Genomic DNA, 129,819 nt, shown 5'->3' with positions numbered 1-129,819 from the left:
GCAGCTGCGTTTCAGGTCTGCCCGTTGTAGAGATAAGGAGTTTGGACACAGACCCAAATTTTTGCCTGTGAACTCATGGCTCCAAGCCCACCAGGGGGTTAATTCTGGATCAAAACTCCTAGGCTTATACCTTTCTGGAGCATGTATAATTTCACTTATTAGATAGAGGAGTAACAAATGGTTTGAGCAGAGATTTCACAATGAATATGTGATGATTAACTACAGGATCACAGAGATTAAAGGTGGGAAAGAGCTATTAGATCATTGTAGCCCTATGGCAGTTGCAGGATTGTTCCCTGTAGTGCATCTCTCCCAGGGCCATGTTCAGGCTAGTTTCAAATGGCTCAAGCGAAGGCTTTCCCAGTTTCTTTCCGGAGGCTGTTCCACACTCTAGCAGATCTTGCTGATATTTGGTTGATATTCAGTTTTACCTTGCTCTGTTCTATAGCCAAGAGCCATCTTAAATAGACCTTTTTCCTACTGGAGTCTCCATGTTGCTGTTTTCTGCTGTTTTGCCACTTGTGAATTCACATTTCTCTGTTCACTGTTATATCCTGTGATCAAGATCAACAGGGACCGAAAAGCATACTTCCCATGTATGCTATACCTGCTCCAATTTCCATTAAACCAACCTTTTTCTCCGGACATACCACATTGAATTTCTGTAGTCTGACTCACCATGTCATTTCCTGCTCCTGATTTTGACGCTGCAGGTGTTGCCAGAGTAACAGACATGAGGACCCACCAATTAATGCGATGCAAGGATATGAGAAAGGCTTCCTTCAGATAACTGTTTTTGACACTTCAATAGATACAGACTCAGCTCAAAGGCCCCTGAACTGCATCAGGTCCAGCTCCTGCTCCAACGTGGACAAAGGTCCACGTTGGCCTTTTATTCTCTCCAACGCTGCATTGTGGGTTTGGGGTGAAAAGTGCTGCAACCAGTGCTGGTGAAAGGAAATTTGGCTCAGTTGTGTTGTACAAAGTGGTACTTTCTAAGCAACTTCACAGACTGAGGCAGGGAAAAATAAGTTCCTCTCTTCAAGTCACGTTAACGGAATATTTTATGCTGGATCAGGATCAGATGCTGCAAGGTAGACATTGTCTAATACTGAGAAGGATGTGGGATGAATAAATGCCAGAGTGAGCGGCACTAATGACCCTTGCTGTAAAGAGCCCGGAAGCAAGACAGAACAGGACCTGGACACCGGGAAGCAGCAAAGCGTATGTGTGCACACGTGTCCTCCGACAAGCCACCTCCAGCCTCCTCCGTCACGCCGAGGAGAGCCTACTACCGCCTGCAGGCAGCCCGCTTGGAGAGGTTTCAGGTTCCTGCTCATAAAAAAGCAACAGCATAGCAGCTAAACGCACAATTTTAACTCGGAGAGCTATGACAAATGTGAGTGCTTAGTGTTGATCTCAACACTTCCTAAATTTTCTGAATTCCCTGCTTACTGAAGAGTGAAATTAGACTAATGCTCACAACTTCCAGCTTACGGAGAGCAGCTCAGAACAGGTAGCGCAGGCTATGCTGCACACCGGATAAAAAAAGATTATTGTGTGTGCAGACAAATATATTCCAGCAACACAGACTTTGTTTTATCAAGGTTCAGACTGAGCATTTGCATAAGAATATCCATATGGATATTCTTTATTAAGGTACTCATATTAACAACCTGATTTTCTGTCTTAAGAGATTAGGGAGAGGTAAATGAGGTCTGTCAAAGCAGGAGCAGCTCTAAGCGATTTCCCAACGCAGGCTGGGGACACACACCGTGGCAAACTCCTCCACCGTCTGGCACTGGCCAGGGATGTCATGGAGGTTTCTCCTCTGCTTCAAAGCAGAGGGTCTGGCAACATTTCTCATCCAAAGATGTAGTGCTTGAAACACACGAGTCAAAGCAGGGTTGATGCAAAGAAACAGGAGTTGAGGCTGTAGCTCAGACCCCACCAACTTGCCATCAATTTCCCATGTCGGAAGCACAGGCAGCCGGGTGGACGTATCCCTCCTGTGACCCCCCCGAGTGCCTGGGAGTGTTTGGGAGCAGCAGAGCTGGGATGCCAGGACTGACCCAGGGCAGGGAGGTGCTTCATACAGCGAACACCGATGCATCCTCCTGCTACGCCTCAGCAAGCAGCTGGGGAGGAGGAAGCTCGCACAGCTTTCAGGCAGGACCTCTTCTTGGGGGAGAGCCATAAATCTGCTGTTTCTTCCCGTTAAGCCTCACAAGAGATGCCAGGGTTAGAGTAGAACATGCCCATCCGAGGTAGGGCAGGACCCAGGACAAGCACAAGGACAGATGGCCGAACGGAGAAGCCAGTTTAGCCACCGGCAAGGTGGCGCCTCCAGAGGCACAGAGACCCTTGGCGCTGCGCAGAGCCGCTGCCGCCAAACCTTTCCACATAGTCACTGTTCCTCGCTGACCTCCAAAACCATGTACAGGCGTATGTGAGGATGTGCACACGCAGAGCATACAGCTCTCTAATCTTTCTCCCGTTTCGCTGGGGCGGTTTAGGTCCTACAGATTCCTGCGGTATATGTCTGGCCTGAAGGAAACACAGCGGATCGGGCAGTGTCAAGGGTTGAAGACCCTCCAGCTAGCTACTCTTGCAGACATTGGAAACTTTTCAATCCTGCTTGATTTATTCACATCGACTCTGGGAGGAGAGGGAAATAATAAATAACTCCATGGGTGTCCGGCTAAGGGAAGATGGCCCAGCAGACATCCTCTCACAAGCTGTGCCCCAGGGCTCTGCTCCTTGCCAGGCCACTAACCTCGCCAGAGGTGCACCAGAATGGAGTATGTGTCCATCCTCAGCTAAATCCGGTGGCTTTTGCTTAAACCGACCATACTTCTTATGAAAGAGTGAAATTAGGAGGATACGTGTAGCAGAGTTAGAGCCTCCTTGTCTGTGTAAGTAGGGTGATTTGTAGAAAACAGATACTGGCAAGGAGTATGGTTGATAATGTTAAATGGTAATAGAGAGGAACAACATGTTTTCTGAAGTCACGGTAGAAACAGGCTCCAAGAGATCAGACCTGATGGTGCCTCCACCAGACCAGAATATGCTCTTCTGCAGAGCCTAGGAAAGAGATTGAGCACCTATGGTGCGAACCTTACTTGCTGTGGACAGGAAAGACTGTCTGGTGGTCGCTAGTTGTTTGCTGCTGGGACAGGATCAAAGCTGACATGGGCCAGCTCATCTCACTACCCCGCACTCTTTAGGGAGCTTACCCAAGCTCCTTGGCTTTTCAGTTCTTGCTTTTTAAAATTTCCTCAGTGCTCTTGTGCAGCATTTTATGCTCTTGGGCTGCAAGGAAAGAAATTGCATTCTTATTATTATATATTTTTTTAACAAAACGAATGTAAAGCATCACCCAGTGACACTCCCTACTGCCGAATCCATCGACACGCTTTGTGTTTTCACGGTCACATTTTCCTTCTAAAAAACTGGTTCTGTCTTCTCTGCTGCTATGTGAAAGGCTCAAACAAATATCAGGAGAGTGACTGACAGGCTGCACAGGCGAAGCCGGGAACCTGCCTGTGTTCGGGGGCTGTCAAGTGCACAAAGTAAACAAAAGGATAGATCTATGTAATTTCTTCCTTGCAGATCTCTTTTCAACTGCAACACTTATTTTAGATGGTACTGGTAAAGGAAAGCGTAACGCAGTGTCGGTGCATTTTAAATTTTAAAAAGTCCCCTTAATTTTGACAAATATGTTTGTCTGATAAATTTTTATTATAACTATCAGGGGTATAAAGCCTAAACGCCACTGTGCTTTTAGCACCCGTTTGAAAGTTACCATTTAAGGACCCTAACCCGCTGTCACAGCGCCCTGGTTTGTCCTTCCTCACAGCCTACCACCAGCTTTATTTCTCCTCAGCTGCATCGCCCACACTCTTTGCTCCCGCTGCGGCTCCTGGGCTGCGCCAGTGAGCAGCAGCTGAGCGAGGCGCACCGGGGTTTTGCAGAGGTGAGCACCACGGCGGATGCCAGCACTGATACCGCTCCTGCCGCGGCGGCACCCGCAGGCCTCGGCCCCAGGATTTGCTCTCCTGCCCTGCCGGGGACTCTCGGAGCGAGGGGTGAGGAGCCGCGTACCAGGGCTGGGTTTTAAATCCCCCTTTCTGACGGTGCAATGCATCCATGTGCTGCAAGCGCCTCTGACAGGCGTCGGGCCCAGGGGAGGAGCAGCTTTGAAAAACCTTCCCCAGAGTATTTTTGCTCCTCTTACTTCATTACCTGCATTTTTTTCTCATTTGTGTTGTGATTTTCCTCACCCAAAAACTTGACAAATGGGGTAAAAAAGAAAAAAGGCAGGGGGAAGGTATGTTTCTGCAAGTGGGCAGCCGAGCATGGGTGGACGCAGAGCACACTAGAGGCGCGAGGCAGCTCATTTCCACCAGCTGGGGACGAGACCCCATCGCCATCCCCGGAGCAGCCCCGTCAGCACAGCAGCCCCGGGCAGACCGCGCTCCCTCACCGCACGCACCAGGCAGTGTGCCGGTGCCAGCCCTGCCTGGATGTGCTTTCAGCGTGGTCACATTGAAAACACTGAGGATTTTTTTATATTTGCAATTAGACTGTTCTTCAAATTGTTTTCAGTCTAAAAGGTGTGGGGTTTGGGTTTGGAGTTTTTTTTTTTTTTTTTTTTTTGCATTTGCCTGGTTTTACCTGGAATTCAGATTTATGTAACATGTAACTGAACGCGTGATGGTATCTGGAGGCTCCAAGCGCGCAGTGCGATGCCGATGCTGTGATACAGCCCTTTGTTATGCCAATGCCTCCTTCCCAGCTGCTCCTGCCCAGCGCCCAGCGAGCGGGAGCAGAGCCGGGCGGCAGCGCGGTGCCACCAGCTGCCTCACCTCCACCGGCAGCGGCTGCGCCGAGGCTCGCTGGGCACCTGCCAACAAAGCGGAGCGCGAAAGCTAAACAATTTAATATTGCAGCTCCGCTGCCGCAGGGAGCGGCGAACCAGGAATTAAAAAGCGGTACCCTCTCGACAGTGAGGGTGCCATAATTGACATTTTCTCCGCGTTTCCCTCCCCCTCCATGTGCATCCTGGCAGCGCCTCGGAGCGAGGGGGGACGAGGCAGTGCGGGAAACCACCCCGGCAAGCCTCAGGGATGCGATCCAAGTCCTTATTTTGGCACCAGCCAGGGTAGCACTATGCGATCAGGAAGGGTTTTTAGCGTGCAGGTGTCATCTTCACAACAGCCTGAAAATGCTGTGGTTGCATTATTCAAAGTAAAATTAAGCCCTCCCACCCCCAGAAAAAGTTTCCTATGTAGAAAGTTATCAGTCTGGTTGCCTCTCTATTGTTTGTGCTGCTGTGCAGTTAAAGAAAGTTCATCCTGCCCCTGCTTCTAGGGCCTATGAAGATATTTTACTGATAGCACATGAAAACATACAAAGGGGAAAAGGAGCTTTGGCAGCTGCAGAGGGACAACTGGGGGCTACCGGCAGCTCAGACGCCTCGAAGACCACTGGGAATGCGGAGTAAGCTCCCAGCCAAACGTCTTATTTATAATGGTCACTGGTGAAATACCTAGAAAGCCAACATTAACACCATCATCCTTCAGCCTCAGAGTTAACCAACAGGCACTTTCAAGGAGTAGATAAATTCCACACCTTGAAATGGGAGCATGTGATAAAAATGGGCAGATGTGATTAAAATCCTCATCTTAGGCTGTGTGTAAAATAAAGTGATCTGATAGTAGCTTATGCCCTATTCATATTTTAAGATTTTCTTCATCACTATGATGCCTACACAGGTTGTTTTAAAGTTCCAGTATTGGAGCAGTTCTACATTTAGGATGTATGTCTTGACTGCATGACCACTACATATCTTACTTTGCATTGAAAACACAAAATGAAACTTGCCACACTTACACTAGTTGGTTCACTGGTAAACCAGAATCACATCAGTCAAGCAGAGGAAAGGGTCAAAGGGAACAATACGTATTCGGTCTCCTGAAGAAAAATGTTTGTTGTTCAAGATTCAAGAGTTGTTCAACCTATATTTCAGGAAAATATAAAAATAATAGAAATTGAAAAATGGAGCTGGTCACACTTGTTGAAACTTGCTGAAGAAAAATCAGGGAAGACATAGTATTTAGAGAACATCACATTTACAGGGTAGCAGCACTTACTGTATGTGCGCTGCCTGATGATTTGTGATATGAAGGGCAATTGTATTTTGAGCCAAAGCCACACTACTTTATTCACAGCAAGAAATGGCCCGATGGCAGCTGTATAGCTAAGAGGACGTGGTGGAAGGTGGGGCCTAATCACATAAATAAGTGGAGGGGAATTTGCCCTATGGATTTCTGCAGTAGATGCATGCAAAAAAATTTACAAGGATTTTTAGGGCTGATGAAGGAATTGAGCGCAGATTGTACACAGATATTGAGAGAAAGATGTGATTTTGGTGTTGGGGAATAAAACTGCTTTCAAAAATACTCGTCCCTGATTTGCAGGAGCAGGGGCTTTCCGTAACTACAGGGAAGGTGAGTGGCCAGTGGAAGAGGTGATCGCAGCAGAGGCCTTTCCACACTCGACCCGCTCACGGTCGCAGCGCGGCTCAGCGGCGTTGGCCACCGGCCAATTTCTCATGAAGGAGGCAGGGCCACCGAGCGCTGCGACTGGCACCCTGTCACCTTCCCACAAAGCTGCCAAAGCCTTTAATTGCTTCAGCAGGCGGCTAGACCGTGTTGTGGAAAGCTGAGCCCGGTGGGCTGTTCCAGGGGGAGAGCGCTGCTGTAAGAGGTAGAATTAAGTGAGCTGACCTTGAGCAGACAGGCCATTTATCTTGTTTCTGCAGTCGCGGTATGACAGATTAGATGTTCTCTGCAGTAAATTGGACAATGATGCTGTACTAATTGAGAGGAATTACTAGCCTTGGAAGAGAAGGTATTTTTCAAATCCACTATCTCACTATTAGGATTTTTTGTTTTGTGGGTTTTTTGCCAAGCATGCATGCTTCTGAGTGCACACAGACCACACATCTGTGACTCCTCCTTGGGCTCCCTGACTGCCCCCAAGGGGAACCTGAATGTAGAGATTAAAAGAAGGTAATGTGCGTGCCTACCTGGCGCCTCAGCTGAATTTGGCCAGAGCCTTGCAGCCTGCACCACTTCTGCAAAGCTGGGAAGCTGCAACGCCACCTTGCTCAGGGTTCCCTTTGCCCCCTTCCTACCTCTTAAACACTTGGGAAAGCAACACCAGGCCAACAGCAGCCCCAAATGCAGCTGTTTCTGCGTGCTTACTCCCCAGCCCTGGCCACGGGCTCTCTGACAGGGAAAGCCGCCGACCCCGGTGGGAACGGCAGGCTGGTCTTGCAGCCCCAGCTGCTTTGCAGCGCACTTTCGGGGCAGAGCCAGAAGAGGAGTGAAGGGCTCATCCCAACACCCCTCAGCTCCAAGGTTGATCTGTGGTCAGTTTAGCTGTCCAAGCGCAGCCGTCAGCGTGCATCTCAGGACCAGCCTGAAGCCGAGCAGGACGAACTGCTGCAAAGGCCCTAGGCAGCGTGCCGTGGCTGTGTTTACGCTAGGGAAAACGGACCTCACAGAGACAGTTTGCAAACACCACAAGACGAACTTTTGTAAACTCCCTCGCTTTAGTCATCTTTCCCCAGCTGTCAGAGAAGTTAAAGTGAGATTGAAAAAACACAGGAAACGGCTGTGCATCCCCAGCGGCTGCGGCTGAGCGCCTCGGCTGCGCTGGGGCTGCCCGGCGGAGGAGGCGCATCTCCCGGTGCCTCGCGCCAGCCCCTTCGCAGAGCTTCCCCAGCCGCGCTCTCCTCGCAGGCCGCCCACAAACGAGCCCCGGAGCTTCCGTGCAGCTGCGGAAACGTTCGCATCCATACCGAGGACCCCAAAATGTTTCCCTCATGAAGCGAGGGCGGCCCCCCTCTTAGGGAGCGCAGAGCAGCGGGGAGGCAACGGCGAAGGTGAGGTGTCTCCGGGACACCTCCGCGCGAGAGGCACGCTCGCTGACCAAACGCCAAAAGAAACCCTTTACCACGCTGCCGTATAAATCTGCCACTGACGTGACTGACTTGCTCTTTTTTGATAAAAGTTAGGAAACATCTTTCAACAGCGTTCACGACATCAGAAAGCAGCAATTGCGTTTTGTTGCGTCTCCGGCTATAACCTCTACGTCAGGGACCGCTGGCTGGGCACGGCCCTCGCTGAGGCTCGCGCAAGGACAGCCGGTGGGAAGACAGAGTGTGGCACCGGGAGGTGAGATGTGAAAACCACCACTGCGCCACGGCTTTGCTTTGGAGGGGAACCCCGCCAGGACGAAAAGCAGTGCCCCGTTTTGCAGCTCCGGCAGCGGCTGTTCTCGCCGCAGAGCCAGCGGCGCTGGCAGAGGCTACCTGAGCACTGCCGGTGCTCAAGTAAGCATCTTAAACCATTTAAACAGTTTAGCTGGTCGACTAAAAGTAGCAGGATTTTAGCAAGGGTGTTAAGTATAAATGAAGCACAATAATATTACTCGCTGTGTTTTGAAAAAAAAGCCATGTTTTTTCTTTTTTTTTTCCAACTCAAATGAGCTATACATTTCCATGGGAAATGTGTTATCTGGTAGAAAGTGATCCTGAAGATAAAACAACTCTTTTATTCTCAGTGACAGTAAAATAGACCTGACAATAGAAACATCATTTTCTGCTTCTGTTTTTTCCATGTATTGTAGGAGAACCGTTATAAGCCCAGACCAGCTAGCTGATGCTAGCACAATGCTTTCTAGTGTTGCAGTCAATGAGCAAAGTATCTTATGATACAGAGTAAAAGTCTCTCCAGAAATCAGCTCTTCTGTCCAGTTCTTGCAGGCAGATAGACCAGTATCAAGTTCAAGAGCACTCATTTAATGGTTATGCGTGGGACATAAGGATGAAAGACATTCGTGTGATCCTGGAAAACAAGCACTTCTTGAAAATTTGTGATAGTAGCAATAACATACTGCAGCGTGTGGTGAGGAAAGGGCCTATCTGGTTTATACTCTCTGTGTATCATAAAGCCAAAGAAAATTAAACTGTGAAACCCATTAAGCTTAATCCAGGTTAGATTTTCAAACAAGGTCTACTGTATTTTTGCCAATTGATCAGGGTTGTTTCCAGCTCCCCCTTTTAGCATTAAATGCCTCTGTCTCCTCTGAAGCAAACAGAATAACTTAGTGGACCGCTGAGTCCGACGCATCTACTTTCAGTATCTGCAGGGTCTGGAGAAAGGCATGAAAGACCACTCAACCTCAGGCCACTCTTTCACAGATTAGATGACATTTCTTCCCGTACAGGTACTGATGACACTCAGTAAGGCTGTCCAAGGGTGACCCTGCAACTAAAGAGCTGTTACAGATGCCAGAGTAGATACAGATCAGATGATGGGTCATTTCAGCTGCTCCAAATTTCAAATCAGAAGACTGTGCAATGGCATATATGTGCAGGCTCATGCTTGCAAGAAGCCCTTTAAGGCCAAAAAGCTTTCTGACCCCCAAAACTGATCTGTGTCCTGGGCAACATTTGGCCTAACACTCTCCGTGGCTGCCCCTGCCAGCCCGCAGCGACGTCTGCGTCTTCTCCACGCACCTTCAGGCCATGTCCCAAAGGCTCCTCAAGACCCGACGAGGCAGCGTGCTCTCCTGGACCCAACCTGGGGGTCAACTGCAGCGTAAGCTCTTCAGCACTGGAGCAGCGTGATCAAGTGGTATTTGCCTGGGTGAGGGAGGGGAACATGGGGGAAAAGGATCCAGTAGCCATTGGAGATGTAAAATTAAAATGAATTTTGGTCATTTTAATAAATATATATATCAAGGAAATCTCACTTTACTACAACAACACATTAGTATACAAGCATCTAATATTTAAGCTTAAAACATCAAATGTTTATCAAATATTGGAAAAGAGCAGACATGACTAGACTATCTGGGTGTAACACAAGAAAAATCAGTTTTTTTAAAAAATTGGTCCTTGTGGACAAACGTCTAAATGATGATCCTACTCATACACTGTATGAATGAGATCTATATTTAATATTATTATTATTATTAATAAAAAAGCTTCTGTCTTGGAGAAATCAGGTGGGATTTGCATGTTCTTTATCTGTCACCCTTCACAGTGATAACCCTTTCTAACCTGTCAGCCCCAGCCTCACCTGACCACATAAAGCTCATCACCGATTTCTGTCCTAGAGGCTCTCTTTGGGCGCGCTTCGGCTGGGGAGCTTCGGCATCCAGAGCAGCGGCGCGGAGACCAGCGCTGCCCCATGGAAAGGGGCACCCCAGGCCCGCTGCCCAGCGCCCGGGCGGATTTTGTCCCTTGAGCACAGCGCGAGCAGCGGGGACGTCACTTGGACGCACGGCGTGGTGGGAACAGGCAGCCGGCCTGTGGTCCTTTGGCCGCGCACATCGTGCCACTTGTTCAGGGGACCGTGGGAACTAATTAATTTGGTGGGTCTGAGACGTGCAACGCTCTCAGTCCAGCCCCGACTAGCATCTTCTGAGCGTGTCAAACAGCAGACACTCAGAAATGGTCTATCTAGGGATGACTACATTTTGTCCTTAGCCACTGCAATCTCAGCTCATTTCTCCAAAATGTTCTTTTTTAAAATTAAAACCCTTACATTCATTCAGATAAAATCATGTTTATCGCCACATTCTTGATTAACATTGTGCTTTTTGTTTTCCTTTGTTTTTGTGGGTTTTTTTAAATCAACAGCAAAAGTCATATAAAACTCCCGCATGCTTTTGCAATCTAAAAGAGAGAAATATGCGAAACAGAATAAAGTATAAAACATGCCACTGGTTCATGAACTTCATTATACGAAGAAGAAAAAAAAGAGCCCCAGCAACAGACAGTTGCCATAGAAACACTCAAGCATCGAATGCTTGTTTACAAGAGACATCTCTCTATTGTTTCTTAAATCCCTTCCTAAGGATGGCAAATCAAAAAGCAATTGAGCATCAAAAAGGAAGAACAGAGATGTTTGAATAGGAAGTTGAACTCAGTACTTCAAAGGTTAAAGGTTTCTAATAATATTGATCCACCCTGTTTCTTTCTTTTTTCTTTTTTTTTTTCTTTTTCTGTTTAGGTTAAATCCCTGCTGTATCACTGATTTATACTTAATTTTCACACTGGCAAAAATTAAGACAAAAAGTAAGGCACCAAAAAAAACCTGCCCTGTATAACAACAAGCCTCATTAGTTATTACAGCCAAGGTGAAAACATGCAAGTACTTGAGCTGCATGTTGCGTTTCTGATTAATATCCCATAAACAGGTATCTCCTTATGCTACGTCCTATTTTGTCAGTTGAACAAGATGCTGAATCCAGGAATTGAAGAGCATCAGTACAAATGTAAGGATGATTTACTCCCAGTCCATGTAGCCAGTCTTTTGTCAGAACAAATACTGCGTTCGGAGAAGCACATCACCCTTTGCTGGTAGCATCAATTTGTTTACCAGACTTCTAATTCCTTGGTAAACATAATGGAGGTTCTTCTTAATTAATGGCAGACTTCTTGGGGGCAGGGATAGAGAAAACGATATTTTTTCCCCATCTGGTTGACTGGTATTTTCAGTAACAAAAGCTACACTATAGCTGGATACGCTACAGCGTTGAGCAGTAGTGCAACTGTGTTCTTTATGAAGTCTCCATATTTATAAATAGCCCGCTGATGCAGATGATGGGGACGCTTTACGCAAGCTGCTCTTCAGTCATTTAGAGCTACGTGTAATGTTTGTGGCATGACTGTATCACCTGTAGAAAACTATAAAAAATCCATTCAAAATAAAATTTTGATAGATAAATGGACATGCTGCGCATGCTTCAGCAGAGCAGGAAAGCCGCCTCATATTTTACTTCCTTTGCTGCAGCACATTTTGTTACTTGGTAAAGATTCCTTTTTCCTTAAAGATTTTTTCCAAGATTCACTTACGTTGCTCTTGTCACTACATCCAGTCTCAAAATAGTCATAAAATTTGCCTTTACATTCGAGGGCATGGGTGCCTTTTACAGGTTCACAGTTTAGGGTGACACTGTCTCGTTCGGGTTCATTACCTCCTTTCTCATCACTAAATTTTGCCTTTTCCTGATTACCGTGAGACCTGGCATTGGTGAGGAATATTTCGTTAGCAGGTAGCTGGTCGTCGCTCCTGTACGGAGGGGCACCACCAATGTCGTAATCCACCTGCTGGGAACAGCTTGGCAAAGACATGGGGGAGGAGGAGGAGGGGGGGGAGGAAGAGGAGGAAGTGTTTTCTGTGCTAGCATTAACAGAGTAGGGCAGATTTAAGTAGTGACTGCCGCACTCTTGATAGAAGCAGCAGGCGTGAAACTTTTCGTACTCCTCCTTGGCCATCCGAAGGCGTTTTCTGTAGGGACAGTCTTGAGGCACGAACCACTCTTGCGGAGAGGCGCCGCTGAAAGAGCACGCGGAGAAGCACCAGTTGTTCTGCATGATGATTTCTCCATGGATCCTCTTCATCAGGTTGTTTATGAGGACGGATCTCCGCAGGTAGACTTCGGGATCATCGATGAATTTCAGCTTTTCCAGAGACATGTAAAGGATATGGGCCCGCTCCTCGAACACCGAGATGGTCTGAAAATGCAAAGCACAGGGGAGACACAACTGAAATCGGCTGGGTTTGTTCCAGGCAAGGAGAAAGCAAACGAAGCACAGTATTTATGCACTGTGGGCCACTACTTTTCTCATTCTGCCACTGAGGCACCTGGCACTGGCTTTTTGTGTTGCACACCCGTGTAGCTGGGGACCTGCTTTTTGTTGGCCTCCAAATTTACCCAGATTTAGGAGATAAGTACCCTAGCATTACCCACGCAGAGCTAATATCAGGGCACAAATCCAGGACGTGAGGGCAAAGCCCGGACACCCAGATCTGGCTCTGTACTTGCATTCCGGGTTAAACAGTAAAACTACCGCATAGTTTTGCTTCAGCGATTCCTGGGGGCTTTTTGATGTGAACAGACCCAATCCTGTCCCCCACGGGGCTTCGACAAGGCCATGAGCCTGGGCGACAGCTCCCCACAGCGAGCGGCCGGCGCCGGGGCATCCTATGCCCTGCTGGAGGCCCAGGCTCGCCACGAGGAGGTCCCCGTTTGCCGAGCTCCCTTGGGTGCTCCCGCGCACCGAAATCACGCAGAGAGGGCGATGGGGCGAAACCGGTCTCAACGCGCTGCCACATCTGGCCAGCAGCTGTCGGTCGGCACACTGCGCTCCGTGCGCTGCGGGCCCTGCTGGGAGCGCGGGCCGGCAGGGACGAGGTCAGGAAACTGCGAGCGGGTAGGGATTTGCGAAAAGCCTGGCTCTGATCCTGCGGATTTGTCCTCCCTTGCACAGTCCTTGCAGGACTGCCTTCCCGGCACCGGCAGCACAAACAGGTTACTGCCCCCTGGACTCGGCGCTGTAATCGCTACCCTGGGAATCAAAATAGAGAGGGGGTAATGCGTGCTACTGCAAGCAGTACTAACTAATTTTCATTTTTAGTAAGATTTCAGTTTGCGTAGGAGGAGAGAAGCACAGCACAAAGAGCGGCTGCTCTAAATCTCCCCATCTGTGGCTCGATCATTCTTCCCTTTCCCTCATGGTTACAGCATTTTTGCAGAGTGGAAGTCGTAGCTATGAGGACTGAAAGAGCTTAAAGCACAGCTGCTTTTCACATCCATTCGGCTCTCCTTGGCCCTCCGGCTTTTTCCACAGCCTGGTCCTGTCTGCAGGGTTCGGGAGCAGCACACTGCCTCGTAATAACAAAAATTGGCCCTGTTTTTCATGCAAGTTCACAGCTGAAACTCCGTGGTGTTAGAGGGAGCAATCTTCTACAATAAATGAATGACTCACTTTAAACTATATTAAGCCTATAGGTTAATTTGTGTCCTTTATGTTGCAGTAATAGTCCGTGAACTCATAAAAGCCTTGAGCAAACCCATAAGCCTTGGACTAAGATCCTCCTGGAGATACGTCCTGGAGAGCCACCAGTCGGAACAAGCTGTCAAAGGCCTTCTACTACAAATGCTTTGCCAACAGTCCTGGAGGGGGGCTCCGCGGCCCTACCACCATACCTCTGTGGGAAGAAGCAACCCGAGAACATAGCTTGCTCTTTCCTGGGCAGAGGAGGCGTACAGATGTGTCAGGAATTCAAAGAAATCTGGTGGGAATCCTCCCTCCCCCAGAGCTCAGGGCTGCAGAGTAGAAAACGTGTTTGTGCTGAAAAGCACAAATCGGTGACCCGAGATTTCTGACAGGATACACTTCTACAACAGCACAAAACCCTGTCTGAGACACGTCTGTCTTACCAATACCTCTACAACTGTTTTTCATGCTATCAGAAAGGAGAAGCAACTATTCATTTTTAGGAGGCAAATGATCACTGGTACAAAAATGCAACAATCTCTTCAAGAAAAGAGCTGGCTGAAATTAGAGAATGATGTGTGTATAAATGTAGGTATACACACACACAATATACATATACTTTTTTTTTTACATAGAGCACATTTTTCAACACCCTCTGTGCCAGTTATTCATTTGTTCTGAAAGCAGATCAAACACCTTCTGGAATTAATGATAGGGCAGTTTTTCACCTTCCAGTCAATTTTTCACCTCCAACTAATACTATCTGTAGCTGAAAACTCCTTTGTCTATCCCAAGGTCCTCGGGAGCGAGCTTGTCATTACTGCTCACTTCTCAGTGAAAATCTCACCGGAGAAATAGGATCCAACCAGCTAGACCTCCCCACGAGGGGCCCGTGGTATGAATGAAGCCTGAAATCTCGTCTCATCTCAGAGGCTGCCTCTCCAGGTGCGAACTGCGATGCGAGTAAAGATAACGTAGAAACTGGCTCTGCATCTTGCTTTGTTTTGGCTTCTGCCTCTGGGTCTTTCATGGTACTACTGCCTCCCATGAGCTGTACTTTCATCGCATTATATTATGTCATCTCTATCTCCAAGAGTAAATGCATAGCACAGGAGTACCATGGGCCAGGTATGATCCCTCAAGGTAAAGATGAGGTCTCAAGGTGCAAGCTATCCTTGAGCACATCAGTCCAGGTGTTCAGCTCCTTACAGGACTGGGCAAGGGCATAAAATCTCTCATAAAAAGTTAGGTTTCAATTTATGTATTCACCAGCCTGGGAAATGTTTGCTCTAATCCCTCTCTTGGTGGCTTTAATAAAAAGAAAAAAATTTTTTTTCATTTGCTAATCTGTTCTTTTGGAGTTATTAGCTTTTTAATAAACAGGATTAAATACTAAGGGAGACTGAACTCCCTTTCCAAGTCATTCTGTTTCTCTAGAGGATCCCTGTACCCATTTGGGGTATATGGAACCTATTATTATTTTCTCCCTGGAAGAAGTTTTGAATGAATGGGGAAACACGGATCCTTTCTATTTACATTGTTCATTTTTGGTGTTCAAACTCTATAGACCGTTTCTGCAAAGACGATCTAAGCTATTTAAGAACAAAACTCTGTTCTTAAGAACACATAAGTTAGTTATTCTGAGCATTTACATTTACAGTGGTTATAGCTGAAGAAAAACCTCCGCTTCTTAAGCCATTTGATGACAACAAAACAATAAACGTGAGCGACTGAGAACTACTCGTTTCTAAGCAAACAGCTGGATCATTCTCCTAATTTCAGTGCAGTATTTCAGCCTTCTGGAGATGGGTCAATCAAGTGTGACTAAACATCTGAAACCGGGAGTAAAAATAATGACTGTTAGAAAACATACTTTATGTGTACAGCTGCTGAGTGGTGGATGAAAATCCTCTTCTTCCACATATTTCCTTTTAAAGTATGTGATCTTGGATGTTGTTACAGGATTTGAAATTCCCCTGTAATGCGATCCTGCGGGCAATAAATCAGATACGACAAATGACATGCGGTTTGCCGGAGGTTCTCCAAACAAAATACTTCTCATTTCCCTTCCTCGCTACGGGAGAGCTCCGCCGCATATTTTCGTATATATTTGCAGCCACCGAAAGCAAACCTTCCGCCGGCCGAGGCTGCACAGCTCGCGACACACGCCGGCTCGGGCGGCCGCGGGTTATTTCGCCGGGCGGCAGCGGCGCCGGCGGCTCCGGCGCGCTCGAGGTTTCCTCCGCGGCGGGAAAACTTTGGCGTCTTTGCAGCCCGCCGGACGCGCGGCAGCGCTCCGCGGCCCCTCCTGCCCCTGCCCCGGCCCCTGCCCCGGCCCCTGCCCCTGCCCCTGCCCCTGCCTCTGCCCCTGCCCCGGCCCCTGCCCCGGCCCCGGCCCCTGCCCCGGCCCCTGCCCCGGCCCCTGCCTCTGCCCCTGCCCCGGCCCCGGCCCCGGCCCCTGCCCCTGCCCCTGCCCCGGCCCCGGCCCCTGCCTCTGCCCCTGCCCCGGCCCCTGCCCCGGCCCCGGCCCCGCAGCCCCGCGGCCACCCCCGGCGCGGCGGTGCCTACCTGCGGCGGCGGCGGCGGCGGCGGCGGCGGCGGGGCCGGGGCCGGGGCCGGGGCCGGGGCCGGGGCCGGGGCCGGGGCCGGGGCCGGGGCCGGGGCGGCCGCAGCAGGGCGGCTCCCAGAGGGCGCGGCAGGCGACGAGCTCGGCGGCTCCCTCGGCGGCGACGGGGGCGCCCGGCCGGTGCATGGGCAGCACCAGGGTCATCGCGGGCGCCCGGCACCTGCAAGCGAAGCAGCGGCGTCAGCGCCCCGCCGAGCCCCGCCGCCCCCCGCCGCCGCCGCCGCCGCGTCTCACCTGAGCGCCCCGGCCCCGCATCCCCGCAAATATGTTGGGTTTTCTTCCTCCTCTTTGTCGCAGGAGAAAGCCCCCAGCCCCGGCCGAGCCCTCCCCACCCGGGCGCGGGGTGCCCCCGTCTGCGCTGCCCGCCGCCCCCGGCCCGGCGCCGCTCACGCACCGGCCCCGCTCCGCTCACTCGCTTCCCATCTCCTCCGGCCGCGCTGCGCTGCGCGGCGGCGGTGCGAGCCCGCGGGTGTGCGCGCACGCCCGTCCGTCCGCGGCCGCGTTTCTTGCTTCTTCCTTCCCTCCCGAACGGCGCGGGCAGAAGAGACTTAGGTAGTTGCTTCCCCTAGCCGCGCTGGGGCTGGACTGGATCTGCCTCCAGCCAAAACACGGCGAGACCGAGACAGAAAACTGGCTCCGGTCTCCAGCCGGGAGTCGCGGCCCCGCGGGAGCCAAGCACAACCCCGCCGGAGCGGGCGGAGTATGAACCAGGAGCGGGGACCGCGGGCCAGCGCCGGGCTGCGAGCCGCCTCCTGCCCCGCCGCCGGCAGCGGGGCCGCGCAGCCCGCAAACTTCGCGCCGGGGGCCGGCGCCGAGCGCAGCGGCTGCCGGCGGCGGCGCGGAACAATGCCCCGAGCCGCAGCCTCGCCCCTCCTCCTCCTCCTCCTCCTCCTCCTCCTCCTCCTCCTCCTCCTCCTCTCTCGAAGAAAGCGGGATGTAGTTTCCTCCCCGCGCAGCCTTCCCGGGGGAGGCGAGGGGCCGAGCGCACGGCGGGAGCGGGGCGCAGGTGGGCAGGTGGAGGCCCGGCAGCTGCCTGTGTCGGCGGCCGAGCTCTGTCTAGCGGGAGGGAGGAGGGAAAAAAGGGGAAAAAAAAAAAGAAACCGCAGCAGAAGAAGGAGAAAAATAGATCATTCACATCTGCCGGTTGTTTTCTTAAAGCCTTGAAGAATGCATGAGGCTGCTACTTTATTAAGCAACAGCCTTGCAGCATGCACTAACTTTCTGTTCCTCAAACGCGTGCGTCGCTGGGTCTGCCCCACGCTCCTCGCTGAGGCAGGAAACGGGAGGGGAGTGGGAAGTCAGCCCAAGTCCCGCTGCGACTGGCCTGAGTAAAGGCCGCCAGACCCCTCCGCAAATGCACTAAGACATGCGCAACCCCCTTCCTCATAATCAAATTATTTTGTAGCTTGAAACAGGCTTACAGACAAGGAAACACACATTATGTGTGACCCTGGGTCCATTTTCTCCAAGTAGCGTATTAATGCCATCTTGCTTTTTCTGGGGAAAGAAGCGCTGATGCAAGGCATGCTGAGCCCCCGGCCCAGCCCGTTAGGAACGAGCCACGGCGCGGACGGTACGGGTCGTTGCCTGCACCTTGTGTTCCAGCTGAGTGCCAACACGTGGAAAGTCTGGTCAAAACCACAAGTGGGTCAAGCTGTTGACCTAAGGAGAAGACCTAAAAAAACGCCCAAGAACTAGCTTAAAAAGTCATAGATGTTGTGCGTGAACAGATTACACCATCGTTAGAAAGCACCCCTGGACTCTTCTCATTAATCTGCACTGAGGAATCACTCACAGTTAGACATCAATCTCCTGATGTTGGCATGATGTCAACACTCAGCATTTGTCCTTAGAGAATAAGGGTTGGAAGAAACTCACTGCTGCCTTTGGAAAGTCGGTATTTCTTTGCTTGTAATGAATTCAGCATCCCTTTGTGGAAATTTTTTATGAGAACAGAATTGGAATAGGAGATTTCGACTGTGCATTTTTTTACCATATTTCATCACAAATAGGTCTTTCTATGCTTAAGCAGAAACACACAGGAAGGAAGGAAGTGCTGGGATGCCTTCTGCACAGCGCTGCTGGTTTGTCTTGAAAAACTGAGTTCTGTGGACAGCCTGTAAAGTAAATGAACTGCTTCTGCTATTTACAACATGCAAAATTAATAGAGGCAGGCCAGCTAACTTCTATAAACAGATACTGTCCATGCACATTCTCCATGTTTTCAAATAGAATAAAAACAAAACATAAATAATAGAAGTTCCCCAAGGGGAAAAAAAAAAGGCAACCCCCTCCCCAAACTTGTCGGTGTCAGCGTGCTTTACAAAGCTGTATAGGTGTCACTCAGCTGCAAAATAAGCCCTATTTTCTAGCAAAGAAATTGCTTCAGTGCACAGAAGCGGAGAGCCAGTGTTTGAAAAGGGCTTCCGACTCTGGGCATGCTATTTGCTCCTGTTTGATTTCCAGAAGCACTGATTTCCAACGGCTGCAAATGAGTGGGAAGGGAGCTGTGAGTACTTGGCACATCTGAGGCATCAGTAAAGCTCGACACCTCACAACTGCAAGGCTGGAGCGAGAGGTCATACCTACCGACGGAGTGGTACCCTACCTGACTCCGGCACTCTGCCGCAAAGCCAGCATCACTCCTGAAGAACTAAGATACTGTTCCTCCCTGCTAGGGGTGGCAAAATCTACTCTTGAATGTTTTGCCAAAAGTCACACAGCAAATCAGAATCAGAACTAGAAACAGAACCCAGCTCTCATCATCCTCCAGCCATAAGCCCAACCCCTTTATTTTACATTATTGTATGCAACGTAGGGATTTCATCCAAAATCCCATTCATTCCAATGAGACTTTGCAGAACAGCACATGCATTGTTACATTTCCATTAACACCCCTGGAAGCAAAGGATGAAAGATGTATGTTTGAGCATACAATACATTTACTATACAAAATTACAGCAAAAGGTTGACACTTAGGGCTGGATTCAATTTAAAGAAATCCATTTGGGAGCCTTGTGTGGGCTTCAGTGGCATGGAAGCCAGGCACAATTTTTTATTGAACCCAGCCCTCAATCCTTAGGCTACCACAGTTTTTCCACTTTGTCAGCCAAAGGCATGCAGTGCAAGGACACCCGGCGGCATCTACAGCAGCCTGAAGGTTAAAATGTCAAACTTTTTCCATATGCGGCTTTGCGCAGTACGACTACTATACATTGCTACTCTACTCCATTTGCCGCGTTTTCACTCACTATTCCTCCAGAGCCATTATGATGTTAATGAGGGAACTGTAATGATGCCATTCACATTATAACAAGCCTGATGCGATGTCAGTGAAAAGGGCTCTTTATACCGTTCCAGAATGCCTCTAAAACCCCAAACTTAAATATAAAATGCTGCTACAATAATGCTGCAGGTCTCCCCAAGATCAGTAAGGACGAGAGAATAGCCTTAAAGGGGCTGTTCCTTTCTTAAGGCCTGGGTTTGTACCCAACTACTGTTGAGGCTTCAGTGTTTATCACATACTCTGTTCTGGAGTATTTTCATAGCATAACAAAATAACTTAAGGACAGAGTAGTGTTTCTGAACTGTACTATATCACTGTGGATCACCGTGCTTGGGAAATGCAGTCGCCCTCGTTTTGGTGGCTGTTCCCTTTGTGGTGGCATTTGAAGTTCACGCTGCAGCCGTCCCCCTGCACCAGCCTGGCGCCCAGGCAGCGCAGACCCACAGCCCAAAGAAAGCAAGTGGCATCCGGAGAGAGCAAGGGGGAAGGGACCGCACAGAGCGGTGTATAGACATAAAAAAGAGCAGCAATGACAATACCGCACATCAGCAATTCCAGCCTAGCCCCACTGGTAGCTGTCTAGTTTCCACGGTTGCTGCAACAGAGTCGGGTATCACCAGTCTATCCGGCGGAGGCCGTGCGGGCAAGGGCAGTGCGGGAAAGGGCCGAAAGGCTCTCCTGTGGGAAGCGGAGAAACGCGCGGGGACGCCAGCCTCGCTGGTGGGGAGCGAGAGGAGCCACGCGGGGGAGGCAGCGGTGGAGCAGCGACAACCAAGGCAAAGCTGAGACGACCTAGAACGTGAAAATAAAGGACTTGACTTCATGCAGGAACGTAAACAGGAAAGGCAGGAGGCGACTGACTCTGACCGCAGCGATGGGCATGGAAGGGGATGCAGGAGGTTTTTTACTGAGTAGCTCAAACTGGCTGACATGCCAGAAGTTCAAGGGCGAGGAAGGTAGAAGCAGAGATGGGAGATATGAGGGCCTTGATTCAAATGCTTCTTGTCTGGGTAGGTAAGGATGCAGCTACAGAAACACTGTGAACGAAGCAGTGGAAAACGGGGACAACTGAGTCACCATAAATGAATGCAAAGAGTCAAGCTGATCCCTGAATTCAAGGCTCTGGTGGCAAGGAGGATAGCAAGGTTGCAAGCATTAGGTTAAGTGGAAAACATCTAGAACTGGCCACACTGAATGCAAACTGAAAGCTGGACTTCCAAGAGTCAGGCCATGGTTTGGGAGCAGACACAGAGATAGGCCAGAGGAGAAACAAAGATCTCCTCCCTGTCGCGATAATGTAGACAGGTGAGGTGAGTTACAGCATTTCAAGCAGCGGTAGGCAGTGTTCCCTCCGGAGCAGCGAAACCCCAGCTCAGCGCCACAGCAGAAAATGAAGAAACGCCAGGGGCTGAGGTGAAAAAGGGAGCGGCGAGTCTTGACCAACAAAAAAGTAAACAACAAGAGTAAAAAGAGTCGAGTCAGTCTGAAGGAGGGAGCCGTGTACTTGGCAGAAAAAAAGGAGCAGGGCGCTGCTGGAAGGTAGGACGATAACCCAGTACAGCAGGCGCAAAGAAGGGAGATGTCAAGCGACTGCAGGGAGGAGGCAGAGGGGAAAGGGAAAATGATGGCACGTGGCAGCAGGCTAGTGTGGGCTCCGTGCGGCGGTGATTTTCCGTTCTTTCAAATGCATATTCTATCAGAAACACGTATAATACCATTTAACACAAGCATGGTACAGGAGGGAAGTGAAAGGGTTAACACTGGCCAAAATATCTAGACTGGTAGAACAACAGGTCTGTGTGCCAACAGGGTCAATTCAGCTCTTCATCCTTCTGAGGTAGATAAACTATAGACCTGCCAAGTCTAGTGTTTTTCCCTGTATTTCTTGGCCCTCACTTCAGGGAAATTCAAGCAATCCACTGTTGGGATTTTTTTTTTTTTCTAGAGTTGGACTCACTATTCAGTGGAAAGGGAATTCACTTGAGATGAGAAATTGATTTGTGTGTCAAGAAATAGCCTTTCCAGGAGGGTGTTTCAAAGGCATCTTTGCTTTCTTAACTTCTTCCCTAATTTAAATGATACAAATCCAGATGATCTAGTGTCTCTGCCTCCAGACAGAATTTTAAGCAGATATTTCTCTAACTTTCTGAATTCCCATGTATTATTTTTTTCTTCTTTTCACTCAGTTGAAGTCTTCCCATGAAAATTGTTGGGGGTTACTTAGTTCCTGTGAGTTAGGGTTCCCTGATTTTCTTAACTAGCATTTTTACAGGGAAAAAAGGAAAAAAGAAAATGCATTTTTGAATTCTTAGCTTTCCAGTACAAAATTTTAGTCTCGTTACCACCTTCTCTAGACTGTCAGAACAGAAATGGATTATGTGCTTTGACTCTATTACTTTTTGATATTTTGGAATTAATTGAGAAATAATTAATGCTAGCAGTTGCTGCTTTTCCTGCTTCTTGTTTCTATGAGGGAAAAAAATATTGATAGAAAAGAGATCTCCTTTTTTATTTGCTCCTTTATAGGTATCAGCATTTTTGATAGCCCATATGCAGTGACCTCTTAAACAGTGGTTATGACTGCTATAGTTTGCACCAGGATTTATGCAAATATATGGATCTGGTTTTGCTACAGAGCTCTGGCAGATACAAAGATCATCCAGTTTACTGTAGCCATCCCTGAAGAGTGCTTATCCTGCCTGCTCTAGGAGAACAATAAAACCCCATGATATTTATTTCAGTAAGCATGCATGTTTTTTTCCAGTGTACTTAGCCAAAATGTCTCATATGTGCTACCTCCACCCCACTGGTGGCTGCATGGTTCTGCTGTACATGTAAAACTCCTTGCAGGTTGCACTCAGCTCAATGGGAGGTTAATTTGAAAAACTTCGGTATCCTGATGATAAAAGGTGCTCCTATCGCTGCAAACTATAACTGATAGTATCTTTGATTATTTAACCTATATAATGGGCTTTGACACTGAATAGGTGCTGGATGGTATTCTGAGTGAAATCAGAGAGGGAAAGGGTTGCACCAGCCAGGCGGGGCTGACAAAGCAAAGTCCTTCTATTATATAAGGAAAGTCCCAAAATCACAGGGCAGCTCCCATCACTCATTCTTTAAAAGAGGCACTAATTAAAACTGCTTTCCCAGTTAACTTTTCGCTCCGGTGCAGCAGTGCATGCATGTCACTGGCACCACAAATCAGCTGCTTTATGGGGTTAATTATATTGCCTTCTTCACTTTTGTCTGCTGAAGAAAGTAAACAAAACAAACAAAAATGTGTTGTGGAACAAAGAGCAAGTTGTCTCCCGCTTTACTGTGTGCTACTTTCCACGAAGAATAAGAGCTATTATTATTCTTTTACAAGTTTCCTTCTAAGGGAAATAAACACCAAAGGTAGGATTCCAAGGAAATGACTCACAAATATTGGCAACAGGCTCCGAAAATTGGATCCAGTCTTTGCAAAAGCCTTTAGCAGAATACTAACCCCTCTTATTGCAAAATGAACTTTTCCCATACGAGCTGTACATCAGCTCTGTGTGTGTGTGTGTGTGTGTGCGCGCGCGCGTGAGGAAACGGAGACAGGAGCAGCACCCGTTTCTCACGTCTCCCCCTCTTCCCTCCGGGGCACCGCTTCTGATGCCGTTTTTAGCTGCAAGTTGGAAATTTTTAATAACCGCCTGAGTCATCCTTGGGAGAGGGGGACGGGGCTGCGTCTCCCCTTGCTGCGGCTGGGTGCAGCGCGCTGCCACTGCCGCCGCTCGCTGCGAGCGAGACCCCCGGGCAACCCGAGCTGCGCGGTGGCTCGGGCGGGTGGCAGCCGGCAAAACGAGGGGCCGAGCGGGGACAGGCTTCTTTCCGAGCCCCTGACGTCGCGCTGGATTCAGCGGGGCGGGGGTGGCCTCCCGTAATTTGTTTTTGCTCGCACGGAAGGTAACCCTGCACCGTGACTCGTGTTTTATTTCTTAATCAGGCACCCCAGCAACGCAGACACCGAAAAATCAGACAGCTGAGCAAAATCAGTGTGGCGGGATTACCATCTGCAAACAGAGCAATCTACTCTGCATATTTATTTCTCAGCTGTTTAAAATTTTGAATCATGAATGCATTTTCTGTATCACTTGTAATGCACGCGTTCTGGAGCGCCAGTGCGCTCTCATGTTATTTGGGGGGGGGGGTTGTTTGTTTGTTTTGTTTTTGACAACGTAAATGTGTTTAGACAAGAACAGCAGAAATTGCAAACCCCAAAGTGAATTCCTTTGTAGCTTGCTTCTACTTAGACAAGCATTTTAAAGTAAAGAAGCTGGCGCTCATGTTCATTTCCTTTGCAAATTCCTATTTCACCACTCCAAAGAGAGACGAAACAAACAGGGACACTGGTCCAGAGTCAGATTTTTTCTTAAATGTCCGTTTACAGCGTGCCTAAAACTGAGTGGCAGCCAAATACCTACTTAAGACATTAAAGGCTGCATTAGTGAGAGTTTTGTGCCTGATTCAAGGTCTCCAGTATTGCCAGGTAGTTTTTAAAGCCTGTAATTCACTAAGCGCCCAACAGACACTTCTTCCAATAGGACCTCTAAGTAGGAATGATGTTTATATAGACTGTCTGAGACATCTGAATTGTGCTGAACTTCAGCCATCATTCAACCAGTTATAACTTACTGCCAGGGCTGGGAAGGGAACCAGGATAAACAAGTGTGCTGGTGTCTTCCCGAATCCGCTGGCAGCCTGGCAAAGCAAGCTGGGAGGCAGAAGCTCCATGGACCCCACATCATGGCCGAGTTAGTGGAAGAATTTTAATATTAATGATTGTATGGCTGGTCATTTTAGTGACAAGAACAAGGGATCGGCTGGGAACTGGCAGTTGCTGCCGGGAAGGAGATGCGTAAGGAACATCAAGCCGAAGTGGGAGAGAAACTGAAACAAGAGCGTAAAGAAGGACGGTGAGTCTTGTTCTTCACCAGCCTTTTTAACCTGCAACCCAGAGACTTTGAAAAGAAGAAGAAATGACCTACAGTTAGGAATTAATTCATTAGGCAGGCACATAATGGAAAACATTTAGGGATCCACAAGTCCAAAATCACTGTAATCAACTAGTCTGCAATGTTTATCAGCCTCTTGCGGTGCTCATCTTTTTCTGTTTTTCAGAAGCCACCCAGAGCTCGCCAGAGAAGCTGCATACATGTGGGTTGTACCAGAGTAGCAAAGAGCTGATCCTGCATGAGGAGTCTGATTTCTCCACCTTGCTGTTCTGCAAAAACTCAGCAAAGGGAATGATCCACCGTCTGTGTGGAGGTGCTTGCAGGAAGCATCTTTCTAATGAGTGATACTGTCACCCCTCACGTATTCTGTGAAGATTAGTAACCAAAAGCTCAGTTACAGGATGAAGGCTGTGCAGACCTCCCAGCTGCATCTGCTGGGAGGAGTTGAGAAGGGAGCAATGCACACAAAATACATTAGAAAAAGAAATGTCTAACTAATGAAGAGACTATGGTAACAATGCTGTTAAGCATCCTTTTTTTTATACATTACATAGCTTAATGGGCATGAGGCCACCAGGCAGCACAATATACCTGTAATTAGTAAAAGACACTTCTGGCAGCAATGGACTAGGCAGTGCTCTTGGGGACATCTTCTCAAAGAAAGGCTTTCTCAGTGCTCTTGGGGACATCTTCTTAAAGACTGGCTTTCTCGGGTAGCATCATGAATTATGGTGTTAATATGCAATATCATATTGTGATGCAGAATTTGGTCTATAAACTTGTTTTTCTGAGACGTATAATGTTCAGATCGACTCTTACAAACATGACTTTGTCCATCCATTTCCTGGTCTCCTTGTCCATGCCCCTGGCTTCAGACTTTGTCATTTTACAATTTCTAAAAGCAAACAAACAAAACAGATCAATTTAACCAAATTTTAAAAGGCTTTATTTATTTTTTGCAATTTACAATGCAGACCCAAAAGACTAAGTTTAAAAAAAATAAAACACTAAGTTCAGTGACTCCAACCTATTGATGTAAAGGTTGAGGAAAATGGCATCTCTTAGAACGAGGGAGAAATAACAAAATTCTCATACAGTGTAAAATAATTACGCTATGAAGGAAAGTGAGAAAAAAAATCTTGAACAGACAAAAATGAGGTGATAGTATCAGCAACAGCTGTGGTAGTGAGAGAGTTAATACAAGCAGATCACAAGCATACGTTTATAAGAAAAGCACTCCTCTGGATAATTTTTCATTGCAAAAGCAGAGAAGCTGATTTTGACAGTCCTTGGACTGACAATATTCTGCTAACATCTACATTCAATTATTTAGATGTCGCTACAGAAAATGTTTCTTTTTCTTCTTACTTGAACAATAGCATGAAAACTTAAAGTTATTCTGAGAACTGATTTTCATTTAGAGAACTGTTGTTGAGGCATATGTCCTTGCTGGGACTAGGACTCAGCTCTGTGATCCACAGAAGTGGTTCTTCCTCTGGAATTAAGAATTGGTCTTTATTAGTACTTCATTTTTCAGGACAACTTTTATTACCATGCATAGGGACTGTTTATAAGAACAGTGCAATCTGACATAGGTAACACTCCTGGGAACCAAGAAGGACCACAAGCCGCAGCAGAGTTTGCTGTGCGCACTCTTGAGAGAAGGATGGAGATAAGGTCCGGAGAAGGGGTGACTGACGGGTATGTTCCAGCTAGAGCAGCCCAGATCTCTGCAGCAAATTTCCCCTTCCTCTACGGAGAGGCAGCCTGAGGCGGAAAGAAAGCAGATAACCAAATGCTGGGCCCAGTGCTGATGAGGAGGATTTACTTTTCTCCGTTGCACACCTGGGCCGTGCCGAGAGTCCGCAAACGGAGACCCCTGCCCCGTGCGGCGCTGGTGCGGGGGGAGGGACAGCATTTTAAGGGCAGGTTCTGGTGCAATGGCAAGTTCCTGAAGCCACCTGGTCACACCTGCCTGCCCCAAAGCACCTGCGCAGCCACCCACAACTGTGCCAGCCCCCTTGTTCATCCATCCAGCAGGTCTCAGAATACATCCGAGCTCCTGGTGCTGAGGAGATGCCTGAGCTAAGTCCCTCGAAGCCCAGGGTGGCAGTTTGCTACCTGCTACGAGTTACAGCTGGGGACATGCAAGCACACTAGTTTAAACAAAACTATGCAGTGATCCTTATGACTGCAACTGACCACACCATTCCCTGAATTTCAGAAAAGAGGGGTAGAAAGATATGGGGAAGCCTTTATGTATTTCTTTTTATTTTCACTTTGTCTACAATAGTATTGATACTCCAGTGCCCATAGCCACCTCCAGCTCCATCCCCAGCAGCAATACCAAAAGGCACCGCAAATCCTGTCCTCCCCAGCCGTGCACTCTGAAGCTGAACAGTGACTTTTTCGCTGAGAGGAGGAATGTTTAAACTTCGCTATCAGTTCATCCATCAAACCATCAAGAAAAACTGAATAATGATCAGCTTCAATTCAATTGTTCTGTTGATTTCCTTCTGTCACTGCAGTGAAATTGCAATATGAACTCTAAAATATTAAAGTTTGGATTTCACGTTAAATCTCTGATGTGCAGCTTTTAGCCACAGCTTACCTGCTGTCCCATGATCATGACTTAAAGCTCTATTTCCTTCCCATGTCTGCTCAGCCCATTCCTGTCCTCCCCCCCCGCCCCATTACACATGCTCTCTGCTTTTCACAAAGGGAGGAGAATACTTTCCTCTGCCCGCTTCCAAGGACCAGGTTGTGCCAGCCCAGCTCCCACTGAACAGCTGCTCAGCCTCCCCGCGCTCCGCGACCAGCTTCGCTGCACACAACGGGGCTCCTCAACCTGAAGAGAGCTGGCAGAGCCCGGCCCGGGGGAGAAAGAGCTGATCAGGCCAAAGACAAAAACAAACTCACAGAAATGCGCTGCTCCGAGGGGCGCCAGCCCAGCTCGAACACAGCCAAAAAGAAGGTGCCAAGTTTCTGTTACAGGCCTGGGAGAAGTTTGTGCAAGGTTACTGGAAGATTACACAGACCGGGAAGGGTGATTTGCTACAGCTAATCTGCTCAAGCGATTCCTTACTATGAGCGAGGGAGATATATCCCGGCTGTATTTAATATGAGTACTTCTCAACCTCCGAAGGATATATCATCTTAAAAAAGAAATCCCAACAACTAAAAATCTGGATGCTGGGAAATATACCATTAAATGACAAAGTAAATTATATAAGCCTCTTGTGTGCGGTTCTGCTCTCAGAAAGCATTAGCAGCTTTTTACAACTCTACACCAGTAAGACAGCAATTTCTTTACTTATAGAAGCACAGTAAATAGGGAATAAAAAGATCCTCAAGAAAAATAGCTAACCAGCAATTTTTAATCTGAGGTGCACAGAAGGAGTTAAAAACAGTAGAGCATAGCCAGCAACTGAGAAGTAAATTAGTAGGAGAAATTAATCTGGGAGCCAGAGCGGTTCACAGTAAGTTAAGCTGTGGACTCCATTTGTTGCCTGAAATTATTCCAAAAGCAAAATTATTCCAAGAGAGAAGGATAAATATCCCTTAATAACCCAAACCAAAAACCAAATATAAAAACAAGAATATTTTTTTAGTTGGATACCAAATTCATGTCATCTTGAAAGAATTAACCGCTTGCCCAGCTTCTGCTCTCTATTTGTTCCTACGTACACAGGCTAGAAAGGAAAGCGTTAGGGGAATGCAGGAAGCCAGGGCACTGAAGTTTCATATTCACTCTATACTGTATATATTTTCAAATACAGTTGATTTTCACTCCCCAAATCCTATCCTGGTATCATGAAACATATATTAATTTTCAAAGTGTACTTGCATAATGAAAATAATTACTTTAATAAAAGCCCAAAGTTAAATTTATAAATTTGAATGCAGATTTTGGAATCAGTATTCATTCTCAGAGCCACTATGCTCTGCAGTAGGGCATGGATTAGCACACGTCTAATCTATCTGATAGCGCTTTAGCAGTTCTTAACATAGGTGTAAGCATTAAGGCTTTTTATAATTCCTGAGTACTTATGACACTTGGTATATCAGATCTTTTATGTCTGCGTGCTAGGAATTACACATCCACTAACAGGTTAAAAATAAAAGTAAATGCATAGTTAAAAACAAGACAAACCAAACAACCCCTAATCCCCGCTGGTTTACCAAGTATTAAGATTTAACAGTTTTACAAAATCTAAATTGAAGAGATTTGCGTTCTTCTCTTTACTCGTTTCAGCCAGTGAAGGCAGTCAGGTCGGTTACCTCTGGTTTCTGCTCCGTGGCCTTCCTGGTGCAAAGTAGCATATGATGAGCACACCAGTGTTTCAAATTCCATAATGAAAGATTTAAGCACTCATACAAAGTTGGACTTATGAGTACGATTATTTAATCTCTGTAGCAAATAAGTTAACATGTGTCGTAGAGGCTGTTGCTTTTAAGGGGACTTTTATTTCAGTGACTAAAATACCACACACTAAAGGAGATTTAAAATAACAAAATGCAACAGCCTCTGTACAATTCTAATACTAACACTGTAACATCAACTGTCTTTCACTTTTATGCTGAGAAGAACTTTTCCATTCGTACTTCTTTTTTCCAACCATTAGTGATATTTGGAAATAAAGATATAAAAAAGAATCCAAAAGAACTGATGGGTATGGAAATAACTATCCATGGAAAGCAGCAAGTCTAGAGATACCTTCCATGTGTCCAGTCTATCTGAGGAGCTCAGCAAACTTGTCTGAAATTATTCTGCAAATCAGCAGGGTTTTTGAGACAAAAAGGGAAATGAATTCAACATTAATTTAGGTAACGTTTTCTTGAGTTGCTTAGTGGCCATTTCTAGTTCTCTAGTATTGATACCAGGGCTGTTATTAAAATACATGAGCCAGCTACTCCTCCTACTATTAGGTCAGCCTACTGCTGTCCTGCATATTCAGAAAGCAATCTTGGTATTTCAGAAGGCAGCAAATTTTTTTCAGTGCCCCAGCAATATTGTAGGCAGCACAGTATTGCTGGAGGAAAAAGAGCATTATCATTCTGCTGTCCATTGCAAAAGATATTTAACTGTGATCTCAACTGTTAGTATTCATTAAAGATCCTATAATACATTTTATAAGGGTAGGTTCTTTAACCTCAAGGCTTTGGCCAAATTCCAACTCAGTTACTGTCTACCTGAAAATTCTCTCATTAAATTAAATCAATCTGTCTCCTCCCTTAAACTGATGTGTAGCAGTGGCTTGAACAGCTGAGAACTTTCTAGGTTTCGTCTTAGAATTGGCTCATGCAGGGTTAGGTTAAGAATATCAATTCACTTAACTGACATAGGATTATATCCTGCAATTGAATGCTTCAATATCCACTTACAAAAGAAATATTGAAGTGAGATGCATAATTTCATAGTAGGGCACGCTGTATCCAGAGAAAAAACCAGGTAAGATTATGTCGCATAATTTGCTGAGAAATCCACTGACGAGTAGTGTAAGCGGTTCCAAGTGAAGGCTGAAGATCTGAGTACAGACCTTCATGACATTTTAACATTTTTTTTAAAATCCTCTCTTCACAAACCACAACATTTCTACTTTTCATACAAGCAAGAAATGTTTGTCATCTAGTGGTTATATGGATTATAAATTCATTGAATCACGTTACAGCTTTTGTTCTTTTGATTGCAGCCTTTACCGGGGATGTTTAATTTGGATTGCCCAGAATGACAATGAACAGTTTAAGTGTATTCTGTACTTCAGGCTCTTGATGTAACCGATCTCATGCAGTATGTCTACCTTTCAAGAAAGCTTTCAGTGAAACATTATGCATAATTAGACAGGGTGGGATAAGCACTAAGAGAAGAACAATTCCTTAAAATATTTCTGGCAGTGAAATGCTTGCCTAAAGGTGGATTGCCCCTTTCTATAGAAAAGCTGAGAAGGAAGTGGAGAAGCAAATCTGTGCGGGGTGTGCAGTGGCTTGCGTCCCAGCATCCTCAGATCTTAACAGGTTGCTTGGAAACACCTGCTTTCCAAATCCCTTCAGCAGTCACTGTCTCCTTTAGCTTCCTGGTGGTCTGGGTGCTGCCGCATCATTCCTGCACCACCTCCCTGCCTCTCATAGGGCTCTCCCTCAGGTCCAAGCACAGCCTGAGGCAATCCTTCTGCAGTGATTCCTGTGTGAGATATCTCCTCGGGGCAAGCTAGGTCCTCACAGTGGGTCTTACTGTGGGACAAGTGTTCTGGGGGAAGAAAAAAAGAGGGATTGCTGTTGGAGGCTTAGAAAAACCCCCAACATAACATCAAATGCATTTAAATGTTGATTTCCTATAAATACAGATGTTTCAAAGATATTTAGAATCATTCTTGTCTGCCCATATGTGTTTCGCCCCTGATTTTTGAAAGATTTTTTAAAATAAGATGAGAAATGGTTGGATAGATTCCTCATAGGCAATAGTTATCAGTGTGAAATGCAGCCATATTAATAAAAGCTTTTTCAGGTTGTGGCTTCAGGATAATATTTAGCTGACCTAAGTGTGGATTGCCACAGAGAAGGTAGCTCCGCTCAAACTGTAAATTCCCACTCACTTCCTTCTTGTGACACTAGCATTCATTTAGCCTTAAATTCAGCCAGATCAGGGAACTGACCCTACTGAAAACTCGTGTTTTTTAATCTGGTTAGGTGTTATCCTGATCCTCCAGTGACTCTTGCTGATAATGAGAATCACAAAAGGACTGCATGACTGAGGTATTTAGCATACTTATTTAACATCTTTAAGCATAAATAAATAAGCATCCTTCTGAATATAATACCACACGCAGCAATTTCTGTATAGTAGTGCTTTATGGACAGTATTTCATACTGTCTTCCAAGAGAAGGAGTTTATCAATTTTACAGATTAATTTTATACTAGGACAGGACATTTAGTGCCTAGATATATCAATGACACTGAAGCAAATGGGAATTTTGGCAATGCGAACAAAGGCCAAGAAAATTAGCCAAGGCTCCAAAGCCAGTCTGCGCAGTGTGGAATTAAAGGGTAGTCCCAAGGCCCAGGCCCATGCTTGGACAGACAGGTACCACCACGCTACTCTCATGTGGTTTTATGAAAAGGTTTGTGCGAGATTCTGACACAGCCTGATTGCTGTTTCCCAATCAGCACCACTGCTTTACAATATACACTACAATATATACTGTCTCTGTTGATGACAGCAGTTCATATTTGCTGGCAAGCTTTTCCGTGAAGTCCAGTTAAAAATCCATGTGCTTGAAAATAAGGAGATAAATAAACAGAGCTATTTCCAAGATTAATCCCAACTGTCAACGTGGCTGCACGCATAACGGATGGTGCTGAGGGGACGGTCAGTGCTGTTGTTTAGCCTATTGGCTTGGCTTGTGCACTCTTAAGCATTTTATATTGTCTCAGGAAGTTGTTAAAAACTTGTGTGATGATTTGCTGCTCAGGCTCAGACCTAAGCTATATTTGCATGACCTTTAGCTTAGCTGACTGCTTTGGAGCTTCATTAAATGGCTGATTAAATGCTTTCCTTTTATAAATATGAATGATCTCTGTGTTCTATATCTCCCTGATTTCCTAAGAATGCCAGACATTTTCCGGTAAAAGCATTAATTAGCAAAGGCTTGTGTGACTGATATTTTAGTGTATTCATCCTTTAGGTTTCAGCACAGGCAGATGAGAATGATGTAATGTCATGGAAAATGTCTACTCGACTATAATTAACAAATGAGGTACAAATTTTGTCTAATTTGGCATATTTGAGCCTGCTCCCTTTTTGAATTGCTGCACCGCTGCAACAGAACTGATATGACAGGACGCAGCAATTTAAGCTTTGACTGCTGATGGATGATAGTCTTTTATACTCTTATCCAATACACTTGTGGAGCTGGCGGGGCATGTTATTCTGTATTTCTGTTTACAGTTAATCTGTATTTGCAAATGGTGGGTGGGTTACAGAGATTGAACCATCTTCATCACAGCTCTTGAAACTAGGACTTTCTCAAACAGGAACTGAAAGATAGTTTGAACTATTCTTATTTCACACTAGCAAAACTAAAAGCAGAATGTTGCTTTTCTATAATTGAATGAGATAATATGGAAGGCTATGAGGGGAGATTTTATTCTGCCTCTAAAATATACATGATCAACATGATCTTACACAATTTGACAAACAGATTTTCATTATTAATCAGACGAAATGTAAGGCTTCTAATTAAGTGGAAGACAAACCACTGTAAACTACACTCAGAACACACAAACCTATTAGGCTTTAAATTTAATAATAAATCATTTATCTAAAGCCCAACTGATTTGTTGCATGATCTTAGCTGATGAGAATTTATTTCATTTGTGCAGTCTTTTAGGCTCATTTACTTCTTTCTATCCTACTATTCTTAATGCTGATATAAAGCAAATTTTTCTTGTTTTTCCCCCCAGAATCCCTGTGTTGAAATGTAGCTATCAAAATGATCAGCAGGTAACAAAAAGCCTTAGTATTGCTCTCATTAATTTTGGGAAAGTGAAGTAATTTACAAGTAAAATGAAATGTCTAATATGAATCAAACGCTAAATTAGAACTGCACTGCTGGACTGTAAAAACAAAACACTAGAGAGGGAAAAAAGCATGTTACAAATTCCAACAGGAAAAAATGCTAAAGAGCCCTTACCCACAGGAGTTTCTGGTAACAAGTAACTAGTTACGTCAAAGAGATTTCATATACTATCTAATGAGGAATTTGCCACATGAACACAACTATTCAGAGAAAAACCTTTGCCAAGTAAAGGTGTATCTGCATACAAATGACTTAACTTGGCCCCATCTGTCTGGAGCAATGGCTGTTGCACAGCGATGTATTTTAACAACTACGAGCATTACGTGTAATTCTGCTCGGCTACATCCACGCAACAGAGCGAACAGAGAAACACCCATGAGTGACAGAAAGGTACCACATATGCAGCTGAAAGCTGAATTTAATTCACAGGGTGTATTAACACTTTTTTTTCCTGTGATTTTTGCATACAAAATGGCTGTGGTTGTTTAAACAACTTCTGTGAAAAATTAATACCACATAAAATGTTTGTTTGATTTATTCTGTCATGAAGACTCTTCAATTGCCATCTTTACACAGCTTCATAAATCCTCACTTCTTTCAACCTTGGCTAACAAATATCTGATAGTTCATATGATTTAGTAGGTTTCAGTTAATAGATTTTCTTATCAACTAGGGAAAAGGGTTCTCTTCTTTTTGTTTGTTTGTTTAAGATAAGGATACCAAACATCTTATGACATTTTCTAAAGAATATGGACACAACATAAATGTTCCTCTAGGAATATCTTAATCACCAAACATATGCCAGTCTCCACGTGTAATGCCAAGTTGTTTTTAAGTGTATAGTTTTTTGAAAATTCCACATTATCTTGTTGGTAGAAGTCCTAGGTTTCGCAGAAATGACTAGGATGGGTCCAGGCACTCAGGATGACATAGCAAGGAAACACACCTCTCCTCGCTTTCTTCTGGTGAAAGTCACCGGGCTACGTGCCTTTCATCTGTAGAAGTGGGAAGAGATGAGTGCAGTTCTTTCTAAGTGTTCCTACCTTTAGGACAGAAAAAAATGCTTTAATTGTTGTAATAATTCTTTTTTACATGTATGCTAATGTATGTTAAAATGTAATATATACTCTGGCACATCCTAAAGCAGAACTGCAATGAAAGTTCACAAAGCTTTTTTCTATAATATACTACAAAAATCAGTAGAGGATAGTACAAAAGATCTATGCTGTGTCACCGTAAAATTATAACTGTTGCTTATGGAAAGTGTTCTTTCATGTTTAAATCAAACTTAAATTATTTCAGCTTACCTATTCCTTAGAAAGTTAAAGCTAAGCATAAACTTGTCAGATGAGAACTTTTCTGAGAAATACATGCTGAAGAAAGAAGGAGAGAGAATCCTATGCGAGCCCAGGAAAAAGCTGTAAACATTTTCCAAAATCAAACAGAATTAACACCTGAGTGAGTCTTTATTTGCCAGCATATGTATCATATTTGTCAGAGTGTTATCATACTGGTTAAATTAAAATTTTCTAAGTAGAAGATTCGTGACATCAGCAAAGACTGTAAGAAATGGAAAGGAATTAGGGAAACTTAGGAAACTTAGAAACAGAGCAAAAGGAAGTATGCTAGGGTCAGGATTGGCTTCTCAACATTAAAAAGTTTTTTTCTTCTCATTACAGAGTAATGTACTCTGAACTACAGAGTGCCGTTCAAACTGTTGATCAAGCCCTACTGTCTTTTAAACAGTGACATCTATTATATTTGTTTAACGTCTAGTGAATTCCAAAGGAAAGCAACAACAACCCATTCAAAATGTGATTTTTCCTTTTTTCAAATACTTTCCAGCAATTAAGTTCAAATGCAAAGAGCTAGATTCCATGTATAGAAAATAGTTTTTGAATTAACCCGGAGAAAACCATTCAATCCTGAAATTAACAGAAACATCTTTCACAGAATGATCAGCACAAATAGAGGGAGCAAACAAAACATCCACAGCTGCCAAGCTTCAAGTACGCAAAATGACTGTTTTAATGTTGTGACAGACCCATGGTTTGAAAATATACTACAGCATGTTTTCATCAAATCAACATGGAATTAAAGTTACCTGTGCTGTATAGGTAAATATAACCACAAAGAGCTGGTGGCATTTTGCCTCTCCCCAAAATCAGAATTGTAATGAAATACACATGCTGAAAGACCGGCTTTTTATAGAAAGAGAACTGACAAGATTAACTAATTTTACACACTGGAAACCCTCAAGATTAACACACACAAGCATAAAATGTTAAAAGTAGTTTTTTGCTAGTTAATAATAAAGAAAACAAAACAACAAGTATCTGACAATACACAACTGGAGATACTGTAGATACAAAGTGACACGTAATTATAAAACCCTCTGGGGATTTACAATTTGACACCCAATGTCCAGATCTGCATATTCACTGCCAGAACTCCATTTTCACTGACAGTGGACTGAAATGTCATGAAAAGTATGTCTTCATCTGGATTATAATGACAGTTTCAAACAAAGTCCTAAGAACTTAATAAGCCATGTAAACAGTTTAAAAAAAAATCATTCACTCTGATTTTGTTACTGTCAAAATGTAAAACCAATTTATAGAGAATTTTATTTAGTTAAAATATAGCAGAGAAGAAAAGATCAAGGAATTCTGAAAACAGTGGCAAATTCAGTCACACACATTAGTTAGGGGCTCCAGGTTTCAGTACATAAATCAAAGTATAAAGCTGAAGAGGCTCTAAAAACAAAATAAGAAATAAAATAAAAGGAACATTGATATTTCACCTCCAAAGAGGTCAGTAGAAATGCTTTTTGCAAATGCATATATTTAGGAGTTGAGTATGGTTGGTACCATCACTGCAACACACTCATTTTTTCTGCAATTTTTAATAGGCTGATATATAAAAATAATATTCTGATTTCTATGCCAAAAAGGACTTGCAAATAAGACCTATTCCCTTTAAAACTTCTCGGTGTCTTGAACGTTTAAGGCTATACATGCACTGTATTTTAAGGAATTTCAAGTTGAAACAGTAGTTGAAAATAGTGTTATATTACATAAATTTTACAATAAAGAGGATACTAGTAGGAAATGTACATATAATGCAGCATGAGTCTGTTTCTGTAAGACCAGTATACACTAGATAGTATTATATAATATCAGGACTTCAGACACAGAAAAGCTTGAACCTACCTGTGTTCTCAAAGTTGTAAACTTCTGACATATGTATAAAATGGGTAAAACAGGCTAATTTGACAGCACTGTTTATTTATATTTGTTTTGTGAGTTTGATTAAAACACACAAAGAAATACAAATCAAACACTTTGCTACTGACACAATAGTGCACAACCAGTAAGAAAAGAGGTATCTTGAATTTTCAGCTGTGAATCACATTTACAGAAGCCTATTTTATTATTTGTTCAAAGAGATCCATTATATCATTTCTGTCTTTAAGTAACAGCAAGTCCAAACATTATTTGCCCAAAGAATTAGAAACAGACTTGGTTCTTTGGTTAACACCATGTGATTTACATCAGACACAGGAATCAATTAAGAATAAACAGTTGTATGAGGAGGTTTCTTGGAAAGGGGGACGAGGAAGGAAAAGGGATTGCTTAAAAATGAAAGAAATGCACTATGTTGAACTGAACGGCCATTTAAAACCTCCTGTACTAGGAATAATCAGGTTAAGACATCTCTTGAATTGCAGTGACATTGTTTTACACATGATAACATCAGTTTCTCTAAGTATTAGTTTTGTACAAAAAGAAACAAGGCACCGAGTGCATCGGTGGTGTACAGACTGTATAAAAGTATGCAAGAAAATGCTACATACCGTATATTCAATACACTCACTAAAAATGTGGTGAATGTGTGCTATCTATGCAATATAATGCTTCACAAATCCAATTCCTTATATCCCTACGAAAGAATGAATTAAAATGTGAAACACATCTTAGTAATCTTGCTGATAACAGCACAATTCAATATTTGTATATCAGTTATTAGCTTATAGTCACCAGAAAACAAGTTCAAAATTACTGAAGATCAAGGGAACTATAATCTATAACCATAATTTTGGGACAGAGCCAGCAGCCTTTACTCATGACAGATGTCCCGCTAAGAATGGAGAAGAGGCTCAGTTTTACCACTGTTATTCATGTTAATAGTACCTTTCTGTGAGTCATCTCAAAGACATAGATGGAACTGCTTATGGGCAAAGGTACTACACAGCATGAAAGACGTGTGGTTAAACCAGGACCTGAGTGAAAGGCAGTAGGGTTCAGGCCCTTAGTCATTATTTTAGCACTTAGATTGTTTAACAGTGATATAGCTTTGCTCATAGAGCATTTAATTTTACATTGTTAAATCATCTTATATAAAAATAGGTAAGAAAGCTCTGTAAGAAAGTATATATACTATATAAGGAGAAATTTCTCCTTAAAAAAAGCAAAGAAAGGGAAAAATTGAATAAAAGTTTTCACTAATTACACTTTGTCATGAAAATCACATTAAAAACAGTTATCATAAATGAAACAGTACCAAGCAGTAATGAACCTTGTGGTTTACTGGAAAGGATAGCAAACTAGCTGTATAGTAAAAAAAGATCATTGCTCTATCTTCTGTTTTATTAATATTCCCTAATACATTCAACTGCTTAGAAATTTTCTTAAAACGTCATAACAAGCCATTTGCAAAATTTACTATCAAAACTTGTTCAAAGCCCAGCTCCTTGCTTGCAATATGGCGTAGAAATTACCTTACATCTCAGAAGCTATGGTAATGCTTCTAGTTAATTCTGTAGACTCATTTGAACTTACGCTTTGGAAATCAAACAGAAGTTATAAATCAATCCATTTTAAACCCTAGGCATGCAGTGAATGTCCACAGGCTTTGGAAAGCACAGCAAAACAATACAGTGGGCAAGCCTTCTGTCCTCAGACATGTGAGAAAAAGGATGACATTAATTACACCCCTCAATGTCCGTGAGGTATTCCTTCAGAGTATTATATTACTGCTTCTGCTCTCTTGAGTGGGACTCTCAGACATAGCCAAGTCTCAGGGCTTTATACCAGCTCTGCCAGTATATGCTTCCAAGAAAGTGAACCAAATCGGCACATAATGCAGCTGGCTCGTCCTTCTTGCTATTAGGCTAGCCTTGCCTGTTTTCTGGGCACAGTTGGTTCCTGGTTTCCATTCCTAAAGAAGCAGTACTATCCACTTTCGTAACTGCTGGCACATTCAGCTCATAAGGAGCTTATTTGACATTGTACCAGCAAAAGCCTGTGCATCAAAACCTGATCCAGCATGTCAGACCAAATTATTCAGTTGCACCATGTTACATCTGGACTAAGCTTGCTAACATCAATATAACTGTGCAATATTTAGGTAGGTATAAGCAGATAAGTTTGGTGCACAAGCTTTCTGCAGTCTGAAGAAAGGAAGAAATCCTACTTGAATTTATGGAGGGGGAGTAATAAATTCTTTAGGCTACACTAATCTGTATCATTGTAGGCCAGTGTGTATCCATCCTGAACACTATTTGCCCTTCTTATACCCGTAAAATGTATTAGGTTAGAGGCCATGAAGTGCTCACACAAATCCGTGCAGCTTTGAATATGTGCAGCTTCCACAGTTGTTTCTCTGAGCAGGGTCCTCCAAGGACCACAAGGATCCAAAAGTGGAATCTGAGTCATTGTAGATAACATGGTATCAAGCCATCACTCATCTTAATGCTCTCACTCTCAGATGACATCACTTCATCAGGTGTTGATTCGCTGACAAGCAAATGCTCTTGTGACTTCTCCCTTAAAACCTACCAACAAAATAGTCCAAAATCCAGCTTTGATGTACTACAAAACCTGGCAGTTGAGTTAAATAGGCCAAAAACAAAGAACACTCTTGGATGGCTTGTTCTAACAGTGAACAGTAAAAAGAAACAAAAAGAAGAGATAATAATTAAATACTTAAATTTGTAACAGTCTCCTGATATTTGCTTTTTACCCCCATTCATAATTGAAATTACATCTGCTTATGTTGCAGGTGCTATGCAGTATCAAAGCTCTAATCTGCTGATCCTATTACACTTCCAGGGTCAGGTCTATTCTCCTGTTGATGGCCCCTGAGTTCCTCTCATTAACATTAATGGAAGGTACGCATGCCTATCAGAGTGAGAATTAAATGAATGTTTAGCTGTTACTAAAAATTCTGCTCAAGGAGGAATTCAGTCTGCCTTGCAGTTCACAAGCCATAATATTAGAGACTGCTTTAGATGAGACAGCAATCCTCCAGAAAGTGTGATGGACAGGGTAAAGGGCTCAATACAGGCCTCAGTTAAATCAAAGGGCATTCTGCTGTTAGTCTCAAGTTCAGCTAAGGCCAAAAGGCTTTGCCTAAAACATAATTGTCTGATTTTGTCATAAACTTTGTTAGAATTTTTATGTTGTAAGTGCGATCTGTATTCAATTCATACATTAAAATGTCTTATAGCCTAAAAAAGAAAAGAAAAAAAGTTTTCTTCCTCTGCCTCATCATGTTAAAACTCCAGTGCCTTGCATTTTAGAAACCTTCAGGAGTTGAACAGGTCATAGAATTTTGCACCAGATTGCGCCAGGACCTTATTGCAGAGGTGCAGAGTGTCCCTGACTTCCGAGGTCAAGTGACTGCCACAAGTTTCTCAGGGTGCTGGGGAGTTCATAGCAGCAAGTCATTAGGGAGAAAAGAGAAAATCAGTAACACAAATACAGATTTTAGGTCAACAACACACAGACATACTTGCTCCAAAGATATGGAAAATGGGAAGGTACTGATACCAGCATTACATTAGCCACCAGGAATGGTTACAAGAGTTTACAGGAGAAAACATTCTCTACAGTAGATGCCGCAAAGCCTGTTTTCAGCTTGAGAATTCACTAAAATGATAGACTCTTCAGCTCCAGTAATAGCACACACCTCTCATATTTCTCAAGTAGCAGAATTTATACCTTGCCTAACTTCTGCCTTTGCAGTCGGATCTCACTGTGTGGTTACAGCACGGCTGTCATCTGTCTCTTCAGTCCTGAGCACGAGGCAGCATGGCAGGGACCACGCTTTGAACCTCACCGCTACTAGCCTACGTCTGCATGCTTGTTCCCCTGTGCTGTCCAGCTCAATGGGCAGCAGAAGCGTAGCTCTGCTTAGTCCTTGCCTCCTCGTAGATAAGAGACAGCTACGTCCTACAGTGGCCATACATCCTCTCATCCTCCTGCACAGTGATTTCACACTTGCCTGCACTGGCCGGTTGGATCACAATCTCGCCCTTACCACAGAGCATAAATGGAGCCAACCACCTTTTCTCTTACTTATAAATCTTTAAGAGTGTACCTTTGAGGAAACCTATGTAAAATGTTCTAAACTTTAATCCAAATAGATTATATGCAGAAAGGAGGAAATATTTCCAAGTATAGAATCTGTAAGAACTTTGTTGTTCTACAATTATTTAAATATTTAATTAATTACTTAAGGCTATGCTATCAGGAAACAAATTCAATTCAAGAATTACAATCTTCACATGGTACTTTGGCACACAGAAAAGCAGTCAAAGAATTTGATAAATTCTTCCAGGTACTAACTGTACTTTTGAATGAAGGTAAATAACAAAAAGCTACAAAAAAGCAGCACTGGCCATTCTGAGGAAAACACAAACGCCTCAAACTGTTTCCGTTACTTTGTTCTTTATGAATTCTGTTCCATGCTTGAGACTTAACCAAATGCACAACCCCCTCCCCACACACACACTTTATGTATAAGCCACCATGCAACATTTAACAAAACTTTATCTAAAGGTGGATTTCAAATAAAAAGGTATAGATTTGCATAAAGCAATAAGTAAAGGAAAATGACAAACATAAGAACGAGATCTAGGAACAAAAAGCAACATGACAGCTACTGATACTATAGCTAAGTCATAAAAAACTTACAGCAAATTCCAGTTACTGGTGTGACTGGTTTTACATGGAAAACCCATATTCTACTGCCTAAAATTATATTCATTTCTGTCTTTTATACATTCATTTCCACCTTTTGTACAGTGTAAATCCAAATAAGCCAAACCATTTTTTGGTGAAGCACAAATTGGACCTAGATATCTCAGGAAAAGTCACATGAGCTAGAAAGGAGTCATCCCAAGTACACTCAACATAGGCTGTTTTAAATCTCTGCTGTCTCTAAATTAAGATTTCAATGTCTCATAAATCTGTATGATTAGCATGTAAAACTGAAGCAGTGCACCTTACAAATTGAAACCCAAATCATGACATTGTTAAGTTTAGCTTGGATTCTGTAACAGGTTACTTGCTGCACCTTCCAAACTGACTTAATTTATTTAATGGTGATATTAACCTCCCACTTGAACTAATTTGCTCAGGACTTGCTGTTAAGTACTGTACACTATTTTATAAAGAAAAACCTACATAAGAGACCACTGTTAACAGACAACTTCGGTTTTAGGAAAAAGCATCCCAATACCCACAAAGAAAATGAGTAAAATATCCTTTTATATCCATTGAAAAACTGCTTTTTATCAGTATGGGTTCTTACGTCAGTGCTTCTATCATAAGGAAAGCTAAAAGTACTGGGAAAATTTGAGTGTTTGACTTATGCTTATAAAATTAATGTTGATTTTTGTTAAATTCTACACTTAACATTACATTTCACAAACTAAGCAACAAAAAGGACTGAAAGACACAACTTACATTAGTGTAAGACAATTTCTGCTTAAAGAAAGTTGGGATTATATGTATTTAGTAGATAAGGCTTCTGCAAATGAAGCAGCAGTGCAATATCAGAAAACAAAAGTCATGTAATAAGGTGTTTTAAATCTTTAAATCAATAAAAACTGAAAATCTGTTTCTGCAAATAAACCATTTGAAAGGCACCAAATAAATTAAGAAGTGGAATTACAATATCCTTTAAAAAGGACCTTGTGAAATTGCTAAGTAGTGTGAGAATTTGAGAACCACATGAAATGTCTTTATTACAATATACTCACTGTCCCCAGTTTCACTGTACTTGACTGTATACCCTAAAGCCAGGACTGTTGAAAGGTATTACAAAGCAATTCAAGAGAAAAACATTTGTCCTAATGAGAATGATCCATGCTACCACTAATTCTCACAAAAAAATCCAAAACTTCACTCTTCTACCTGCCAAGTGCTGCAACAGCCACTGAGTTCTCATATCAATAAGACATCATAATTTATAAGAAATACAAATTTGCTTGCTTTCCATACAGCAACTATTAAAAGTAAATGAAACCTATAATCACAAGCAAAATGAATTGGGAAGTTTTTTAAAAAAACATTTACCCGATAATCCACAGTTTCAGTAATCTGAACTGGATCTGGCAGGCAGGCAGTTAAGTGTGCCAGTAGTTAAAGCATTAGGGCCAAACAGCAATCTTGGAAACACAGATACTTTGCTCATTTCAGTGGAAGCTGTGAGTGTTTATTTGAAGGCAAACTTTCTTGTGATAATGTGGCTTTGCAACTGTGTCGTCATGACAAAGCTGCAGTTCCCAACCTGAACGCAAGCCAAGCAAATTTCTCTTTTGGGTGCGAACATTCATTCAGTTGCCAGCAAGTCACTGAAAAAAAAATAACTCCCTGATGTTCTCGGCTCCAAGAAGAAAGGTAAAAACTCCTGGTCTGCTCTCTGCTTCCACTAAACACCATGCAGTAATCCCTAAAACAGCTCCTAAGAGACTCAAATGGATGTCTGCTTCAACAAAAGCCACAGTACTTCTGTTTGTTCTGAGTAGTTCAACTGCTGCCGCTTCCTTCGCAGTGTTTCGACCTAATTAATGACATTTTAGAGAAATCCGTATCAATTGTTTAATGAAAAGACATCTTAGTAAACTCGTGCTCTTTGAGCTTCCTACATTGGAATACATGAATACAAGAAGTGCTTTCAACAGAAAGTTACACAGTTTTACAGTACAACCTGTCTAAGGAGATTTGGAAGGGACCAAACTAATGCTCTGGTCTCTTTGGATGAGGCAGTACAGGCAAGAGGGATAAAACCCAATTTATGCCATATACAGAGCTCGTCCCTGTCACAGATCGAAGAAACATTTATTTTATATCAAAGCTCACCTGATGCCCCAGTGCTAGAATTTTTCAAACCAACTGTATATTAAAAATGAAAACTTAATTGTACTAAGCTCCTGGAAAGAAACTCAGTGTTAAACAACAGTATATTCATATATGCTATACTAAATATTCTTCTCCATCGGTGGGGTTTTTTTGCTATACAGATTAATAACTTTTTCTCATAGTGCAAATTATTGACCCTTAATCTGAATGCAGGCAGGTCAGAAGCTACAGTATTAGAGAACTAAAGAAAAAAGTACACAAGGAGGAGCTTACATTACTTTGGAGAGTCTTACATAAAATATTTCTGAATTGATAAACACAAAACAAACCCAAACCAATACAGCATCAGGTGGATGGGGGAGGGACTGCTAACATATTCGTGTAAAGTAAGGTTTCTCTGACACCAACAAAGTGTGTCTGATACTAAGTAAAGATGATGCATTAAATCGCTCCATTTTGCATGTTGTGCATTCTTTAAGATGGAATGTTGACTTCAGTTCTCAATTTTTTACTTCCACAACAAATCTCTTGACTGTGACCACGGGACATGATCTTCTCAAAAGACAAAACTCCCTTAAACCACGACTGTACTTTGCACCATCCATTAAGATTCTAGTAAAGTATGCCATCTACATACTTGTTGTCCTTTAGATTCCTTCATTTCAGTCCAGTGATTGAGTTCATCTTCTCCTGAGCTGTTGAGACCTAAGGAAATCCACCCTATCATCTCTTTTCGTTTCATGCTGCGTTTATTATATACAGACAATATGAGTGTCACATCTGAAAGCTGAAACAGTGCCACTTGAAAAATGAAGGTTTCTTTGTATACTGGATTTGGTTGCCCTCGGCGGATTGAAGTTTTGCATTTGGACATCTCTTGCCCCATGGAGTTCAGCAGTGTTAATTTAACATATGTATCTACAAAATAAAGCACATTTTGAAATGTCAGATATCTTAGATCTGAAGTGTTGGAAAATGAGATGTACGCAACATATTATATAAGGATATGGTGTATACCAGGTTGATTGAACATAGCTTAGCTTAGGCACATGAAAAAGATGACAAAAGCGAAATATTACAAGCATGTTAACGACTTAACTAGCTTCAATACTAGGTAAGTGGGTTAAAGGTATACCCCATAATCCTTCTTCCCATCAACCCCCCTTACTTGTTCTAAACAAACTTAAATTGCATTAACACTTAGCAAGCTCCAACTAGCCACAACACTGTAAAGCATACCACTGAATTTTCAGAGAATAAGAATAAACAAAGTAGAATGAAGACAACTAATCAAAAGAAAAAAAAATAAAGTTGACGTGCAGTGATAATATCAACGCAGCCAGAATGGAATGCTTAAAAATAATCTCTGCATGGATGTGGTTTCTCACTTTGGGTTTTTGGATTTTATTCATATTTAAAGAGAGAAATGTAGCCAAGTGCATTTAAAGGTGGAGGTTTACACACTACAACAAATCTCTTAATTCCTAAATTCATGAGGGATTACATTTAATATGTCTTTAAAGAGAAATAAGTTTTTGCATAATTTAATATCGTTGTTTAAAACATTGCTTGTGTAGTCCTCTTTGGAAGTACACTTAAGAAGCTGGTGTAAGCAAATGTGGTTAGCACACTCTGAATTTTAGTATTTGGGTATAAACCCTTATTTTTAAAGCTGTACTTTCATTTGACTAGAAGCACCAAGCCATGCAACTGCAGAAGGATGTGCATTTCACAAAGGTGTAACTGATTTTAAGAAATATACAACTGTATAAAACATTTTTTATTCCTTTCATGTTAATGAATAATGTTATTAAAAGACTGGAGTCTCATTGCATATTTTCACTGTGCAGGTACACTGAAATCCCATCATCCATAATCAGAGATAAATGCAGCTTCTGCACTAAAGAGTGCAACAGATAATAAACATATACTCTTGTAAATCAATATGGTAGGCAGCCGTGGATAGCTTTACTGCTGGCAAGTTTTCTTTTGCATGAAAAAGACAACATCCAATTAGTTTCTACAGGAACTCACCTCGGATTATATAAACCTGTCCACCTATCAAGTGTTTTAGACAACAGAACAGTCCGTCTGACAACAGGGGGTGGAAAGCAGTAAAAGAAATAATGACCAGATGTCAATAGTTGGGTGAGAGAGGATCAAAGGTTAAAGTTTAAGAGGAAACACTATTCACTGGAGTGGAAGAACACCAAACCTTAGCACTATAGATCAGAAAAAGGATTGAACGAAAGGATTGTTGGGTAAAACTTAATGAAATGAAAGTTTTGTGCAGTTTTTGTGTAATCTTTAACAAAAATTACACTGCTTACATAGTGGGATATCTTAGCACTAATAGCTACTGGGTTTTAAAGCACACTGAACATAGAAAGAATCATGCAAATGACTAGGTTATAAAAGATTGGGTAAAAATCACTGTACCCATTTTATCAAACCTCATACTTTTTCATGCAAACTCCAGCATATTAAGAAAAACTGCACACAGTACTTATACTTCATATACTAAAAGAAACAAAATGAAAAATCACTGAATTGAAAATTAATCCTACAAATACATACTGCTTTTGGCCTTAGCTTTTATCATTTACACTACACGACTGTAATACCTTACTTCTCGAACAGTGATGGACTTGGTCATGAGAATAAATCTGATCTAAAATCTGCAAAGAGCTGAGAAACGCCTATATCTGAAATTCAACTATGGGTCTTTCTATTTAAAATGTAAAGAGATCACTATTTAAAATCCATATATTTATGGACTTTGTGTGTGTGCGTGCACACACTTAATTGCGTGCATTTAATGTGCAAAAGCTCATATGCCTTTTCAACAAAATTTTAAATGATACTTGGGAGCGTTCTTCTTTTCTCAGACATAACAGTAACTGGCACACAGAGGAACCAATAGACATTCTAACATCACCTCTGATTGCTTACAGAAGTCAGCCAATTTGCTTGCACTCAGCTCCTGGATAAGTTACTACATACTGTATAAATAACCAGCAGAGGAGTAAACACTATCAAGAAGTAGAAAAGTAGGACTCAACCCCTATTTGCTTCAAAAACATTTCACAATAATTGCATAGGTTCACAACTTCTGGGATACAGAAAAGATCACTTGTGGAAAAAAATAATTGCTTCCTTTCCATTGTAGTTTCTCAAGAGCAAAATGAAAATTGACCTGTGCATGTGCTTTGCAGCATTTCTCAGGGTTCTGGACCACTGGTGGTCCAAACTACAGATTTGGTCAGATCATTTCATCATCAACCCTACGTGCCTGAGTTTCCTTTCTGTGGAAATGACGGTACAAAGAGAAGCTGGTACATCCCTATAATGCACTCATCTTTGCAGCCCCTTCTCTCCAGATCTTCTTTTCCTTTCATTCCTCCTCCTACCCTGGTGTCCTTGAGCCTTTTTAGCTTTCTCCATCTCTTTTCATGCTTTGTCTTCAAACAGCTGACTCTGGGCAGCCACCTAATTATAGAGAAGTATCTCAGATGCTTCTTTGGCCTTCCTTCTCTAGCCATATTAACAAAGACTGGCTCCATCAGTGTGACAGAAAGCAAAACAGAGTAAGGCTGAGCCAAATGTAATTAATGAATGGAACAAAACATGGGTCAAGAAAGAAAGAGGAGCAGTCTCATATTGTGGGGCTCACTGCTAAAGTCTGAAGACAAGGTGAGATGCACAAACCACTTTTACAATGTTGGCAGCCTGCTGGATAACCTTGCTACAGAAATCTGGCAATTAAAAAACAGGAAAAGGGGCCAAAACCCAAGCCTCCAGACAGAACCAAGAGGAATAGGTCTGGCTACAATTTATGTAAATCTGACCGATGATCTTAAAAGACAAAACCACCCACTTCCTGCTTTCCCTCATTACTGGACTTCCTCAAGCTACAACAAGGAATTAGAGACAGAGTAAAAATATTCTGTGCATGTGACATATTCCATCTGGCTTAAATTTAAAAGTATATAAAGTTCAGAGATATTTTAGACAAATGTATTTTTGAAAGAATGTTTGAACACTCAGTTCGAGTCCTTTCTGATGATGAACTTTCCTTCTGTACAGTATATATGCCAAAAGTCACAATTTGGTTCTACGTTATCTTCCCTGACATTCTCAAATTACACATATTACCTTCACATATGCACAGGCATATATGCAATTAAAGACTGCAGTATCAACTCCCCTAGGAAAAGCAATAACTGTTCACCGTGTTTATATTAAATTAGCTGGCATATACTTTCTCTTTAAACACTGTAACTTTTTATTCTTGGCTTGTGATGTGAGGCATTAGTAATTTAGCAATTAATCATTATGATAAAGGTAATTTATTAGTCAGTTATCATGAAAAATTAAAACAGTCTTGTCAACTTACAATTAATATTTTGAATTTCAGATTTTTGCTATTTCCCAACTGACTAGAAATATAAAACATGAAACAGATTAGTTAATGATTGCTCTATTTCATTTTGATTGGGTAAGACTAAATGATAGGATTGACGTCCTTGCTATCGAGAGTCCCACCAGTTCAGAAGCATTAGGATGAAAAAAGATTTTCACTCACTGGGTGGTCTGTTTGCTGCCAAGTTTTTGAAGTGGCTGCCTTTTATCACTTCTGCTGATAATCTTCCAGTGGTGGCATTATAAAGGAGGCCAATGAGGATTTCTGGAGCTGAGCCATGTACCAGAGACTGACAAGATGAGGTACTTTCACTGCAGGACACTTCTGACATGCTCATTTGGGAGTCACAACCCTATAAACAGAGAAAAAGTTCCATGTGCTTTATACAGCAAAGTTACTGGGAAGTCCTTTTTTAGTATAACACACAGGAAATCAGGAAAATAACTTACTGACAATAACAGAAGTTCCATTCAATCACCCAAAATGAAATGTACTTCCTTAATATATACTTAGTTCACACTTGTTAGAGGTAACAAAGACTAATGCAGTCTGGAATTAAAATAATTTTTAATTCTGTGTTTCCATTGCTTCATTATTCAGGATAATAGAAGGAAATGAAAGCAGCCATTACAATCCCTACTTGTTTCAGTTGGTAAGATAAGACCTGTAACGTAATCTGTTAGCGTCCCAGAGAACATTAAACTTTGGATCCTTTACTTTCCAAAACTGGAACTCTGAGGATAATAAAATGCAGGAAATTCTTACTCATCCTTTGTAAAGGTAATTCTCTAGGCTTAGAACTTATGAGCAGCAAAATGATAGAACACATGCAAATAGAAAAAATGCACTCTGTCTAGAATAAATTATCTTACAAGGAATTTAATTGATCCAGGGATACAGAATTGTAATAGACCATTTGCCTTGGGCAGGAAAGGAAGAATGTTATATCCTAGTAGTGAGCAAATGATGCTTTAATTTCCACCATACAAGCTTCTAGAAAATTCAGATCTCCCATGCATTCTCACTATATCACATCTTTGATGGGAGCTTCTAATATTCATTTTTATCATTTTAATCCTCTCATTCCTAGCCTTGCAAAAAAGAATATTTACTGCTATGCTAATCAAAGCACAAGTACTCCTACTTGGATTTCCTGCTTTCATGTACTGGCACAGGGAGATATGGTACTGAAAGCAAGAGACCGGATGGAATCTTGCCCATGGCATGGCGCTTTCCTTGGAAACTGAAGGGAGAATTTGGAATTATGAATTCGACCCTTTACAATATTATCTCAAAAAAATGTAAATTGTGTCCACAATTTTATCAAATCTGGGTTGACTCATTCGGGAGTCCAGCAGCATTCTTTCAAGGAGCGGTGGTGATTTTGTGAAGCTGATTCTTCCAGATTCCAAATGTCTCTCTACCACTTCCAGCAGCAGCTGATATGGGAGTGAGATCACTTCTAAAACCTGAACAACACAAATAACTTAATATAAAGGCCAAATGCATCGCAGAATCTCAAATTATAGAAGAAATGATAGAATAATCTACAATAATATCCTTCAAATTGAAGTTTTAACTAGTTCTTCACAAGATAACAACATTTCCAAAAAGTCTGAAAGAGCCTTTAAGTAGGGAAAGTTTAAGAAACCAGTTCTTCATTAATAAACATCTACTGGGGCTAGAAAATGTATTCTTACTACTAAAGAAGGACCTCAACAAAATTCTCAGACTTCTACCCCACAACTTGCAAATTCTGAATTTCAAACCTTTGCTTATTTCTCCAGAAGTTCTTTATTCAATGCCAGGAATGAAATACAAGTGACTTTCAAATTATAAATTGCTGAAAATGGATCACATTTTTTCTCTGGTTCTTGGCACTCAACAAATTAGGAAACCCTAGATTCCTAACTTGAGCAGTAGGGTACAAAGTGGAAAGCTAAAAAGAAAGACGACTTGGTTCAGCAGTCACTGTATACACTGTACACTTGAAAGCCTAAGTCTGTCACAACTCCAGGTATTACTAAAGTTTTCCTGTCTTTTAAAATTATAACAAATTCTCCTTATGGTGCTTTTTCATCTTACTTCATTGGGCAGGAATTTAAGCACAGTCAACCTGATGCTGTTCTAAGCTTAGGTCTGCTAATTCGAATCTAATCATGCTGCAAGTTCACAAAACAGACCTAACACTGCTGGGTAGCAGTCCCACCCGAAGCTCCAAAGGGCTCTGACCTCTGTACTGAGAGAAGGCAATGACGGTATCACTTCTAAATGTGACTTACTGGTACAGTTTATTAGTGTTCTACATTTATCTCTCTAAAAAGGACTTGGTCTAAACCTATTTCTGACAGAACTAAGCTGGTTATTATGGGTATTAGAATAACATTTAGAAAATTAGTAATAGTAAACAGCAAATGAGGGACGATTGAGTGGGAACTGTAGGGGCAGACAGCGAGGGATTGGACAAGATAGAGTTACAGAGCTGAAAGCCTTGGGAAGAATAAATAGCAGTATGTAGATAAGGTAGTAGCCGCATGGAATGAGAAGGAGTGATGATGGGAACTTGACCTTCAGGAAAGTACTGATCTGGGCTAGAGCTTATATAAAGGGCTTGCTTGCTTGAATAAAGTTGATTCTGATCCAGCACATCGGAGTCCGTGAATCAGACCGCCACAAATGGCGCCCGAACAGGGACCGAAGACTGACTTCGTCCAGGGCTGTAGAGGCAGCAGTTAGCTGAACCGGTGGCAGAGCCCGGCTGAACAGAGAGCTGCTGAAAGGAAGCAGAACGGGAGCTGCTGAAAGGAAGCGGCATTGCGCGCAACAGGTTACCTACCACTGGACAGAGGTAAGCAGCCGGGATCGTGTGGGAGTCATGGGAAACGGAATCTCCCTGCAAGATAGGTGCGTGCTAAACGTAATGCAAAAGACTTTGAAACAGCACGGTAGAGATATACCCCCCCAAGATCTCCAAATGTTATTGATGTGGGCACGCTCGAACTGTCCCGAGGTGAATTCCACCACGATTTATAGCCTCGGTACGTGGGACTCAATCAGAGTTAAGCTCTGGGACGCGGCAACAAGAAATGATAAGACGGCGGCAGGACTTTTAGCCCCATGGCGAACCATGCTTGAGATCCTGAAAGACCATAGCAAGAAGAAAACACAGGGACCAGAGGCACCCGCAGGCCCCACAGCACCTCTGTCAAGCGACACGGTGGTGGGGATGGTGGGTGGACGGGAGTCCCCAGGAAACGACCCAGACAATCCATTTGACCCAGGGCCAATTGATCTGGAACAGGAGCCGGACCTCTATCCGCCTCTTAATCCAAACAATCATCTGGCGCCATCGGGTGAGTTCACCTGGGATTTTTGGCAACAAGAGGCACCGAAAAGGTGAGTCTTCAATTCCCGCCTAAATTCTGGTCTGGTAACAGTGCACTGTAAGGCATACCAGGGGATGGGTGCGAGTCCCATCCCCAGGGTTTGAGTGGGTTTGAAGTCCCAGCTCGGTCCGGCCGGAGGAGGGGTGTGCAGCCTGATCAGCATAAGGCGCACTGCAAGACTGTAAGACAGACGTCTAGAGTCACTGTGACTGGTGTGAGTGTGAGCAGTACTGTGTGTGCGAGTGCCTGGGAACTGACTGGGGTGCCCGTCGGCTGATGAAGCCGTCCGCTGCAAAGGGACAGCAGTCCTAGCAGTTAAAGACTCGGGTGGTGTGAGTGCAGTTCCCAGAGACTGAGAGAAAGAGAGTGTGTGATTAAAAAAAAAAAAAAAAAAAAAAAAAAAAAAGTTGGTCCAACTATGTCAGGAGAATTGCCCATTCCTGACAAAGGAGGAAAACCCAGCGGAACCCAGCAAGGGACTTTTGATCAGCAGGCTAAATTGTCCCATGATTTCTTTTTTTTTCACTAAAATGCAAAAGCGCCACAAAAATCTTATCATATCACAAGGGACTAGGCCCAAAACATTATTCGGAGTTGCCCTGATTGCCAAAATGTATCCCCGTTACCACCCTACTTAGGGACCAACCCTCGAGGCCTGCAACCCTGCAATATGTCTGGCAGACAGACGTTACCCATTATCCCTCATTCGGAAGACTGAAATATGTCCATGTCTCTGTAGATACCTTTTCCCATTATGTTGTCACTACTGCCCATGTCGGGGGAAAAAAAAAAGCCGTGATGTATGTTGTCACTGGCTTGCCCGTTTCACCACAATGGGGGTTCCCACTCAAATTAAAACTGACAGTGGTCCCACATACACTGCACAGCGAACGCAGGCATTTCTTCAAACCTGGGGGGTCACTCATGTGACCGGAATTCCCTATTCCCCAACTGGCCAGGCAATAGTGGAATGTACCCATCGTACTCTAAAAAACATGCTTGAAAAACAAAAAAGGGGGAATAGCCTCGGTGCCTCCCCACAAGAGCAGCTGTGGAAAGCCTTGTATGTTCTCAACCTCTTAAACCGTCATAGGGACTAAAATGCAGTTAATAAGCATTTCTCATGCCCTACATGGCGAGAACAGCCTTGGGTTTACTACAAGAACCTGGAAACGGGTCAGTGGAGTGAACCAGTAGACTTAATAACGTGGGGGAAAGGTTATGCTTGTCTCTCTACAGGTAACGGGCCTCATTGGATGCCTGCACGGCTGATTCGACCTGCTGACGCATCCCTCGTGCAGGGTCAATATCGATTCATAAAAGCTTACCGCAACTACGCGACCTTACTGATAAGTTGTAGATAGAATCAGAGTGGAACCCTTTTGAGGGACGGGACTGGATGTTAGGTTTGGGGTCGTGGGTTAAGAAGGTACTGGCGTGTGGATTGCTAATCTTGCTAAGATTTCTAGCCCTTGCTATCTATCTCCCCTGCTTAATAAGCCTTATGCAGAGAATGACTCAAAGGGCTTTGCATCAAGTACTTGTTGTACAAATACACACTGCACTGGCAATATTTAGTTTAGAAAATAAAAAAGGGGGAGATGTAGGGACAGACAGAGAGGGATTGGACAAGATAGAGTTAAGGAGCCGAAAGCCTTGGGAGGAATAAATAGCAGTATGTAGATAAGGTAGTAGCCACATGGAATGAGAAGGAGTGATGATGGGAACTTGACCTTCGGGAAAGTACCGATCCGGGCTAGAGCTTATATAAAGGGCTTGCTTGCTTGAATAAAGTTGATTCTGATCCAGCACATCGGAGTCCGTGAATCAGACCACCACAGGAATCAGTCCTGAAGTATCTTAAAAGGGAAAACAAGTAGCTTCTGTGTGATGCAATATAAAAGGGGGAAACAAGTGAAAAATGAAACAAGTATGACACTATAAAATTACACTGGGATGGGCTAGAAATATCATTCCTTTACAGAAGAATCCTGACTGGATGTAAGACAAGACTGCATTGGTCAGGATCAGAGAAAAGCATCTCACTGACGGAACAGGGAGGTGAGGAGAACCCAGGTGATGCTTCAGATGTGTAACCGAGTGGGAAAGGAACAAACAGGCTGCTGCTTAGAACTGCTGCACACAAAGAAATGGCAGAGGAAGCTGGAACGAAAGTCTAGAGAGAGGGCCTAACTTAAATGTTTTATTTCAGTATTTTCTAAACAAAATATTTTGCCTTTTGTTTTGAGACAAGAGGCAGGTATAAAACAAATAAAATCATGTTTTCTCCACAGCATATAATAAACTTTTGAATCTGCTTCTTATAGCAAGATCAGTGCTAAAAGTATAAAGAGGTTAATAAAAGCAACTGGACACATTCACTGAAGAAACTATCTGAGCAATATTTTGTTTTCCATTTCTCACACACGCGCGCACACACACACACACACACACACACACACACACACACACAAAGATGCGAACGCATTTTGTTTCATACTGACCCAAACTTATTTTTAAAAAACATTATACTTTTCAGTTATGAACTGGAAATTCCTAATGAGGAAGCAAGTGAGAGGTTAAGAAGAAAAATGAAGCTGCAAGGTATGCAGTAGATCAGAAGACAGAATGATGTTACCGGGTGAAGACGACGGTTAAACGAGATAAACCAAAGTATAATTCATGCCTATGACAAAAGAAAAAACAGAATTTGGAGACAAATGGGCAATACATGTGAGACAATGCAGGGAGAAAGAAGAAGTTGTATTTTTTCAGCTGTCTTTTGAAAGAAAAGAGAAAGATCCTGTGAGGAGAAGAAAGAAGAAGAAACAGGAGTCAGGGATGGTAGAAAGGCAGCTGAGATCAACAGAGCTAGGACTGAACTGCACAGGAAAAGTTAAGAGTGCCTCATTAGGAAGACACCAAGGGAACACAGAAGGAAAGAGAATTAATGGAGGAATCCAGCACTACCAGGAGATGTCTGACAGAGGCTTTCTGTTGAACGAGAACAGGAGCTGAGAGACCAGATGTTTGGGGTAAACCAGCTCTAGAGACTGTCACAGAGAAAGGGAACTCAAGAATACTGGTATATGAGAATACTGGTATCCGAAAGACCACTGCTTGTAAAGAGGAAGTCAAGTGACTTTCAAACACAGCAAATACAATTATCTACCAGTTATCAGAAGTCCCCATAGAAAATCACAATAGAAGAAAGGCTTTTCATTGCAGGACCAAAAGTTAAAATCAGGGATACTATGTATTATTAGAGGTTTTCTCAAAAGTATTTTTTCCAGCACAGACTTCACTGTTCAGATTGTGGAAATCCATTCACTGTTTTAAATAAGGTATTCTGTGGTAACCACTGCTGTTGGGAAGCAACCTGACTTTGAGTTAAGCCAGAATCGGCATTAGAATTTATAACAGAAACATTTCCAAGTCTCAGTTTAGGAGTTTTTTTCTGTTTACATAGTCAACATTCAAGAAGAGGGCTAACAAACTTCCCAAGAAAAGAGAAAAAGAAATTACATTGTTACCTGCCCAAAATGTAAGCTTCATGATCATGTGTCAAATTGTAAAAGTGACTGAAAAAAAAACCCCAGAAATTGCTAACTGGTACAAGATGAATACAAACTCAGATACAACGAAGCTTTAATCTCATCACCACAATGCAGCGTTTCCAGAGAACTTTTCATCTCCAAACAAATCTGCATTCAACCTATCTGTAAATCTATACATAGGCCACTTTGATACTGTGATTTCACTGTGGTAAGGTATTATTTATATTGAAAGTTACCTATTTGCTTGAAATAATCTGTCTACATACGTTTATTTTTTGTAACTCTTCTCTCTCTTCTTCTATAAACACTACATTCATTTTAATATGCAGAAAAAGAGACTAAGCTTTCATACCAGCAAGAACCTTCTAAGGTCAGCGAAGTAGTGGAATAGCCTAGTGAGAAATTTTGTAAAGTCTTAACTGCACATTTTTAAGAACAACTGCAATCAACTGTCAAGGTATTAATGATCTTGCCACACTGCAAGGAGCTGAACTGGATGATATCTTTAGGTTCTCTCCAGGATATATAAATCTAGAACTCTAATCTATTTTTCTCAATTTAACAATGACAAGAATTATTCTTAACAGTAAACACACGTAAAAACATTACATAAAATCTCCTCCCAATATCTGGTTAAAAGGTCTGGTGTTACTGCTGTGAATTACTGATTTTTAGCTTTTCAGTTGTATAACTTCTCAGCTTGCCCTGCTAACCTAAACCTTTCCTATATACACCACAGGTCAATACTTTACTACATAGTTAGCCTGATTTTATGGATCAACACTTGCAACAGTGTGTTTCACTGGATTATAAGAGTAATATGTATTACACTCTACATAAAATTGATTTCTAATTCTCCGAAATATTGTCCACAATGACTTCTTTGCATGTATTATCTAGGGAACAAACTTACTTTTTAATAAATATACATAAAAATATTACCATTAAACAATACTTGTATTCAACATGTTCCTATTGTAGAAAAGTCAGCAAACAAAAAAGAACCTTCTTTTTTCCTTACAGCCCATAGAAGGGAGCCCATACAGTGCAATGACATCAGAACTGGGTGCCTAAGAAATATTTTCTGATAATTTTTTTTTCTGCTCACTGAAAACAGAGTTATATTTGCAAAAATGATAAAATACATAAAATGAATTTATTTGTCTTCCTTCATCATAATTCCAGGGAAACAGCATATTTGTTACTTACATATTCATCTCCTACTGTTATTTTTCTATACCCTGCAGTTCTAGTTACAAATTCTGCTCTTAAACCAACTGGAGTTAATCATGGGGAATAAAATGGGCATACTCTGAGGGCAGTTAAAAGTTCATTTTCCTCATTGCACAGGTTAAAATCATGCCTCCATAGGCTTATGGAGCAAGAACATCCAATTCTTTTGTCTTTTCAAAATATACATAGGAAAGATGAAACCTTCCTGACAATCCTTCAGCAACAAAAATCTGATTCACAGCATGTTACTTGTCAAAATGTCTCTCTAGAATTTTAAATGTTAATGTAATATCACTAATCTCTTACTGAACTTTTTGCACATTACTTCTTTTTACATCTGTATGAATACAACTGAGAGGTTAGGGAAACAAATTTGAATCCTAATAGGTAAAAGAGGGAATTGAATCCAGGTCTCCAACATTTTAGACAAAAGTACTCATCTCTCTTCGTCACTGAGCTGGTGCTGAATGCTGATGCTGCTGTTCCCCTCTGGGGCAAAGCTCGGAGCGGAGGCAAGGAGAGCGGCCCCAGCACGGTGGAGGCTCTGGGCTGGCTGTTAGCCGAGACCCAGGGAAGAGAGGAGAGAACTGAACCTAGATGCCTCACATGTTTTGTTTGAGAAAGTAACTGAGACGCTTCCTGTGAAAGGGAACTCAAAACACCCAAAGAACTTAGCGCTGAAAACAGAGGTATGTAAAATAATTAGGAATGTGAAAGAATGGAGTTTTATAATCTTGGATTCTGGCACCTAGATCCCACTCATATACTGTACTGGGTGCTTTGATATTTTTGTGACCGCGTGTTTTTGCCTCAGTTCATCACATGTGCAATGTTGATTCTATTTCCTCCACCTACTGTGAGGATTGATCTACTTAAAAATTAGAAGTCTTCAAATATACGATAGTCATATAATAAAACAATCCCTAAATTAAACAACTGGTATCCCTTCTACATATTAATACTTACAGGAAATATCAAGTAGTTGTTTTTAAAGGCAGAACTCTTTAAATAAATATAAGGCTTTTCACAATTCTGCAGAATATACCAGCAATTTTAGTAAGAATATGGATACCAAAAATAATAACCATGTCTACCAATATCAAAACCTACACACTTAGAAATGTACTTCATGTCCTTCAGAAGAACAATTTAGGTTTTAAGAAGGCAGCTTTCAGGGTACATGATAACTTAAGGATGACAATACACCTTAATTAATGAATATTGGATACATAGGAATAGCTCTCAAAAACCAAAATTCTACTATGGTACCTATAGCACTGATTTCTACTTAGTGGCAACAGCATTAATATCCTTTTCTGCTCAAGTGGAAATACATTTAGCAGAAGAAAAGTGCTACATGATGCTTGTAACAATGTTAAAAATGTTTGAGAAAATAAGATTCACTAGTTTAGCAAAGATGTTGCTCAATAGCAATTAAATAAAGAAACAAACATGAAACAAGGTCAATTTTTAAAAGGTTTCTTTGTGTACTATAGTTCACTACCATTTTGAAGCTTCTACAATTTTTTGCAATAACTTGTTTTAATTGGTTGTCAATCTGGATGTTCTTGTTAAAAGATTATGTTTTGTTAAAGAAAGCAACCCTTCTGGAGCTGTGCAAAGCTATCTTCGCAACAGATTAGGAAGGAAATTCCAATCCTTTTGTAGCTGACATTCCTGCACAGTAAAATTAAGAGAACACATAGTATCAGTATTTTGCTTTAAGCTAATAACCTGAACTTGCAAATGTTCGAATATACATAATTTTATGCACCTCACAAAGATTCAAGCTCAGGAAAGCTTCCTTATTTAGGGGAGGTAATTATGTGTGACAGTTTCCTTGATGCAGGTCCAAATTAAGTATACAGTGCATTTTTACTCATGTACTTACACTTTACAGCATTAATACTTAAGTCAACTTAAATCACAGTCATGAAACTAAATATGCTAATAATATTCCCATTATGTAACTTCAGTTTAAGAAACAAAACATACTTAGTTTGTGTAAAATGCTATGCTTTAAAAGTTGCTAGAATTTCATATTCAGAAATTCCAAATTAAAAGGCTTCTGAGATTATATACATTCAACATTAATGGCACATCAAGTATGGATTGTTTTGGTTATTAAACTATCATTAATGTAGCTTAAAATCAGATTATCTCAACAACTGATAAAATGATCACTTCTCATCAAAAGCTTCTGCTCTGTCTTGTTTTTTACTCTCAAGAGAAAAAGCTTCTGTATGCAGCATTTTTAAAAAGCAAGTTGTTTTGCCATAGGCAGAACACTAGAAAATGAAGATCAAATTAAATATACTAGGCTTTCATTAACTACAGTCAAGGGACAAAACCCCTAAAAAACTCTATATACCAGCTTTAATTTACCTTATAAACATAAAACGTCCTTAAATCCATGATGATTTTACATTAATTTCACTTGTGTATATTTTCTAATAATAAAACCTACAGTATTATTCAACATCAAGGTTTGTTTTCAAACTTTGGGATACTTTGAATAATTTAGCCATAAAATGAAATGACATAATAAAATTTATATATTGTTAGTAATGGCAAAACAGTATTCCATCTTCCAGAAAGATTTTGAGCAAGTTCACAGTGAGATTTTTGTGCTGTTTTCATGTTTTATGAGATTGTGCTATTAATGCTTTGTGTATAAAAGTTTTTACAAGTCTCTTAAAAAGAGCTTCAATATTCAGCTCTATAGAACAAAACATTAATTATCTACAGAAAAGGAAATATTTTAAGTTTTCTATAACTTTTATTTGTCTGTATTTAAATTATACCTTTGGCTTCCTTGCCATATAATGAAAGAGCACCTACTTGCTCCACAGACTTAATGGGCCTGAAATTTGCACAGCAAACCTGAGAAGCTGGGGAAGGAACTGGAAATAATGTATGTACAATGGAATTTACAGCACTTACAATACCTGTTTCCAAAGTGTTCTGTTTCCAAAACTGCAAAAGTCTACCAGATTTTTATATAGTGAGGGGGAAGGGGATTGGGGGATGAAAAGACACAACAGGCCTTTTCTTAGTGAATTCTGTTTGCTAAGACAAGCCACAACATAAAGAAATATTAAAGCACTAAAAGCTGTTAGACATTTGTGCTAGCAATCCAGTTAAGAACATCTGACACAAAATACAAACATTTTACTTGCAGTCCTGATGAAGCTACACTAACAGCTTCTACCCATACTCACACATACATCTCTCTCTACTTCTTCTCAAACATATATGATCATGGAGGAGGTGTTATGGCTTCCAAGCTTCTAGATGGCAATACTTCTAAATGGCAATGCTCTTTCAGGATGCAGCTGCTTTTACAGTTCCTAAGCCAGTTTCAGAGCGCCCATCTTCTACCCAGCTCTCAGATCTGCACCTTACTGCCTGTTATTCAGAAAGAAAGAATACAAAAAGTCCTCCAACTACACTAATCCTGTAAAATATTCTATAGACAGTCTCTAAACTCATCTGAGAGATCAAATAGCCAGCAAACTGATTTTTCCCTTTTCTCTTTGCAATGATTACACTCATTTAAACAGGGTGCAGAAAAAAGATCCCATGATCAAATAGTAAGACTAATTTATGAGTAGTCAACATACAGACTAGTATGAGATCGCATAAACATTCACTGAATCGTTTTTCACAATTAACAAATCTGTAACATTAAATGTATGTTCATAATGCATTTGCCAATTACACTGTTTGCTATTAACAGTTCACCCAGCTCTAATTAAGTTCACTAGTGGTACCCTTTATGATTTGTTCAGGTCTCATGATCTCTGATTAAGTCTCATGATCTGAGGAACACCAGATGTTTGCAGGCTGGAAGAGATCTGTTTCAGTTCTCAGAGCTATCATATAAACAACAAAGAAGGGCAAGGAGTAGAGATAAGCTGGATTCTCCTGGGCCCAGCTGGCAGCTGATTAAGCACAAGAGGAAGGCAGGAACTGTAAAGTGAAAGATGCAGCTCAAGGTCAGTTGGTTGGCCTTTGTCAAGGCCAAATGTGACAAGAGTCTAACCCACTACGACTACAAGGACCCCTTGCAAAAGATATCCTACAAACAGAAATGTTTATCTGCCACCAAATACAGAGAGCATGAATATACAAAAGGAGTGATTAACTGGAGATCTCGAGTCTGAAGTGAACATTAACGTAAAACACTTGCATTATAATGCAAAATCCAGGAAAAGAAGCATCATCTAGAAATAAGTAAACTGAAAACTAAAATCAAAAGTTCTACAAACATGTAAGTTACAGATCTGCAGACTAGGTGACTTCATCTGCTTGTGCAATGCCTCTGATCTTGGCTCCCCGCAACAGAAATAAAATTAGAGGAAGACAGTGCACACACTTTTGCTGAAGGGTGCTCGAAGCTTTGAACAGTAACAGCTTCTGTTTTCTTTTCTTTTTCCTTGCAAGACAGTAACAAGAGTGAGAAGACTTTTGTGTATATGCACATATACAAACGCATGTATCTTATACACTAAGTTTGTAACATCCTCTTCTCTACAGGAAATATCAAACAAGAGAGAAACCAAGAGATAAGAAAATAAAACAGTGAGAAGGTCAGTATTTCTATGAGAAAAAGAAATTTTATCTTAGAATCAAAAATTAGAGAATCTACCACCACTGGAAAAGCTGCTTGAGGAAGACTTAAGAAGCAGTTCATACTCTTCAAAAGTGGAAATTTCATGATAGTGATGACCTTAATAATCTTTAACTGTAACTTCTCCTATGAAGCTACTTCTGGCAAATTTACAATATGGTTTTACAGAATGATTATTTTGCTTACTGCTCTTTGAGACTGCAATGTGTGTTGGGAATTAATACTTTTACCACTGAGGAGAATGACAGTCTGAGAGTCTCACTGATACCAGACCGAATTCATGTTTTTCTAGCTTTCTGTATTGGCCAGAGTTTTTATTATTTTTTTAAGATGATCAAAATCATACATGATGCAAGAAAAACATGTTTATTATTGATTGACTGGCTGTCTGAAGAAATAAAGAGTATTGCCCAAGTGGATTACTTTCCTCTGGTCTAGAACAGTCATTGACAGACTGCTGACATTTGGCTGGGGCATTCGTGAGACGGAAAAGCAACATCATACACTCAAAATCGTAACATTGTGTCTGAAATGTAGTTTTCCATTACTTGCTGACACAAATATCAAAGATTGTCATGGTCAAACTGAATAAATAATTTGTGTATTGCCTTTTCTCAAAGAACTCACCAATTAAAAGTGAAAGATACGAGTTTTTAATTATTATTTTATTCAGTGCACTGATATTAAGATAGAGAGACCAGAAACCATCTTTCCTGATGGTCGCAAATTGAAGACTTCTGACAAATGGATGAAATTCTTTACACGGCTACCTTCAAAGAACTCTCCAACTATCTTCTATTTTCAGGATCATTGTAATGGATCCAGTTACTTTGCCTCCCATTGGGAGATCAGTTAGGCAGTAGAAGGTTAATGTTATAGTTCTATTTTGCCTCATGTGAAGTAAATCCTAGTGTTGGAATACAATTAAGATTATTAGACTAGATTTTTTTAAACTTCTAAAAACTGAAAGACCTGGTGGACTCTGTTAGCTCTGCAATGGCAGCGGGTTCAATTACGTGCATTTAGAACGCTTTGACATTCAAATCAACATTGGTCAGCATATCATGGTATATAAATACCATTTTGACAGCTCTATTACTCACAACTGTCAGTAATAACTGGATTCGAATTATACTTCTTGTATCTTACACAAAAGTCCAGCAACAAATGCAAGAAATGCAGGGTAACTGAGATATGTGGTGGATGTACAAGATTCAACTGCAGGCTCTCACCAGCAATCAAGAGTTGGGTTCCAGTGAATTAGCATTTTTTCATCGTTGTTTGGAAAAGCTTTATACTTACTAAACTACTGACAGAACAAAAATCACAACCCTTAGCATAAGGATGGCAAAACGACAAACCTGGAAGTGTTGAATTCAAATTGGAGTATGTGGGCAGGCTGAACTTTCTTTGTGGAAAGATTCCTGAACTGTTCTTGGATTGGATTTTCAATGGACAAATATTAGCAAGATTGCCCAGGCCTGTGATGGTCTAAGGCAGAGCATTCTGATGACAAAGATCCTTCTCTCGATCACACTGGAGATATGAATGAGTTTCTCCCTGAAAAGGCTGAAGCACTGAATTTAGTTATGGAGTTTAACACAACTTGCAAAGCCTCTTTCTCTGGATTCATTCAAATGACCGGAAATAGATTTCTGTGTACAGGCTGAGGAAACATTGTAGTGTTTGTGGCCAGCTCACTCTTGAGATGCTTTTCAATCTTTCACAGAAATAACTTCCTCACCTTCCATGGCAGTAATGTGTTATAAAAAAAACAAGCAGCATATGCAGAAACTGGCTAACCATTTTGCTCCTGACATGATAGAATGGCTGCAGTCACGTGAGAAAAGTCCTGATGGTAAAAAATTCTTGAAAAGCATCTAAAACTATTCTCTGAAAGTATCAAGGTTATTCTGTATGGGACTGAAACAGTCTCACAGTGTCAATGCCTAATCAAGTGCTTCTTGGATGAAAAGACTAATTACATGCCACAATTTGGCATCAATGATGAAACATATTTACAGAAAAATCAGAAAAAGCAAATAATACTGATTTGGAAAGCCAAGTAATTTTTTTTTTAACTGAGGCCATTAAACTCATCTAGTGATAGGTCCTTACAGTCTGGTCAGATTGTACTTGAGTTCTTGAAACTGGCACCTGTAAGACCAGTGCAGATGGATAACTGGCTCTAGAGCATGATAGCCACAGGATTTTTTGTTTTGTTCTCCCCCCAACCTCCATCCAGATGAAGACATGAAGAAATGTGCACAGGGAGCCATGGGTTAATGCTTATCTTCTCAGTTGACAGGAGCAATGCTCAGGGGTACAGCACTGAACAGCCACAGAACAAGCTGAGGCAGCCAATGCACCACGGAGACAGCGGCTGCTGCTTGCATGGCTCTGAGATAGCAGATAACGCTTTCCAGAGCTGCACAACCAGCCAAATGCAGCGATACCGCTTCATTTGCCAAATACTGCCAAATTCTCTTGCAGCCTCAGTAACATGATCACCTCTTTCCAATCATTTAATAATTTTCTTCAGAGAAATCTCGAGTCATTTTTCCTAATGTGTCAAAGGAGTACTTCTGATCGTTTGTGTCTTACACCACTGTAACTCAACTGAACTCAGCAAGTTATTCCCAAGATAAGAATGTTTTCACTGTTTAGAGATATGTGCCCCTTACTTTGGTGGACATAATTTTTACAAGCAAAATTAAAGCATTTTTGCACCATCACATAGGAACTGATCCTTAGATAAATTTAATTTTAGGTATAATTTCAGTTATATAAAATTAGGAATAAAATCTTTCATTTGAGTCTGTTTCAAAAGTCTTAGTTATTTTCTTCCTTAGTTGTTTTAAGGTATCATACTGGTAATCACTGTTGAGTAAAGATATGTCTATATATACGAATTTTAATATTTAGCCTTCCAAATACAATGCTGAATGGACATAGGAGCACAATAGTAAAATCACCAGAGGTATAAAATATTTGCATTTGCACAAAATCTGACAGCTCTGCTCTACAATGAATAAAGAATTCCCTGAAAGAAATGCCATTTTGGAAAGCTTTTTTTCTGAGAAGTTGATAAACTGAAGAAAAGAGAAGCCTTAACACATCCATTAGAAAGACTATTGAAGATACTCCATACATAAAGGGTGACATGGAAGAAATGCCTTAAGCACAATGCATAAACAAATGTATACCAGATGATTAACCACGGTCCTCAAAGACTACAGAGAGAGTGAGTGAGCATTTTTATACATTACATGCATAAATGTTTTAGTTCACTTAAGAAATTGTAATTAAGAATTCGTCAGGCACTCCGGATATCTATAGGAAAGATGTATTAAAAAAAATTCTTTAAGCACATATGACTGTCTACATCACCCATTCTTTGCTATATGGATCACATCTGGAAGTTCAGTATGTTAGAAATGGAGAATGTTGTAGAAAGAAAGAAAATTAAATTTAACTGTTTATGGCAAATGTTCTCTTATTGACAATACAAGATCAGCGATTACTAGATTTGCTTAGCAGGAAAAGATACATTTTGATTTTCCAAATTGTACTTCCAAAATCAATCAGAAAATATAAAACATAATTGTTCATTGTTATTCTAGATCAAAAAACAACTGATGGGATGGTGAAGTGGAATATGGGCGATTTTTTTGGATCTTTTCCGGACTTCTCTCAATAAACTGTTTATATGTCTTTTATAATATCATGATTGGAGGCTGTTGTTCACTGGATGGAATATTTGTTTAGGTGAAAAGAATGAAGAACAAATACAGAACAGGTCCACAGGGACTTCCTGAAGAAAACAAACACCGCAGTGAATTCTATACTACAAGGATTCCATACTACAAAGAAAATTTTGTCTAGCACCATATTAAATGAAAAATTTCTCTTAAAGCACCAAAAACGTCTTCCTAAGCAAACTATGCTCAGACAGTACTGCAATGTCCACATCTGCTAATAACTTTTGATGCAATAGCCTATTTCTATAAAATTTGAAAGAGATGCAGAGTCTCAGGTAACAATAACATCTGCACTCCAGCCAGCCAGTATTGGGTTTTGCCTGCTGAAACATACGCTAAACACAGAAGGAAGGTAGAGATATTTTTCTCCATGTGTGACAAAGAAGGGGGCTGAGAATACTGTGGGAGGAAGAATTCTCTAGACACACGGCAGAAGTGCAGCAAAGTAGTCTTGGGGAGCATGACAGAAGAGTTAGGGTTACTTGGACAGAGGTGAGGTAGGACAAATCCAAAGAAAACCAAGACTAAAACATTTCACTACTCAAGAAATTTGTTTTGCTTTGAGGAAGAAAGGAGACTGAGGAGGAGGAAAAAATAACTATTATTTACATATATATACATATATGCAAACACCTCCTCTTATGATAGAGTCACAACTCAGTGAAGGACTGTCAAAGACAAATGGCAAACAGACTGTAGATATTACTGCTAATGCAAGACCTCCATATTATATACAAACTAGGAAGCTAAGGAATAGGGTGAAAATTTGGGTGAGAAATGGAGCTTGTGCATATTTTCCTAAATTTGAAGCCATGTATAGCTCTGAAACCTAGATAAGGAACATACTTGTTTCATGTATGCACCATGTCATGTACTTGTCCATGTTTTCAACAGTAAGCAGAGAAGGCTGCAGCCCAGAAATGCAAGCATGCCTCTGAGTTTCAAAGGCACAGATTATTGAACTTGCTGGTCTACCTTTAGCCAGATTCCCTTGTCAGCGGCTTTAGAGGCATTACTGAAAAAATACTAAATTTCATAGGATATGAACTATTCTTATACAATCATAAGGCAAATGATCAGCAAATAAAGTGTATTAATATACTGTCAGGCACAGACAGACGCAAATAAAATACATTTCTACAGACGAGATTAGCATAGATGCTTCAACAGATTATCAAGTTTCAGTGACAGAAGGTATATTTAATATATTAAAATGCATGTAATGAGAAGCGGTGCAAAAAATGGGACAACCGTTGTGTCCAAAAAAACTTCATAAAAAAATCTGTCGAATATAAACACTTCCCAGCAACAAAACATTCTACGACTGAACAAGGTAAATTTAATTCTGAATTTACAATGCATCTAATCAAGGACTTTTTAATTACAAATATCCCGGAATAGTTGTATCTCTCCAAATTAAAACAATACTTTTCCTGTTAAGCAACTCCTGCCTGGCATTTATGATTAGGACATAAGGATTGTTGTTGGTTTATTCTAGAAAAAGGACAGTTGAGAGAGAGTACAACTGATGTCTATAAATACATCCTGAGGTAAACACCTGAGAAGAGTAAGAACTAAGTAAGCCAAAGGACTACCCTAGCATAAGAACAAATGGTCATAAATTGACCATGAAGAAATTGAGTTTGGAAAGGAAATGACCCAAAGTTTTCAGACGGAAATTCACAAATTTGTGTCCAAGATGACCTGGCTGTCTGCATTAGCAAAGGCACAAAATCAAGGACCCGGGATGCCACTTCCAGCTGTACATCCTAAAACCAAAAAATTTTAACACTGCTGTAGAATAATTACATATAAAATGTTACAGTAGATCCGTTCACTGAAAAACAGTATGATATAGGTTATAAATAGTAATAGAAAAATGTCTATAAACTTAGATATGTATGAATTTCCAAAGGTTTAGAAAATGATTTTCAGAGATACAAAACAAGGTGGATCTTCATTCAAGCTATTAAGACAATGAAGGTTCCTTTCGAGCAGTAGGTAGGGCTAAGGGGAATCGGTGTAAGCTCCATTACAACAACAAACTTTGGAAGACTCTCACTTCCTACCAATATTCCTTACTTATCCTTTTCTACTTCTTCCTCAAAAGAAGGAAGAAGAAGGGAGGCATACAGATAAGACATCCCTTACCATCACCAAAAATAAATAACAATCTTACTCTATTCTTTGATGACTTCTGGAATTTGTTTATACTCCCACTTCCACAAAAGCTCAAGAAAAAGCTCAGTGACTATATGGGATATACCAACCAAAAGCCTGACCCATGCATTGGACTCCTTCATTGACTTTGGTAAATTTTGTATCAGACCCTATTGAGAACACACAAAAAATAAATTTAGCAAGTAAATTTAGAGTATTTTGTTTTCTTTCATGGGATGTTTTTTCCTAACTGTAGAATCAGCAAACTCTGCATTATGAAAGTTCATACTAGGTAAGTGAACCACTTTATCCTCTGAATAAACCAATCTGTACTTCTTAAGGAATCATAAAAATAGCCCTGCTATTGTATGTTGGTCCTCCTTCAGATCCAAGCTTCAGTCTCTGCTTTTATCGATTAATTTACTTTTAGTCATTAAATATGATGGCATTTTATTTTGCATGTCTTTTAAAATATGGCTAATTTATTTTTATTTGTCTGATAATTCATATTCAACAAGAATGCCATTTCAATTGACCCAAACCTATTCGCAAATTCAGGCCAAATTAACTGCATCATTTCAGCTGAAAAGACTTTTCCTTTTCCTCTTCTTTTTCTTTTCTTGATACTAAAAAACCCCCAGCAAATAAGGATGTCCTCAGTAAGTCACCTTCTCCTTCCCCACCAAAAGTCTGTTATTTAGAACTCATTCAGCTCCTAAGCAACAAATGTTCAAGCCCTCCTAGTCTAGGAAGCACTGACTAGAAAGTCATAGGCATTTGCTTTCTGGACAAATGCATGTATAAATACTTATAAAAGGAGAGGTTAAGAGCTGCCTACACAGTGATCCCAGGATTAACACAAACTCCTGAAAGATATGAGATGTGACTTACAGTTCCCTTGGGAAGAAAGGAGATTCATACAGAATCTCCTGTATCATTGGCAGTTGCCCTCACCACTGGACAATGTGGTAAAGTAAACATAGGCCCAAATCCTGTCTCTTTTGATAGTGATACCTAAGTTTGCCATTAAGTACTATTGATTCGCTCTATTAAAAATATTTAAAGTAATTTTTTCTGGGGACAAAACATTTTATTCATTAGAAATTGTTAAGGGTCTTTTTTCAGCAATCAAAAAATCCTTTTAAATTTGAATTACTTTTCATAGTATTTTTCACTTCAGATCAAACCAGAATTTAATTATTTACATGGTTCTTATCTGAAGTTATTAAAAATGGCTTTGCACCCTCAATGTTCCTCTTTCCCGTCTTTCTTTCTTGAAAGGAAAACAGCTATTGCAAACAAGATTTAATTGCAGCAGATGGAAGGCATTAGTAGTACAGTATTTTTTTCTTAATTGAAGGGCAAGGATATTACTATTACAAAAATGTATGTGCATATATGTATAGTATGTAGATGTATGCATTCACCACTACAACTATATTTATAGACTGGAAATCTCTAAATAATTAAAAGCAAAAATACAGGCAGCTTTTGCAGACAAAAAAAGAACATACTTACAGAAGCTATTGAGAAACTCTTTGTTCAAATACTATGCTATGACTGTTGAAAAAAATTCAGTGTATGTGATGACTCTATAAATATATACACTATTCTTACAAAATTCAGGACACTGTACATCACTGCATTCTTATTCTGCTTCATTTAATACTCACAGACAGACTGTAAGAAGGTTCCAATATCACTGGTACTGACATTTTCCCTTGAAGATTCAATTTTGTTAAGTAAAAAATCTTTTCTCCCACAATCCTCTCTTTTTTCATGCGACGTACACTGTACAGTCTAAAGCGAACTGCATAATTCCCAATCATCTCAGACTCAATGTGATTAAATTTGAATGTCTCTGTGAAGACAGGGCACGGTCCCCGCTGGATGCTGGTTTTTGCTCTCTGTTTCTTTATAGGGAGAAGAACTAGGTGTACTTGCCACGAGCTTCCACCTGTCCTGCTGTATGTTGGAACGTCTGTGACAGCTGTCACTGTCACCAGAAGCTTCTGTTCCTGTGAATCATAGTCAAAAGTCACATCCAGTGTGCCATATTTAGCTACTGGCTCAGGATCAAAAGGTTTAGGAAGCTGCGAAGATGATCCTCGAGCTGACATATCCTGAAGAAAAAAGAAATACAAATGCCTTTATTTATTTATTTATTGTATTCTATTATTAAATCTAGCATGGAAATATATGGATTTCTCTAAGCAGCATGAAGTGACTGTGATCTTTGTTCATTCTATAAACAAGGTAATTAAAAACTGAAAGTGTGAATGGCTGACTGGCAGTGAAGAAAAATCAAAAGATTTTACCTGGCCGATACTGACAAAAGCCAGATGCCAGCCAGACAGAGCTAAGATCAAATTAAGCTGCACTTAAGAGCTCTTCTTTTGTTCCCCACATTAAAATACATATATGTTTGTTATGAGATATAGCTACCTGATTTTAGTGTAAGCATATGCACGTTTTTGAGTTTACATATTTTAGAATTTTAAGACCTCGACGGTGATTGAGAGCACGGTGTGATGTAAGCAAAGAAGACAGAAAACACAACACTTCCTCACACTTGCAGCTCTCGCTGCAGTCAACAAGGGTTCTATGTATGTACCAAAAAATAACAGGGCTTTATTAATGTAAGTCCACTAGAACTGTGTAAGGCATGTCTGTTTTGAACATGCTTTCTGAATTTTCCATAAACAACATCAATCCTAAAACTAAACCTTAATTTTAAAACTGCTTATTGTCACTTTAAATTTTGAACAAAATAGTGATCTGTTGTGTTTTCACAACAGCTAGTTTGATAATGATACTGAAATAGGAATTATTTACAAATATAGGTTAACATAATGAATATGAGAAGTTAATAAATAACCAGAAGTTATTCCAAATATGTAAAACAAACTTATTTCATATTATCAAAGATAAGCTTGCTCATACGAATGAACAGATACTACAATATAGTCTTTTTGATACACAAATGTTTTGTTCTTATTTTAAACCTGATGCTATAAACCTATGGGAATTCTTTCCTCTACAAGCCTCACTTTACAAGCAGCTGAGCAGCTATAAAAAACCTGGCAGCATCCACCATTCTTACTGGGTACATCTAGATTATTGCCTGCTGTGACTCAAAAAAGGAAGGACTAGAGTTTGATTTGCTGGGATCTGTTATGGTGCTAGGATCATATATATACCCTGTGTCTTCACCAGCAATGAAGTTCATACAAATTGTGATCATTAGGCACAGGCACACAGCTAACTATTGGACAACCTTGCACCATCCTAGCAGGTGAGCCCTCCAGATGTTGCACCAGCACCTCAGCATGCAACATCAACTTCGGGTCTACCAAGAGGGAAACTGCTGTTGACACATCAGGACTGCTCCTACTGTGCAGCCCAAAACTTCAAGTAGAGACACAAGACAAATGTGCACCAGTAAGAGCCTCTTCTGCACACTACATCATTCATGTAGACTTACCCGTAGATGTCAGTGCAGTACCTGGCTGTTAAATATATGTCAAAGACATATGTGCCAGAGAAGGCGCTAAGTGCTCTGTAGGACTAGGATGTAAAATAAATGCTATTAGGGAAAGGGGGATTCTTTGCTGGTAAAAAAAACAGATATCATTACAGGTTGCAAAGGAAAGAAGGAAAAGTAAATGGACAAATCTCTATTACAACATTTAAAAAAATGTTTAAATGTTAAAGTTAAAAAAAAAGTAGTATTTTCTCATCTCAGAAAAAATTGTAGTAATTTTTTTTCTCCATCAAATACATTTTCTGTTATGCAGTGTTCAGTTTGAAAGATGCTAACAGAATAATGTTTTTATTTGGATTGCTTGATGTTAATTGAAAATTTATACAGAAGAAAAAGAGTTTTGCTTTTAGTCTTTAATAAAATTGACAAAGTTTTCTGACTGGTTTAAAAAAATAATTCACTCCTTTTGGGAATTTGTAAGTTAAATTGTCATAAATGTAACTATAAAGAAAAATCTGAAATCTTATTGTAATACTATCTGACAAGCCATATTTTTTATGAATGAGCTGCAATATTAGCATTTGTATCTCTGTACACTGATCTTTAGAAAAAAGCTTCCAAAAGGTTGCACTGCATGACATTTCAGAACATTCAACTGTTCTCACTTGCCTCTGGACTAAGGACAGCTGTGCTATCGCTTGGTACATCCTCTTCATATCCTTTGTTATGGAAGCTTTCTATTTCACGTCCCGTGCTTCCCTCACTTGGGCACTTATATGAACACCTTGGACTGTTGCTGCACTGGGAAAATTCGCATTTACCATCTCCAACTTCAGAGGGTGTACATGAAAGATGAGGAGAACCACTATCATCCTGGTATGGAGGTGGCTGCAGTTCATCTAGTGGAGGTGTTCTTCTCATCCTCTGAATGCAGTTTGCTGAGAATAAATGAAAATTCTTTACTTACTTTCTGATTATTTACCATTGCAACAGTTCCGTGGAAATGATAAGTTCAAGTATCTAAACAGAATATTTAAAATCTATTTTTACTTTATACTTCAAATTAGATAACAAATACTATTGAAAAATATTTGTTAAAAACAGAATCAACGGATATCTCAGATGAAAGATGCGAGAAAAAGCAAAATACTAAATACATAGCCATAATGGACTGTGTAAGCTGTACACAAATAAACATAGTACATACATGACATGACAAAAATTCCAGGTTTGAATTTCAGGAGTACTTACCTCACAACCACCTTTGGATACTTTGAGTCAGATTCTGCGCAAGTGGAATGTAGACAAACTTTCCTTAATTGTTTTCCTTTCAAAATGCACTCTCTAAAGTCATGATATCAAACTTCTGAATACCTTCCACACAGCTCACCTTAGGAGCTATTCAACGCCAAGGACAAAAAAGGTAGCAATAAAGGCTGACACAAGCCTTTGCACAGAAGTGAACCAGTGAATTTAACACATGGAACAGCATCTCAGAGATGGATTCTTTATTATCTGTTAAGAATGGCTAGAGGGTACATATCCAGTGTCTAGAAGTTAGACACTAGGTCAGTCACTGAAGTCAGTGGCAGAAGCACTGTGGGCAATCTTGTGCTTGGGATGAATACTTGACACTGAACAACTTTGCTTCTCACTAATGCTAGATAGATACATGGAACTGCGGTTATAAAACTCCTCAGAAAATGAACCGAGGGTGCACGATTATGGATACACAAAGTTAATTCCAAACAACTATATTTCAGTTTTTGATCTCATGTTCTACTACACAGTTCACTGAAGTTGGGAGAAAAGAGCAAGGTGTGCAGTAGCCGAAATGAACGGAATACACAAAGGATAGGTAAAGCTTGGATCACATTTTGTTTGTATCTGCTATAGAGGCTTTGATAAAAATTTTGAGGTGTCTCACATGTAGGAATAACTTATGCACAAAAATTTCAAAGCAACAACATTTCACTCGTAAAAAATCTACTTAATAAGTTAATGAAAGTATGAACATTAGAACAATATACAATATTTCATTTCAGATTCAGCTAAGAAAGAAACCGATTTTCTTTCCTACATAACAAAGGTTGTACATTTTAGATTCACCATCAAAATTTTGCATACAGCACTTATTGAATAAGATGCCCTCAGTCTTTGTATGCTTTCTGTCTTTGTTCACCAGTCCTTATAAGCCTTTAGGTTATATCATAAGATTTTTTCCCCTTTTTTTTCCCCTACCACTTGTTCCACATGGTAGGGAAAAAACTATTAAAAATCTAGTTGCACTGCCTCTGCTGGATGCCAACCACAAAGACAGGAAGGAGATTCTAAATGCTGAATTCCATGTAGTAGCTTTCTGGGTTGAAGACAAAATTTAGGCACTGTTTCTGGTTTTATGCCTTTAAAAGGACACTCCAGATGCAGTCTTAATATTGGATACCACTCTTAGCAATAAGAACATTTTGATCTAAATGTGCAGGCCCCCAGATCGTGCAAGCCCTGCCTCTGTCCTAAATTCTCACCAAGTATATCAACCTTCTAGCTTTTAATCTGTTGCTAAGGGGTAATTAACAGCTGCTGCACATATCACATAAACAAACAGTTATCCTGTACGAAATGAGGTTGAAAACACAGTAATGTGGCTCTCAGGAAACAAAGTCTTACTGAACACCCCCTTCCCCTTTTTTTTTCTGCTTTCCTCTGGAAGTCTTCACCGTATCTATACCATGGTATGCAGGAATGTTTCAAAGCTTCTGGAACTAGACATATGCTCAGGCCACCATAGTTTTGATGCACATGGTCCATCGAAAGTAAACCCAGGCACTTTGGCTAGAAGGGAGGAAGAATGACTGGCTGGGTAGATGAGGGGAGAGCAATGAATGTTGTCTACCCTGATTTCAGTAAGGCTTTCAACACTTTCTACTATAACATCCTCATAGGCAAGCTGTGGAGGTACAGTCTAGATGAGCAGATAGTGAGGTGGATTGAAAACTGGCTGAACAGCAGAGCTCAGACGGTTGTGATCAGCGGCACAAAGTCTAGTTGGAGGCCTGCAGCCAACTGTATATCCCATCGGTCAGTAGGGGGTCCAACCCCATCCACCTTATTCATCAGTGACCTGGATAAAGGGACACAGTGCACCCTCAGCAAGTTTGCAGATGATACAAAACTGGGAGGAGTGGCTGATACACCAGAGGGCGGTGCTGCCATCCAAAGGGACCTCGACAGGCTGGAGAGATGGGCAGAAGGTAACCTCGTGAAGTTCAATAAAGAGAAGTGAAGAGTCCTGCACCCAGAGAGGAATAACCCCAACCTGCCGGAAAAGAGCTTTGCAGGGAAGGACTTGAGTCCTGGTGGACAACAAATTAACCATGAGCCAGCAATGTGCCCTTGTGGCAAAGAAGGTCAATGGTATCCTGGGCTGCATTGGGCAAAGCATTGCCAGCAGGTCAAAGGAGGTGATCCTTCCCCTCTACTCAGCCCTGGTGAGGCCACATTTGGAGTGCTGAGTCCAGTGCTGGGCTCCCCAGTACAAGAGAGATGTGGATGTACTGGAGCAAGTCCAACAAAAGGCCACTAAGATGATTAAGGGACTGTAGCATCTTCCAGTCCCACAGGGATGGAAGAGACAGAAGAGCAGGCAGGGAATCCTATACTCAACTGAAGTCATCAGTCTAGCAGACACAAATAAAATCTTACATATGAAACTGAGTTCTTAAGTAGAATAATCAGAATATTGAAAACTTTCTCTGTTCCTGCATGCTGATTTATAAAATATGGAGTGATCTAGGAAAGCACATTTTTAGATAATAAATACCTTGTGCCCATGGAACTAGACAGACATTATTTGAGAATCTAAAATGTTTATCAAAACAAAATGATGATAAAAACAAAATAAAGTGATAATAAATATAATTTGACTCTCTATACTGTGAAAACAGGACTTCCTTTTCATAACTTACAGCATTAAATATTGTTTCAAATTCAGAGCAACAACATTTCTGCTCATTGTGGCTAAAAGGCAACAAAAAGCAGTAAATGAGACAATAACTACCATATAGCTATGACTCAATTTCTTTTTTAGTTGTAGTCTAGTCTACAAAGACTTTTCTACCCTCAGCTTTCCCATAATCTAAAGAAATGGAAGCATGTCTGGGTAACTATCAACACCATTATTGTCTTACATGAGTAAATAAATGATGGTGTGACTCACTTTTTTCACTTTGATGAACCCCATTACATGTCCCTATGGGAAAACTGCACAGGCTGTGTGACAGAAAAAGTACTTTTAATGTAGGTGGGGAAGAAGTGAAGAAAAGAAAATTCTTACTAACCAGCTAACTGTGATTCATAAATGTCAGAAAAGCTGAAAAACCAAGGTAGGTTTTAACTATTTTTGGAAGTTTACTTACCAAACAGAACTAACATGCAAATTATTAAAACAAATATCCAGTATTTGTTCTAAAAAAAATCTAAGGACACCTTTGTCTAGACATGCATAAACTGTTATGGAATCAAAGATCTCTCTAAATAAAAAGATATCAAAGCTTTTAAATATACTTTTTTGAATGAAAATGTCTCATAAATTAATTTTCCCCTCCCCATACTAAATGATGCTTTTCATGTTAAGGCTCTCTGACAGTATTACAAATCTGAATTATGTGAAGACATTCTAACGACTTATGATATCGAAGACAAATGACATCACAGACTGATATAAGATGTTGGGCATTTTCCTTGAAAATTGCATAAAAGTCATACCAAACAATCAATTAACATTTTGCATATGTATCAAATTTAAAAATAAAAAACCACTACAAATGCCTGCTATTTCTGGTGGTACCGGAGAAAAAAGTTTGGAGCCAAAAAGAAAGACTGAAGTGCTTACATACTTACATATAAAAACACTGTCTATAAACATACCTTATACCTTTCATTTTAGGCATGAACTTACACCCTGTTACACCTCTGTATACTTGTATACTGTTGCAAAGCCAAAAAGTGTTCTCTAAAGATCACTGAATGTAGCTAATATTATTTGTTAAAGAGTTATTCTTAACGAGCATATGGTTAAGGTAAAAAAGCCAGAATTAATTGGAGCATCTTTTCTATGCTATTTTTCTAAGAAACTTTCTGCTCTCAAAAAAAAATTCTGCAGGCTCCCCCAATGAACACAAATGTATCAAATTACAATACCATTTTGGACTAGCCAGAAAAAAAAAAAAAAAAAAAAAAAAGTCAACATATATCCTAAATGTGGAAGAAGGGAATAATCAAAGAGAAACCACAGGAGGTTAGCCTGAAATCCCTACCAGCCAGGCAGTGCCACTATAGAGAAAAGAAAAGAAGAATGTTAATAGCATAAGGATCCCACCTCCAGTTTTCCACCAAAAATATGTGAAATAACTTTGTACTGTCATAAAATGAGTGAAACTAAGTTGTTTAGTAACAATGTTCACTAAATTAAAACTTGAGAGTCTTGTTGTCAATAAACAGATAACAATCTTCTAAGGGTTAACTGCTTCAATTAAAATTTTCTTTCTTTAGTAAAACAGGAAAAGGCTCATATAATAGTAAGAGTAAAGTCCTGTTCAACAGCCGAACAAGTCAGGAACTATAAGCAAAAACATCCAACATCAGTCGATTAGCATTTTCCTGCTGCCATCAGAAATTACAGCACGTAAACTGTCATAAGCGCATTTAAGTCGCAAGTAAGTAATTTTTAGTACTGTTGGTCAAACAATGAAGGTTAATCTGGTTTTGTAAGTCCTTTCACACAGGCCTTATTCAAAGCCAAGGGGAGATAATACATATCCTGCCATCAGACTCAAGGGAGTGTCAATAAAATCTGACACAGCAACCTAGGCCAAATGAATATTACTAGAGCATACAATTTATAATTATGCAAAGATACACAAACATTTTCACAGTCATTTTTCTAAGTGGAATTGCAGTTTAAAGCTACAAGAGCTTACTAAATACAATGTTTTTCTTTTAGGCTTTTTTGTTATTATTCAAACTTCCTACTCCCAGTGTTCCTCACTTCTCATGTCTGTCTGGGTCCCTTGCAGACCATGCTAGGCCGTACAACATTTTACCATGAAGCTGGTGAAGTTCCTTTCCATGTTTACAATGCTTAGACTTTGCTATCTTAATTATTTTTCCCAAAGGTTGTCAGCAGTACAATCCTAGCTTTCTTTAGTCCGTATGTTCTGAGCAATTCCAAGAACATCCATCTCGTTAACATATAGGAACAGAATTTACCCTAGTGGTTGCAATTCCCCTGTCTCATAAGCAGCAGTTAACTACATTTTTGCAAGTTAAGTTTGAGTTTCTCATGTATATTACTTCTTTAAATATTCACACTATTGTGGGAGAACAGCATCATCACAGAACTTCATTGGGAATCTGGTTTCCAGTTTCTTTTAAACAAATAGTCTTTATATAAATTAATAATTTCTGCAAGTCATATTTTGTAATTACCATGAATACCATACTCAGACAGTATCTTTTCCTCCTCTGTTTCTCCACACATGCTATACTTCATATTCATTTATTTTTTTAATCCAACATAAAATTCAAGTTTTCAAGCCTTCAAGGGGTTCTATGTAAATGTTAAGACAATTTAAATAAAACATAAAATGAAATACTTGTTTAAAAATTAAAGAAAACTTTCTTATTCTGAATGATTAAATACCCTTAGAGGTTTCTGATATGCAGCACACACAGTCCAAATGGAATTTTCATGCTTGAACTTCGCTCACATCCAAAATACTACATTGATTGAATTACTCCACATTATGAGCAGTATAAAACATAAACATTAAATATTGAATGAAGATTTGGGGCTCTCCTTCCTTTAAAATGAAATGCTTACATACATCTTTGTGGGAGCAAAAACCTTACTATTTTGCAATAAAACAGATTATCTTTCCATTATTCTATTTCTTTTCCAAAAGAATTATGGGCATGAGTCTTGTTTAATGAAGAAAAGGGGGATTTAAGACTGGTATGGAGCAATTATTGGCAACAGAAAAAAAAAAAAATCTCTTTTATCAACTTTCTTCTTCCATTTGCCACATTTTAGGCTATTATTCACAGCACAATTAAACTTTACATTCAGCATCTCCTACTGTAAACAAGAAAAGTAATCATATATGATTTTTTTAGCTAAATCTATTTTTCCTCTGTTTCCTAACATTTAGAACATCTATATGCACTACAGGCTTGATCCTGGACTCTCAGAAATCAGCAGTGTTGATGCCATTACCAATGGCAGTGAGAGGGCAGAAAAGAGGAAGGTTAAAGCCTGTTTCCAGTGAGACTATATCCCACTCTCCAAAGCTTTTTTTTTTTTTGAAACAGATTCTTAAGAACAGAAATCATACAATTGTTTGCCTTCCTTTCCATTACCATATTTCCTTAGGTAAAGTATTTATACCATGTATGTTCACTGGACTTCTTAGATAGCAGAACTTCTCATTTTTTGTTAATTCAGTTTGGATGCTGGTTTCACTTTTGTTGTTTTTATAAGCAGTTAGGCTTTACTATTCCTTTGTACTATTTTTCAGATATCTATGTGGGCTAACTTCATCAATGAACACATATTCATTTGGCACCTCGACTCCCTATTAATTCTTTCCAAGTTAGCAAAACCATTAGCAAAATAGTTAGAAAAATGCCACCTTCAAAAAGATCAACAAATTAAATAGATTCAAAGAATCTTTTCTTTTTAAATACATTCTAAGTCCTGTTTGCTGAAGTTGATTGACAACTGGCTTTGAAATCTTAAGAGTGCCTTTCTGACAAGGAAATGTCTTTCATCATCTCTGTGAAAATTCACCCAAATTTGGCTAAGTTACCAGCATTTATGGATGCTTAACAGCAATTGTTTAGAGCTTAACAGCTAAAAGCTCTGAAGATCCCATCCACTGTAAACCATCTCACGCCTCTGAGAATCCCCATTTTTGACCAGTGTGTGTGTGTATTATCATCCCTCTGTACCTCTGGGCTGTGGCATCTGAATGGGGGCTTAGAAAGCCTTTTCCTGACAGGGTTATGCTTCAATCAAGTACATTTTTCACTAAAATTCTTGTTCAAATGCCAGTCTAGTTTAATAGTACACATGTAGTGTAGTCAAAGATAGGAGTCACGTAGCCAGATAAAGTGCTGAAAAGGTGAAAAAGATTCCACCTAGGTCTAAAATAATTTCCCTGTGAAGTATTGTAACACAGAGCAAATATTTTGTTAATGTTCTGCCTCTCATTGTATTTGGTCTCCAAAGAAGAAAAAAAAAGTATGATTAAAAAGCAAGATTAATGTATTATCTTTATCGTGAACATTTTAACATTTGTAGCTTATTTCAGTCACATTAATTTTTAACTTGACAAAAAAGGAATGCAAAGTTTTCCAAATGATGCAGAAAATACCTTAGCTCTCAGTAATTTTTCATTTGATCATGTAAATAAAATGTATTCAGCAGTATACACTGCACTTAAATGCATTTCTTAATTACCATAATTCCATCATTCTTTTGGGGTGTTTTCATATTTCTATTTTAATAGGATGTAAGGAATACCTTTAGAGAGAACTGTTTCTGCAGCTTAAGATTATTTCTCACAGTTTATTAAAAAAACAGCTTCGCCTTTGTAGCTGAGTTTTGTAATTCCTTCCCAAAAATTCTGTAAATTTCTAAAGTATCTCTAGTTCTCTATTTATTAATAACCTGACTGGTGAAAATGAACCAGGAAAGACATCTTCCTTCCAGAACTCTTTCCAGAATGGAAACACAGTGCTTGCTTTAATTCCTTTGCCTTATTTTCACAACACTTTGGGTGCAAGGGATACTCCCCTGGAGTGGCTCAGTAACAGTATGAACACAGAGCAGCACTACACTGATTCTGCACGGGCCATTCCAGCAGCACACGAGTTAAATTTTCTGCCATATACTTAAGATACTTACATTATCTCAATTTGGGCTGGGATCCCAATTTGGTTATGACCCAATTTGGTCACAATTCTTGATGCATATATATATTATGGTGAAATAGTAGAAGTTAATGTTTTGACATCTTACAGACAGAGGCACCAGTACAGGTTTAGGTAAGAGACAGTAAAGATTGTTGTGAATCTAGTCCTAAATTACGCACTCACGATCAAAAGCTTTTGGTGAAGTGTGGAATTGAAATCAAATCTTTTAAGTCTAGTACCCCAGCTGTTGGACCACATTTCATTGAGATTGTTTCCTTTTTTTATGCCTTCTAAATTATTGTTAAGCTAAGAATTCACCTGAACAACATGGGAACCAACAAGTCTCTAGCTTCTTAAGAGATCTACCCCTACAGAATTTTCCATTTATCATCAACTCTCCATCGGAGGAGAAGGATGAAAAGAAAAACACCAAAAATACAATAGTAGAGTAGGAAAAAAGTAAAGAAGAAAAGAAAAAAAAAAGGTAAGGCTAAAAGAGAAAGCAGGCACAATGATTCAGAATAAAGTGATAAGAACTTGTTGGTAGATGAACAACAGAAGGAACAGAAAGAGAGAGGGAAGTTTAGATATTTACAGAAAAGGAGAAAAAGCAAACTGGCAGGAAGAGAAAAGATACAAAACAAAGATGAAAAATTACAAACTTCTAAAATAAGAAAGCAAAAATGACAGAGAAAGAAAGGTGAAGGAATGGGGAAAATAAAACACCATGTGACATGCAAGAAAGTGGTTCAGAGCTGAGAAAAGAAAGCAATGTCAACAGTAGCAAAGAGATAAGAGAGAAATCAGAGACTTCTGATGGGTGAGAATATCCATTTTTGTCGATGAAAATCTACACAGTGTAGAGAACAGAGGCAGCTACATTCCAGGACAAGCTTTTTTTTCTTTTTTTCTCCTTCCTCATTTCAAATATATATTTAGGATTAGGAAGAGGGTGGTAATTATTTATTCAGATCCTGAGATTCCAAAGGACCTTCATCTCTCATCTGTTCAGGTACTTTCCCTTCTTTCCTTGGCACACTGACTCAGTAACTTCCTTTAGTAAAATGAACTATTACCTGCAGCACGTCAGAGTATGCAAAAGGATTAGGAATCCTTTCCTGCTAAAAGGATTCTAGGAAACTCAGAATTGTTTGCTTTTGAAACAAAGCTCATAACTTCACCAAATAAAAACAGCTAGAATCCATGTCCCAGAAAAAAAAAAAAAAATCAAGGACCATCACAGTTCGCAGAAATCTCTAATGGGTCACTAATAGCAGAAAATTGTCTACATGTGCTCAAGAATTCTCCTAAAACTTTTTAAATATTAGGGCTTGTAGAAAGCATGGTTAGGAATAATGGCACTGGTAGCAAATTTGAGCCAATTGTCCAAAAAAAAGAAAGGAGAATTAGATACTTAAATCACAGAAAATGGAAATGCTTTGAAAACAAGATATCTTTCCTTCACATAGCCAATAGGACCGCAAAAAACTCACAGAAAAGACACTGATTAAGGAGCATGCAGCGTATCAGTCTGCTCCACTTGCTCTAGCAAGGCCTAAAACAAGTTTCTCTGGGCAGAAAGAGACAGGATTTTTCATAACTAAATTTCTTGCCCTTCTATGTGGCACCTTTGAGACTTCCCACTGTCACAGACAAGCTGTTTCACTAGACTTGTAAGTAATGTACAATGCAGTTATTAATCCACAGTTGCCATAAAATTCAGAAAACTGGTGGTTACCAGAATTTCTACGGGACTAGATGAAACTGAGTCTGTCCAGTGAAGATATTTTCATTGAGCTGTAGCACCAGTGACAAGAGTGCAAGGTTACCCATGAGCTTATTAGAATCAGAGAACAGTGGCAAAGCTGCACATTACATACAAGGGCTTACAAGGGCTACGGAATGATGCTTCAGCCCTCATCAAACAGTAGGAGACAAATAATTTTTCCCTGACATCCACCCAATAAAACAGTAATACTAAATAGTCAAGAATCAGAGTGCAGCATATCATGTTCAACCCATTTAATCTCCCCAAACATTAACTGGTAAATTGTGGTGGCATGAAGATGGTGGTGTATTTACCGTATTAAACTCATTAGGCTTTGTGACAAAGTAAAAACATTCATGTTCATCTAAAATTTGTTTCTTACGGACTTTTGTTATATTAGCAAAATGTTATGTGCCTAATCTGAAATTACTGTTTGAAGCTTGTTGAATAAGAGATGTAAAGGTGGTATATAGCAGCTAATTAGTAATCAAACTCTGACAGCTACAGCTGCAAAATGTTTGTATGATAATTTCAAATTTGAAAATGATTTATTGCACTCTACATGAAATTAGTGTACACTTATTGAGAAAGTCAGTGATTATCTTGAAAAATACTGTTGGAACATTTCAGTAGCTTTGCTGCAAGACTAGAAAGCATACAATATTTAGCCAGGCCTACTCCTGTCCCACCAATTTCCATAACTTGGTGTTATCAAAGTTTCTACATCTTGATGTTATAGTTGAAACCACACTCAGCAGAATGATGTTAAACATAGTTCAGAACCAGAATGCTATGTTTTTCAAATCCCAGGGATAAAAGCTCAAAATACCTTACTTAATAAAACAGCAATATATATAATTGATACATATACAAGTTGCAACAGCAGAAATCCTGATTAGATAAGGGAAAAAAAATGAAACAATGAGAGCAGTCATACGCTGGAACAGATTGCCCTGAGGGGTTCTGTATTCTCCAGCCTTGAAAGTTTTAAAAGCTTAACTGTCCAAGGCCCTGAGCAACCTGATCTAACTTTCAAGTTAGCCCTATTTGTATCACGGGATCAGACTAGATGATCTCCACAGCTACCTTTCAACCTATGATTCATTGATTCTACAATACTTATTTTAAAAAAATGAGTTTGTATCATATAATCAAGGACAGGGATCATCTCAAATATCTACAAAGTATTTTCTATACAGCAGTTTAACAAGTCACAGGCAAGTATAGCCCTCTGCATATGCCAATAACACTGCTGATTTCTGATCTGTTATATACCTGTATCTACCAGCATAGTACTTTCATTGTTTAAAGAGAAAAAAAAAACAAATAAAACAAGAACCAGAAGAGATTCAGAATACTTCAACTGGTTATGTTGTACTGCAGTATACCTTGCTGCTGACTAATTTCAGACAATGTAGTATCACTGAAAATTTTATTTTGATAAAATGAACATGGCAACATACAGGTTTCATGTAAAAAAATCAACTGTAGTTTAATTATACACACACACACACACACACACACACACACACCCATAAAAAGACACATGCACAAATCACACAGGGCAACATATCAGTAACATGCACAATTTAAGGTTTATGAAATACTAAACATAATTAAGATTACACTGATGAAATAATATCCATTACAGAATGCTGATGTTAGACAGCAAATATTGACCTTTATAATTTAGCAAGTAAAAAAGCCTTAATTTTCTTGTTATTCAAACTTTAACAATAAGTATGATAGCTTAGATGGCAGAAAGAGGAAAAAACTCAACATTTTCTATCACTTTACATTAACATTTTGACCAGTCAACAATTCAGCTGTGATGAAATGTGCAGTTTGATTCAAAGTAAGACAAGGCTATTTAAATAACTCAAAATAAGAAATGGGTATTGAAACATTAGAATTTTGATAAGCGATCACAGCTGCACTAGAATTAGTTTCTATAGCAACAGAGGAAATAATGTGGAGAATTGCACTGCAATACAAGATGGATTCCTTACAAACACAGTGCTGTTCAAATAGAAAACTTTAAAATTATTCACTGTATTAAAATATTTCCATTAAAATGGTTATTCAAATACCCTATACCTTGTTCTATTTTGGTTCTCCTAGATTCAATTCTAGTGCATCTATTCAAGTTTCATACTGCATTTCACACTCTCCCATTAATTAATTTTAAAATAGCATGATAAGTAAAGTGACTTATTATGAAAAATACTGTATTTTCAACCTCAAACTAATCTGCATTTTCAATCTTTCTTTTTATTATTCCTACATAGATGCACTCATTAAATTTATTTTTCCAATGGTGCACTTGTAAAACACACCAGAATGTTTTGCACATGCTATTCATAAGACGCTGCATCACAGCTATGAGAATTAACATCATTATGCAACTTTTAAAACTTGCAGTCATATGAGACTTACACTAGTTTTTAATCAGTGTGCTCTCTCATGTCCTAAGCATGATTAAGAAACCATAGCAAATCTATTAGTATTCATGGACTGAATACCCATAAGATGGTAAGATAAGAGCTTTTCAGTTGAACACATCTTTAGACTTAAAACGCTGCCCATTTTTAACACTAAGAATTATTGTTTCATTGCGTCGTCTCTCATTCTAGCTATTTTTGGCAACTAATTAAAAGCATATGCCTGAACCTTTTATGTATTTTGCCCTTATAATGAGACCTATTACTCTGGCTTATTCTACCCCTTTGAGTTCCAAAGTATCTTTCAAGTTACCATGGATACAAGTGATATGCTTTCTCCCACCCCTGCTTTGTGTGCCTTATCAAACACCAGAAAACTGACACAGTAGGAATCTGAGCCATCTATACAGGAGGAATATCTAATCTCTTGGAAGTGTTTCTCCCCCCCACCCCCACCCCCCCCCAAAAAAAAAGAGACAGAGGTATGCCATATATTACATTTGTAATGAAATAAGCAAGTAGGTTCTTTTCTATCTTATATCACTGGTTTTCAAGGAAATCAAAATGAAATAGATGTAGATGTAAAACGGTTTAATCTGATCACTCCTGAAAGAGTGCTAAAATGGAAACAGGAGAACCTAGAATACTTCTGAGTTTGCTGTTTATTTTGAGTTGACAGAGTTTAAGTGTTTCTAAAGTATTGATGAATATCTCTCCTGAAGATGTACAACATGCAGCAAATTCAAGCAAGCATTTCAGAAAGGAATTGCAGAAACATTGTACTAAATTCAGAGATTACACATAAGCCACAGTAAATAGAACTCCCTTAAACAGAAATTGTTAGGCCTACTTATACCAATTTATCATGCGAACTTTTAAAGGCAAATTGAATTCCAATAGGCTGGCAATAATGTGTACTAATCAGTGACACAGAAGACAGCAAACTGTCCTGAAGTAGAGGGCAGTTAGTAAAATGATTTTCCTATTATGTTCCCATATTGTGACCTCTTCTTACAGAGGAAAGAGACTCTCCCACTTCGCTAGCCAAATTTATGCAGGACACAAAAATTTATGCAGGACACAAAAACCAAGTGCTGATACTAACATAATCTGAACTAATGTATGGGAAGTAAGGGGGAATAACCAAAAGAGAAAATAAATTATAGTAATACGGACTTGATACAGACTCAGAACTCTCAACTTTGACTCCATTAAGTTTATGGAAAGACATCAGCTGCGTGCGTGCAGCAAAGGCAACTTAACTGTTATACATCCAGAGCAGAATGGCTAGGCAATACCTTTCTTCCCCCTTTTCCTTAATTTGTTAAACTTAGCCCTATTACAGCAAAACACACCACAGAAAACTACCTGACTTGTTCATATCCACAAGCTCAGCCTTGCTTTTGAATCCACACCTGAGCCAGAGATACTGAAGTGTAAGACCCACAGACTCTAACCTCTCATTTATATCAACGCTGCACAGTAGCTTTACCATTCTGGTAAGTTTTCCACAAACATTCGTGTACTAAAGACAAATAACATGCTTTCATTTTTCTCACAGCGTCACTGCGGGTTAGACCTGTGCTTGCATGGATTTCATAAGATGCATTTCTTTTAAATTTTAAACTTTGAATTTTCTCAGGTTATGATACTTTCTTTGGGGGATGAAAAACATCAATATAATGCTCTTACTGTGAACTTAGTAGAAAGGTACATTCAACTATAATTAAACCTTCTCAAATTTTTTGGCTCAAAGAACTCAAAGTAAGCACTACTTTGTGGTATTTATGGTAAGCAATCTGTATCACAGTATTTATAGTTCCTCAGTTTAATGTTGAAACCACTCACAAAAAATTGAGTATCTGAAACAGGAGAGATATTTACAAAACAGCTCAGTAATCCCACTATCACATTCACCTTTACACATGCTATTATTTCTTCTCTGTACAACACTCTCCTTGACTACCTGCACTGTGCACCAAAATACATGAGAGCTCCCCCATTCCTCTTAGAGATAAATAGCAAACTAGTACTTTTTAAGCAATAATAAGAATAAATTACCTTTGTTACCATCCTTCACAACAAAAGTTCTTAATTCTTCCTTCACAGAATCTCACATGCCTGGAAATGGCCACTACTGTTGTCCGCATCTCTGGGGCCACAGACCGCCTTTACACATATGACTACAGTGTTTTTATTCCCAAAGATCTGCTTTTTAAATACTCTTTTTGTTAACAGGAAGGAAATGGCACCAGGAAAAGTGGCCAATTCAGAGCAGAGGTTCTCGTTACTAGGGAAAGGAATCTTGCTCTGTAAACTGTCCAAGGTAACAGCCATTATGAAATAGGATGATGACTTTCTCTGAAGAAGAGCATTAGACATTAGTCTCTATTAATAGATGAATTTTTCAGTTACAAGGAAAAATAACCATCAACTCAAAATATATTTTCAAATTTCACCAGAGCTACTCAAGAATTATCTATTGGCCAAATTTTGTTTGGACCGACAATGCATGATCAAAGATTTGTTTGGGGGGGGGGGGGGAAATCAGAGCACTGCACAGAGCAGGGAACTCCATCTTCAAGAAGAGCTTCCAAGACATATGTTTATGTGAAAATTTTCATGCAATTATTTTTATACTAAGGAGTAAACAAGTAAATACTGTAAAGTTCAGGGAAAACATAATCATTATTCTTTCCCATTATTCTCTAAAAATGGTTCAATTCCGACATTAAAGTGCAGAACTTACCATAATGAAATATGAAAGACTTCAACCAAAATAATTTTCAGAATGTAGTTCCAAATTAATACAAAATCACACTAGATTTCTGTTCTGTATTCATTAGATTTTGAAAATAAGTTCAATAGCTTTCTAGATTTTTTTGATTTTCATTCAGCTCATTATATTTCCATGGATGCTACATATATGACAAACATTTAAAAGTATATTAAGCCTTAACAAAATATACCAGAGATGGCATTGTATTTTTCATTTTGGAGTTGTCATATTTTTCTATTTTAGAAATTTACAGGAAGTTGGACAAAGTTCTAAAAAGATACTAACTGTTTTAAATGCTATTAAGAATAGTGTTTTCACTGCTAAGGGTTTCAAAACAAAGTTTCAGAAGCCATTACTTATACTACCAAACTACAGATTGCTAAAGTATAAGAGTTACTAGGCAAAAAGATATAGATCACATATAACAAAAATGGGAACTGTGAAATACTGCAAGCCACAAGAAGTTTGAGCAACATCAAATAATGTTTCTAAACCAGGTTCCCTGAAAATATGAAGAAATCAGACTAAGCACTAGCATTAATCTTGACCAATTTGAACAACAGAGGTTATTTCTTTTTCTGTAAGAAGATGCAGAGCTAGCCTGATCTTTGTTATGTTTTCTGGCACCGATGTCAACTCATTGCAGTACACAACAGCAACCATTTCACCTGTTCAAGCAGTACGAATAAGTGGTATTTGGGCTGAACATTTTCAAAGAAAAAACAAACAAAAAAATGAACACACCTGAAGACAGCCTCTTGAAGAGATCAACCTTTTATTCTCCAAGATTTGGATTTTCCAAATACACACACTCTTATCAGCTCTATTTTTAACCTGCCGCTCACATAGGATACTTAAAATTCTGAACATGTTTACATTACCCATCCAGCAGGCTAATGGAACTGCATACCAGACAGTCATGCATAATTCAAATCAATATCCTCAGGCTTGCAACTCTAAGTCAAAGCTGCCTTTAAATAAGCTGGGTGTGACTTTAACATGAATAAAATGTATCTAATTTTAAACCTTTATCTGACAAATTGATACATCTTGCAAAGGAATGTCATAAAACTCCTTTAAAAATTATAGCAAATGAAAAAAATCAGTATAACTGAATACCTTTTAAAAAGCACTTTAAAGGACAAAATTTAAAGTGGTTCAACAAGACTCAGTGCAAAGGTTACAAATAAACAGCACTTTCTTTAAACAAAAAGTAGTATAAATATATCCACGAAAACACATGCTGACAGGATATTAAATGGTGCAGAAAGTGAATGTAGCAGGATTTCCTATTTATAAATTTAAAGATCAAGCTTTCAATTGGATTGGGCATAGGTGACTCCACACAGAAAATCCTATACCTAGTTTAGCTTGACTGTTAGCTTCTCTCTAAGGTCCAGAATCAAATTTCCGGTAATAAAATAATTTTCCCTTTGGGTTTTCCTATGTGCTTCCATGAGATCACAAATTCATCACAGCAAATAATCTTCAACCATACTGAAACAACCAGAAGTATGGAAATTACACTACCTAAAGATCTATTTCCAGATTACTTGCAAACAAAGTAGAGGAAAGGTAATTGCAAAAAAATAGGGATTTCAAGTTATATTATATATCTCATGCTTCCTCTCAAGGAAAATATCCCAGTAATTCCTGCAAGTACAACACAAACATGTTGTAAATAGTATATGAAAGCTTATTTTGACAGGAAAAGAAGTCTTATGATATAGCATATATCTATGCAATGAATACACAGGCATAAAGAAAGTAATCTACACTGAGTAGGTAACAAAACAAAAATAGTTCAGAAAGAGTTATAGAAGTAATCTGTTGTTCTTGTCAACAGAAGAAAAATTATGAAAAAAAATGTTGCCTGAGCATAGATATGGATCAAGATGGAAAAGACTAAGAGGAAAACAGAAGATTAACTTAGCTGCTAACCTTGCCCTCTTTTAAAGTCTTAATTCAAGCAAAACTCTGATGATAAAGGGGAAAACATCCTCCACAAAAGTGCATCTGTGGATTTTGCTGTGGATTTTATGTGAAGAAGTTGAGAAACTGCAGTGATAAAATTTGTATAAAACTAAAATACCGCTGTAAGACAACTGGAAGGTGTGTCCCTGCTGTGCGCTATTCCAGTGTTCTCACCACTGCTAGGTCCAGACTAATTTTATCTTTATCATTATCGCTCTCTCTTTTAATATGATGGAGTAAGTAATACAAAAAAAAAAGAAAAGAAAGAAAAAAAAAGCCAGTGAACTCACTTAGAAACTAAATGCTGAAACTGACAGGCACTTAATGTTAAAAATAGTTATTGGTTATTTTTAATGTATCTAAATTCTTCTAATACGAGTTTTTTCAAGGTTTCCTGTTTATATATCTTTTAGATTATATTAGTGAAAGAAATAACCAGTTTTCAGTCAGAATTAGCAAAAGCTGATTCGAGGCAGTTCATCAGGAAAGTGATCTTTTTCACTGATCTAGTACTACTACCTCTTGTGTTTGTATCACAAACCTGTTTTACATTTTATTAATGTGGAACGTCTATAGAGAGTACAATGCCACAAGGAAATACTTTAGCCATAAATACGCACACAAACATTTCCCAGGTAATGACAAGCAAAAGAAATCCTAATCCTTTCACAAATCCCAGATTCAAATAGATGAGAGATGTATTCAACTGAGTTTAAAATAAAATGAAAAATTTCCTATAATTATTAATGCATGATTTACATCACTTCGGAAATCACATTGCTAAGGGTGACTTTCTTCAAAGCCTTCACATCACTGCAGAGCATATTCCTTCAAATATTTCGAAATGCTGGCAGGGGCAGCCTGATTTTTGAGTTTGCTCTGCTCACTTGCACACATCAGGAAAAACTCTTTCCCACTGGAGGGTCAATTTTCTCCTCTTTGGAGCTGACCTAGCTGGAAAGGAAATTTTCTTGTTGAAAATCTTATCATCACCACTGACTTTGAGTTTTGGTACTAATTTTTTCCTGTCATCTGTAGATGATATGCATGCTCTGACATCTTCTTCCAGCATCTCCACTGTTAATTGCTAAGTAAATCCACAGTTTCAGAATCATTTGACTTTACTCTATCAAGCACTTTCATATGTTACCTTCAGTCAACAAGAGACTTGTCATGCACTACTTCATATCATCTATCCAGCTTTTCAATTCAAAAGTACAGTATAACTCCATTCTCCTCAAACCAGATCTAAACTCAACCATGAGTCACCTTTCTCTTTAAACTCCCATGTCTACCTATTTCCATTTCAGGGAATATTCCCCAAGAACGTTACAAGAACATTACTGAATTACACTTGCTTTCTACTCTTACCTGTGGATCCTATGCATTCCACATCTCCAGACTATTTGTACAGCGTTATGACAGCGTGCTTGTCATAACCGCAACATGACCATATCTTAATACTTGAATAATATTTCCTTAATACTAGGAACTTTTCAAAAGAGAAAGAGTGGCACTTTCTTGGGACATAAAACAGATCAGAATTCTGTAAAACCGAAGAATATCAGACAGATGAAAAATTAATCTCTAAATTGCTCTGCAATGCTCAGTTGAGTGTATTTTTCAAAGACATGCACCACAATTTCAAATACTTAACAGAATTTACTATCTTTCATTATTATTCTACAGTGAAATAACAGAGGATTATCTTTCATTAGCACAAAATAATGCACTAGGAAGCCATCCTGGAAGTAATAAATAAATAAATAAGGCACATTCTATGTTGTCCATAGCTCTGCACAACAACCTGCAGATCTCTGAATTACAAAGTTGTCTTTTTTGTACTACAGTAGACACAAAACTATCCCTACAACATTCCCTTGGTATGGATATGGATTGAACTGCCACACACACACACAGGGGCTTCAAAACCACAATCTCAATCTCTCAATCTTTCCTTCCCAAAATTTTTAAGGGCTTGGAGGCAATTTACCCACACAATTTACTCCCTTCAATAAATAAGAGACATATGCACATAACCAAGAATCAGAATTTTTGTATCCTTAGCATCATGTTGTTGTCTGTTCTCCCCGTATTATATAACGATATTTAAGTTACTCTTATACCATGAAATTTCAAGGATGGATGTCCACATAACAGAAAACAGAAGTATATGGAAGCTGGTATAAATAGCCACATGGATAAGAGATCAAATCTGATGGATCAAAAGAAGAAAAAAAGAAAGAATACTATAATTAAAGCACCTTCTTTTTCCTCTCAGGAAAAAAAAAGCAAACTCCAAAAAGTGTATCAAGAATGGTATCAGCTGACGGTGGTGGACACAGCACGAATATCTGGAATATCTCATAGCTATAACTTGACTCAGCCTTCAAAATACACTTTGAAACATTCGGGAAATAACTGCTCTAAAGATTACTTAAGACTTCTCTTAAGCATCTTTACTTAAGACCTTTTCAAAATTATCTGGATGAACATACTACTGCAAGCACTATCTCTACCCAAGCCTCAGGCCACATAGAATATTTTCTTTCAACAGGTATTATACCACAGAGATCTCACAGGTAATCTAATAAACAAAGGTCAGAGAAAAACGTGCAGCCACTTTCTTACCAGATACTATTCCCATTATATTTCAAATTTCTTCCTTTAAAGCACATTAGAGGAAAAAGAAGGGAAATAACTAAGTTAACATCACAACATGATATAGTATGCAACTGAGCATTCACTCTTCCAATACGAATACTAGTTTATAGCTCTTATTCCGCTACTTACACTATATTCTTTGCCTGTAATTCTTAGTATCTGAAATGTACAGATAGGTAAACCAACTCTGAGAGAACTCTGTGGCCTTAGTTTGCTGAACATGATGCACCCATATTTTCCCCTCCTCCTCAAAAGAAAATTGCTTTAACAAATTGAGAGATCTATCAGTATGCCAGTTTGAGGTGCTTATGAAAGAGCTCTTTTTGTTTATGTTGGGAATATACTGAAAGGAAATCTCTATATATCCTCCAAGTGGTTCAGTGAAGACACTTTATCTAAGAGATGAAAACTAACAAGAGAGAAAATGCAAAAACCTGCATAAAGAATCAGATCCAAGAGATTCCAGAAGAACAGTCGCCTTCACGTGCAAAGATTGACACTGAGGAGCAAGGCAAACATATGTCCAACAAACATATCAACATAAAGTGCCAAAAGCCTAAAGAAGAATAAAAGTGGAGAAGATAAACTACAAGAATAACATCATACTCTACCTTCACAATATGGAAAAGATGGATAAAATCCAGCAGCATATGCCTGCTAGAGCAGCAGATTCTCATTTAAGAGAACTTATGTTTTCTCACTGCAGTCTTTTAGTGCTTCCATATGTTTCCAGAAAACCTTGTGAAATGTAAGGCACTTGGGCCAGTCTCAGAAATAGAGTCTCTGAACATACATGTCTTCAGCTGCAGGGCTCTACCAATTGAGATGTTAGAAACAGACTTTAAAATAGGTTGGAGAACCTGTGGTTGTACTGCACTGATAATCTACAGCTAAAAAAGTAAATCTAAGTTTGCTTAAAGTTCTCCACCTTTTTCATCATGATTGTCACTTACTCTACATCAGAACTGGGACGGATGTTCTTGATTTGCTTGGTAACAACTGCAATTTTGCACAGCTGTTAAAGAAGAGATTTGGGCAAGAGATGCTTTAAGAACACAGCAGATTACCTACAAGTAGAATTCCCCACTCCCCCCCCACACACCCTTATTCCTCTCAGAGGAGAAATTCAGAGAATCTTGGTTACAAAAGCAAAGAAGAACCTACAGCTTTTGACATCTGCCTACAAAACTGTAACTTCAACACACGTATCTTAACATTCTTAAGTTTAAAAACTCCCACCAGGGACTGTTTCCTTAAAGAAAATACATTCTACTTGCCTATGAAGTTTATAGAGATAACAAAGACACAAGTCCAGGAAGTAGCCACTACTAGAGCCAATAAAGAAGCTAGTTCAAAACCATTTTGCACATTTTTTGGAAATTGAAGTTATTAAGAAAGCATAGTCTGTTTAAGATGATGACCAATAAAGATACTAACAAATATTTTCAGTTACCAAAGTACATAAGAATAAGGCCAATTTAAAGTTTGCAAATAAAATACTTCCTTATTTAGATCCCCATTTAAATTCATAATAACCTCCTCGTTAGCAGAAGTATCTTACATTGCTATTTTTGCTTTTTAAAAATTCTTTTGGTGTTTTTTGCTTATTTTTTATTCTTTATCTTCTGAAATCAATGTGTAATATCACAACCTATATTAATTTCCTCTTCCAGAATATTAAAAAAAATTGGAATAAAGGCAATTACTATATATTCAATAGGATCATAAGAGCATTTGAAATGGCAGGCATGCTACAAAAAATAAGGTGCACATTATCAAAAGTAAAAGGAAAGTTATATCAGGATGGGAAAAGGAGCAAACGTTACTTCAGTAAGTACACATACATTCTTGGATAGCGTGATAAAAAACAAAGACAACTGCAAAAATAAGAATTGAAGCTTTGAGCTACCCCTTAATCCCTGGGCCCTAAGCACAGAAACTGGGTTAAGTCCGCATACAGATATCAAGAAATACTGGAGATATGCTGGTTTCTCTTTTCAGTGATTAATAGATTTGAATCATTTGTGCAAGAGCTGGGGATTTCAAGTGTAAATGTATCTTCTATACCATTTTACTTTGCCATGATTTGTCTTCAACTTCATTTTCCAATTAACTTGATTTTATATAGAGATACTACAAAAAGATACATCTATCAATTTGCTAACAGCTTGTAGTCTGCAGAAAAGCTTGCATTTAAGCCCAATATCAATTAGAATTTTCCATTTAAAATACTCTAAATTCATCAGAATCTAAATGCATCAAATGCTCTATAGAAATACACAAAGTGGATCAGGTACTGGTCATGAGCACGTATTTGTGAATCGGAATTTAAAAACCTAAATTTCATAGAACAAATTAATGTGCTACTAAAACATTCCATCATTGAAATATAGAAAAATAAGTAAAAAACACAAAATATAGTTTTCTTCATTTAAGAATTAAACACATTATATAAAATGCTACGTCCGTCCTCCATAAATATCCTGAAAAGAAAGATTAATATGGCCATCTAGAGGAGAAAAGAACGATGTGAAAATACACCACACGTTTCAGGCTTCAGAATACCCCATTTCTAGAAGACATGCAGCCAGAGAATATATGTAATAAACTAATTAATTGATAATAAGCAAATTTTAAGATAATATGATCAGACTTTGTCATAGTTTCAGTAATGCAAGCATTACTTTATATTAATACTGTATATTTAACAATTTTTAGAAATGCAAACAAAGCTTGTAAGGTATATTAATAAAAACAAGATCGTATTTTTCTTGTCTCTTCCATTGCAATATTTTGTGAGCACACCGTTTAGTGCAGAAATGTCTAAACAAGTAGATACTTAAAAAGTGAACAGTAAAATGCAGAATAAACAGTTATTAGGAAAACCACTTATTGGCTCCTTTGAAAACACACAGGACACTACTGCAAGATACAATATATGACAATAACTGCTAAAGAGAAAGTAACACAGAAGTTTCTGAAAATGAAATATCATGCATCTTCGTCAGCTCATATTACTCTTTCTCTCTGATGCAACTTTTAATGATACCATCAGAAGCAGATTTACCAGGGATGAGTTGAGAGAGAACAGAGATGAGACAAAAATGAATTCTCTTCTCTCATCATTGCAACAGTGTCCAGCCCTGGTCAACAAATGCACTGAAGGATGCCTTAGGCTGGAAGTACAACTAAAATATTCAAATCTTAGAAGTAGAAATGACAAAGTACATATGAGGAAGCAGAAGAACACAGCAAAGAAATACACTAACAATTGTTTCTCATATTAAAGTACATAGGAACATATCGCTTGTCCCTCCCATCACAAAGAATTAGGAAATCACTTTTCTTTACACTTAAACTAATTCAACAATTATAAAAGTCAACTACTTAATGAAAAAAATCTCACAGTCTCTATGGCATCGCAAGTCTCCTAAAGATTTATGCCTTAAATTTAAAAATGGTGAAGATGCGTAATTTTAAAAAAATTACACTGAAACGTCTAGTATGTTTCTTGATGTTCCCTACTTGGAAATCTGAGATTTTGACCTCACCTGTTCAGTAAACTGTTTCTCTGAACTCATATGAACTGTTTGGTAGTGACAGCCAGCCTCATACTTATTTATTTTTGACTGCAGGTTCTCTTCACAAGGTTCCCACCTTCCCTTTTCAAAGTTCTAGACTGGGCAGCTTTCCTTCTGTGACAAATGTAACAACAAGATACACTCTTCTATCTTTTCCTCTTTTCAAACACATTTTTATCATTGTGCAAAGATTCTTTATATTTAAAATAATGTGGGAAGAACAAAAAAGTTCTAACACACTAATTAATTACTCTAGTGTGCCACCTTCAGGTCACCAAAAAGAGGAAAAATACCAGGTTGTTTTTTTGTTGCCATGTCCAATACCACAGAACTTTTTTGAACAGTTCTGTTGACATTAATGGGTTGCAAAGATGAGGCAAGATCACCACTCTAATTTGCAAGCATTCTGTAGAAAGCTGTAGAATAACTGCAGGCTATCAGACAAATAACACTGCTGATTCTCCACTCCTTGTAAAATGTTTGAAGAGAATGTTCTCTTACATGCAGTAGAAAAAGTAAAATACTGACAGTTTTAAAGCTTTTTTGTAAGTAGAAATAAGTGGTTAAAGACTTCACAATTTGGTAAGTAGAATGTTTTGATATTTTTGCTTTAACTTTTTTTCCCTAAACCCTGGAAACATCATGTTTTCATTAAAATAAATGAAATTTACATATTTATTTTAGTACCAGTTAAGAGCTTGTATTCTTTAAATTAAAGGCAAAACAAAAAAACCACCACACACACACCCTAAGTTTAACATTCAGCCAACTTCCTGAAGGAAAAGAGTGTTGAAAAGGGACAGCAGCTGGTGATGGATGATATCTTGAGCAAGAGAAGAAGAAAGAAAAAAGCAGGAGCGGGAAAACAGTTGTTTGGTTTCTTGCTGCAACGCTTGGACTTGCGAACGGGCTTCTCTTGTCCTAGATTCTAACCATGAAATAAATTTCCAGACTGAGGTTCTTATTCCTCAGAAGAGAGCAGAAACCAGTGAGAGTGAATTTTGATGATCTGAGAGCATCATAAGGAACACAATTAATAAAACAGAAAAAAAATCCTGGATTGACAATAGCACAATGCAACTGAAGCTTACATCTTACAGGGCTAAAGTGGAAAGCTGAGGTGCAAAAGTATTTGAGAAAATTACGTAGGGTCAGAATCTGAATAACTGAAATAGAAAGAGGAACATCAGATGTCCTCTCCAACCTGAATTATGCTATGACTTTATTTTAACAAGGGGCTCCATTGGTTAAAAGTGAGACAAATGCATCATTCTGAGTATCTGAGAGTAGTTTTCTTGTCGTAGTAGTAATATCTGATGGTATTTGCTAATAACCACATTTGTTTTTCCATCTCCTGTTAATATATCTCACCGTCCTTTCTGACGGTGACATCAGATAACCTGCATCTCAGCAAAATTAGTATCTCACCTTTCATATTCCCCCAACAATACTGCTGATAGATGTCAGTAGATATAAAAAACAAAACAGGATACTTTTACTATCCCTTCTCATCGCTGTCCTTCTCCATAAACGTGTGCAAGGATCAGTCCTTACCGTCCCACCTCAGCTCTGCATTTACTTCCCTAGCTGCTGGAATTCAGACTCACCAGTCTTTCTAGAGTTCAAAAGCAAAGGAAAGATCTGAAAATTCCAATGATCAGAAGAGAAAAGAATTCTCTTTCTCCACAGCTTCAATGACGGCTTTCACGTCCTTTGGGCCTTAATTTCGGACTCATTAAAGAGCATGCACTGATTTCAAGTTTTAGTGACAAATGGACTTCTAAATACTCAACTTCATTTTTTTCAAGCACTTTTGGATTGCGTATATTTAGGTATAGACTTCCTTTCAATTATATGTATCCACTTTTGTTGGAAAATATTAACTAATCTTTTAAAAAACTGTGTTTTTATTTATTAAAGGGAGGCCAAGAAATGTCTTACTATAACAGAGCAGCTATATTGGAGCCTGACTTTTAACTAACTTCAACCAAAGCTCCCTTTTTTGATGCTAGAAAATGACTGGAGATACAGTTTTCACATGCAACTATTTTCAAGCACAAAAAGCAGACAAAATAGTGATAGCTGACTACCCAGCCAGTTAGCTATGACCTTTAATGAAAATTAACAAATACATACAACAAAAGAAAACAGCCTATTGTTTACATGCAACTTTTAACTCCGTGGAAGATTTATATTAATCTAATCTTTGAAATTATTTCTTTCTGTGATTTCAAGGAAAGATGCAAGACATTTCAGTAATGCATATGGCAATGACCATATGCACCATAAGCAATAACCAGTTCCACTTACTTTGCTGTTACAACAGTTTATTGATAAAAGCATAACAGATCCTGCAGCTGGATCTTGTTTGCATTTATAATACCCTAGAATTTATGAAGAGTTGCCATGTTTCTTTCCTAAATCAAAATAATTTAAAGAAGATTCCCCAAAGAATAAAATGACTATTAATAAAACTGCACATCACGTAATATAAGAAGAAATTATATCATTTTCAGTATTTCTGGAAGAGCACACAAACAAATCCACACCATTTTTTTTGGAGCACGCACAAGTATATAAGATATTTGGATATTTCTTGCAGATATTGATTATTTGCAAGTCAAGCTGACCTTGCCTACAGCTGCCTTATCCACAACATAACTATAAAATTAGGAATAAAAGGAATGCTTGTAAAACAATCTTACCTTCATCTATTGAGGCTTCACTACTGTATCCATCATATTCTGCAGACAGAGGACTGTATTTTTGTCTGGTTTCCCATACATAGTTTTTTTGTTGCCTGCCATCCACCACTGGCAGCCTGGAACTCTGGGTTCTAGACAGGGCCTCATGATATTTACCCAGTGCTTCGTCTTCACTCTCAGATGAAGAACCGTGCTGGTCTTTACTCATGTAAGAGTTGACTGTTTGAACAAATTAAAGCAAATCAACTACAGCTCAAAATGGAATACAAGGAAACAGAGCTAAAGAGCATAGGAGCTTAAATATCTTCGATGATAACCTATTTCAAATAAAACTTCTGCAATATTTTAAAAATATCATCTTGTTGTAGTTACAAGTATTATATGGTTTTGTAATAGGCAACAGGTATTTTTCTTTTCTGCAAATACTGAAAGACCATTAAGCCCTAAAAACAGGAAAAAAAAACAGACAATGGGTCTTTTTTGCAAGGTAGAACACATTCAACTTCTTGAAACCCTTCATTTAAGATGAAAATATTCAAAATAATTTATGTAAAGTAAATTCACTACTGCTTCAATATCACATTTGGATACTTAACTTGTATCAAAAAGGCAACTCCTGACCCTCCATTTCCAAGTGATTTTTGCTGAGAGCACATAGTATAAGGTAGAAATAAAATTCTAATTTACAAAGAAAAGCCTATCACAAAATTGTTTTAAAATATTCTTTAGTAGTGCTTAAAATCAAGACAACAAATCGGAAAACGCTACTGATAGACATTTACATGCACAATCTTATTTAATTTATAATCCCCTTGTTCAACAACTGAAATAAATGCAAATTCTCATTACAGACACCTGACAACAGCTAAAGTTGCACAGAAGAAACTATTCTAGTTATATTTTTTTATTCTAGTTCCTCTACAACATCCCCTCTTGTGGCCAACTTTTTCCAACCACTTCTCTCGAGTATGACTTGCCCTTACAACTCAAAGAAAGATGCAGCTAGATTTTTAGTACAGTAAAAGGAAATCTTCTCCCTCCATTTTCCAGACTTCAACATAGTTCTGCCCAAATTTAACACTTTTTGCAGAGGTTTTTGTAGATATCAAATTCTGAAAGACATAAAAAAGGTTCAGGCAAACTTAATAAAGGTTAGCATTACCACTGTTCTATGCGAACAAGTCCACAGCATACAATTTGTCAGTGGACTTTTCTTAATTACTGAAGGCAGGAGAACTCAAACACCATAATGTTGTGTTCGGCTCCTGATTCTGCAGGGGAACATTGTCTAATACACTGTCCAGCCATTCTCGATCTCTTTTGCCCTTTGCCTTTTCTTTCCTTCTCCCAAGCCTGGCTGTGCCCTCTAGTTTTTCATTCCAGGTCTCACTCAGTCCCAGTCTTCATGCCCAGGCAGTCTCTGCCTGGGCTTTCTGACTAAAGGAAGGATTCAGCTTACTCAAAATTCAGCCATTTAAAATTATGATAACTCCACCTAAGCTAGCCATCTAGGCTTCTTTTACAGTCAGAGTCCTTGCCTCTTCCTACTCCAGAGGTTATTGCTTCCCACTTTTAGGCAAGCCTCTAGGATAAATAGTAAAATCACTTCCCAGAGAGGTCTATTTCTCCCAACGCTCATACAGAAAGCTTAGGCTACAAGTTTAGGTAAGACAACTTTTATAATAGCTACATTTAAATGAGATGCATCTTATCCTAAGTCTCTGTCTCCCTGCTCCAGGCTCCAGCTCCAAGCACCCCCTTTCAGCTTCTCATGAGGTTTCTCTTGATTCTCCTTGCATATTCAGTCCAAAATTCTCTTTACTTGCACCTAACCATATATGCAGGTAACATCAATTTTTCAACCTTAGTCTCTCTATATCTTCATATGTTATCAGTTCCCTCCATAGCTGTCATTTATCCCACTTCAAATCCCAGTCTACAACTTGTGCCATCTTGCACTCATTCAGGTTTCTCTCCTCTCATAAGTCATGTTTATTCCCCGTTCTTCTCTTCAAACTTCCTGTGTCTCTCAATATCCAAAAGTATCAAAAACAGGATAAGTTTTGCTCTGTTCTTCAACGCTGACAATGAAGCACATAAGTACAAATGGGATAGTCAAAGAATTTAACAAAGAAATAGGAAGTTTTTACCAAGCATTTTCAAAGGTAAAGTTTCAAAGATTTAGAACTTTGTCAAATTTAGATGTTTTTTCTTCAAAAAAATAGCAGGCACATTTCTGACATGGGAAAAGTGCTCTCCCACATTTCAATTACACAATCCAATATACAAAAGTGCCAAAGATTCTTAATGAAGCAGATGAGAAATTTATTTATTTTCTGCGCAGATAACCAGCATGTTTTTGCCATACTCTATTCCTGGAAACAGCTAAAGATTTTAAACTAGAGCTTAAAAGATAGATCTCAGACAGAAACCATGCCAGATTACATCCCAAATGCTTTAAATTTGGCACACAGTTATAAGCGACTGAAAATAAGGTCTTGAAACAGAAAATGTCAGGAAACTTTAACTGCAGATGGTGCTACCAGCTCTAAATGTAATGTGTACATGAGCTTAATTTAGTATTTACAGGAAAACTAGTGGCTTAAAGACTGCTAATGAGCAACTAGATCTTTCAACTCTAGGCCATAAATTTTAATTCAGGAGACTGTATGGTGCTCCCCGTTATATGGATGGCTATAAAGCAAGTTCATTTCCACTGATCACATAGTGATGAATATCAAACTAAATAGAATATATACTAGATAGCAGATTCACTGCAAGAAGCTAGAAGCTGTCTGGAAAAGAAGTCTCCTTTTCTGCTACACAGAGCAGAAGTTTGTGTCTCTTACAATCCTCAACAGCCTGAAACCTGTTAGCTGGGAAACAACTACAGAATGTCTCCAAGGCTATAAATAAAGTGGGGCATGCCAGAACTGAAATAAAATGCCTGACATCAACACTAAATACACATATTTTAAGCTGAAATTTATCTTTATAAAAAAAGAATTTGCAATATGAAATTGGGTTCATTAATCAATCTGCATAAAGTATCAGAACTGGGACACTACAGAACCTGATAGAAACACTGTAAGATTTTTGAAAAAAGTTTTGAAAGTTATGCCTCTAATAATACATTCAAGTTCGTAAGCATCTAGAAGTTCCCAGTGATACCAGATATTTATTCTCTAACTCCTAGCATAAAAGAACAAGACAGAATGTATACTATTTCAAGTCATGAAACAGGACGAGTCCTCTTCAGAGGACTTAAGAATCTAATTCAGGTTGGAACACTAGATATCAAAGGAAACATTTTTTAAAAAATGAATAATACATTTCTATTTCTAGACTGTTTCAGTTTCTTGGGGGAAAATAGCTTCCTGCAACATTTAAAACCCTCCTCAACTAAATCCAAAAAGATTATGCTTTTTTATGCCTCTCCCTGCCACTTCTCTTTTGATTTTTATGTTTTATATGGAAACTTGCCTAGAAGAACTCATGTTCTTATTAAAGGACTTTCTTTTATTTGCCTAATATCACTATTAACCTATTAAAACCTATTGATTTGCCTATTACGGTACCTACAATGACATTTTGATAGAGAATATACTTTCCAAATGTTGCATCATATGAAGAAATAACACACACACACACACACACACACACACAGACACACACACACACACACACGGAGGGAAAAAAAAGAGATTTGTTCTATTTTCAGATTATTCATCTCTCTACAGAAACAGCATCTCCAGGAAAGCACGTGTTACTTTCTAAAAATGCACTGCACATCCTGCAAAACAACTGTGTAAAAATACCAGGTTTTACATCTAAACTATACAGCTTTACAAACTATCATTGCAACCCCCTTGTTATATTGTCATTGTTATAAGACCGGATGTTGAAGGCAGCACACACAGCATCCACACCAACAATACATAGGTTTTCTCTGTAAGACTACAACTTTAAGAAAAGTCTTGTTCAGTTCTCTTTATACTTCAAATTACTTAATTGCCACTTGTCAGTGATGTTTCTATCTTAAAATTATTATGTTACATATCCCGGAAATACATTCTGAAGATCTACTATAATGTAAATGTAACAGAAGTGCATTTTTTTCTTTATCTCATCACACTTCACGCAAACTTGAAAGACCATAAGATTTGTACAATCTGTAAAACAGTTTAAAAGCACACAAAAAGAAAGCCACTTTCAAAGAACAAGCATTAATTCCCAGTATTAATTAATTCCCAGTTTTCAACAGAAATAACACAAAGCACTTCAGAAAAGGTGAGAAAAATTTTGTATGGAAAGGAGTTAGAATATACTCAGAACATCTAGTAATCAGTTCTGTTAACTATATTTTTTTAAAAAAAAAGAAATTTACTTCAAAGAACTATCATAATTAGAGAATTAAGTACCTAGAAAACAAAATTATTTCCATTCACAGAAAACGGTATTATTAAAGCAAATCTGCAAATTAGGTGAAAAAAGTAGGAAGTATCATAAGTTTCAAGAAAGGCTGAAGAATGAAGCTTGCTCAAGGACTCCTCACCTTTTTCTGCTGTCTTCTTATTACTTAGCTCTCTTGAACTTTTTTCTGATTTCTTAGAATTTTTCTTTTTACCTGCTTTTGTAGTTGTAGCTAATGTATTATCTCCATCCTTTGTTACAGATTTTCCTTTTCTGTCAAAAAACGCTTCAGATTTCTTTTCTTTTAAAGAATGATCACTGTGTGCCTTTTTCAAGCTGGAATCTGATAATTTTGACTTTTGTACTTCATTCACTTTTGTTGGAAAATCTTGGGAAACATTTGTCCTGTGCACTTCTTTGGAATCCTTAAAATCAATTCCAGATGATCGTGGTTTGATTTTTCCTTGCAAGTGATTCTTTGAGTTATCTGATACTGCTTGTAGGCAATTATCTTGTTCCTTGATTGACCCATCCACTGTAAATTTAGCACTTTTCAGGCTACTGTCCCTTGAGAACTTACTTACTAAATACTCATTTCCTCCAACTGCTTCCCTTTTAACAGTTCTTCCTACATGCTTCAAATCCTGAGGTACTTCTGTCTCATTAAAATGATTGTTACTATCTCTGCCTTTTAATTGGCACTGTTTTTTGCCCATGACATGGTCAAATACTCCACCTTGATTTAGATCTTTTTTTACAAAATCTGATGAATTTGGATAATGAGTCTCTTTATGTTCTGCAGTACTTTTTTCCTGTCCCATATTAATTTCTTTGGAATGAGTTAATAACAGTGTATCCTCTCTACCTTCCATAGGTTTTTCATTCTGTATTTTGGAGCTTTCATCCTCTGCACGAAGGCCATTTATCATGCTTGTCACTTGTTCTGTTACTGAATCAGCTACACTGTAGCCAACTTCTCCAACAGCATTGGTCAGATCATCTACAGCATTGCTAAGTGTATCAACCAGAGAAGACACAGAGGGAAGGCTCAGATTTTGGTGCAAGTTCCTGAAAAATGCCATTTGTCCAACTTACTGATCAACAACAACTTTTCTATAGAAAGGTCTTCTGCTTCAGACAGATCAACTCCATTTCTCCAAGTTTGATTTCATAGCTGTTTGCTTTTGTTACCTCTAACTTAATATATTTACCAGGTGAAGTTCAGCTTTGTTCTTTCCATTCAATATGCACCAACAATAATAAGAAAGCAACATAAGTATCTTCAAATGAAGCCAAAAATCAACTAGCAAAGTGACAGTCTTTCATCAATAGCAGCATCAACTAATCATAATAAAATCCTTATTTTTGAAAATAAGACAATTGTGTGAGGAGGAAAGATGTATTTTTATTCTAACCTGCAAAGAAGAATTTTTTAAGACATTTAAATTATGTCTTTTTATTAAAATCACACTAAACAACTTTTTAACATAACAGCTGCACAACAGCGCACATCAGTCACCCCAAAATATTTGTTGTCTTTTACAGAATGGAAGATATTTTTGAATATGAAGACTTGCTCTGTAACAAAAGAAGTTAAGAAGAAAAACTTAATTTCCAGGGTAAATGCTCTTCTATCACCAAAAAAAAAAAAAAAAAAAAGAAAGAAAAAAAAGAAAAAAAAAAGAAAGAAAGAAAAAAAAAAGGTTTAGCTCCATCTTTTAAAGAGGCAGAAGGGAAAAACATCTCCAAGATTTCCTACCCTGTTCTCCGGCGCCTGTCTCTTCCTCTCACGCAAACTAACAAAGCCCATTCAGTCCCTGCAGCCCAAATGCACAGAAGAGTTTATTCTACCAGCCCTCAAGCTCTTGCCTTTATAAGGTCTAATTTTCCTTGTGTCTATATATTACCCTTAAAGACCTTGTTTTGTTGAAAATAAAAAGTCTAGAAATAACTCACTAGCCAGAGAAGACATCTATTTAGTTTCCAGTGTTTGAATTCTTTAAAATTATTTTCCAGGTGAGTAAATGCAACACCACCTCCACAAGGTCAAACAAGGATTTAGCAGGCTGAGTGAAAATCCAACAATCCCATTCTCAAATTAATTTGAGAAAATTTACTTATAGACAATTACAGCATGTTTAAAACATACTCAAGAGTACTCTCTTACTGCAAGAGAAGTATATAAGTAAATGCCAGCTCTTTGGTTACACAGCTGTTGAATTTCTGTAGCTTGCAGTTGTAAAGGTTTCTTCCATTAAACATAGTGCAAAATCATAGGAAAAGTCAATAATGTATATCTTTTCATCACTTGAGTCATGTGATTATTTGTGTATTTCTGTATTTCCTTGTAAAAATGTATAGTAAGTCTTATAACTTTAATAAACTGTATTTCAGACAACTTACAAAGTTTATCTTGTGAATTCTTTCTTGCAGCGTATCCTGAATCAAGATCTGGGAAACCACCAACATTTTCAAAACACATCTTCTTATTAATGTATAGGAAAAGGAGCAACATGAGGATAATGAACACACCAACTGCAGACAGGAATCCAACTGCTTCAGGAGACACTGAAAGAAACAGAAAGAAACAGGTTAAAAAAAAAAAATCAACTTTTACAAAATTATAACATTTTATCAGAACTGGTCATAAATAAATACTACTAAAGTTCCAAATATATGCTAGAAATATACCATAAGTAAGTATAGCTAAATATAAGTAAGACATAGCTGAAACACTACTATTTTCTTTCGAATAAATGTTTAATATTGTTAATATTGTTAAATTTCATCGGTTTTTCCTCCTCCAAACATCTTTTCAAAGAAAATAAAATACCTGGTCCTAATCTAAGGAAGACTGACATTGTGAGCAAGAGGTCCCGCTGGAGTACTGGATGCCATAACAAGACAGGGCCTCTGCAGGAAACCAGGAGACTGTCAGAACATGTCAAGGCTGATGATTTCTGATGAAAAATCTAAGAAAGACAACGTAAGGGCCCTGAGAGCATCCCCCCTTTAGGAGCTTTGGCTACCTGGGCTCAGGGCCAACTTAGAGGTAGTACAACTGAGGAGAGGCTAGTTCTTGCTGCTTCCTGACAAGTAGGATGGTGTGTGAGGAGGAGAAACCGGGGGGGGGGGGGGGGGGGGGGGTGAGGAAAAGCATATAGCAGTATGATCCAGGTACGCGGATAGCTTGTGTCTAAAATAAGAAAGAGCTAAATGGAATAAAGCATACTTAACTGAAACCAGGTAGAGGAGCCAAGGTTGAAGCAGACTGACATGTCTTCAAAAGCATGTAAAATAAACAGTATGTAATTGCTATCAACCAGATAACTGATGGGAAGTTTGGGGCACCTTTTGGCTGCATAGAATCTTGCAAGGCCACCAGTACCTAGGTAACCATATCAGTAATACCATTCAAGACCAAGATTGTCTAGGAAATGGTTTCAGAAACACAAGATTTGGAAATGGATGTAGCAAATGGGACTAATGGGGAAAAAGTAATTAAGGACAGGTTGTTTACTTGAAAAGAGACTAGGCAGAGAAAGTGATACAGAAAGGTGGCAAGAAAGAAGGTCCAAAAATGGAAGAAATGCTGAATAAGCTATAAAAGCAGTCAGAGTAGTTGAGAGGTGTATCTTTTTCAAATTTCAGATAGCATTACTGAAATACCAAGACCCATAGTCACAGAGTTCCCTAGACTAGTCCTACGGGATTCTAGATCCTGCTAAACCAAACAGAGCAACAAGGTGAAAAAAGTGGAATTCTATCACTGACCATAGAGGAAAAGAAGATAAATTTTTTTCATCTTTTCATTATCATGAACAAACAGAAAAAGAACTATGTTTACCAAGAAAGATGTTGGTTGAACATCCCACTAAGATTACTTGATATTCCCTTTACAAGTCTGCCTACAGTCACTTATAATGTTATTGAAATCATTTGTTACAGCTGAATCTTACGTCAACTCTCAACCTCCTGCTGAAGTGCTTTTTGTTGACTACAAAATAGTCAAGCCAAAACTAAAAATGAGGTGAGAAAAAAAGAAAAACAGCACTATATAAATGAAGCTTTTCAGTCATGCATCCATTTAGCATTTTCATGAAATCTTCCTAAATACAGGAAATGTGAGTTACAAAAAAAGCCTCACTTTATGTATATTCATTATTGACCTCACAGCTTAACAGACAAAAATCTCCTAAGGTTCTGCTGGCAGTAAGCATGCTCTTTCCCCTTCCAAGGCTGCACATGAATAACTTAAAATGCTGTTATCTAGGGCTATCAGAACGATGTCCGATTTTCTCTGAAGTTACTTAGCGTGACCCAAACAAGACCAGAGACTGGGCCAAGAGCAGAAAGTCTTCATTCTTCAATAACTTCTCAGTTCTAACATCTATCAAACACAGAGGCGGCAGCAACAAGGGTAGAAGAACGGGCTGATTCACCAGAATACAGAGACCAACGGAAGTGACAGTAAAGTGGAAGGTAGAGATTAGGAACAAGTTAATGAGGTCCAGTGAGGAAACAGAGAAGCAATGAGGAAGGTGCAACACTGATGGAGTGCACAGGAAAAGGTGGAATGCAAAAAGAAGACAGAAAAAGACAACAGAGATTGAGACTGGACAGATACAGGAAACCGGACTACAAGGAGCCAGAGACTGAAAGAAACAGTACCATGAATGAAGAGCTTATCATTTTGTATTCTCACCACTGATTATCTTTAACTACAGAACTCACATACAAACTCTTCCATACCATCTTTGCCTCATCCAAGAGAGGGTAGACCTACAATGGAAATAGTGAAGGAGGCCATTGGCTATAAAATCCTGATCTCTTATTGCAGAGTTGGAAAGTGCACAGTAAGTGCAGGGAGGAAAAAAAAGTAGGAAGAACAAGTTGATTTTTACAGATAAAGCCATTTGTCAGGGTTCTAGAAAAATGAATTCTGTTGCTCTCTCTACCATGACTTTCTTTATAATATTAAGTCTAAACTAATAAGACCCCCATTCTCCCTAACCGTCCACTAGCTACATGCTTTAGCTTCGATGTCAGATTTAGGCCCCTATTCTCACTTGATTTTTGGATGTAGTTATAGTCAGTATTCTTCAATTAATATTATGTCTGAATATACATTAACTGCTCTGAAAAACAAGGTCCTAGCCTTCCCAAATCAGGTATTTAGGTATTTAAAATTAGCTGCGCTTTAGGGTTTGCACCTGGAAAATAAGGAAGTTATAATCACACTGTTTCTCACAGAATTTACCAAATACAAAAAATGTCATACTGGCTAAATATGACATTTTGTATGTGTAAAACATCTAAAACTTTAGTACTGTTAAAAATAATCTGAAGAAGAAATTCAGTAACATCATAGCATGATTTAAAAGTATGTTGAAACTAGGGACAAGAACCAGACATTGCATAAGGATAAGGAAAAAAAAAAAACCCAAAAACCAAGAAATAGGGAATCACTGCTCATTTGTTCTATGCTGTTTCAAAAGAGGAAAGGAAGATTTTAAAATATGGTAGGTGACCACATAATTTGAAGATCCCATCATAATTACAGAATGCCAAATTACGGTTACTCATATAAGCAGTTCTGGTATTTTCTTACTCCTAAATCCTTACCTTTGCAATTTTAATTGTTTTTTTTAATATATTTATAAAAAAGGCCTTGTATAATTCAGTCTTGTAATAAATGTCTAAAAGAATGCACATACTAAGCCACAAACAATTTTATCAGATTCTTAGCAATTTAGATCTTCAAAAGTACAGTTATTTATCCAGGAAAAAGGTCATCTTTGCACAAAGAAATACAACAGAAATGTAGCCCATACCATTCTTGGTAACCATTTAGAACATTCAGACTCTCCATAGGACAAAGGGAAAAAAGATAAGCCCCAAAGAGATGAGCAAGACTGATTTACAGGAGAGCAAGAAAAGTGCACTTACTACTTTAAAACCAGTTAAACCACAGTTTAGGAGCCTACAAAAACTAACCTCTAAGGAAGAGACAGATAACCCATGAAGTTTGTAGGTTTAGTTTTAATATGTAAGCTTTAATAGACCTAACTTAATATCAACACAGAACCTAAGAAAAGTTTCTGCAGTCTTTTGTTTGACTACTTTGGGTAACTAATTAAGATGCAATATCATAAATTTAACCTAAATGCTCTATAGTCAGTAGAGAAATGCAAGGATGCCCAGGGTCAGACCATCTATCTTACATGCTTAATGTCGAATGTAAACAATCGCAAAATTTGATACTCAAAGTACTTGCTTAATATGACCACAAAGTGACAAGTAATTTCAATAAGCAGACTACTGAATCTTTCATGAATTGCATGTTCTAGATGGATTTAAAAAATACACCTCATGCAAAAAACATTTCAGTATTTCAGCAGTCTACCATACCAAATAGAGGTTTTCAAAACAATGATTGATTGTACCGCAACTCACAGCGGGACTTGCACCCCTCCTGCATTTTAGGCTGACCTGACTTAGTACTGTGACGTATACTTGCAACGTACACTTGAAAGACTAACCTTTCTTGTGCCTTTCAGCATCTGAATATGTGAATAAGATGTGCAGGCAAGTAGCAGAAGGAAACTGTATTCTTGATGACCAAGACTAGCCCTGTCTCTCCTGCAGAGCCAGGTTCTCATCTTCCCCACTGCCAAGGAAAGGTCACAGGGGGCTGAAGCACTTGTCCTGTGAGCGGAGGCTGAGGGAAGGGGGTTTGTGCAGCCTGGAGGAGAGGCAGCTTCAGGGGGGAACTAACAACAGCCTCCCTGTGCCTAAGAGGAGTTTACCAAGATGGAAGCATGTATTTTACTCATTTGCATGGCAGGGGAACAAGAAACAATGGTCATCAACTCAAACATGTGGGTTTCCAACTTGCGTAAGGAAAGAAATTTTCACTATGAGGATAATCGCGTAATTACTGGAGCAGGTTGCGCTAAGCAACTTTGCCCAAATTCAATGCCAACCCTGCTTTGAGCAGGAGACTGGACTACAATGCAATTATTCTACAATTCCATGATTCACAGAAAGGCCAGTGAATGTCTTTTTTTAATTAAAACAGATTAATTGCACGACATCTTAGATAAAAGCATGATTTCAAGTATTTTGCAATCTAATCTTTTTAAAAGGTAGGTTTAAATTTTTCTACACACACTTACATTGCTCAGCAATCAAAGCTATTTTGATCTATCAAACTATGTGCTGTATGAAAGTTACCCAGAATCTAAAGTAGCACAAAACCACAATGATTTTAATTTTTCCTTCCTGGATACTAATTAATTAAAAAGGCACTGTATGTGAACTATATAGTTCTCCATGGAAACACAGTATCCGATGACATTTTTCTGGAGTGAAGAGAACATTGGCTGATGCCTTATAAAAAGGCTGAAACTTTAGCTGTAGTAACACTAATTAATTATTTATGGAATTCAGTGTGAACATAGGACTTGAAAATTATATTTTCATACCAATTTGGATCCATGTAAAGAATTTTAAAATGCTTGTTCACAAATTAAGTATATTACCAAACTGAAATCCTTTAATTTAATACCATTATAAAGCCAGAAAAACAAATAAAATTGTACTTCAATTTTCCACATGCAAATGTGCACAGACTCCCATCTATAAATGAAGCTTTTGTACATCACATTAATCCTTCAATTAGCTTCTTGTAGCTGAAGTGCCAACCAGTTGCACTTCGTAGACAGAAAAAAAGGAAAGCACATTTTGCATATAAAATGCATCTTTGTTACATTCAGCACCAGAATTGCTTTCCTTCAAAACATATATCATCTTAAATTCTAACTTGCTTGGGCACTAATTGTACAATGAAAAGCATTTTAAAAACCCTTATACATTCACAGTGGTTTCTTTTACAATCACTTTTATCAGAAACCAGTAGAAAGGCAGGACTTCTCAACAGTCATATATCAACTTCAAGTGTCCTACTTCCCTAAATTTCATAATTATCCTCAGTCTTAATGATGAACAACAACAATTGTTTGCAATTTATTATAATTAACATAAAAGAGTTTTAGATTTTTTTTTTTTTTTAAATACCTCTTACTACAAAGTTAGTCCTAATTGAATTGCTAGCTGTGGAAACATCACGGAAAATTATACTCATAATACAAAAGTATTACAGTAACATCACACTGAATACACTTTTATTATTATCACTAGAATTAAAGTCATTAGAACACAGAAACTTACCGTCTCTTTGTCCTAAATGTAAAATTAGTGTCTCCTCAAATCTAAATTCCTTGTTATTAAACATTTTTTTTCCAAAAGATATTTCAAACTCTTTAGAAAATATAAAGGCATGTCTAAACAAGTATCAAACTAAGCAACAAATCTTCAAACATATTAAAAAACACTTAATATTAATATATATCTACACACACACCACTATATTAAGTATCTACATTATACAGTCTTATTTTTGTAGCACTTACTTACACTCCACATTGTACTGCTCACTTAGCTAATAATGTACAAAGCCATATAGTTATCTCGGTGACGTTTTAATTATTCATTTATAAATGCAACCCTATCTCTTCTGTGCACAAATTAAGGAACTATGGGCATGATCCAAAGAACCTGCATTATCTCTAAGACCCTAGCCCCAAAACACTTGAAATAAATGAAAAATCAAGCATTTGTTTTTCATATCCTGGTTTTTTTTTTACAACTTGATCTAAAATTTTTTAGCTATTTTAAATTCCTTTAGTTAAACAAGATAGTATTGCTGTTTTGTGCTTCATTCTACCAAGAACTACTCATTGTGTTAGTTATTATACCATTGTAACCCTATATTACATGAAAATAAGCTGTATGGTCCAGCTCAAAAATATTTTAATTCAAACGCTATTCACTGCTGCTTGTCGTCATTTCATACCAACTTTCAAATCTGCAAAAAAAACAACCTGTCTTAAGAAAACTGACCAGATTACTGAACTACAAAATAAGATTCATACCTGGATTGCATTTTCTCCATGCTTAAATTATTCATCACCAAATAGCACACACTTCTTTCTAACAAACAATTCATGTCACAAACAAACAAACAAACAAAACCACACACACAAACCCCTATGCCTCAGAATCAGCTTTGAAGTGAAATACTTTGGTGAGGCCGATTAATCAACAGGAATAAGAACTGCATTTTCATGTGTGTCGTTTGAACATTAGTATCTTTTCTTTCACGACTAATTACATACTATGGTGTCCTTTCTAATAACAAGTAAGTAAACATGAAGGTCATCTAAGATTTTGTCCACTTTCTACGCAACTTTTGTTTGAAAAGGTAAACTCAACATACAAAGCTTCACAATAATGCAGAAGAATTACTGTTTTCTTGTTTGGTGCAGCAGCCACAGCAATCACAGTAACTAAAACAGAATTTAGTTTATTTATATAAAATGCTGTAACTAAAGGGGATAATCTTTTATACAGTGTTGTGTTAGAAGACTTTTAAAATGAGATTCCTGACTACATGGATGTTTACAGCAAGGTAAATTATTTTAATAGTAGTCAGCTGTCACCTACTCTCCCATTTAAAAAAAGAAGCAACTTTATTGTCAATATTGATTAGTTGATGTTTCCACTAAAATCAGTGAGAGACAATGAACTGAGAATTCCCAGCATATTTCCTATGCTTTCTATTCCACTGTTCATTCTTCTTTCTCTATTATATAAAGTGGGAATTGTGTAATTCCCTTCTACAAGTTCACCCAATTCTTTTTTGTTTTGCCAAAGCAAGCATCAGAAGAAATATTTTAGCTCAACGTGAAACAAAACACACAAACCTCATCTGTAAAATAATGTTTTTATTTACATATTTTGTTTAGTTACATTCAGGTAACAATTTAAAACCAAAACTTTTTTGTATAAAGATGTTGACCCTTTCAATTCAAACTTGTATTTCTCTGTTCTTCTGCAACACAGTCTTCTTAATTCAGCCAGCTACTACTAATGGCCACACCCATCATCTTATTATGCTAAATACGTATTTTACACTGCTAGTCTTGATGATGTTCCTTCCCCATGTGTTTTTTCTCCTGCATCTTGCATTTTGTTATCCAGCAACTTTATATGCTCTCATAGGCTCAAATTACAAGCACATGCAACACAAGCTACCTCCACTTCAACATTTTAAATATCTCGATCCAGTGACAGTGTGACATGCAATTCTAAATGAACATAAACACAACATGACAATTTAATTTCAATGCAGTACTGAAAAGAGCACTTCCTAAACAAGACCATTATTGTAACAAATTTTAGCAACATGAACCTTTCAGAAGTTTTGAAAGACTGACAGAATCATACCAGGATGAAAGCGCTTATTTAACTTTCTATTTTGGAGAATAATGCCTTTTAAAAATTTTATTTTTATCACCTTCAAAATAACATGGGAAAACAGAAAACTTACTTTATCACATGAAGTGATATGCGATGACATTTAAAGGATAATTTATAAAAAATCATACATTAAAAAATAACAAAAATAAATGTGCTTGTTTACATGAAAAAAACTACTGCAATTACTACATCAGTACAGCTACAATGGTATACTTTCAATGCCACTTTTATTCCAGGGGAAAGTCATTGGGAATACTGGCAAGTTTTTGCCCTATTTGGTTTATTTCAATTCACACTGGCTAAAGGATAATCTGCACTGCTACTGAAATAAATCAGGACGTTTTTCCCCTCATTTTCTTAACATCCAATTATAATGGCTAATAAGAAAAAATATGTTCTAGAATCTAAATTCCAGGTCTTTGCACAGGAAGAAAGTCCAGAATATATTTTAATAAAAATATTAAATTTATTTAATGTGGGTAACTGAATTACTTGACTAAATGTTTTCTATCAAACAGAGTTCAATATGCTTCATAAATCAGAGTTTGTGTTAAAAAGGTATTGGTTCAACAAGTCAACTAATCATATGCGTAACTGCAAAGTTACTTGTAGCAACTTATACTCCTTATATATTTACACTGCATCTGCAAGTTGTCATTTACAGGATTTCTTTTATTTCCTTTCAAAACATCATGCCAAAACCATCTTTCAGAGATTAATTTAATTACAGGAAGAGGAGGTCCTTGGACTCCAAAACATCACTGATCTAATAAAGAATTGAGAAATAACAAAAGCCGTAGTCTGAAATGGAGATTTGAACTTTCAACAGAATTCTTTTAATTCCTAAATGCTCATGACCTTCCCACCACCCACTGATGTGCCAGTTCTTCAACATCTTTTCTCTCCAATATAGATTTCAACTTTTTAAGTAGCATCTGACAACAGAAACCTCTGACAAGAAACACGGAGACAGGTTGGATTGCTACTTGGAATAGCAATACATCCTGAAATCATCTGGATTGCTTCCAAATCCCAGTAATCTGTCACAATTACACAGCATATTCAAGACAACATTCGCCAAGTGGAGGGTAAAGGAAGAGCAACGATTAGTGTGAAGACTTTCAATGGAACTCTCAAATAAACCTCCCAGTGCAAAAGTACTAAAGACATGCATAGGTCTAGAGGCTCGTGGTGTAAAAGTTCATAACTACTATAAAGTAGCCCTTGACTAGCATGAAAAATATGTATGATTAAAAAAAAAAATCAAAACCACGTTTTTGGCAATCCAATCAACCACTACAACTAACAAAGTGAGAGACAATCAATCCAGGATCCACATCTGCTAAACAGCACAAATACTAACTAGCGTATGTACATACAGATATGTACAAAGTATTGTGCAGTAATAATAAGTAGATAAACATCCTAAGTGAAGAAATGCCAAGAAATAAGAATTTTGATATAGCAATGTTCCTGCACATAAAACTTGCTACAGAAGAGACTGGCTGAGATAGCCAGAAGTGAGTGACCCCAGAAGGCGCTGCTTGGCAGAAGACTCCAAAGCACAGAAGAACAAGCAGAAACATACTTTGCTTCCTGCATGGGCAATTATCTCAAAGAAAATTATCTATTTCATATAAAACTTTCTCTAAACCAAAAGGTATACACAGATTAGCTTTCCAACAGAGCGTAAGATCCAGTACTTATTCTAACGTCATCAATTCTAACATTATTACTTCCAATTTTTGAATACGTGGGCATACTTACACATACCACCAGATCTGTTTTAAATTCAGTACTTACAGAATAAAAGATAAAGAACTTCATGTATTTCTAGCCAGAAAAATATAAATACTTGTCTATATAAAATTAAGTAGTGTACAGTTGTGAACAGATTGTTTTCAACCATAAATATAGCTTTAATTATGTGGGGTTTTTTTTACTGGAGAGTTTTTATTCGTATCTTGGTAATATGAGAAAGCCCAGTGAGCTCTGTACGCTCCATATATGAACTCAAAAATGAACAGCAAAAACATATTTGTGAGGTTACCTAAACTAAAGAAATTTGCTACAATCTGTGGTGTCATCTTTCTCTAGAACAATAACTACTGGCCCATAAAGTTCTGCCAACTGGATGAGAAAAAGAAATGCGATTTTTCTTTGCTCAATGACACTCCTTTAGCGTAACTATCAAAAAAATTAAAATATAACTTGAACATCAAATGCAGTTGATTGAATAAAAATATGTTTCTAGTTGTAAAATCAAACTCATAAATATGATTTTCTTCCTATTTGAATTAAATGCAGCTGGCAGCTTAACACTAAGATACATGAGAATGGATACTGTTAGTTGACCAGAACGTTAAAAAGGACATAGTTCCACTCAATATATAGTTATGACCAAAAAAAGTCACACCTTATCTTTTCAAAATTATTATTAAGTGTGACATTTTCCATTGTCATCCAAGGAAACTGTCTTTTTGCAACTTATTTTGCACATTAATGAGCAATTCTGTTCCATTATTAGTCACAAAGACAGTTTGCTGAACAATTCCCTTTGTTTGTGAGGCTGCCACAACAATAGAAAGAAAAGAATACTTCATAAAATAAAAAGGGGCTTATAAAAATAATGTTAAAAATACTTCTGCAACTCAGACCTTAGACAGGTATTCAAGCTACATTTCTGTGGTTTAAATAAAAAATATGTTGCCAAGTTTAAAGGATTGCTTTACATTACTTCAAAAATACATAAATAAGCAACAAAAGGTGGAAGAAACCTAAAAATAATGTGGTTATACATTTTTTGCTTTAACATTGCTTCTGTGTGGTACAATGAATATGAAAACATATTATAGGGATTTTTTTGGTTACAGCTCAATATCGTAAACACTCATCATGAGTCTGTCTCATCTGTACAAACATAACATGAAAAAAAGCCTTAATTAAAATATCAGCACATCTAACAAGAGCCAACTGCAAGTCAGACTAATAGCCTTGCTACAGTGCACTACATAGCCAAAATATACACATTTTTTGGAAGTCTGACCTCAAGCTCCCTAAATTCTTTTATGTCCCTAGCAAACAATCAAAGGAAGATCTTATATAATTCTCATGTCCACCTCAAAACCATTTGGGTGCATTTGGGTGTTAGGAACATAGTCTGCAAAAATATAAACCTTTAACTGAGTAGGATAAACAGCATAAATATAAATTTTGAAAAAAAAAAAAGTCACCTGCTGTTGCTAATAGGCCAAGACCCCTAAGTGCCTGAATGCCACTGCTAACTAAACTAAGCAGTGTTCTTCTTTCCTTGGCCAAGTCTTCAAGTTGTTTTGCTGAACAACAAATAAGAATTTGGGGGGGTGGGGGGGGGGGGGGGAAGTACATATAAACTTCCACTCAATGAATGATTGAAGTAAAACAGTTCACTTATAATAGAAGTAAAAATCTCTCGATGTTTTTTTTTTCCTCCAAGTTCCAAGTACAATATACACACAGTTCAGCCACTTAAGTGCACTGCATACAGAAGTCACAAACAAGTGTTGTATTACCAAACTTCTACAATAACTGATACCTCTTTCACGCATTTTCTTTTCTTTAGCTGGAAAATAACTTGCTTTATATTCTGCAGTCATTAACTGTTATATAATTGCAACAAAATATGCAAATTTTACAGGACATACCCACTATATTTATGCTTTTAGAAAAGCCTCCGTTTAAGAACACATATGAATCAGTTTGCAGGATCTTCCAGAAAGGCCTACCAATCTTCTTACTCCTGATCAATTTCTTACAAATTACTCACAAACATACAGGAATGTGTTAAAAGGAACCTGAGTAGATAAACCACCACAAGAGCAACCTAAACTACATTTTGCAGATTAGAAGAGGACCCATCACAACCTAGCTTGGGCAGTTATGAAGCCATGACAGCACCATGTGACATGGGAGCACATCCTGTGCAAGACAGTTGCAACACCTTTTGCTCAGCAAGTCTGAGCTCTGTACTGTTACAGTATTGATTATTATATTAGTCTTTATATAATCTCAGGTATTCAAAATGCATTCAACTTACACATCTTTGAGTCTCAGAGCTAAAAATAAATCTACAAACCAAATTAATTTTATTTATTTCAGTGGAAGCATTGTTAATGTCAATGAAATTGATGGTTTTAAAAAAATGAAAATTTCTGCACTGTTTACAATACCGATACTGCAGCCCTGAGTACCTAAAAAGTGAAAATAATAAACATTAAGAAAAGTTTCATGATTTTTCCTAATTGTAGAGAAATGCAAAATTTCAGAAAAGAAAAAAGCTGAAAAGTAAAGTTTCTGTGATTCTTATTTTAGTAACTGAATATTCTTAGAATGAACATTTCCTTCGTAAGCTTCATTTTTTGTTTTTACAATTATACCTTCATATATACAGCTAGAGGAAAGAAAAATGTTAACATTTAATTAATATAGGGTACCCATCTCTTCCTTCTTTCTTCATATATTATGCTACTGCAGAAAATTTCCTTAAATAACTTTGAGCTATACGGTGTGGTCACACATAGCCTTGAAGACCTTTATGATCCCTTTTCACATTCCACCATCTGAGACCCCAAGGCTTCTATTTCCCCCAACACAAATGAGTGGGCAGGCAAGAAGATGACAATTTGGGAATGTGTATCAGGTGATGAGAAGTCTTACAAAAGGTAATCAATATGGTAAAAGCAAGGATCACAATGAACAGCTGGAAAAAATCTGTAGTTACAAAGCACTTTTCTCAACAGAACAACTGATAACAAAAATTACAGCAGGCAAGTAGGGAGAGGGGACACACAGGAATGGACCCTCTCCACACACTCCTAGGAGAAATTTGCCAGTGACATGACTGGGCACCCTGGGTTTGAATAAACATGAGAACTCATTTCAAGAAAGAAAGAACTCAATATACTATAGATATAAATGGTAGTAAGAAGTTACTTCTCTGGGCTAATTTATAATCACCAAAACTAAAACACAGGTTCCAAGCAACCATTATTAAAAACTGATTATAACATCACACAAGTTACAAAAGGAGCTTAGATTCTAATGTCCAGACATAACACAGAGCCTTAAAAGAGATGCATGTTTTTTCAATTTAGCTTTCCAGTAATAACAATAAAATCAAATAAAAAGCATTGCCTCTAAGAACACAGAAAGATTGTTTTTCTTAAAATCAGTACAGTGCCCCAAAACAAACAGGGATTAGCATGATTAATAGATTTTGAAACGTCATCAGAAGGTTTCCTGAACATCTTGCTGCAATGTGTTTCATAATTTAGAAAGAAAAACAGAGGCTATTAAGGCAAGAATACGGAACACTGTGTGCACTGATGGTCAGTGGAATGACAGAGACAGCCATAAAGAGAGGAATAAAAAGAAAAAGAAAGGAAGAAGCAAACCCCCCAAACGAGAAAGAGATTATAAAGGGAACGGACTGGAGCTTTAAAAAAGAAAAAAAATTGAATTTAATTACAATACTGCCAAACCACATACAATTCTTTCAATTATTCTTTCAATAAATTTTGTAAATGTGTAAAAGAAAACTTTACCAGGCAAGGTGAAAAATGGCTTTATTGTCACAAGTTATTTCTGAGGCCAGCAAATACTAAGTAAATGTTTCCAAAAAACTGTTTTTACCAAAACTTGTAAGTGAATGCAGTATATGTGAACAGTTTGGAAACTAAGTTCTATTCAAAGGCCAAACAAAATTTCTTCCTAACAAATATGATACAGTTTGACAATGCTGTTTAGGCAGTCTAGCAGTTAGCTGCTGCCAAAAGAGAGATTCTTGCAGCCCTCCTCTCCTGCCACTTTCTCACTCCTTTCCTTTTAAAAGCCTTATGACTCTTCTGACCTAATGGTGAGTCAATTCAAGGAAATTATTGACTCTGAGGAAATAATTCTTCTTTTGAAAGATTAGTTTTCAGATCAGATGCACAGAGGTTTAACAGCAATTGCACTGCAAGGGAAGCAGAAAGGAACATATTGCTTGCAAGAGGAGAGGACAGAGAACAGCACTGTATCTAGCCAGTAGATCAGCTGAGTTTACCATCAAACTGCAACTTCAGTCATTGTAACTCAAATTTAAATTTATAAAAGCCCTCCCTTGAGTATGATTCTGTCTTATGCTCTTACCAATTACTGGTTTCATTACTGATACAGTTGTTTTCAAAGCAGCATGTGTCATTAGGATCTGAATTGAAAAAAAAAAATAGCCTGAGATTGCCAGTCTATTACATCAGTTATTTAAAGTATCACCACAACTCTCAGTCACTACTAAAATCAAATCATCCTACAAAAATTCAACCACAGCTGGACAATATTCAGGATTTCCATGTAGTTCAGTGAGCACTAGGAAGTACACTTATTTTTCTTTTTTCTTGTGAAAAATTCAATTTTATTTTGGAATTTCAAATTTTCAGTTTATTGCATGATTTTTTTCTTGTTTTCATTGACGGTGTCACCATCAACGATTCTGTAACACAAAGGCCTGACATAACGATCTAGAAAATGTAAGATACTAACACTGGGTAGCATATTTCTCACTTGTATCTTCACAAGCTAAAACATTACTTTTCACAAACCGTTGCTTACCTTTCCTAATGCAGATTAGCTCATGTACACCACAAGTTCGTTCTCCACCTATATGGAAAAAAATTATTAGAAAATATTAACAGATAAAATGTATCTGGTTTCTTAATAAGTCTTATAAACAGTGTAAATGAAAAAGCTGTAAAACCAAGTTTTTAATTAAAAATGCAAAAAGAAGGTTTTTTCCTCCAACAGCTATTGCATATAAATTAAAAATCTGCTAAATGAATAAATGTACTTTGGCTTAACATTGCTAACAATGGTGCAGCTTTAAGTGCTGTATATAAACTTATACAGATAAAACTATACATGCAACTAAATAACCGAAATCACACTAAAACTATTTCCCAAGTACAGAACATGATTTCCTGTTCCGAGAGCACGATCATCCACAGAAAAGTTCTCAAAACACCGAAAGGCTTATAACAAAATAGAAGGTCAAAATAGTAATATATTATGTATATCTTGCATGGAAGAGGGGAAAAAAAGAAAAAAAAGCTTGTAAGTAAAAACAGAGTTTACCTGAGATTTCTCCTTTAAAAGTATTTTTTTAAAAAAAGAATTTGAGACATTTACATGGGAATAACAGAATTACTGCTAGAAATACTGGGCTTTAGTTTAAATCTTAAACAAAAAAATTTTTAGTATGTTATAATTACAGTTAGTGAGGAAAACATGAACACATAATATGTGCAGTAAGGACAATCAACAAGCCTAAAAAGGAAGAAGAACATGTTCAGTCAATTACATTGAAAAAGGTCTGATACTAGGGAACATATGTGCTATTGCCGAGCCTTGTAAGACAAAGAACAGGTAGTTACAAACTGTTGAAGAGATTCTTTTGATGGTATCTAAGATTTAGTGAAAGGGCTGGTTTTCATTATGATTACTTAATATTGTATACATTTACGACATTAGTGATTTCATTCTCTCTTAACATAATACATTTTAAAATGATATTCCCCAAGGTCAAGCCTTAAAATTCCAAGCACTACCAAGGTATGGCCTGTATCTTCAAAATACCCTAATGGCCTCTAAGCCGTCTTCCACTGACAGCAAAAGACTGCTTTTTAGCAACATATGAATACAGAACTGAAAAGAACTACTTAGGTTATCAAATGACGTTCTCTGCAACCTCATGTAAATATGACACAGTTAGTTCAAAGAGTCCACAAAACATCTACTCCATATATATTAATCATACAGGACTCCAAACACTTTACAACATGCTAAAACGAAATTTAGATCACAAAATTCTTTCCAATTCAAGAAATGCAGAAATACACTAGTGTTTATTATTCTCCCTCAATCCATAATAAAGGATTATAATTATTCTATAAAATCAATTAATATTTTAAAATCACAATTGATACATTAACAGTTGCTGTTATAAAAAGTTCAAGAAAAAATACACGTATTTGCAATTAAATTTACTTTCTAAGGAAATAAATGTAGAAAATGCATGTATTAGAGAAAAAAGGATAAAAAGGATCAAATAAATAGAATAAAATTTTTCTACACTAAAAATTAACTATCTGTTATGTATCAGGTTAGAAGGAATCCATCCCCATTTTAAATGAAGAATGTACTTTTTTAATATTCAGAAATCTGAAACACAAGCCTCAAAGACACTTCTGAATGGGAAGCCAAATATCAACAAGCTTGATGACCCCAGAATCCTCTAGAAACCGATCAATATCATTTTCATTCAGAAAACATTCTGGAAGGCAAAAAACAGTAAAAATTAAGTAAGAAGATTCTGTTTTTATGGCAAAAAGGCATTGAAAAATTACATTTAGGGGGAAGCGTACAATCTTTTTCAAAGTCATTATCATCATCTTGAGAGTACAAATGAGAAATTTAACATGCGACTGCAATACTTCTCCCTGGATTTTCTCCCTCTCTTCTCTCCCCAGTAAACTTAAATTCAGAAGTGACGACAGAAGAAAAACTACTAAAAGAAAATAAAAGAATTTGTCATTGCACAGGTGCTAGATAAATTAGATTAAAAATTAAAATTCACCTAGAAATCACTGTGAAAAGGACAGTAAGCAGCAATTGATTTTAACTGTATATTGCAATCATCACTGAAATCAACAAGCAAGAAATCTCAGCTTAAAATACCAATTTCCATTTTAGTTTTTGCACTGGTAGCTTTTGTTTTCTAAAATAAATTTTCTTCTCAAACATTTATATCCTAAGACATGATGATCTTCCAACTAAATAAAGCCTATACATTAAGAATTATACTACTTTTTTACTATCACAGGCTATATAATATATAAATTTATATAGTTTAACATGAATTCATTCATGATTTTAATTTCTGCTTTTTAATAAGTCAGAAAATCCTAAATGATATTTCTTATTTAATAGATTAGTCTTTTAGATGGAAGACTAATCTTCTTAGTCTTTTAGATTGCTTTTAGATGGAAATTGTAAACCAATCAACTATTAAATAAAAATACATTAAGTGAGCTACACGTTTTAGAAAATAAAGTTGAAGAAAACATCTTTTACATTTTAAATTAACCAATTTATTAAACAAATGAAATTTTATCCTCAAGTGACTTGGACTGATTTTTCTTTTCCCCAGTGCTCCTCAAAACTGTAAAACTAATATATCTTTGACACCTTATTTTTACTCACAGATTAGCAAGGGAAGACAAGCTTTCCTATCTTTTCAACTCCTGAGAAGTTTCTCAGCTTTGAATGATCCATTGAAAGAACTAAACTGAAAATGTGAAAACGTTTTTGCATGACAGCAAGACTTCAGACTGCTAAAATGTTAAATTTTGTTTGTTGAAGTTGAAGTTGTCTGGTTGCAATATGGTGAGCCAACAATTCCCACAGGTTCAGTGGTATGACCCTCTTATATTTTACAGGGTTGAAATGTTACTCTAATTTAATGTAATTGATTTTAATATAGTGGTAGGTCATCATGCTTTCATGCTTAATTAAAATTTAAGTCTGATTTAGATAAAAAAGTTATTGATTCTATTTTATCCTGACTATAAACATCATCTTTTATTTAATGCTTTAAAGTTTTAAATGATTTTGCATATAAAACTATGTAATACTTTTTCCAAATTGCTGAAGAATGCAGTTTGAAAACTGGGAATGTGTATTTATACATAATGAAAATAAAATTAGAAACTTTAAAAGACGAAGTCATCATAGAATGATACTTTCAACACTACATCTGAATTTTCTAAAGAAAGCAGGACCACCTAGTGTACCTAAAAATCTAAATCATTCAAATATACAGTGCAAATACAATGGCCACAGGCTTTACCTAGAACAAGAGGCAGCTGAAACACCTGATAAAATTTAATTTTCTCAGTTTAAAATAGAGATTTCTGTACCAAGTCTCTATTTGCAAAGATGACTATCACAATTCATTGCACCAAAAAGGTAAAAAGTTGTATATCAAAACAGATAAAAGAATAGCTGATTTTTAACTGATTAAACAATAGAATTTCGTATCTTTATAGAACTAGTGCAATTCAAAACTGTAAGTTCTACTGTGTTTTGATTTTAGCTGAAACGCCAGTATGAGGAGCCAAAAACCAATGGCTGGAAAATTTAACTGTTATGTAATTATCACAAAATTATTTAGGCGGGGAGCATCCCCTGGCCCTTTGAGAGACCTCAGAGGAGGGCCCTCTTCAAAGCAGGTTGTTCTGGGCCCCAGCCAGCCAAGTTCTGCAAGGACCTTCCATAACCTCTCTGGGCAATGGTTCCCAGGGGCAGAGGGGACAGGTGTCACCCCTCTCACTGGAAACATTTTTCCCTGACATCCAGTTGGGATTTCCCTTGCTGCAGCTCATGCCCAATGCCTCAATTGCTTTCACCGTGCAACTGAAAAACCCGTCTCCATCTTTTCTTAGCTCCTCTCACGTAGTGAAAGGCTGCAGGAAGGTCCCCCTTCAGACTCTTCATCTCCAGGTGACGCAGATGCACTTCCTAAGCCACTCCTCACATGCCATATACTCCAGCTCCCCCACCAGCTTAGTGGCACTCTGCTGGAAGCTCTCCACTTAGCTGGGGTCCAAGTACAGCACTGATGAGCAACCTGCGTTTCAGCAGAGCCCCTTCCTTCCTGCTCTGTGACTCTGCAGCATCGCAGTGAGCCAGTCTACAGATGGTAGGTAAGGCTGTCCAGCTGCCCCTTGCATGCGGGATTGTTCAATAAGAAGGAAGCAACAGTGCAGTGCAGCAAATGCATAAAACAGATGTTGTGGTGCAGAAACATAAAATGGGGTCCAAGTGAGAAAGCCTAACATAACATGTTAATATGCCTGAAACTCCCACTGAACTAAATGGAATCACCTCCACCGAGTTATGGAAGAAAAAAGAAAAAAAAAAAGACAAGAAAAGGAAAAAAAAGGACTATGAGACTATGTGATTAAGCAGAGATGTTCTCAGTAACCTTCTCCCCACATCATGAAAATAATATTATCTCAGCTTCCTTTCTACCCAGAATCACAAGACTCATCTTTCTCCAATCTTCTGCCAGCTCAAAATAAAATTCACACTTAAAATAAATGTTTAGAAATGACTTTACCTTGGTCTCAAACAAATATTTATTGTTATTAGCAATGGAGGTGAAGAGATACAGAAAATACAACTAGCAACAGAAACATACAGTAAAAAGTATTCAAATCTGACCTGATATAAAACCTGTGCAGCATTAAAAAAAAAAAAAAAGAAAGAAAAAAAGAGTAGAAAGAGAACCAGCAGCTATAAGAAGAACTGTTATTTCACCGCAAATGAAAACAGGTTAGAATATACATAATCAAGCAACACAAACTGATAGCAAATGCTCTGAAAATTAGAAAGGAAGATGTCAACAACAAAAGATGATATTAGCAAAGGGATAAAAAATATAACCTAACAATTAGTGTGATGTTCAGCTAATTCATACAGTGTTTAGCTAGTTAATGCCACCCAATCCTAAGTCCAGAGCAAAGCTTCAGAAAAGAAAGTGAGCTGAGAAGCATTTCATTTTTTATGATAAATGATCTATGGACTTGCATATCATTGAAAGTATGTATCTAATAATTTTAGTTAAACAAAATAAAGAAATTATGAGAAAAACATATTCATAGAAATAATGTTATCTGGATTTCTCATATTTCAGATAAAATAGTAAACTTTGATACAAGGAAAAATTACTATTAAGAATTTTTATTTCAAAATAGCCCAGTTATTAGGAAAAATGCTTATTTTAGATTACAAAACAAAAATACCTGTAAGATGCCTGTCAATCATACTGAACCTACCACTTTTCACATTGAAGGACATGTTTCTCTGCAGAATCTGACCTACTAGTCCACAGTCTCAACATTCATTTGCTCTCTAAAAGTAGCTTTGAAAACCATGGCAAACTTTCTCTGTCCCACTCCACAGACAGATTTACGTAGAAAGCAGAAAATTTCTCCCACTTTCAAGAGTCAAATACTTACAAATTAGAAAGTGCAAGGATTAAATGCTGACTAGAAATCAGTCCCCACATGCACATCCATTTTGATCTACAATATAAGACCTTTGCCTTATTCGGACTAAAGAAGAGACAATATTCAGGAAGATGACTATCATCTGCGGGTCACTTGCATCATTTATTACAAAAGCTGGAGGAAGCATAGTGAGCCAGGCACCATTAAGGTGAAAAGAAACTGTGACCTCCCAGCTAAAGCAGTTGAAAGTTTTCCTAAAGACCGCAAGACTCTTTCCTTCTTTGTTATAATTGCCTGTATTTTGATAGGCAAGTAATACAAGCCAACATTTTTATCAGGTAGCCACTGTGTATTTGCTTTCCTATATGCCTATCTTGAATGCCAAGAGTTCAATTTGCTGAAGTGCTAAGCACTCAAAACTTAAACTGAGGTCAGGAAGAATTCCACTTCAAACAGATCAACTGTTTATATAAAAAGTATGATAGTTTCATCTCAGACCACTGGGAGCTTGTCAGAAGAAGCCTGTAGAGCATTAGATGTTAGATTTTTTTTTTTTTAATGTACCCCACTATATTACCTAAAATGAGATAGAGATCTAACGGCTTTTCATTTCAGTAGGCCCATGACATTACAGTGATGATATAAAATTACAAACTTTCTTGTTGGATTTGTATATGGCACAGGTTTAACTGTTATCAGTAAATAATGCAGGGAGTCATACCTACAATGACAACAATAGATTAACACCAGGAAATACTCCCGAAACAGTCCCCGCTACAAACAAAGAATGAGGATAAGACACTGAGCGTTAAACAGAGTCTGTGTGGCTGCTCAGGTCTGATATCCTGACATTTGATCTCCATCACACTTAAATTTTTTAGAGTGGGCATAGGTAGACAATACTAGTTTTTATACTTAGGCTTCATGTAATACTACTGTTGCTCCCAATACTTGCCCTGGCTGCACCAGCTTGCATTCAGAAGCACTATAGCCAATTCAGGTCAGGGCTAACTTGAGGATCTCTGTGTCATCTTACATCCTTCTCTTGCACCTGAATATCCCTGGTAACTTGGAAGGCAAGATAAAACCATTTCATGGACCAGCTTCAACCTATAGGCCACATATGATACTCCTACCTAAGCACAGTATCCAGGTTATCGTTCTTACTTTCATTTCCTTTTCTAGATTATGAAGTGTGCTGCTAGACATAGCTTTTATGTAACCTATATGAAGCAGTGTTCTAACTCCTTTTTCTTCTTATATCCATAAATAATAATAAAAAGTAGCTTCATTTAGTAATTTTTGTCTTTGTTTCCCACTAAGTGAGGGTTATATAATTAAATAGTCTGCTTTCTGCCCCATCCTTCCATTGCTTTTGAACGCATTGACTAGTTCAAACCAAAAGTGGCAGAAAGATGTAGGAACTTAATACTTTTGAGATTTGTAAGTTTCCTGAAAGCCAGAAGCCAAATACAACAGAGCCACTGATCACTGCTCTCACCAAATACAAGGGCAAACAACCAGCCAATAAATCCATGCATAGTCCAAACCACTTCAGCGTCTGCTCCCAACCAAACAGCTGGCAGATGAGGAGAGAGAGGAGGACAATCTTGTCAGAAACATCAGACAGCCAAGGACACTTCAGAGAGACTCAGGAGATGCAGGAATGAAATGAAAAGTATTCAAAGGCCTACATGCATGAGGAAGACCTCAGCATACTGCAGCAGGAACCATTAAAAAAATGGAAGGTAAAGTACTACAGTAATGGGATCGCAGGGAGAAAATATGGGAAATCATGTTCATTAGTCCCATTACCCAAGGAATAACCTATTAAGAGACAGCGTTACACTGCAATTCTTTCTTTTGACCTACTAGATTTCGTATTTACTGCTCTACCAAATAAGAAACTTGGTTGGTTTTCAAGTCACAAAACTTTTGTCGGTACTACTTATTATTCTCTTTAATGCTACTTCACAATTTTTAACACTGAACTCCTCACAAAGGAAACCTGAAAGAGTTTAAATTCAAGAAGAATTAACTGAGTCTGAAAAGGTTAGTTGCTAAACACATTCCCCTCCTTCAGGGAAGTACAGTTTTGTATAGTCTATACCATGTTACAGTGTGTTCAAGTACAGCCCAAAAACCTGGCAAAAGTAGACTTAAGAAGACAGAACTGGATAACCTTATACATTATAAAGCATAGTAGGACCTTTATATTTCTTTTCTCTCCTCCATGCAACATGATTTCCATAACTAGTTCTTCACCTGGACCTCAATTCAACCAAGTTCTTAAGGCAGGTGCCCAAGTTCTGCTATTGCTCAAAAGGGAAAAGCAGCATAAAGAAATCAAATTCATCCTGCCATGGCAACAGGGCAACAGAGTTATTTTGAAGGATTCTCAGAAACAACTCCTTGACTGTTCTCTAACAAATCTGAGACTGCCTGAACCATGCAAACTATATATCAGATATCTTTAAATAAATAAATAAAGTTTTAACATCATACTAACTTTTTAGGAAAATAAAAATTGAACTACTCCTGCAATCACTAAATTGTGGCTTTGAACTCGGTCAAATGAAGAATACTCTTTTTTTTAAAAGATCTGTCAGTAATCACAATACAAAAGTAACTAAGTACTGTCATTGACCAAAATTAACTTCACTTTCTTGGTTCTTTATAACTCTTGATACAAAAGACTTCACTTTAAAAAAGAAAAAAAGGCAAAGTTAAAACTTATGTAAACTGGTATGCTGACATACTGACAATGGAAATGGTATGCTCAAAAATCCAAAAGTACTTAATTCTTTGCAGCTAGCACATCCTCTTTTAATGTGAGCTGCTTTAATTTTGTGCACTCTTCAAATATAATATATATATTCTACTATGAGGAGTTTTGAACTACTTTATATTTATTCTTCAGCTAGAAGTTTTCAATCTCGCTTATTTCCTATGGCTTTACCAAAAAAAATTCAAAGAAAAAAATCTCAAAACTTGTACTATTGCATGGTCTTTCAAATGGAGCAAAGTATTTTCTCTGATTATTTTATTAAATCATACAAACATTTACTTGGACACAGTGTAAATTCTGTATTCTGACACTTTAGACTAGAAGCCCTGCGGTTTGATCCTGACTTCAGGCAGGATCAGTCAGTACTCACCCAAATCATACTTACATCTTAAAACACTGCTGACCGGGAAGCACTACTGCTAAACAGTACAGTCAGGGAAGATACTATTACATGAACAGGAGAAGAACACTGAGATGAAGTATAAAGATTATAATACCTATTAACATATCTATAGCAATCAGATACTCAGTTCAAGAAGAAAAAAGGGATGCTGCATTCCTGCTACAGCAGAAACATTCATTTCATTTTCTGTTTTCAAGGAGAGAACTAAATCAAAACCTAGCAGAGCAGTTTCATGACTGGATTTTCATATCCTGCCTCACCTTTAACTGTGACCTGTGGACCAAATCCTCAGGAGAGCTGAACTCCCATTTTGGCAATTTCATTACATGCCTACAGGAGAACCTGGCTATTTTGAAAGTCTGCCCTGGCCCTACTGAGAAGTGTCACGTTCTTTTGAAAGACCAGATTGCTTAATTCATTCATAGGTACCCGTTTTAATCTTCAAGAAGTAATACTCTAAATCCTCTACAAGTATTAAAAACAAAATTTAAATCTTTATAAATATTTTCAGATCTATAACAAATCCCCACAGATTTCGAGGAAAATGCAGCCTAAACTGAGAATACTGACAGATTTCGAAGGACTGACAATTGTCTTTCTGAGCTTGAGTTACATAAAAAGTGCAGACGCAGCAGAACGTTTTGCTCCCTTCTTTATAATATTAAGATGGCTTTTCAGCAGAAAAGAACCTAGCCAACTTAAAGCTGTCCAACTTAGACTCCTGGTGCGCATAGCTTCCAAGACAGGGTGAACATGCAGCTTTGCTTGCGCAGTGCAACTTCGCCTTACAGAGGCCTGATTTACTAATCCACGGAAACTGACAGCACAGAAACATCCCACATGCAAAATAAACACGAACAGTTTGTCTCTTCACAGTTTTCCTGGATTCTTTTGGTTATAAAAAGCAGATGTTCTCAGAAACACTAAGTTTTGAGGAAACAATGTACCCTTAAACCTTCTTTTGCTGGAAATTTAAGGTGGGGTTTTTTTGGAGGGGGAATTTTTAAACAAGGTGTAATATTACTCTTTGAGTCTAGAAGGATGGTTTCAAAACAAAGCTTAGAAGCCCTGCCTTTTAAGATGACCCTATCCAAAGAGGCCCAACAAGTGCCTACTGTACCTCATTCGTTCTAAAGAAAGGAAAAAGAATGATGAGCAGAAAGAACTGCAGACACAAGCTTATATACCGCCTGTTAGCTCTCAGTAGCTGGGCAACCAGGAGGGAGCAGGGAACATCCCTCCACTAAGGAATTAGTTTTCATAGACTTCAGGGCCAGAAGGGACAATCAGTTTTAAAACAGTGGACAAAGTCTCTCCAGGGAGGAAGGACTATGCTATGCATGTTTCAGGACCTAACATTCACAGTCGCACTCTGGATTGCTCTGAGGCATCCTCTCATGCAGAAGGTCTGGAAAACAACAGTCCCTAGAAACTCATCTCAGGGCATGCTGTGCCCTGTCGGTCTCCCCAGCGGATCCAGCAGGCAGGAGCATCTGCCTGTTCGCCTGCCAGTTTGCACAGCCCCAACTCCAGCCCCGGCCTCGGCGGAAGCCGCCTTGCTACAGCCCCCACTGCCAGAGCCCGCTGAGGGAAGGCACTGGGCTCCCGGACCAGCCACCTGCACCTCCCAACCGGGGTAAGGGCGGCTCACAACACAGCAGGGAAGGGTTTCGCCCCCACTGAACCACCGTCTCCTCTGCAGCACCTAAAGGCACACGCCTGGCATCCCCGGGGCAGCAGGCGAGGAGGAGGAGGAGGAGGAGGGAAAGACGGATGTCAGCCACCGTGCCAGGGATTATTTACCTCTTCAGAGCCTCCCAGGCACACGCACACGAGAGGAGGGGGCACCGCCACCGCCTCCCCGCTGCTCGCGCAACAACCCCTCCGCGCCCGGGCGGGGGCAGCGAGTCCTGCTGCAGCCCCCGGCGGGCGGCCGAGGCGACCCCCGCACGGCCGGGCGGCGACGCCGCTCGCCGGGGCTGCGCCCGCACCCCAAGCCCGGGGGGGAGCCCCTCGCCGCCGCCCCCCTCCCCATGCGCAGAGGAAGGGAGGGGAGAGGAGGGGGCTGGGGCAGGGGAGTCATTCGGGGCGAGGGGAGCCCGTTATTGGCCTACTTACCATCAATCGCCATGATCCCCGGGGTGGGCCGTACCAAGTAGAGCGCACGCAGGAGAGGCGCTGGCGGGCGCCGACGCTGCGAGACAGCAGCGCCGCGCGGGGACGGGCGGCGGCGGCGGCGGCGGCGGCGGCGGCGGGGGGCGGGAGGACGGAGCGTGCCAGGGCGCGTGACTCCGCCCCCCGCCGCCGCCGCCGCCGCCGTCGCCGCCTCCCCCCGCGCGCGCGAGCGAGCGCCCGGATTGGAACGGCGGCCGTTTAACCGAAGGGGATCGGCGGCCGTTCAACCGAAGCGGTTCGCCGCCTCGCGCGCGCGCCCGCTCGCCTGCAGGGGCTGGAGCCCCGCGGCGCCGCCCTCACCTCCGGCCGGGGCGGGCGCGTCGCGCCCCGCTGGGGGCACCGCGCCGTCCGTCTGCGCGGGTCGCCCCGTGGAGGCGGTTGGACGGAGGATAGGGGCCGACCCGCCGGGGTTTGTTGGGAATTTTTCCCTGAATTTCGGTGGGACGAGGGGTATAAACGTATATTCCCGCCTTCCTCAAAAATTAGTAAGGTAATTAGGAGGAAAAGCTTGACTCCCTTTCCCTCCGAAGATGGCTTTTTTTCGCACTCAGGATAGGCAG

General features: G+C 38.9%; 2 protein-coding genes across 6 annotated transcripts; both read right to left on the bottom strand.

The window, feature by feature from the left end:
- Positions 1-8,602: 8,602 nt before the first annotated feature.
- Positions 8,603-17,406, bottom strand: SERTAD4 (SERTA domain containing 4). Of its 2 annotated transcripts, none has more exons than XM_064509625.1 (4): positions 16,888-17,406; positions 16,436-16,653; positions 15,741-15,856; positions 8,603-12,601 (listed from the first exon to the last, which is right to left on the bottom strand). In XM_064509625.1, the coding sequence occupies exons 2-4, from the start codon at positions 16,635-16,637 to the stop codon at positions 11,852-11,854; spliced, it is 1,068 nt and encodes a 355-aa protein (XP_064365695.1). In that variant the 5' UTR covers positions 16,638-16,653; positions 16,888-17,406; the 3' UTR covers positions 8,603-11,851. The 2 variants fall into 2 exon arrangements, with proteins under 2 accessions (XP_064365695.1, XP_064365696.1); XM_064509626.1 differs by lacking the exon at positions 16,888-17,406 and adding an exon at positions 16,728-16,852.
- Positions 17,407-35,345: 17,939 nt separating this feature from the next.
- SYT14 (synaptotagmin 14) lies at positions 35,346-129,356 on the bottom strand. 4 transcript variants are annotated; one of them, XM_064509623.1, is made up of 9 exons: positions 129,203-129,355; positions 118,438-118,485; positions 117,979-118,036; positions 103,831-103,995; positions 97,015-97,233; positions 70,799-71,067; positions 68,319-68,768; positions 48,078-48,267; positions 35,346-44,410 (listed from the first exon to the last, which is right to left on the bottom strand). In XM_064509623.1, exons 3-9 carry the CDS (start codon positions 118,028-118,030, stop codon positions 44,097-44,099), a joined length of 1,659 nt encoding a protein of 552 aa, XP_064365693.1. In that variant the 5' UTR covers positions 118,031-118,036; positions 118,438-118,485; positions 129,203-129,355; the 3' UTR covers positions 35,346-44,096. The 4 variants fall into 4 exon arrangements, with proteins under 4 accessions (XP_064365693.1, XP_025979069.1, XP_064365694.1 ...); XM_026123284.2 differs by lacking the exon at positions 117,979-118,036; XM_064509624.1 differs by lacking the exons at positions 97,015-97,233; positions 117,979-118,036 and having other exon boundaries at positions 129,203-129,356.
- Between the last annotated feature and the right edge of the window lie 463 nt (positions 129,357-129,819).

This window comes from Dromaius novaehollandiae, chromosome 3 (genome assembly GCF_036370855.1).
Source record: "Dromaius novaehollandiae isolate bDroNov1 chromosome 3, bDroNov1.hap1, whole genome shotgun sequence".
Taxonomy (NCBI): Eukaryota; Metazoa; Chordata; class Aves; order Casuariiformes; family Dromaiidae; genus Dromaius; species Dromaius novaehollandiae.
This window is presented reverse-complemented; position numbering and strand designations above follow the sequence as displayed.

What these genes read in the sequence shown, in the direction of transcription:
- SYT14 (XM_064509621.1), bottom strand. Translation starts at nt 102,509, where the DNA reads ATGGCATTTTTCAGGAACTTGCACCAAAATCTGAGCCTTCCCTCTGTG. An exon ending in TGAAGCCTCAATAGATGAAG is followed by an intron (nt 71,068 to 97,014) that starts GTAAGATTGTTT and finishes ATTTATTCTCAG; the next exon opens with CAAACTGCATTCAGAGGATG. An exon ending in AACCTTCTTACAGTCTGTCT is followed by an intron (nt 48,268 to 68,318) that starts GTGAGTATTAAA and finishes CTCTGTTTATAG; the next exon opens with GGTTGTGACTCCCAAATGAG.
- SERTAD4 (XM_064509625.1), bottom strand. Translation starts at nt 16,637, where the DNA reads ATGACCCTGGTGCTGCCCATGCACCGGCCGGGCGCCCCCGTCGCCGCC. An exon ending in CGCCGCCGCCGCCGCCGCAG is followed by an intron (nt 15,857 to 16,435) that starts GTAGGCACCGCC and finishes TATTGCCCGCAG; the next exon opens with GATCGCATTACAGGGGAATT. An exon ending in TCAGCAGCTGTACACATAAA is followed by an intron (nt 12,602 to 15,740) that starts GTATGTTTTCTA and finishes TTGCATTTTCAG; the next exon opens with ACCATCTCGGTGTTCGAGGA.